The sequence below is a fragment of the Peromyscus californicus genome, unplaced genomic scaffold, assembly GCF_007827085.1.
Source record: "Peromyscus californicus insignis strain IS unplaced genomic scaffold, ASM782708v3 Scaffold_20__1_contigs__length_68692818, whole genome shotgun sequence".
NCBI lineage: Eukaryota > Metazoa > Chordata > Mammalia > Rodentia > Cricetidae > Peromyscus > Peromyscus californicus.
In genome coordinates, this window is record NW_026294503.1 from 68,014,032 (window position 1) to 68,123,100 (window position 109,069).

Here is a 109,069-nt window from a genome sequence, read left to right on the forward strand (position 1 = left end):
CAGAACCAGGGAAACAGGGAGATGAGTTCATATCAAGCCATTTCCTTGCCTCTGGTCTCTATGTCTGCCTTCCTCTATCCTTCAGAGAAATGGGTATGCATATTTCCCCCAAGAGGTGAGAAGGTAGAAACATGGGCCTCCATTGGCTAAGGCTTTACTCTGACCCTCAAACCTAAGACCACAGAGATCAATTTTTGGGTTGAAACCCAGTTAACTGGAGAGAGGTGGCAGCTTCCTAGTCTTCCAGCTCAGGTGTCCTCTGCGCCTGGCTCTGGATGCCTGGGTACCCAGGAGAGGGGTGGGCAGCTGATGTGCATTGCTTGCTTGGGAAGCAATTATCGGAGGAGCCGTCAGCTCACTGAGGCTCTCTCCTCACTAATCGGATTTCATCAGAGCCCCGGGCTGGGGGGAGGGGGTGCTGAGTAATTTGGCTTGATGCAGTGGTAGGAGATGTCGGGGCTAGGACGCTGGGTAATCTGTCTGAGTGGTGTTAGAGTTGTCCAGAGCAGTTACCCTGAGGGGACCACACAGACATCAGACAGACAGCATTTGGGGTGGGGGGACTGACCCCCAGGTCTTAGAGTGAGAAAAATGGATGTTAGATTTCGATTTTGCAGACTGAGAATGTTTCCTGCAGTTGAGCTGAGCTGAGCAACTAGGAAGAGAAAAGATGATATACCAAGGAGCAAGGCCACAAAGCCAAGTGGGAAGATGAGACCCAACATGCCAGCTAGCTGGTACCCTTTCCCCCACCCCTGCCTGTGTCCACAGTCAGCCAGTCACAAAGGAAGACCGAGTCCTCCCATGGTTCTTGAAGGCCACACTTAACCCCATCTGCCTTCTCCCACAGCCTCCCTGGACCTGTCTTCCCTTTTCTGCCCCAGTCCCATGTGATGTCCTCCAACCCCCTGAACTCCCTCCCACTCCTCACCTCTCTGCTCCACAGCCAACAGAACAGTGTTAAGGAAGCCAGCAACATCGCTAATCACTGCCGAGTCTCCTCCTGCACCTGATACCACAGAAGTGTGTCGTTGAGCAGGGTTCCCCTCACCCTCAGCCCTCCCATCCTTTCTCATCCTCAGTGACACACCACTCTTGTCCCTGGCCTGGAATTTTTCCTATTCCCCAAATCCCAAGGCCCAATTCCCCCCAATTGGAAGAGTTCCCCTCTCTTTGCCTGGACGAGGCTGGCGACCCTTGGAAGCCATAGTTCAGTGTGTCTGTTGGTGCTTTAGGGCTCATGGCTCTGCCAGCCCGTGTGTTCCTGGACGTTGGCACTTGCTTCTCTCAGAGTGCAGCCGGGCTTTTGCCTAGTATATGCAGAGCGAACCCCTGTGCGGGACTGGGACGGTGCCCAGAGGGGAGTCCTGGCTTAGCAGGTTTCAGTTCCCAGGTTCTACCCCCAGCAATGAAGGAAGAAAATAGTAGAGTGGGCATGGTGCCACACACCTGCAATCCAGCACTTGTGAGGTGGAGGCAGGACCATCAGGCATTCAAGGTCATCCTCAGCTACATAGCGAGTTGTTATTTATGGGACATTGTGTCAAAAAACTAAGTGCCAGGGCAGACCTAGGAGCCCTGTCTGCCACCTGTGTTCTGTGGCTCCTCAGCCTTCAGGGGAGGAGGGGATGTCAGAATCCTGGGCTCGCACTCCTTCACCTGTTGGAGAGAACACCAGGCCCAAATCACAGGCCACAGGGACCTCTTGCTCCTTGCTCAGGGGGCCAGTGGCCTCTCCCACCACCCAGTACCTCCCTGTCCTCTTAGGTCACATCTCTTGGACAGGATGGCGTCGAGAACTGCCCCACCCTCACCCCGTTACAGGTTGGGATTGAAGCGGAGCCCAGGCACCCTAGACCCCAGGCTGAGCCTGATGCAAACCAGCCCCAGCCCTCGCCCAGGAGGGAGGACGCGGGAGCTGTGGGCCCCGCAGCCCAAGCTCGCTTGCATACATTTGCATGCGATTTGCATGTGATCAACTTCACGTTCAAAGCCTGCCCCTCGCCCCATGCGGGCGGGCCACCCCGCACATCCTCCTGGGTGCGGCCAGGGTCCCCGCGCCCCCGCGCCGGCCCGGCCGCGCAGCCGCGCGCCTCGCGGAGGATCCCAGCCCATTGAGGCCGCTGATTGATGGCGCTGCCCTCCGCGTGAACCCGCCTTTAATACCGAGGAAGTTATGAAACCGCCATACATCAGCGCCCGCCGCCCCGCCCGGCCGCCGCCCCGCCCGCCGGCTCCTCTTCAAAACCTCATTTGGGCTCCGGCCGCGGGGCTCGCGAGGAGGGGGGGGTGGGACCCCGCGCGCCCCCAACGGCTGCATCTCCGGACCCATTTAGAACTGCTGACATTTTATCTGTGTTCCATACATCACTCCGTCCCCAGCAGCCATCTCGCGGCGAGCGGCGGGGGGCCGGCCTGGGTCCTGAGTTGCAGACGCGAGGAAGCCGGGTGGAGGTGGGGAACCGCCGCTGCCCGCGCGCCTGTCCCCACCTGAGAGCTTGTGCTGGTGGCAGTCTAGCAGGGGGTGTGCCCTGTGCAAGTCTCTCCTGCCTTTTCTTAGGGCAGCTAGGTTTGGTGGCCCATCCTCCTGATGGAGAGGGTAATGGTCATTTAACCTTTCCGTGGACCTCTTCTAATATTTGCTGCACCTCCCTTCTGGGAAAGTCCTTCTGAATATCTAACCATTATGCCTCATGCTGCATCTTCTTGCTTTGTCCTTGGAAGATAAGAGAGCCATGTTGCCTCTCACATGCATTACATCCTTTGTTACAAACCCCGAGTAGTCCAAGTACAGCCACCTGCCCACACTCTGGAATTTCACAAACGTGATAGAAGGCAAAAGGCTGGGCCACCCTAGAAAGGAGGAAATGGAGACCCAAACTCAACAAGAAAAGAGGCCAGGACCCAGGGCCCGGAGGCAGAGCGCAAGGACAGACAGCGAGGTCTGGACCAACAGACAGCGGGCAGAGGAGGAAGAAAGGGGGATGGGAGAGAGGCGGGCAGACAAAGAGAAACACACAAAGCGCTGGACAGGCAAAGGGACTGTGGCTGGGGACAGGCAGACAGCCGAGAAGTAGAGACAGCTGCACGTCCGCCGGCGGGCACGTGAGCTAGCCCTCCCGCCTGCCCATGTCACTCAGGGCTCTGCAGGAATGTGGCCCGGGTCCCTGGGTGCTGCGAGTCTGCATCCCTGTCATTTTCCTGCGGGTCCTTCTCCAGTCTCCGAGCTCATCGTGCCCACCCTCCTGTCTCCCCTGTCTGTGACCCTGGTCATCCCAGCGCCTCATAGCCTGCCCTTCGCCCTGGCTCAGGGAAGCAGACATCGCCCCGGACTCCGCCAGTGCAGGAGGGCGCAAGGCACGTTCTGGGCTGGAGCAGGCCGAGGGCTCTGATCCCGCCAGGCTCTGGCTGGGAAGCGCGGGTGTGGCTCATCAAGGCCCAGAGGGTGGGTGTGGCCGGCGCGCCGTTTGCATTCATTTGCATGTCCGAGTTCCCATTCCTCCCCTGGGACTCTGCAGTCCACCCCCGCCTTGGACTTCAGCAAGGCCCTGGTGGCCCTGGAGAGGTGAGGAAGGGCAGGCGAGAAAAAGACGCCCCATGGAGCCTAGGAGAGTCACTGCTCAGGGCTGCACAAGTTCCCCCCCCCCCCCGTGTGCAGATTAAAGCCACCCGGACCCCAGGACCCCTATCAAGCGGTCTCAGATCCTCTATGACCGTACCTGGCTCCCCACGACACACACACACAGTTTAGCTCCACCGCAGCCAGCCTCTTCCATGAAGCTTTCTCTGGCTACACAAGCCTCAGATGCTGGCCTCTCCCTGCTGAAAGGCCCCTCTAAAAGTGTCCTGGTCTGGCCTGTCACCAAAGGACGGCACAGAGCTTGCACAGCTTATAGACCCACCCACGGTGGTCTCTCAAGTAGACTGCCTTCCCCGCACGCCTCCTACAAACCTGGTAAACTCCAGCGCATCCCTCAAAACCCATTCAACAGTCACACCCCCTGGGAAGCCTTCCCTGACGCTCCTCCTCAACACCACTACCTTCAGCGCCAAGGAAGGGGCCGCACATCCCTGTGCAACCGCCCGGGAACACACTGCTTAGAGATGCAGCTCAGATCTCCTTAGCATTGCAAGCCACCGAGCAGGGGAGCACCCAAGAGGAGGTCAGGAAGGGATAGCAGCCAAGGGAGCCAGGACCGGGCTGAGGTCTCGGGCGCGCGAGGGATGCTTCCTAGTTTCCCAAATGGTCTCTTCTCACTAGGAAGCATGAAAGGGCAGGGCCAGGTGGAGAGAAACATCGAGAAACTAGGGCTCCGTGGGGAGAGTGGGTTGGGGAGGCGCAGAAGTAAGAGGAGCAGAGAACCCAAAGCAAGAAGAGAAGAGGCGGGGCCGGGAGGGAGGGCGGAACTCTAGGGGCTGGGCCGGTGGAGGGCGGAGTCAGGGAGGAGAGAGCCTTGACCCCGGCTGGCGAAGATCCATCTGGGCCTGGTCACTCCTGCCCTGGTTTTTCGGTTTGGTTTGGTTTGAGCTTTGCATGATGGGGGTCTCACAGTGTGGCCTCCGCTGTCCTGGAACTTGCCGTGATCCTCCAGGCGCGAACCACCCCAAAGACCTAGCCAGTTTTTCTGCCTGAGAAATGGATGCATCTCTCTCCTGCCCTATCCCTGACCTTGGAAGGAAAAGGGGCGGCAGAGGATTGTCACCTGCACGCTGGGAGAGTTGGGTGCCCCGCCGGCTGTGTGGCTTTGTAACTCCCGGGCTCAAGCAGGCCTGCTCACACCAGCTTAGAAGGCTGCTGGCCTCTATCTGACCGTCTGGGCCTCCAGGGCACACCGAGTGACTGAGGAAGCCGCTTCCTTCCTCTGACCCTGGCAGAGGGCTAAGGCGCTTGTGGCGCCGGCGTGTCCATGGTTGTCCCAGGCTCAAAGAAGCTCAGTGCAGGTAACTGGACTGCCACTACCCCTCTGCTTCCCGAGAGAATGTAGGTGGGTCCTGTGGGTCACAGAATACTCTCCCTGACCCCGCAGAGCCAGAGCCTGGCTCCAGAGGAACAAGCCGCTTTCCTGTATTCAGCTTCCTTCAGTTCGCCAAACCCTGTAGCTCGTGGCCCTGTGAGGAAGTCCTTCCGGTACCTAGCTTACATCTTTCCTGATACTCTGTTTTCGAGGCTCAGCAATGACAAAGCAGAGTCAGAGCTCTAGTGCTCTGGGGGAAGAGAAGAATAGCTTTTAGTCGTGGGTGGGAGAGTGGAAGTTGGAAGACTTCGGAAAAGGAGGTCGCCGCTGAGGGCAAGGGAGGAGCACCAGGAGGGTAGTGATGAGGAAGCAGTATCCACCACCTCTCTCTCCCTCAGTTGCAGTTGAAATGGAGGGTAGACAACTGGAAGGACTTACTGAGACATGGGAGGAATTCTGGAATAGGAAAATGAAGTCAAAGTCTGCATGGGTCTGGCAGCGTCCGGGTTGGTGTGGGCCCCTCAGTGGCAGCTATAGAGGCAGGAGCTGGGGTAACCCGAGGTGCAAAGAAGCTCAGTGTGCTGGCGTCGCGTCGCAGGGCTTCTCACAGCACCAGCCAAAAGGAGGAAAAAGCCTGGCCCCAGAGCCCCCTTGTGGCCACTCGGGACAGGACGGGTGGCGCTGCCTGTGTGAGCAGGGAGGCTGCTGCTATGTGAGCCCCGTGGCTGGTCAACCCCGAGTGGAGACACAGCTTAGCACCTTGGGTTCTCATAGCTACCAGACCTTGGCACATCTCCCTTTAGGTTTCAATTTCCTCTTCCTTCCAAAGAGATCAAATTGATTTTGGATGATTCCCGCAAGGTGGGGCACACATGTGACCCCAGCCCTGCTGGGAGAGACTGAGAGGGGAGGAGGGAGGAGCTGCTGGCCTCAGACTCGCTGCAATCCTCCTGTTTCTGTCAAATGATGAAATTACCAGCTGAAACTATCATATCTGGCCTACTGTGTTAAGACATCAGCATGTGGAAGCCTGGTGTGGTGGTGCAATCCTTTAGTCCCAGCACTCAGAAGGCAGAGGATAGTGGATCTCTGAGTTGGAGGCCAGCCTGGTCTACAGAGTGAGTTCCAGGACAACCAGGGCTACACAGAAAAACTGTCTCAAAAAAACAAAACAACAACAGCAACAACAAAAAGCTTCGGCATGTGGTGAGGGTAAGGGCTCAGATACTGGCCACAAGGGCAATGGGCTCTACCCCTCTATATCTCTGCCCTGCTGGTAATTTCATCATGCACCCTCCCCACACACACACAGCCTGGCCTAGGGTCAAGGTGGAGCAGAGCCCAGAGGCTGAAGCTCTGGGTGAGAACCTCTCAGGCATGCTCAGCCTCCCACACTACCGAATCCACAGGCACATACCCCCATTCAGGTCTCCCCACACATGTGGCTCTCCCAGGCACCCCGTAGGCTGGCCCTGAGGTGATGACTGAGTAGATGGAGAGCATACAAGTCCTAGAACAGAGACGAAGGGCAAGGGCAGGGCAGGATGCCTGCAGAATTGGTGGGGCCCTGAGGAGACCAGGAGCTTTGTACCCTTGCCAGCACTTATGATGGAGGCCAAGGATCCTTACAGTGTGGAAAGTGAGTGGCAGGAAGGAACTGGGAGGGGGGCTTTAACCCAGAGACCACTTTCCTCCGGGACCCACACTCTCCTGGGCTATCCGGAAGTTCTTCCAGCTATCTAACCTATAGTGTTTCACTATTGGGATTATTTTAGCGTTTTACCTGTTTTAAGCCATAGAAACAGTTTTGGAACTCTGAAGAGGAAAGAAAGGTAAACACAAGGAAAGAGAGGGAGACAGGGTGGCACCAGACAGAGCTGTGACAGTCAGGGGGACACCCACAGCTGCCTTCTTCCCCTTTAGGGGGTGAATAGGGATGTGGGCTGCTTTGGAGGAGAGATTTGAGACAGACCACAGGGAGAACTTGCCAGAAAGGGCTCATGATGACATTCTCTGAAAATGCATTAGCTAATTAAAAACTGAGCGTGACAGTGAGAATGAGGACAGGAGACAGGAAAGGAAGAGTCGTGTCCATCAGAACAGGAGACATGAACATACACGGCAGAGAGAAGGCCATAGACAAGATGTGGCGGGACCTCAGATGGAAATGGCTAGGGATGGTCCCTGACTGCCCTGAGGTAGCCCTAAGAGCACCCATACTGGCTTCCCCATGAGGACTGACCAGAGCATCAGTGCTGAAGGTGCCTTTGCTACCTCGGGCATTAGGGGGTTCAGAGGCCTCTGCCTCCCTGTGCAACCCCTGAGAACCCCAGAATCAGGATCTTAATGCCCCACACCTCTGATTATGTCACCCCAGACCCACTCATGTGGCCTTGTACTGACACAGGAATGGAAACATGGCCAGGTTCCCAAAAAGCTGGCCTCCACCTGCTGGAGAGGGAACATGCACTGTCCTGCCTCTCAGTGCCCAGCTCCAGAGACTCTAATTTTGCTCCTAGTTCTGACCCTGGGGGCCTGTCCAGCTCCCTCCTAACCAGTCACCAGAGGTTTGACCCCACTGAGCCCAGCCAGGCATCTGCAGTGCAGGAAGGATCCCAGACACTGGAGTCAGGATCTGGAAAAGCCAAGGGAGATCTATTGGCTTCCAGGGCCCCCAGGCCATCCTGGGTCCCAGTTCTCCCTCAGTTGGACTGGCCAGTTCTGCACTGTAGCTTTGAAAGTGAGCTGGCCAGCTGCATGTCAGGCCAGGGCACGATCCCGAAGCTGCACTGGGGGCGGGACAGGGGGAACTCTGGGGAATGGGGCTGTGGCACCCCAGTCAAGTCAGGAAGCACTTAACGGCCTGGCTGCTTCATTCCCTTCCCAGCCTGGGTGTGACCCTCCCTGAGAGGTGCCTCCTCAGCCCGGCAGACCTGCAGCTCTCTTGCAGGAAGCTGGTGCAGGCGTGGTTCTGGTCAGGGTCAGCAAGAGAGCCTGAGCGGCGCTGCAGTGAAGACTGCCCCGTGCCATTCAAAGCCACACCTACCAGCCGGTTCAGGTAGGCTGGGAAGCTGAGGGATGAGAGGAGATGCCCAGGCTCAGAGAGGACAGAAAACAAGCAGCAGAAAGGTGGAAGAAGCAGAGGAAGAAACCAAGACGCAAGAAGATGAAAGGAGGGAGGACAACGTGCTTCCAACGACCTCAGTGACCAACCTCACAGGGGCGCCTTCCTCCCCAGAGCACCAGGGCCCTGGCAATGGAGAGTACTGGGCTGAATCCAAGAATCCAGTGTACGTGTGTCTGCCTGTCTGTCTGTCTGACTGACTCTCTGTTGGTTGCCTGCATGTGACTCTGTGTACCCCTCTATGGGGGCTAGAGAAGGGTTTCAGATCCCCTGTAACTAGAGTTACAGATATTTGTGAACAGCTATGTGGGTGCTGATAATTGAACCTGGGTCCTCTGGAAGAGCAGTTCTAGAAATCCAGCTTTTGTTTCTGAATCTACTTCACTGTGGCCTGTGGCTTTGGTAAAGACAGACTGTGGAGTAACTTGGAGACAGGTTGGGAGGTTTGGCCCTATTCCTGCCCAACCCCATCCCCTCTGCTTACTGATTGAAGCTTCCATTCACCCCTCTGCAAAACGCTTCACAGGCTTTAGCTGGCAATTCAGGGCAATGAGTGAGAAGTGATTGCATTTGATGAGCATCCTACTTCCTGGACCCGTTGTCAGGCGGGTGGCATCATTGCGTGGGACACACTATGGTTGGAACTTGGTGCTCAGCTAGGGCAGCCTGGGTACTGGCTGGCAGTGTGATTTCAGGCAGACCCTGACCCTTCTGAGCCTTGATATCTTGTGTATAGAGGGTGAGTGGTCAAAATGCTTCCCTTGTGAGTCTACTCAGGGATAGAGTAATTAAATGATCTGATGTATGTGGCAATAATCTCTGTACAAATGTCAGCTAGGATAATGGTAGGAATAATAGTGGCTTTTAGGCTGAGAACAGGTGCAGTGCTTGCCTAGCATAGGCAATGCCAGCACTTGGGGTATGGAGGCAGGACCAGAAATTCAGGGTCATAGTGTCACAGGTCATAGGTCATCTTTAGCACAATGAATTTGAGCCAGTCTGGATCATGAGCTTCTGATTAAAAACAAAAAAGTGTTTATATTATTTTTTTTCTTTTTGACTTTTTCAAGACAGAGTCTCATTACATAGCTCTGGCTGTCCTGGAGCTCACCATGCAGACCAGGCTGGCCTCAGACTCACAGAGATCCACCTGCCTCTGCCTCCCAAGTGCTGGGATTAAAGGCGTGAGCCACCACTGCCCCCGTTAGGTTTACATTTTTATTACCAGATGTCCTGCCCTGCTCCAAACACCTGGAGTCTAGGGAAGAGAGTGCTCTGAAGTGGGACACCTGAGCCATAAGGAAGAGGCCAGGGCAGAGTTTGTTAGAGATGGTAGGAGAGCAGGAGCGCCCTCAGCAGGCACCTAGGAGTGGGCTCCCAGTTTCGAGCTGCGCAAGAGACATGCACACCTGCTTCATACTCATGCACTGACCACATGAGTAACTTCAGTGGAAATGGACACACAAACTGCTGCAAGCCTGGATGAGCAGCTTGACCTCTCCCAGCCTCAGCCACCTCATCTCAAGATTAAGAGATTGGGCCATCAGACAACCCGAGTCTGCTCTAACCATAATAGGATGATAACCTGGTGGTTGGGTGCATTCTAAGACACACACGACCTCTGTGCATGTCGCCTGGGTCATGGTGGAGAAAAGCACTTTCCTACCTCACTCTCGTGCACACAGAGGTTCAGAGGTAAGGACATTGACCTGACCTTGCCGTTCGCACGGCCCTGGTCTCCCTTTTGCTCTTCTCAATCTTGCCACGCGGTGCCCGGTCAGCGGGCACACCACTTCTGGGTGCCACAGACCGGGCGTCTGCTGCCCCCTGCTGGCCAAGTGCGGCGTGGCAGCCTCTCCTGCGGTGCTAGGCTGGGGGCAGGGCCTGGTGGCAGGTAGGTTGTCCAGCTTTACCCTGTCCTTAAGCTCACCCCATCCAACTGCTTCCTTCCTGGATCCCAGGAAGGGCTGTGAGAAGAGCGAGAAGGACGCTCCTCCGCTGACCCTGATCTCTCTACAGAAAAGAAATCAGGAGCACAGTGGTCTTTAGAAACGAACAAACAATTGAAACGTGAGCGAGGCCTTGTCGTCCCTGCTTTGCAGACCTGGGGGATGTGGTCAACAGTGGTCCGTGTTTCACAGGGAAGGAGAGGGAGCCCGAAGCTACACAGCCGGCAGGCTCAAATGGGGACCCTACTCCTGGGAAAGAGCAGGGGAAGGGCTGGAAGACAGACACGTGACATCTCCAGACTGCTGTCTGCAGAGCTGCAGGACCCTGGGCTGGCGGAGGGAAGAGGGGCGGGTTCCCCTTTGACCCCTGGGCCCCAAAGATGTTATCAGCCAGACCCCGCGGAAAATCCTCCCAGGATCCCTGCGCATTCCAGCCTGGCCCGGCTAGTTTTACAGCCACCCGCAGCCAGGACGCTGTTTATGGCTGCCCCATTCTCCAGCCCTTGTCTCCAGGCCCCAAAGGCATCTGGCCAGGCCAGGGGGCTTAAAGGGAGGGGGGCTCCCTGCCCAGTTCTCCTTTGAACCCTGCTGGGCGCCGGAAGGAAGAGGCCGGGACGCGGGGCCTGCAGGCAGCACACTGAGCTGGACGGGCAGGACCCCCCATGCGGGGCCACCTAGCACCCCCGGAGTGCCCCTGCCAGCTCCTGCTGTGTGACCTTGGGCGCGTGGTTTAACCTTCCCCAGCTTTCAGTTCATTCTTCCGAGAATGGAAATCATACTTCTTCACGGTTCTTTTGAGAATGTGACATGTCAGGTACAAACTTCCTGCCTCAAATTATAGCTGATATGATTAGCTTTATGGAGTCTGTAAATAAGGCAAAGAACCAGAGGTTCCCTTCGCGTTCAGAAGCCCTGCAAATGTTCTGCTGACTCCACCGTCAAGCTGGTTAGTCCCCTGAGATGGACCTCCAGCTCCCCTCAGCCCCCTTTTCCCGCATTTGCGTGCGTGTTGCCCTCTGCTGGCAGTGCGGAGAACTGCACTCTGCCACGGATAGTCTGGGAACCCAGGGCTGGAAGGGGCTCCTCTACACGTTCCCAGGTGTCCTGGAATCTGCAAAAGAATCACAGAAGTGCAGACTAGCGAGGTTTGGGTGTAGGAATCAGGCTCTAGGAAAAATCTTGGACATGTGGAGAGGCGCCCTTGAGGAAGGGTTGCAAGGGCACCAGGTAGTTCTTTAGCTCCACAGAGGGATCAAGACAAAAATGCCATGGCCTTTTCCTGAGATGCCCCCTGACTGAGGAAGAACCGGGACGGTGGACAACCGTAGCTACAGGAAGGTCTGTGACACCACTGGAGACCTGGGGACCTGGGGTCCTGGGGACCTGGGCTACCAGAGATATGGAGCAAGCCCTATGCCCCATGCGCTCCCAACTCCTCAAACACCCCCCCCCCCCAGCGCATACAGAGTAGGTTAGTGATGGGAAGATGTAGAGAATCTGCCTATTGGCAGGGGCAGGACATCCCAGAGTCCTTTAGGTACAGCTCAGTGTCTGCTGAAGACAGCAGCTCCCAGCTGGAAGTGAATGCCAGAGCAGGCAACCTGGCCTTCAACACTGGAAACTCTCTGCCTTTTTGCTCACCCTGCAAGCCAGGGCAGAGGCATGGGGCAGGAAGCACTGAGCCTTGCAGCCAGCCTCCTTTCCTCCCGCTTCCCACCGAGGCCAACATGTGCCAGCTCGGAGGAGACACTGGGCGATTCCAGAAGAGGGAGTGTCACACAAGCTCAAGGGACTTTGGGTAGTAGACCCTTCTTGAAAGCCAAGGTCCATATATCCTTCAGTAATGTCACCGTCTATGGAGCTGTGCCCCCACCCCCACCCCACTCTCCCTGACGTCTGCCCTACCCTCTCCATTCCCTTTCCCACCAACTGCTCAACCATCCCCTCCCACACTACCACTCCAACTACCAAGAATTCCAAACAAGAGGCTGGGATCCAGGCCCTGTTTATGTCATGGCAAGCTCTGTCCCGCCAGAAGCTGCCCACCTCTGACCCTTGGCCCTACCCCCAGGGCTCTGCTAGAAGAAACATTGAGCAGGGATCAGTGGACAGGCCCTCCCTGTCTGAGGCTGGAGGAAAACTGTTTCTCCATTATTAGCTCGAGCCCCCAACAGGTGGTCCTGGCATGGGAAGCCTCTTTTCCAGCTGACTTGGGAACAAGTGGGATTGGAGGTCTCCTGCTTCCCAGTGTGCCTGTGTCCCAGCTGCCCCCTCCATAGGCCACCCACCTCCCTGAGCTGCAGTCTGGCCTGTCCGAACAGCCTCCCTCACTCAAAAGTAAACACAGTGCAAGGGACAGAGCCTGAGACCCCCAAGTGCAGCTGTCCTGGGCAGGTTGTAAACCAAGCAGGTCTGCTATAAATACAAAGCAGGAACCTCCATAAACAGAAAGGGGGAGGGGCTCCTCAGAGGCACCTGGTCCAGGCACCACAGGGCCTGGCGTGCAAGAGGGTGGAGATGAGATAGTGGTGACTGAGGCCATCACCAGCTCTCCATCATCTCACACACGCCAACCCCATGGGGTAGTGACAGAGTCCTAGGAAGTATCAAGGGATCGAGAGTCAAGAGTTGGGTCCATTGCTAATGCCAGGACAGAGGTCCTGGGAGCAGAGAGTGGAAAAGATCTGGAGGGGCAGGTTCCCAACTCCAAGGTGAAAAGCCAGTCTGTCTGCAGCACCCCATTCCCTCCCTTTGCCCTGTCCCACCTAAGCTTCTCTCCTCGCTGTATCCTCCATCCTCCCCCATCTGTGGCTAGCCTCTCCGTGATTCAACACATTGGGTTTTCAAAAATTATTTTATTATTACTTTATGTGTGTGAGTGTTTTACCTGCATGTATGTCTGTGCACTCCATGCACACCTGGTGCTCTCAGAAGCCAGAAGAGGTCATTGGATTCCCTGGAACTGGAGTAACAGAAATGAAGTTACAGACCATTGTGCTGGGAATCAAACCTGGATCCTCTAGAAAACAGCAAGTGTTCTTATCCACTGAGCTATTGCTCCATCCACTCAGAGCACTGTTTTAAGGACAAAACTCGGAGCCAATACAATCATCCATTTTGTTTGTCCATGGTCAGTCAGGACTGCTGCTGTGGAGACATCTGGCACATGTCACTGTCTCTAGCCCTATCTCCATACTCAGTTTTCACTTCCTTTCACCTGTGTATGTGGTCCTACCGCATGTGACCCCAGACAGTCAAGGGAGAGGGCAAAGGGATCCAGGCAGACCCCATTCTAGTGCCCACATCCACGCCTGGGTGTGAGGGTAAGAGGAGAGAGAGATGGGGCCATGTGAATCTCTCCAAGGACTGGAGAAGTTATAGAGACTGGAAGACCTTACAACCATGACCTGATTCTCCACTGCCCCCATCCCCCGACTAATTGCTATTCATAGGACACAGCTGGGTGATTAATGGCCTGATTAATAATTACTCAGGCTAATAAAATAATTAATTAATTTGGCAAGCCATTATTTATCTGGCTGTCCTCAACCTGAAACTCAGAAACTCGGAATTTTGGGAATCTCCCCTCCAGGCTCTTTCAAAAACATAATCTTTGACAGGGTGGGTGGTGGGTGGGGGTGTCGCTCTCCATCACAAGACCCTTCCCAGGTGGAAGAAGAAAGGGCTGAAGGACTCTGAGAACACAGACAGAGGATACAGATGAACCTACAACCACCTCAGGCTGAGGGAGGAACTGACAAGCAGGTGAGAGCCTTCACAAGGGGCCGGAGTCCTGCATCTGAGCACCCAGCACACAGGTTTCTGGAATTCTTGTATACACTCTCTCTAGCACATGATTGACAACACCATTTTCAACAAATGATCTTTGTCTGTCCTTTTGTCTCCCAAATTTATGATTTTCCCCCCAAGCCTCAGCCTAGGTGAATGGGACCCAAGAACTACCAGGGAGTCCTCTGGACTCTGCAAGGAGCAAGGCCCCCATCCACCTGCAACTAGGCTCTGCAGCACCCTTAGATTTGGGTTCCCAGTAAAACCAGAGAAATAGGACAGCCGGTATCTTGGGAGGTGGAGATGGAGGCAGAGCCTCCTTCGGGAATGACTTGTTCCATTGTCTTACAGGGAGGTAGAGGTCACACTCTAGGCCTAGGGACCACACATGAGCCACATGGCCTCCTTGAGTGCGCCAGTGAGAAAGCTTAGGTGGGCTCCCAGCAGCACTAAGTGTGGATAAGAACTCCATCTTGTTCTAGATGAAAGTAGGAAAACCAGAACAATAAACAGGTCATGCCTTTTTTGGAGGGTAAAAGCCTCCAAAAAAGAAATGCTTCTAAAATTCATACAGCCTAGGGTAGTGATGCATACCTATCATCCACCACCACGGAGCTGGAGGCAGAGGATCATCAGTTCAAAATAGAGGCCACGCTGGGCTCCATGGGAAGGAAAAACTCCGGAGTGGACATTGGAAGTGGGCTTTAAGTGATGAACAGGAATCTACTAGTAAAGACGGCAAGCCATGGCCAAGGCTGTTGAGGAGCAGGACAAGACGGAAAGTGTGCGTGGGAGGCAGCCGGGCGGAATCAGGTAAGGCCGAGGTGGCCCGCGGGGTGTCCTTTGCGGTGGGCAGTGTGGAGGTGGGAGCGGGGCCAGCTTGTTTGTGTATTAGGAAGGCGTCTCTGGCAAATAGGGAAGAGAAGTGGTACACTGAGGCCAGACTGGGAGACGCTGGGAACAGGCTGGACTTCAATCCTCCACAGTGCACGGGAAGATGCCTCGCGTGGGGCTGCTGGGGTTCCCCACTGCAGCGGCTGAAGAGCCGGGCGGGAGCTGTGTTCTTAAATCTCCGCACACCTCTGAGGGACGGAGGGAAGCCAGGCTTGGCGCAGGGTCCGCGGTGCCCCGGCGGTTTGCAGTGGAGGCCGCGCTGCAGCCAGCAGAGGGCGCACAGGAGACCCGCCACCGGGAGCAGGGCCTCACACTCACCGGCGCCCCCTGCCGGACACCTGCGCCCCCAGCCCGCGTCGCCCGCCTGGAGTGGTCGCGCGCGCGCGGAGCTTGCAGCCCCTTGTACGCGTTTCCAAAGCGCGGCCCTCGAGCCCACCCGGCTAGCCCGGAGCGGGGGCGGGGCGGGGGGCCACCCGGGCGTCCCAGTGGGCGGCCGCCGAGCCAGCGAGCGAGCACCTGGTCTGACCGCCGCTTCCGTGGGGGAAGGGCGACCCACTCCACCTGAGCGTCCTCCCACTGCCTGGCCCTCGGCAGTTTCCAGTATGAGGGGGTTTCAGGTTACAGTCCCCATCTTCAGCCCTTCACCCTGAGCGTCCAGGGTTGACTCCACTGGGGAAGTTCTTCCTGGTGTCTGACCACCATTCCTACTGCAGCTTCAGCCAAACCTTACAAGCTATAGCCTCACTGGAGAAAGTGGGTGCCTCAGTTTTCTTCCCACGCTCCCTTTCCCATGCTCACTCCATCCCCCTCCTGGAAAAGCCCTCCCCGTCCCCATCTTGCATTCCGTTCGCCTTTTGTCATCCGGGCCACCCAACGCTGCTCTGATCGCCCCCTTCCGCCTAATTTCCTATCTCTCCTGCCTCCTCAGCTGCGCCATCACCCACGCCCCCCGAAGCTGGGCCGGTGGGTAGCCTCAGTTTCCCTGTGGCTCCCTCCCGCGCCCTCTCGGCTCGGGGAACCCGCAGCTCCCACGACGCGGGGGTAGGGGAGCTGAAGGTCGTGGGCGTCTGGGCGCAGGCGCGGGGTGGGGTGGGGAGGGAGGTGCGCGGTGGGATGCCCGGCGGCGGCGCGGGCGGGGGCTGCGAGTCCCGCACTCGGCCCGCACCGGCGCGGGGCGCACGCGTTCCCATTCCTAACGCAAGGAAGACCCCGTGTGGCCGTTGTGGGAGGTGCAGGCGAGGGAGAGCGGCCCGGCGCCAGACCCGACTCCCGGTCCTCTCCGGGGGCAGGGGCTTACTCCCTGACGTCCTCGGCAGCTAACGGTGCCCCTGAAGCCTTCAGCCCAACCACACACACTCAAACCACAACAACCTGGACTTGCGGAACGATTTCACCAAACCACAAAGAAAAACAGTGTACGAACAGCAAGTGTGATTGTGGTTAGACTTATGGAAGGACTTCAGATAGGAAGGCAGGAGACAGGTTTCAATGAAGGGGTGACTGAGGACAGACCTTCGGATCCGGACATCACCTGGTCCTGGGAAGAGGGGGTTCTGGGGCTGGGATGAGGGTGGGATTGTCACGGGATTGTCATGGCCTGGCCTACCGCGCCCCATCTGCTTGTTCAGGCAGGTGGGGACATTCCTCCATGGCCCGGGCCTGCTCTTTGCCTGCACCTCACAGGTCACCGGGAGCGGTCACCCAGCAAACGGGACTGGAACCATGTGCACCCCACCCGAACTTTTGGAAGCAAGAGCGGTGACAGCGCCGCGCTCCATCCCCCATCCTTTGACTCAGCCCTGTCGCCGTGTCATTTGCATACATTTGCATACCCAGCTGCGCACAGCTGCCTTCGGCTGCGGGCCATCAATTCGTGGTAGGCGGGTGGCATGGCAGGGCGAGCGAGCACCACACGGGGCGGGCTCCGTCTGGGCTCCAACCGCCGCCGCCGCCTCGCGCCACCTTCTGGGCATCCGTCTGCCTCACCCAGCCGCAGGCCGACCTTCCTGAAGAACTGGTGCAGTCTCCTAGGCGGTTATCCTACTGAAATGGGGCGTATACGACTGGGGTACCCTCAAACTCCAGGGACTGCCCAGAATTTCGAACAAAGATTATGATGTCTGCTCTGGCTGGGGACATCCTTCGCCGTCTGCCAGCACCCCTGCAGCTTTATCTCTTGCGCCCACTGGCCTTCTGTCCCTGCAGTCCTCAGCTCAGGAGCGGTCACCCACCTGGACTGCACTTCTGCCCTCTTGTCTCCTGGACAAACAGAGTTGGTGGTGTAGGCTGTAATCCCAGCTGCTCAGGGGTTGAAACAAAAGAATCACAAGGTCAAAGCAAGTCTGGGCAACGTAGAAAGACCCTATTAAAAATAAATTAATCTGTGCTTGCTTCTGCAGCACATATACTAAAGCTGGAATGATACAGAGATTAGCACAGCCCCTGAACAAGGATGAAACGCAAATTCATGAAGCATTCCATATTTTTTTTAAACAAGTTCCAGGACAGCCAGGGGTACACAGAGAAACTCTTGTCTTGAAAAACCTTTTTTTTTTTTTTTTTAACTATCTCTGCCGGGCAGTGGTGGTGCACGCCTTTAATCCCAGCACTCAGGCGGCAGAGGCAGGTGGATCTCTGTGAGTTCAAGGCCAGCTTGGTCTACAGGGTGAGTTCCAGGACAGTCAGGGCTGGCTACACAGAGAAACCCTGTCCCAAAAACAAAAACACTACCTCAGATGTTAGCTGACACCTGTAATCCTAGCACTCTGGAGACTTGAGGCAGGAGGATTGTCTTGAGTTTCAGTTCAGTCTGGGCTATATGGTGAATTCCAGGTCAGCCAGAGCTACAAAGCCGACTGTCAGAATAATAATAAAATAATAATAATGATGATGCAGCTTCTTTTTAAAGGCTGGGGATGTAGTTCAGTGGTAGAGCACTTGCCCAATGTATAAAAAGCCCTGGATTCTTTCAACAGCAGTGATCTCACACACACCCCAAGATTAAAAGGAAATGAGTTTCCACCATCTTCTCTCAGGACTCTTGGCAGCGAGGCCTTTTCTCAGGCTCTGCAGAGACATTTGGTCACTTGCACTCCCCAGATTGTGAGCTCTATAAAGACAGGCACCATGTCTGTTCTTTGCTGTGTCCTACTATGGGCCACAGAGTCTGGAGCCTCAGGGACACTCAGCGACAGTGGATGGTGAATTAGCGAGTGAAGCCGGATCCTTTCAGACACCAATGCGGAGCACTTGCAGACACTCCAAGGTCATCCAGGCAGCCTCAAGGGTAACTGGGAAAATCGCATAGGAGAGATCTTCCCTCCTATGAGCCCCGTCTTCACTCATTTCTCCAAGCCACCACCCCATCCCGCGCCCAAGACTTGAGAAACCTGGAGCATGGGATACAGGCCGCAGGGAGAGCTCCAGACTGGGCCAAGGGGTGGTGGTTCCAACTCCTCATGCGGCTGGACCCCGGAGGCAAAGCCTCCTCTGAAGCTGACCCTGAGCTACCGTACAGGAGCGACCCTGCTAGACCCCACTCAGCCAGGGAGTGAAACGCTTACTGCGTGTGCGAAGGGGCGGGTTCTCCGGGCTTCAGGCCGTGGGGAGGAGGACACGGCCCTGGTAACCCTGGTAAGGTGGGCGTTGGACTTGAGCTCTGCCAGCATCCAGCCGGTGGGGACTCCGAGGGCCCAGACAGTGCCTGCTCCCGCATTGAGCCGACCTGCATGCGATTTCCACCGTGGCTGCCAGGGGGCAGCACGAACCCCCAAATCACCTCGGGCTCCTTGACCCCAGCGTTCTCAGGACTGAGTCCCCTGCCCTGGCCCAGCTGCTGGGGTTCTCCTAGTGGCTCAGTCCGCCTCTCATAGTGGTCACAGGCCCTCAACTAGGAAGACTCGGCTTAAGCCTCTGGGAAAGGAGCTCCCGGAGAGTCCTGCCTGAAACGAGCCTGGCCCGGCCACGGGTGACCTAGACAGGTCAGTTTCCTCTGAGCTGTAGGCTGAAGTGCCTGCATCACCCGCGAAGAACGCAAAGGTGATGGTCAAACAGCGTTTCAGGTAGACAGGAATAATAAATGAGAAGCATTTGAAATTATGGATATGTTAATTTGATTAAATTATTTCACACTGTATATACATATTACTTTGAACCTTATAAATTTATACAAGTATAATGTGCAAATAGCATTTTTTTAAAATTAACGAGTTAACGTGTATGTATGTGGCACACCATGCCACAGAGCACGTGTAGGGGTCAACTTTGTGGAGTCCGTTCTCTCTTTCTTTATGTGGGGTCCAGGGTTCAAACTCAAGTCTTCAGGTTTGTGCTTCAAGAACCTTTACACACTGCCACCTCACTAGCTGAGTCGCATGGCTTTAGTCCCAGCACTTAGGAAGCTGAGCCAGGAGGACCCGAGGTCAAAGCTAGCCTGCTTTACATGGTGAGTTCCAGGGCAGCCAGAGCTACATCGTGAGACTCTATCTTGAATCACTCCCCCTCCTCGCAAAAAAAAAAAAAAAAAAAGGAAATTTAATTGTAAAAAAATTTGTGTGTGTTTGCCTGGTGCCCTCGGAATGCAGGAGTCAGCAGATGCCCATAACTGGAGTTACAAGCAGTAGGTACAGGGTACTGAACAGGGGTTCTCTGTAAGAGCAACAGCTCTTTTAACTACTGGGACATCTCTTCAGCCCCAAGAATTATTCTGTCATGTGGGGGGAAAAAAAGCCCCAAACAGACATCCATCCACAATATAAAAACAGGGATTTTTTTTTCTATGAACAAAAAACAAAGTCAAGTATGGAAATGAAAAGATGTGTAATATATTGCCATGATAAGGTTATGAGATTGGTGAAGTTTTTCCTTTTGTTGGTTCTTACATTCTGATTACAATAAAAATAAAGTATCCTGGGAAAAATGAAAGCATAATTCAGTACTTAAGCTGAGCGCCTCCGGAAACTGATAGAGGGTTGGTGCTATCGTCCAGCCTGGGCAACAAGAAAGCCAACACTTACTTCGGTGGTGCTGGGTAGCACAGCCTGACCTCACCTAGCCCAGCTTCAGCACTTCATGGTCCTGCGCAGAGCCTAAGCTGTTCAGGGGCTTTGGGGCTGACAGAAGAGGTCACCTCTGAGTTTATATTGCCCACCCCTCTCACCCTGCTTATCCTGCCATTTTGTGTGCCCTGGGCTCCTAGCATGCTTGATATCCTTCCAGACTGTGCTGCCTTCAAAGCACTCTGGGCTCCTACCTGCAGTTTCCTGCTTCTGGGTGGCATGGCTAGCTTTATATGGTGCTGGGGAACAAACCCAGGACCTTGTACTTGTTGGGTAAGAATTGTACCAGCTGAGTCACCTCCCTAGTTCCCTCTTTCATCCTTACTTCTACCCCTCCCTGGCCTCTCAGAACAGAGGACTTGAGGGCCTGCATTAAGGGCTGAGGTGGGTATTGCTTAGGGACGAAGGTGCAAGCTTAGAGAGAGAGCAATTGTCTTTTCTCCGTAGTGACTTCTTCCTCTTGGCTGGGAGAGAAATCCCTCCCAAGTAGCATCCCAAGCACTATTCACTCATTTTCATAAATGGTCTGCAGATTGTGCTGCTTTGAGCTTTCCAGGCAACTGCTTTCTGCCCATGTCCACCGAATGGCTTGACTTAGATGAGGTGGAATTCACAGTAGTCAAATGAGCACAAACACATTCAAACGATCCTTCCCTCCAACTCACTCACATCCAGATGTTACATTTCTTTGTGAGGGACCCAGAGTAGTTGGGAAGAACCTGAAGTGTCACTTGGCCTCCGAGATCTCTAACAGGGACTAGTTATCCTTACCTGTGGCCACTTGAACTGCCATGTATTTGCCCCTCCCTTCATTCCCTTTCTGGGATGCCTAAAGCAAGCCTGGGGGTTGAGGGATCTAAGCTCCCCAATCTCCCCACACTAGAGTACAAATGAAAGCCATTAGAGATGCACAGGGGCCCCTAAAATTACCCATGTATTTTTCAGGTTTCCAAGGAGCTCATGGAGTTGAGAGAGAACCCTGTCCTGTCTTAGAACACAGGAGGGCAGATACTGAGGTGATTCATCACTCAGCTCTTTGGAAGTGACACTCTAGTCTGCTGTGTTTGTAGGAAGTGAGGGTGCTGCCTGGATGGTAAAACACAGAAGCCCAGGCATGCACCTTCTACGGGCTTCCTTAGTCCTTGAACATGTTGAACATGCATGACACATCCGATTTCCCTAAGTTTCTCACCTCTTCCTCTCCCCCATTTTAGTCATCTGCTAATTTTCATGGGGACAAGTCTGTTTCTCTCTCTCCCTCCTCCTCCCCAGACTTGTACTTTGGTCCCCAAGCTACACTGACCCCAGCTCTTTTTTTTTTTTTCATTTATTTTACATACCCACCAGTTTCCCCTCCCTTGACCCAGCTCTTCAATCCACACCCCAGACTCACGCCTCTAGTTTGAGGTTTGAGAAGTGGAGGTCAGAGTGGGGTAGGGAATGGGATGCTCAGTTGGTAGGGTACTTTTTGCCTAGCTTACACAAGGCCCCAGCATAAAACCAGGTATGGTGTTGCATACCTAGAATCCCAGCACTTGGGAGGTAGAAGCAGAGGGATCAGACATTCAAGCTTACTCTTGGCTACACAGTGAGTTTGAGGCTCTGCTGGGCATCAGGTTTCCAGTTGCCTACATGCTCCCCTAGGCTGATGAATGGGACATTTTTATGGATATGATAAATAGAACAAATATTTCAGAGAGAAACTAGGCATGGTGGTACGTACCTGTATTCTCAGCATTCAGGAGGCTAAGGCCAAAGAGTAAGAGTTCAAGGCCACCCTAGGCTACATAGTAAGACCCTGCCTCAAGAAAACTGCTCTGTTTTCCAAAGAATCCAACAGTTTTATAACAGTGACTTCCAGTCTTATGGCACCCCCTGTCCTGAGATGGCACTGACACCCCAAAGGTTATGAAATTCTCAAAAGTGGCCATTATTGGACTGGAGAGATGCTTCAGTGGTTAAGAACACTTACTTGCTTTTTGTCTTTGTTTTGTTTTTGTAGACAAGGATTCTCTGTGTAACCCTGGTTGTCTTAGAACTCACTCTGTAGACCAAGTTGGCCTAGAACCCACGGAGATTCGCCTGCCTCTGCCTCCCGAGTGCTGAGATTAAAGGTGTGTGCAATCACTGCCTGGCTTAAAAAGTTATTTTAAAGTGGTCATTATTTGGGGTGGGGTGGAATAGTGCTGGAGACAGAACCCAGGGCCTCATGCATGCTTAGACATATGCGGCCCCACTGAGCTAGTCCTCCAGCCCTGACAGGTCCTTCAAGGTCAGGAATGCCTGTTTGACACATCATTGCTGAATGAGGAGAGCTGAAGACACTCTAATTCCCAGAAGGATGCAATTTTCCCTTCACTGGAGCTCTGAAGAGGAAGAGAAAAAGAAGTATTCTTCTCCCTTGTATCCCTTTTCCTTAACCCCCTTTATTACTCTCTGACATGAAAAAGAACAATCAGGAGCTGAGAAAGGGCCATAAGCAGGAAGGAAGAGGCAGAAGAGGGAAGAAAGAAGCCCTCAGAGCAGGACTAGTGTGTAGCTGGGCTGCAGCTGCATCTCTCTCTGCACAGGATGTGGTGGTGCTCTCTCCTAGGGGCCTCAAGGCAGGTGTGGTCACTCTCTCCATCCCCAGCTTCCTACATGGGCCTGAATGAGGCAGAAGCTAGAGCAAGGCCAGCCAGGCCCCGATCCTTCGGAGCTGGCCACCCCTGGCTCCCACCATGAATGGATATACACAAGGAAGCCGAGAGTTATGGGGGGAGGCAGACTGCCTCAGGAGATGCTGCAGGTGTGGAAATAGCTGGAGGAAGTCCATTCCACTTCTACATGGCAAAGGCAAGGGCTCGTGTTCACCTGCTCCCCTGCCTCCTTGCAGATGTGGCAGAATTTCACAAGCTGCAGCAGCTGTGGCCAATGCTGTGGCTCCCTACACGCTTCTTTCTCCAAAGGCAGCAGTAGCAGGAGGGGGTAAAGGGTAAAGTCATAACCCAAACCTTTCATCTCAGCAGCCCCCATTTTAAATTATCAGCATCTTTTCCTCCCTGGCTCATAACCAAATTATATCAGACAAGACCTTGCCGAGGGAGCTGGCAGCTAGTGGGCAAGCACCTTCTAGTCTGGAAGGGGACCCCACATTTCACACAGAAAGACATGCACCTGCTTCCAGAGGCGGCATGGAATAGAACAAGCTTGTAAACAGTCCCAGATTATTGCAAGAAAGATGATAATTTGATGGGTTGAAATGAAATATCCAAATTAAGGTTGCTTATGGAATTGGGAGGGGCAGAGAAATCAGAAATGAGGGGGGAAAAAAGACAAAAGGACCAGACAAATACACATAATACAGGAGGCAAAAACCATAAAAAGGGGTGGAGGGGGAGAACCTGCACAGCACCTGGAAAACAAGATGTTACAGCTGCAGAGGGGAGGGAACACGGAGGCAATATGTAGGGCAGGGAGAAGGGTGGTGCCTCAGACCCAGACCATCCTTCCACCTGACACAGAACTCAGTTTACCCAGAGCCACAGAGTGCCCATGCCATATGCCCACACTCCAGCTGACCCCAGCCTTCATCTTGTCTCCTTTCATTCCCCCTTCAGATAGTGTCTCACTGAAGGTTGGCCTGGAACTCACAGAGATCTATCTGCCTCTGCCTTCCGAGTGCTGGAGTTAAAGGCATGCCACGATATCCAGTGAGATCTCCCTTTAAAAAAAAAAAAAATCAAATCAAAAAACAACATGCATAGGGAAGTCAGCTTTGTGGAGTTCATTTTCTCCAGATATCTTCCAGGGATTGAACTCGGGTTGGAAGCTTTGCACAGTATCACACATTCCTCTCTCAAGCACACACACAGGTCACTCCAGGCTTGGGCAGGAGCTATGGCATGGCCTCCCCTATTCAATCAGGGTCAGCTCTCATTATCATGGTTCCAGCTTACATTTCCTTCCAAAGAGCAGAGAGAGCCTGGGGCTGCTGACTCCAACAGGGCAGTTCAGAGCTATGTGCTCAATGAGCCAGCAGAGCACAGACCCCCGCAGTGAGTCTCCACTGGTCTCCAGCTGCCAGCACTGCATACATTTCACAAGCTTGGTGACTTCTGGACTTTTCCAGAAAACTGAAAGTTTACAAGGGGATGAGTTACGGCAACAAAGAACTAATCTGAATTGAGTGTTAAGCAGACCTCATTCTTCACTGTGGGGAGACACAAACCAAGACCGTTGTCTAAGGGTGGGAGTATAGGATCCAACCCCCTTCAACCCTGGAGTTAGTCCTGATTCCTGATGGGCCAAGGCAGACAAACTTCCCGTGGGGTGTGAGAGAACTAGAAAGGGAAGGGAGCAAGCAGACCCAGTACTCAGTAGGAAATAAATAATGTCCACAAAGGCCCATCTCTGAGGTGGACCAAATGGCTCTCCTGTCCCATGTTTATGGGGTCATGGACCATTAAGCCAGCCAACCTACAGATGTCTTCATAAGACTTTTACGAGATTAGGCTGCAGAGACTCTATAACTCAACAGCCAGAAAGGAAAACAAGAGTGGAATTGCAGGGACAGGCTGGTAGAAACCAGGGCTCGGCTCCAGGGTCCGTCCATCTTCACTTATCTCTGCAAGCTTCCGCCCAGTCCCACAGGCTCAGGCCACATCACTTACGTTGCCCAATAAACCCTAGATAACCTCACTTTCCTCTCCAATTTCCTACTGCGACCCCGTTTCTGGCCCACAGGTCCTTAGGACACAGGTTTCTTTAGTATTTGTGAAGCAAATCAAAGATGAGGCAGTTATAGTGTAACCATAAACTGTAAACCTTAGACTGTGCTCGGTGTGCTTTAGTGAAGAACTCACAGAGCACCCTGGGCTCCTTTACTCTCACAACTGCCCAGTAAGAGCAGGGTCACTCAGACACAGGGCACCGGCTTATTCTCCAGGGTTGGCGCCACCCTGTGGTTGTTTGTATAAAGTCGGAACCAACAAACCTTCAGGGAAAGGTCCCAGTCAGCCAGCTCTCTTCTCTTCTTGCACAAAGCTTCAGAAATGGGATTACAAATGGGTTGGGGCTCAGCTCAATGAGTGAGTGCTTACTTAGCTTACACAAGGTGCTGGCTTTGATGCTCAGCACTGAAGTAATGGAGGACGGCAGAAATGTATGATTATCAGCTAACACCCCAGGACCCAAATTTAAAACACGTACAAACATTCAAACCATCACTCAAGATCCATATTTGAAAAGCAACCGTTTATTAGAATCAATACAAGAGTATGAAAAGAGGGGGGAAAGAGGGTGGAAGGGGGGGAGAATGACGTCTGAATTGGATGTCAGTTGTAGAAAGACATAAATGTCTATTTTTAAAAACATTTACACTTAAAATGCAAACTTATATATAGAACATTTATCCTTTAAAGAAATCAAAAGCAGACGAGTTTGGCTGAAATAAAACCAAGAAACGTAACCAAAACTCCCCCACAAACCAAAAAAGTCCACAGAGAATTCAATGTCTCACTTCCATTCAGACACACGTGCTACAAGGTATGACCTGCTTCCTACTCAGAATGGCACAATGCTGAGGAAAGCCAGCTCTAGGGTCTCTGAAAGCCCATTCTAGGGAGTGGGAACATGGCCAGCAGGCAGGGGTAAGGCAGCTGCTGGCTACCACTTGGCAGGACATGAGACTGCTCCTTCTCCATCCTCTAGAACTTCAAAGAACCACCCCCCCACTCCCGACCCCCATTAGGAGCAGAGTACACCTAACAGAACTGGAGAGTGTGCCTCCAGGGATCCAGGACCTTGTGCTTTTTCACAGGTTACCAATCCAGGGTCAAGGAGGGAAAAGGGAAAGAGCCCTGTCTGGAAGAGCTAGGGGCTGCCTTAGCCCCTAAGTGAGACGGAAAGAGTAAGGCTCTTGAGTGGGCAAACAAGTGTCCAAGATGTCCTCAGTAAGGGTCAGACTGTGGACACTGGGAAAGAGGTGACAGATTCCACACACAGTGAACTGGATGAAGCCTTGAGAACCAATGGTGGCAAATGGAGGGTTATGTTGATTGAACCATCTGGTTTCTACGAGAAGCAGAGGCTTAGGAGCACAGAGGAACAGTGATCTCACTATCCTGGGACCAGTCTGGAAAATGAAAGAAACAATATAAATCCAAACTACCAGGGTTGCTTTGCTCATGGACAGAAGTGGTTATAAGTCCATGGGAATAGGTCCTTAACTCCCAACCTACAGAGAAAGAAATACTGTAACATTCCTGCCTCATGATTCTCTAACCCAAGATTCTTGAGTTTGAAACAGCCTCTTTGTGAATGCAAGGCACAAAACCCTAGTGCCTACTCTAACATCCCAAGATAGTCTGAACTATCAAGACTCCAACATTCACAAAACACTGTCAACATCTTAACTAGCAGCTTTGATGAGGGGTGGAGGGGCAGAAACTTGCCAAGGTCACTAAGTACTTCCAAACTTGGAAACAGTTCAGTGAGGGCTAAAAAAATGTCAACTCAAGGCATCCTCCACAGGCAACCCCAAAGGAGTCATCAGTTCTGATCTGTAATGCCTCACAACACCCCATGAGGTAGGTCAGTATTATTACCCCATTTGACAGATGGGGAACTGAGGCATTGAAAGGAAAGACTTGCCCAAGGTCAGCCATTAAGACCAAGTGGGGAGGCTGGCACAGTCAGTATCCATTAGAACATTTTGCTTTCAGTCACCTCACGGCAGCCAGATGAGGGCAACCATCAGACTGTTACATGAGGGCTGTTGCTCACCTGGAGTAACCCAAGGAGCCTTGCTTCTGAAGATCACCTTAGTGCCATTTTGAAAATCAGGTTGCATTTTAAACACTAAAATTCATTAACAAGTGAAGTATTAAGACATTGATTTTTCAGTCTTCAACTGAGTAAAATCATCCAGGTTCCAAACACGAAGAAAGCAGCATGGCCCTCCCACATACGATCAATAAGCAGGACTGAGCAACTGAAGCACAGCAGGGCTGCAGGGCTGCAGGGCTGCGCCCAAAAGCAGGCAAAGTGTCCATGATTCTACTGCCTTCTGTTGTCTGGTATTCCTCCTGCGACACCCAAAGGAAACAGTTTTTCTACGGTCTGCCTCATCTCACCCAAGAGTGGTGGCATCTTCACATACAGCTTAAGGATATAGTGATGGCTCCTCCCGCTGCCAGAGATCTAACTTGTAACACAGAAAGGAAAACAGAAACAAACCAAGGTGGACAGAAACCAGTTGAGCCCTCCCCCCACCCCATTCTAGTGGGAAATCATTATGTTCCTATCTTAAAACTATGGGGGTGGGGGAGAGAACCTGTCGGAGTTGGAAAACACTGACTTAATCTTGAGAATGTTGTCACACAAGGAAATGATCTTTTTATGAGTTTTCTAAGAATTTCAAAGCAGGACATGCCCTTCCTCCCACAGCCTTCATAGTAGCCAGTGAAAAACTCTACATTGAACAAGAACTTGAGGGATGGTATAGTAACACATCAGTACAATGTTCACCATGGGCACTCTAAGACTTTAAGATATATGTATATATTCCACTGATGGCTGATTACACTGGACAAATCCAGGTGATGAAAATTCAAGGGTAGTGTTTCAGCAATGACAGCTCAGATTTAGTCTGTCTAAAAACTCCCCTAACAAAATACTCTTTGAGCTAGGAATATAGCTCAGTGGTAGAGCACTTGTCTAGAATATACAAGGCCCTGAGTTCAAACCCCGCCCCCTACACACACATAAGCCTGAATGCACACACCCCCTCAAAACCCCAGTGCTCTGAAGGCTGAGGCAGGAAGACTGTAAGTACTGGGGCCAGCCTGGGGGGGGGGGGGGGGGGCAAAAGCTCTTTAAAAGTGAAACTATCAGAGGCAGGTGGATCTCTGTGGGTTCGAGGCCAGCCTGGTCTACAGAGCGAGATCCAGAAAAGGCACAAAGCTACACAGAGAAACCCTGTCTCGAAAAAAGTGTAACTATCAATTTGGGCTTGGACCAACTGTTAGGGTCACAACTGCCAATGCCAAGGAACATTACCAAAAAAAAGAGAATGATAAAAAGTTCATTGCATTCAATTTGGCCTAATTTCCTGATAATAGTTTCCTATTAGATTTTCCGATTAATACTGATGGCTCTTACCTAGGCTGTGATAATTAGGTTTTGATCTATTGTGACATTAATGATCACAATCAGTTGACTTTGAAATTGTCTTTAATTAATGGCTCTTTCCTTGTCAGCTTCTGCCTCCAGTGCAGGATCTGCCTTCCTCCACCACTGTCTTTTGACCCCTTCTCTCATTGACCTCAGAGACAAACAGCTTCGGTGGATTACTTCTTCCCATAAAAAAGACTTTAAAACATATTTCTGACAAGAGCAACGGAAGATGATGTTAGGTGAAGTGAGGGCCAAGAGAAAAGGCAAGAGAATGAACTGTCAACAACACAAGAGTGCCATCTTAGGCCAAAGTCAAGCTTGATGCACAAGTGGCAATACAAAAATAAGAGGTAGATTAAAATTCAAAAAAAAAGGTCAACATAAGCAAAGAAGAGACAAGAAACTTCACATTTTAACTTTCTAGAACAGTTAGTTGAATTCCTGGGAATTCTGACTTCTGAAGTGAGCCAATTATCTAGGTGGAGCTAAGATCTTTTTCTTGTGTTCGCAAGAGTCAGAATGAGAGCTTTAACTGGGATGAGAGCTTTAACTGGGAGGGGCTTCATGGTCCACCTCCTTGGACAGATGAAGCCTGAGGAGCTGGGACACGTGTTTCTGGGGAAGGTTTTCACATACGTGACACAGGTGCTGCTTAGAACTGAATGGCAGTGCCTGACCCAGAGGCAGACGGTCCCTAAGCTTTAACGGCAGTGCCTGACCCAGAGGCAGCCAGTCCCTAAGCCTTAACAAAGCCTGTCGCTGGGCAGTGGTGGCGCCTTTAATCCCAGCGCTCGGGAGGCAGAGACAGGCAGATCTCTGTGAGTTCGAGGTCAGCCTGGGCTACAGAGTGAGTTAAAGGAAAGGCGCAAAGCTACACAGAGAAACCCTGTCTTGAAAAACCCAAAAACAAACAAACAAAAAACCAAAGCCTGTCATTAGATGGTATGCTTTGGACTTTAAAGCCAGCCTCATGTTGATTTCTTCAAAAGGGGTGAGAAATTGAAGAGTGTGAACAACTTGCTAAAACAAGGACCCATAGCACAGCACACAAAGGCATCTGGAATGCAGCAATGCTGTCCACAAGCAAAGCAACCATGAGGGGCATTCATGTTTTGGCAGAGTCCAAAAGAGCTGAAGGTTCTCGGTGTTCACTTATCTGTACCCTCCTGGTAAGGACAGCATTCCTACTTGCTTCATTTTCTGCAATGCTCCCCATGGACAGTAAGCTCAGTTCATCTAAGACCACAGGTCTTTTCCACTCCAGGGGTTTTCCCTGTGGGAACCCAGGGCTTCATGAATGCTCCACTAGCCCTCTGTCACTAAACTGCCCACCCAAGACTCATCCTTCTACACACTTGACTGTTCTACCCCAAACCAGAAACTTATATGTATGTGTAGTTATTTACTATACAAAACTGTAATGATCAGTTCATCCCACACCATTATCAAAGTTCTCTGAGAGGCAACGGTGATGAACCTTGTATCCTGAACCAAAATGTTTGTTGAATGAAACCAATACTGATGTATGCTAATGCTGTGGGAATGTGAACAGCACAGTGTAAAGTTGGTGGGTTACCCCGTTCATCCCTGCTTTTGTGTAAAGCTGGCAATATGCTCTTGGTAACATGCCTATTAGAGGGTGAAGCCAGCAAGAAACATCCAGAACTACACAGGAAAAAAATAAATTAATTAAAAAAAAAAAAGGAAAAGAAAAAAGAAATTCAGATCCAGGAAGATGTTTTGAGCCTGGCAGTGGGGGTGGTGGTGCACTCCTTTAATCTCATCACTAAGGAGGCAGAGGCAGATCTCTGTGAGTTTGAGGTGAGCTTACCAAGCAACTTCAGGGGCTAAACAAAGAAACCCAGTCTCAAAAAACCAAAACCAAACAAACAAAAAACATGATTTGAGGGGCTGGGGAGATGGTTCAGCAGTTAAGAGCACTGATTACTTTTGCAGAGAGCAAGGATTTGATTCTCAATACCCACATAGTGGCTCACTCCTATCCCAGAGGATATGGTGCTCTCTTCTGGTCTCCTAGGGAACTAGGCATGCACATGGTGTACAGACTTATCTGCAAACAGAAATCCCATATACATAAAATAATTAACTTTAAAAAATATTGAGTTAGGCATGGTTCCTCACAACTGATACAAAAAGACCATAAGTTTGAGGCTGGCCTAGGTATCCTTTTCTTTATATTCCTTTTGAGATTAGGGTCTATATAACCTTGGCAGGCCTAGAACTCACTATATAGACCAGGCTGGCCTCCAATTCAGAGATCCACCTGCTCTGCCTCCTAAATGCTGGGATTAAAGGTGTGTACCACCATACCTGTCTAACATAGGTAACTTCGAAGGGCCAGTCTCAAAATAAAAATTTTAAAAAGGGGCTGAGAGAGCCAGGTATGGTGGCACACACTTGTAATCCTAGGGATTGGGAGGCAGAGGCAGGAGGATCAAGAATTCAAGGTCACCTTTGACTATATACCACAAGTTAGGGCTAGCCTGGTATATGAAACTTTCTTTCAAACAACAATAGGCCAAGGCAGCCTTTAAATCCCAGGACTCAGGAGGCAGAGGCAAGTGGATCTTGAGTGTGAGGCCAGCCTGGTCTACAACAAAATGGTGTGTGTCGGGCATGGGGCACATATCAGTTCAGTGGTAGAGTACCTGCCTGGCATATCTAAGCTACCCCAGGTTCAATTCCTAATACCACAAAATTAGTTCTGGAAAGGATTTACACAGGAAAATATACTTAGGTGTTTAAGAGTGTTTCACCTTCTATCTGAGGCTGCCATCCTCTAGCAGAAACAAGCTACTTGGCACCAACACATGCTAGAGGCACAGGCGGGTGTCTGACTTCTTCACACTTAAGATAATACTGAAATCACAGTTCTCTATTTCTAGATATAACCAGCAATAATATTAAGAACAAGGACACTGTGGTAATACTTAGCAGAAAACCATGAACTGAGGACCGAAAAGATGGAGTAAAGATTATTAAAACAATGGCAAATATACATGATCTTGTTAAACACCATCCACTGTCTCAGCGATTATGCACTGCGGACTTCTCAGGGCCACTCCTTCCCTAGACTTTTTTGCATTACAAAGGATTGAACTCTGAACAAACTATATCCTCAGTCGTTTATACTTTTTATTTTGAGACAGGGTCTCACTAAGTTTCCCAGAAGGCCTGGAACATAAAACACCCCTGTATCACAGTCTGGGGCTATATGCTTAAGCCACCAGGCCTGGCTTCTTAGCAGCAGTCTTAGTATCAAGTACCAAATATCACTGTTATGTTTGCCCACAGGCTAAGATTTTGGCTTTAAAAGATTTTGTCACCCCAATTTACAAGCCCACTACCACTGACTACCCAGACAGGCTGTCCTTTCCTCCCGTTTTCAAACAGAGACTCAGATCACTCAGGAGCTCTGGCGTACTTCTGTCCGTTTTCATCTACTCTCCTTGGTTGTTTGTATGTAAATCTGCTTTCTAACCTCCCTCCCTTCCTTCCTCAAGTACAGACAACAGTCACTTATCCAGCCCTTGATCTAGCCTCTAACTCCTTCAGAGAACAATGGATTATGGAGGTGAGGGATGGGTTAGGTGCTCTCCCTGGCTGACTCAAAGCACAGCTTCTCTGTCTGTCTGCCTCGTCACTGCAGCAGCTGTCTCCACTGTGCAGTGTAACTGTTGACACATTTATGCAAGCACACAGGATTCAATCAGCAGCTGAGCAGAAAAGCAAAGCTAACAAACGCTATGAATGGGTCTATGATTTGCACATTATTTGGCTCATCTGTGGACTGGAGCACTCCATCCACTTCTCTCATTACCATGAATAATCCAGAAATGGCTGGATGTTCCAGCCCAGACAGCTATGTTATAAGAATCAGAAGCAACAACAAAAACAGCCTCAGTAGCTGATTAAGTCTAGCATTAAGGCTACCTCAGCATTTACTCTTTTATCCTCAGTCTTGGAGCTGGGACAAGAGTACTTAGCTCCAAACCCTGCTATTTCCTTACTTTTAGTCCTGATTCTCCAGCCTCCTCAACTATACAAGAATGAAGAGAAGGTGGCATTTCTTAAAGGACAAAAAAGCAGAGTAGGGTCAGAACATATTAACAGCAAAGCAAGAGTAAGCCAAAAAGTAAAGTCTGTTGTGAGAAGGTTGTGCCAAAAAGCTAATGTCAAGACCTGTCACTTTCTGAGATGATAGTCTTCCAAGAAAATATAGTTTTAAAAATAAGATACAACTAAAAGTCTGAGAGTGGAGAAGGTGAGGAACATTAATACTTTGAGGACTTGGTGGCAAATCCAGGAGTCATGAGGCAGTAAAATTACAGATTAGTACTACTGTGAGTATTTAAAAACTGATACTGTGGCTAGTGGCTTCTCTCTAAGAATTCCCAATTGAAAATAATGGCACGTAAGGGAATGTGAGTCCACTAAGAGGTGAATTTGCTCTGATGCCTCTTTGGTAACAGGAAGCTTTGGGAGGCCATAAAAGTTGGCAGGGTTAGAGGGTGCCCAGCACCTTGGCACAAGCAAGCCCCAGGCAATCACTCACACCTACATAAATAGATATAGTCTAAATACGAGGGATGAAAGGAAAGAACACATATATACCATGTGATACCAAAGACAACTATCTGGCCTCATCCTACCATCCTCCTGCACTACAGCTTACAGACTCCACAGTTAATCTTGTCATTTTATGCCACCTTACAGAAGCAGAATCAGGGATTGATAATAAAAAAGCCAAAAGCCTGAGGGCTAAAGAGAGTGCCTAGACAGATTTAAATGTAAAGTTTTAAGCCCTCAAAAGAGCAGAGTTGTTACGGAAGGGTAAGTGAGAACAGACAGGGGTGGCCCAGAAGACCACACCAGAAACCCTATATTCTCATGGCAGAGATAAATGAGACAGGAAAAGACACAAGTAGGCCACTGCTATAGGCTTTCTAAAAGATGGACAACATCCTTTCTATGTCAAAACAAAGGTGGTCATCAATGTATTCTAATAACAATGAAAAGAAACGGAAGTCATCATCATTGTAATAAAATCCCCCAGCTTAAAAAGCAACTGGCCCAAAAAAACTCTAAGGTGATTAAAATGTTACAGGGGAGCAGAAGGAAAAGATCAGGGTAGAAGGAAAAACTGTGGGAATTACACACAGCATGTAAATGCCTGATTTTCACAGAGTTACACTTATGAATCCGACCATCAGTTATATTACAAGAGAACCAATACCAACATCTCTCCCATGAAGCACAGTGATAAGCACATATTTTATGGATGTGTTTAGGATGGAAAAGGATGGGAGAAGGGAGAGGAGGCAGGAAGGTGAACGTATTATATACAAAGAGAAATGACAGAGACCACCCCCCTCCTTTAGCTCTTTGAGCTCTCTTTCTCTTTGTTTTCCGCATCTTCTGGATATGCATGCCACGTCAGTCTCTCTTCATAAAATGCTATCACAATTTGTGGACATTTCACATTAGCTTCTTTTGCAAGAACCAGGTCGGCTTCATCTGTGTCTTTCCTGTAAAGAAAGAACATAAGACTTAGAAGGAGAAGTGAGACAGAGGTATTTGTCTGAATGTTCTCCTCCTTACACTTTGATCTCAAAGTAAAGGGATCTTTACAGGGCTGGAGGTATAACTCAGTGGTGGAGCCTCTGTATTTGATCTTTAGTATCAAAACATAAGAAAGAAAAAGCTAAGGAGATGGCTGCTCCTACAGAGGACTCAGGTTCAGTGCACTAGCTCTAGAGGATGACACCCTAGGGGTTAGAGTTGGCTCAGCAGTTAAGAATGCATACTACTGTTCACTTGGGAGGCAGAAGCAGACGGATTTCTGAGTTCAAAGCCAGCCAGGTCTACTGCAGAGGACCCAAGCTCAGTTCCTAGTTCCCAGTACCTACACAGCAGCTCACAACTGCCTGTAACATCAGTTCCAGGGGATCCAATGCCCTTTTCTGGCTTCTGCAGGCACTGTACACACATGGTGCATATACATATATTCAGGCAAAACATACATACACATAAAATAAAACGAAACAAAAAATGAATCTTAAAAGAAAAAGGAAAGGAAGGGAAAGAAAAAGGATAGGGGAGAGGGAAAAATCCAGTCAGGCATGGTGAGGACATGCCTGTAATCCTGTAACTCCAGCCCTGGGGAGATGGAGACAGGAGAATGAGTTCAATATCCTGGACTACACATTGAGGTCAAAGCCAGCTTGAGCTATATTAGACCCTGTCAGAAAAGGAGGGAGGGAGGAAGTACTCCTTTCTTCTAGAAGTAACTATTTCTGGTAAGTATTTTGTGCTTTATTTAGCATTAATCTTAATGCCCTTTGTTGAAAATAATTTCTTTTAGACATCTCTCTGTGATCCTGACCCTCAGTGATGGGAAGAAGTTTTACTTAGCCCTTATCCCATGGTCACAGGCTCACAATCTTACAGCAAATGATTCATTTCAGTTCCATGCAAAAAGATGTTTAGGGAATGGCTACAAATATTTTACCCTAAATTATTTTTCTGACATGCAGGTTACTATGATACAATAATACCAAAGCTTGAGAATGTCACAAACCCATTCTGAACTACAATACTTAATACTGACATCAGTGTTGGTTAAGAATTAAATTTAGGAATTCTCAATTTTACATCCTTTCTTCATAGCAAAGGAACATAACTGTAGAGTGAGACCCAACTTCTCTCACCATTTCATTAAGAACATTAAGTCACCACAGGAATCTGTTGCCCCAATGATCTTTTCTGGTTCCAGTCCTCTCTCAAAGCCCCGAGCGATATCATTGCTCTGCTATAAATAGAACAGGAGAGATTAGAATAAAAACAAAAAACAAAAAATGGTTCCTCAAAACAACAAATCATAGCCTTTGTTAAGATCACTTGACATCATTTGTCATCAATTCAGAAAAACCCTTAGAACTCAAGGAACATACTACTAGATCAACAAGTAACCACAATGTCAAGAGATATTTATGCAAGAAGATGCAGTTGTTTTTCCTGGTATTCCTTGCAAATGACTAGGGAGGAACCCTAGAAGTCTTTAGCACCCCGTGAGTCTCTGAAGAGTCATCTGGTCATTCCTGTAACCCTGACCTTTAGGACCTCTTCAGTACTTCAAGCTGACCCCTCTACTCTTGTTCCTGGGACACGAAACAAGCTCATTCTCACTCTCTTAATTTCAGATATGCTTTCTCAACCATAACCTTTTAGATTTTTATCTTAACAGTGACCAATAGATTTAAAATTTCACACAGTCATCTATATTGTAAAAAAACAGAGGCAAGAAGAATGCAAGACCAATACCCTAAAAAGGGCAAATTTCAAAGATCACAAACACTAGTTTACATATACTTGGGGAAGGAGCCCCTGGTCTGCTCAGCCCCTTGCAACACAGACAGGCGATTAGCATTAATTGGGACTGGACTGAGACTTCAGGCCACTGAACTGGTAACTCATGAGAAGAGCACTGGGACTTGCTCTCAGGTAATTAATTCCGTCATCTACACACAGCAGAGGCTGATTCAGATGTAATGGCACTCATCAGAACAAAAAATTCTAAATTAGACACATCATAACTATTCCAAAATTTACAAGAGATAATGCAAACTCACTAGCAACACAAAGAAAAACTTAAGATTTTCCAAATGAACCAAATCTTGGGTGTGTGATTTTCCTCACATCTTTCTGATCATCTTACTTTCTTTTGAGATACAAAAGGTCAGTCAGTGAGATGGCTTGTGGACAAAGGGGCTTGTAGGCAAGTCTGACAACCTGAGTTTGATCCCTGGGACTCACATGGTGGATGGAGAATACCAACTCCCACATGTTCCCTGACCTACACTAGTGCATGATGTCCCAACACAATGAACAAATAAATAAATGAATAAATGAAAATTTAAAAATAGGAACACAAAAGCTTGCACAGTCCTGGTGGTCTTCAAAGATACCAGAAGCCACAACAGGAAAGAAATTCCAGCCATGAATCAACGGAAAGATACTGGCTTTTTAAGACACAGATTCTTTGGGGCATTTAAGGGGAATAGGTTCCCAGATGCAAACACAGCTGCTCACAGCTGGAATGCTGGCACAGGGACTAAGTCATACATCATCGCTGGCGGCTGGAAACAGTCTACTACAGAGCGAGAGAAATGAAAAACGAATGTTCAAGCTGCTGAAAGGAGCCGAGGCAAGGAAAACACTAAAATCATCACCAGCAGTAATCTTAAATCAGGCATAAAACCAACCAAGAAATTTCTTCTGCAGTGGTCTAAAGAAATGAAATCTCCCCCATACTTGAAAATACATAACTACTACGTATCATGCCAGCTGTCTACCTGACAGCTGCTAGTATTGCTCAGAATGCTATCAGGGGCCCAAGACAAACATGATCTAAAGGATGTGTGGAGGTTGTTTTCAAGGTCAGCAGCTCCAGAACCTAGATAGACATGAAGCGCTCTGAAGTGGCCTGGGACTCCGAGCCAGATTACTGCCTTTAATAGAACAAAGACCTTGAGTTGAAGAAATGTTTACTATCGCTCACAAATACATAGTTAAAAGTCTTTGGTTGTGTCATTTTGCTATTTCAACTTAACTAGAAAAGAACCAAACAACAAAAGCCAGAATACAAGGGCTAACCAAACAAAACAACAACACAAGGCTGGCTGCTTAGTCAGTAAAGGTGCCTGCTTCAAGCCTAAGGATCTGATTTCAATCCCCAAGACCAACCTGGCGAAAGACTGATTTTTCCAAGTTGTTCTCTACCTTTCACACATGTGCAGCGGCACACATGCTCACACACACATGAAAAATAATAAAATGTATTAAATATGTAAATAAAATTTAAAAAGAGCACAGGGAGATCTGAAAGGCAAAGGCAGACAGAGACTATGAGGCCAGCATGGTCTATACAGTGAGTTTCAGGCCAGCCAAGACTACAGAGTGAGCCCTTATCTCAAACAAAACAACACACACACACGCACGCACGCACGCACGCACGCACGCACGCACGCACGCACGCACGCACGCACACACACACACACACACACACACACACACACAAACCCCCACAAAAACTTCAAGTGGTATTTCCTCAGAAAATGTTCCTTAAATTCTTTATCAATATAGTTTATCATAATGATATTCACACCTTTCCAGAATCTGGCATAAGGTTGCAGCCAGGCATACTGGCTCATGCCTTTAATCTTAGTGCTCAGGAGGCAGAGACAAGAGGATCTCTGTGAGTAAGATGTCAGCCTGGTCTACATAGCAAGCTCTAGGACTACATACCCTGTCTCAAACAAACAATGGTTATAAAAATAAAATTAATCAGAGAAAAGAGCCAGACAGGAATAGCCCCCAGTTCCAGAGGCCAAGAATTATATACAAGCCTTTATAGAGCCCCAAAGCCTCTACCCACAGAAACTCTGGGTGGTTCTAAGGTGTAGTCAAGAGTTAAGAGTTAAGAGTTAAAATGGGTATCCAAGTATAATGCAGATCAAACAGGGAATGCTACATAGACTCATACTTCTATTTTATTGAATTTTAAGTGTATGATATATTCTTCATAACCCTGAAATAAAATGAAAAGAGGCAAAGCCGGAGGGGCAGACTGCATTTGTGTAACACTCACACGGCAAAGATACAGGAGAAATAAGAGGCAATATGGTGTTTATGTTACTACCTGCAATCTAAAAACCAAAAAGATAAAAGCAACTAAGTCAAGCCAAACTTCATAATTACTTTCCAAACTAATCCGTAAATAGACACAAAAGAAGATTAAAAATTAATCTTGAAAGGGTTTCTCTGTTTAACAGCTCTGGCTGTCCTGGAACTCACTCTGTAGACCAGGCTGACCTTAAACTCACAGAGATCTGTCTGCTTCTGCCTCCTGAGTGCTGGGATTAAAGGCATGCACCACCACTGCTCAGTTAAGTTTTGGTTTTTAACAAAGTAACACATGTTATCTATTACTCTTATTATTGGTGTGTTCAGGCAGACAGGTGCACATGGAGGTCAAAGGCCAACTTTTTAGGAGTCAGTTTTCTCCTTCCACAATATGAGAGGATTTGAACTCATGTTGTCAGGCTTGGCAAGAGACACCTTTATTCATGAGCCATCTCCTTAGCTGCTTTTCTTTCTTTAAAAAGAAAAAACGCCAGGCGGTGGTGGCGCACGCCTTTAATCCCAGCACTTGGGAGGCAGAGGCGGACGGATCTTTGTGAGTTCTAGGCCAGCCTGGGCTACCAAGTGAGTTCCAGGAAAGGCGCAAAAGCTACACAGAGAAACCCTGTCTCAAAAACCCAAAAATAATAATAATATAATAAATAAAAAAAAAAGAAAAAGAAAAACCATTTAAGAGTCTTCTTGGTGCTAGACAGTTGGTTCAGTGCTAAGAGAGCTTGCTCCTCTTCTGGAGGACGCAAGTTTGTTTCCCAACACTTACTTCTGGGAGCTCACAACTGCCTGTAACTCTAGCTGCAGGGAATCCAACACCTTCCTCTGGCCTCCTCAGCATCCACACAGATATACACACACATTTCTATTCACTGGAGGGGGAGTGGGGAGACAGTTTCACATTAGTTTTGACACTTTAGTTAGAATCGGTGCTACACCAGCTCTCCCTCCGCCAGAAGGGGTCACTGTGGCAATGAGCATACTTCCCTGGAAGCTTTGGTTCAACAATATACCTTTTAGGTTCGTCCTTAGACAAAAAAATAACTAAACCTCCCTTTGCATGATAGTAGTAAAAGGACAGTTAAGTGGGAGGAGGGGAGAAACTTACCTCTCTCTTTTTTTTAGATTTTATATCATCAGCACTGCTGGAGAAACTGGATTTCCTCTTGTTTCCTTCTGACTTCTCCCTGGGCTTATTGTTTTCACCCTCCTTCATCTTCTTATACTTTTTCATAAACTCAGAAATTAGTTCAGGACAATCCAAGTTCTTCTCAGGCTCCCAAGTATTGTGCTCCCTGAACAACGACAACAAGGACAAAAGGAAATGACTGAGGGATGATGATAATGCCCTATTTTTACCCACTTAGCATCTCTGCAGAACCTAAAATTGACAAGTGCTAGCAACATCCTCGGCCCTTTTCAGTGCTAAAACTTATTTTAGAGAGGACATGTAAGCAAAGGATAGAAATTCTATACTTAAAGATTTAACAAGAGGCTTGGGGTATAGTTCCGTGGTAACGTACTTGCCTAGCACATGTAATGACAGGTTTGATCCCCAGCTCTGCAGAGAAAAAAAAAGATCCAACAAATTCGATCTTAGATTTTCACTGAAGGAAGTTGGGAAAAAGTATGTACACACAAAGTCACATAAAGAATTATTATAGCTGCTGGGGTTGGTGGCACATGCCTTTAATCCCAGCACCTGGGAGGTTGAGGCAGCCAGATCCCCAAGTTCGAGGCCAGCCTGGTCTACAAAGTGAGTTTCAGGACAGCCAGGGCTACAAAGAGAAACCCTGTCTTAGGGCTGTAGGGGTAGGGGTGGGGGTGAGGGTTGTTAAATTATTACAGCAGCAGTATTATTTTGTGGGCTGGGGATCAAACCTCAAACCAGGATTTTATGTCTGATCCACCACAGAGCTACACCCTTAGCCCTATAGCAACATTTTAACAGCCAAAATCCAAAAACAAACCTGAATGCTCATCAACTGATGAATGAATAAACAAAATGTGGCGCAACTGTATAAGAGAATAGTATTCAGCAACAAAAAGAAATAAAATACAACCTAAGAAAATATAAAAAACTATATACTATGGTGATATTTTAATTGTACTGAAATGTGATTTTATTTGTATGTTAATAAATAAAGTTGCCTGGGGGTCAGAGCTAATAGCAAACCGTAGCAGAAGCTGGGCTGTGGTGGTGCATGCCTTTAATCTCAGCTCTTGGGAGGCAGAGCTAGGCGGACCTCTGTGTGTTCAAGGATACAGCCAGCATGGAGACACATGCCTTTAATCTCAATACCAACCATAGAAGACCTGGATGTCTGTATAGACAGGCAGTGACAAGGAGGTCATGTGGTTGGGTTTACAACCAATGAGAAGACAGAAGAGAAAGTCAAAAAAGAACAGACAGGAAGTAGCTCTCTTGCTGAAGAGGACAGTAGCAGCAGTGAAGGGTAAGGTTTTTAGCTCTGACCTCTTGGGCTTTCATCTCTGCTTTGGCTCTGTGTTTCTTATTTAACAAGACGGTTACTTCTACAATATACTAGTTTAAAAAAAAAAAAAGACACAAGAAAAGATATGTTTTCTTTTGGGTTTTCTGACATGTCCTAGTAAAATACATTTTAAAGACATGAAGTAGATTAGACTGAGGAAATGTTCTGAAATGGGAGTGTGCTAACAGTCTCACAAGTCTATAAATACCTACCAAAAGACAAAAATAAACAAACAAAAACAACTGAGCCAGGTATGGTGTTGAAGACTTTTAATTCCAGCACTCAGGAGTGTGAGGCTAAGGCTACACAGAGAAACCCTGTCTCAGAAAAACAAAAGACCCTATCTCAAAGACAAAACAAAAAACATCAATTGTACAATATCAGGTGGTGACTTTTTTTTTTTTGGCTGTCATGGAACTCACTCTGTAGACCAGGCTGGCCTTGAACTAAGAGAGCTGCCTGCCTCTGCCTCCTAAGAGCTGGGACTAAAAGCATGTACCACCACCACCAGGTGTGGGTGACTCTTATGGTACATAAATTATACTGTAATAAACCTTTTTAAAACTCCCAATTTTGGGACTGGAGAGATGGCTCAGTGGTTAAGAGTGCTTGTTACTCTTGCAGAGGGCCTGAACATCTCTAACTCCAGTTCTAGGGACTCCAATGCCTTCTGGACTCCACAGCCACCTGCCCAGCATTCACAAACCCCACACAGACACATATAGGCAGATACACACACACACACACACAAAATTAAAAAAAAATCAAATTCTTAGAAACAACAAAAAACAAACCCAACCTACAAGGTGGGCATATAGCTAAGCGGTAAGCATGCTCTTTCAGTCATAAGCCAGATTCCATGAGTTCAAACCCTTGCACAGCTTTTCCCCAACGAAAAAGCCCAACTATAAAAGCTTAATTAAGTGCCAAGAGTGTGATTTTATACATACCATCAGTTGCCTGTACAAAGAGGGTAACTTAATAAGTTACACACCTCCAACTTCTATTGTGTTAGATGTTACTTGTAAACTCTGGTAAGTAGGAGTTGGAATGCATTCATTCAAATGTGGCAGACCCAAATCTACTGTCAGCAAGTTTTCTGTACATATACACACACAAACTCTGAGATAATGATTGGACAAAAAAACACAAAACATGAAGTCCTATCATGTAGAAAATAAGTTTTTTGGGGAAGAGGGTCTGCCCAGGCTGGCCTCAAACTCTCTATGTAGTCAAGGATAACTTTGAACTTCTCATCCTCAGATTTCTCTCTCCCTCCTGAATACTGGGTTCATAGGCATGTGGCGCCACACCTTCCTTATACGGTACTGGGGGCCCAAGCAGTGCTGTGTATCAAGCACTCTACTAAGACATATTCCCAGCCTTCTCTGTAGGTTTCTATTTCTTTTCTTTCTTTCTTTTCTTTTTTTTTTTCTCATTTGACCCAAGGTCTCTGGCTGGCCTGGAACTTGCTAGGTAGACCAGGATGGCCTCTAACAGAGATTCCACTGTCTCTGCCTCTCTGCGTTCTGAGATTATGGTGTGCAGCACCACAGCCAGCTGCACTCTGAATTTTTAAAGATAGTCTTACTATGCAGCCCAAGATGGTCTTGAAGTCTCCACAATTCTCTTTTCTCAGCTTTCCAAATACTTAAGATTACAGGAATGAACCAACATGTCTGTTTCAATTTTGGTATTCTCAAAGTGTATTTTATATCCACAGCATGTGTTCTAGAAAGCTAAAAGTACAACAATCTTGTAGAATTAAAGCAAGAAATGGGCCGGGCGGTGATGGCGCACGCGTTTAATCCCAGCACTCGGGAGGCAGAACCAGGCGGATCTCTGTGAGTTCGAGGCCAGCCTGGTCTACAGAGCGAGTTCCAGGAAAGGCACCAAAGCTACATAGAGAAACCCTGTCTCGAAAAACAAAAACAAAAACAAAAAGCAAGCAAGAAATGAACCTACAAAGAAAAAAAACTATCATCCCCTTTCCCTATCCAGAAGCATAGTTCTTCTGTTAGACAGGATATATTAGGTTTGTTTTTTATATAAAACACACCTGTAACCTATAATGAATTACAGAAGCAAACAACAACAACAAAAAAGGCAATAAGCCACAAAAGCAGCATCTATAACCTGCAGTTAGCTTGAGGGAAGTTGTTGGAATCAAACCTAGGGTTTTAAGGCTGGGTCGTGCTGACTTCTGAGGTTTCTGAGGGAAACAAAGACTCTACTGGGACTGTCTGTGTGACATTTTAGATTAAGAATCTGTGGAAGTGGCCGGGCAGTGGTGGCACATGCCTTTAATTCCAGCACTTGGGAGGCAGAGGCAGGGGAATCTGAGTTCCAGGACAGACAGGGCTACACAGAGAAACAAATCTGTGGAAGTGAAGCCTGCTGGTCAGCCTTCTGGGGAGCACAGAAGCTATGGTACAGTGAGCAGGGGTCCAACGCTGGACATCAAGCTGGTGGAACTTGGCAATAAGTCTCCCACACTGTTCTGATTTTGAAAAAATGATAGATGTCTCATGAAGAACAGCTGAGGCCTGGTACCAAGAGGCAGGGATAAAGTCCCCAAAGAGAGGCCATCTATCAAGGTGCACCCTCAGCTGCAGTGACAACCCCAGGATACTGGAGATGCAAGGACAATAATGGCAGGTGTGAAGCAGAGCTGGCCTGAACCTAGGAGACAAGTGTGTGTGTGTGTGTGTGTGTGTGTGTGTGTGTGTGTGTGTGTGTGTGTGTGTGTGTGTGGCTGATGGCTGCTCTAGAGAAATGGGACTGCTCAAGTCCCATGGAGCCAGGAAGATCTTGAACAAGTCCAAGATATCATATTGGGCACTATACCACTGGACTCTGGTTTTGTTTGAGGAAGAGAAGTATTTAACTTGTTTTTTATTTCACAGAAGCCCAAGTTAAAGGCCTGCAACTTTTTTGTTGTTTGAAACAGAGTATTACTATGTAGCTCTGGTTGTCCTGGAACTCACTATGCAAACCAGGCGGACTCAGAAGTCACAGAGACCAATGGGCCTCTGCTTCCTGAGTGCTGGAATTAAAGGTGTGTGCCACGGTGCCTAGTGTGGATACTTTTTTAAGGAGACGTGAACAGAGCTGGAGAGATAGTGCAGTGGTTAAGAGCACTGGCTGCTCTTCCAGAGGACCTGGGTTCAATTTCCAGCACCCACAGGTATCTGCAGTTCTAGTAACAGAGAATTTGACACCCTTCTCTGGCCTCTGGTCTCCAGGCACACTTACAGTACCCAGATATACATGCAAGGAAAATACCCATACATAGACAATACAAAAAATTTTTAAAAAGTGTATGGGACTTCTAAAGTTGGACTGTGTTTTATACTGTGATGTTAAATATGAAATGTTATGTTTTAAAATTATGTGTTTGTTGACAAGGAATAGACTTGTAACAGCTATCTTGGTTGTCAACTTGACACCTAGGACGAGGGAACCTCAAATGAAGAACACCTTCCATCAGACTGGCCTGTGAGCACGTCTGTGGGGCACTGTCTTGACTGCTTATTGATATAGAAGGCACCATCCACTGTGGGCAGTGCCATCCCAGAGGCCGGTGGGCCTGAGCTGACAACCAGGTCTGGTGGTGTATGTCTTCAATCTCAGCACTTCAGAGGCAGGGGGCAGGAGCAGGCAGATCTCTGTGAGTTTAAGACCAACCTCGACAGCCAGGGCTACACAAAGAAACCTTGTTTCCAAACAAAAAAAAACCAAAACAAAACAAAAAAAACAAAACAGAGTAGGTGAGATAATTGACAATAAGCCTGAGAGCAAGTCAGTAACCAGCATTCCTCCATGGTTTCTACTTAAATTTCTTGCCCTGCTCAAGTTCCTACTATGACTTCCTTCAACCATGGAATGTATGTAACATGTAAGATAAAATAAACCCTTTCCCCCTCACACTGCTTTTGACAAGGCAACGGAAAGCAAAGTAACACAAACCTGTATCATCACAGTAAAAGGCTATCCTGGCGTGAGACCTCATCTCAACAAAGAGAAAGAACTAGCTGGGCAGTGGTGGCCCACGCCTTTAATCCCAGCACTCAGGAAGCAGAGACAGACTCTTAAATTTGAGGCCAGCCTGGTCTACAAGGTGAGTTCCAGGGCAGCCAGGGATACACAGAGAAAAACCTGTCTCAAAAAACAAGTAAACAACAACAACAAAAACCCCACAAAAACAAATTTAAAAAATTAACAGGAAGCTGGAAAAAAGCTCAGTGATTTAGAGCACTTGTTCTTACAGAGGAACTGGATTTGATCCCCAATGCCTATGTGGTGGCTCACAATCATTATTTTTATTATTTTATGTGCATTGGTGTTTTGCTGCATGTATGTCTGTGTGAGGGTGTCAGGTCTTGCAGTTACAGACAGTTGTGAGCTGCCATGTGGATGCCGGGATTTGAAGCCAGGTCCTCTGGAACAGCAGTCAGTGCTCTTTAACCACTGAGCCATCTCCCCTGGCCCTGTTCCAGGGGTTCTGTTCCCCTCTTCTGACCAGGTATGTACATAGTGTACATATATACATGCCAGCAAAGAATTCATACACATAAATCTTTTAAAAATTAATAATAACTAGTGATAGGAGACCAGAGATAGCTCAGCAGTTAAGAACACTGACTACTCTTTCAGAGGACCCAGCTTCAATTACTAGCACCCACATGGTGGCTCACAACCCTCTAATTTCTGTCCCAGGAGACCCAATGTCCTTTTCTGGTTTCCATGGGCACCAGGCATGCATGCAGGCAAAACATACACAAAATAAAAATTTTATTTTTACTTAAAAAAAAAATGATAGAATAATTATTAAATATAAAAGGTGAATGGTCAACCTATCTTACTATATTGTAACACAACACACCCCCCCCCCCCCCCCCCCCCCCCCCCCCCCCCCGTTTCTCTGTGTAGACCTGCTGTCTGCTGGGATTAAAGGCATGAGCTGTAGCCTGAATTCTAATTGGGTCTTAATAAAAACCCGGAGCCAGATATGGCCGTGGCATGTCAGTGGCGGGGGTGGGCGTGTATGCTGAAAGATCAGAGAGACAAAGGAGCAAACCACAGCCACCTCTCTTACTTACCTTGCCAACTCCTCAGCCTGAAAGGGGGTGTGCTCCTCCCATCATATTTATTTATTTAATTTTTTTTGAGGGGGGTGCTTTCGAGACAGGGTTTCTCTGTGAAGTTTTGGTGCCTGTCTGAGATCTTGCTCTGTAGACCAGGGTGGCCTTGAACTCATAGAGATCTGCCTGGCTCTGCCTCCCGAGTGCTGGAATTAATGGTGTGCGCCACTGCCTGGCTCCTGCCTTATATTCTTCTCTCCACCCAGCCCTATCACTTCCTGTCTCCACCTCCTTAGTATTGGGATTAAAGGTGTTCTTCCTAAGTACTAGGCTCAAAGGTATGAGCCTCTGTCCGCCTGGTGGCCTTGAACTCCTGATCTTCCTGCTTCCTCCTCTCAAGAGCTGGGATTAAAGGTGTGCACCACCACCACCACCACCACCACCACCACCACCACCACCACCACCACCACCACCACCACCACCACCTGGCCTCTATGTTTAACTAGTTGCTAGCTCTGCATTCTGATCTCCAGGCAAGCTTTATTTGTTAGAGCACAAACAAAATATCAGCATAGTGGGCCACCTCTGCTCGGCTTTAATTTTTATTTTTTATCTTCTAAAGAACACACTAGCCCTGGGCTACCAAGTGAGTTCCAGGAAAGGTGGAAAGGTGCAAAGCTACACGGAGAAACCCTGTCTCCAAAAACAAAAACAAAAACAAAAAAGAACACACTAGCACATCAATCCATCAAAACTTTTTTTTTAAACTGGGGGGGGGGGGGGGGGCGGTAGCTTTTTTTAACCCAGGCTGGTCTGGTGCTAACTATGTAGCCAAGAATGACCTTGAGTTCCTGACCTTCCTTGCTTCTACCCACTGACAACTAGGTTTATCCAGTGTATGCAGTGCTAGGGGTCAAACCCAAAGTTTAGTGTATGCTAGGCAAGCGCTCTACCAACTGAGCCAAATCCCTAGTTTCTATTGTTAACCTTGTACTTGCCTAAAAAATTAAACTCTTACCTCTTACCACAAGTTATGTACGGTACAGGAAGAAACAGTTTATATATGGACAGTGCCATGGCACACAGCTAGGTATTCTCTTACAGACAATGCTCAGGGATGACAGGAAAATATTCTAGCCTTTTATGAAACCCCAGGCATGTTCCCTAAAAAGATTTTATTTGCTGTGGCACATACCTTTGATCTCAGAACTCTGGAGGCAGAGACAGGTGGTATCTTAAGTTTGAGGCTAGTCTGGTCTACAAAGAGAGTTCCATGGTCAACCAGAGATACATAGTGAGACCCTGTCTTGAAAAAAAATAAATAAATAAAAATATCTTATTAAAATTCTTTTACTAACTGTAAAAAGGTATGTGTGATGAAGGCGGCTAGAATAGGGGGCATCAGACCTCTGAAACTGGAGTCACAGGCTACTGTGAGCTGTGGCACAAGGGTACTGGGAACCTAACTAGAATCCTCTGGAAGAACAAGAAGCACTCATCTGCTGAGCCATGTCTCTAGTCCAAATCTCAGGCATTCATTTATGACAATGCTTAATCTATCTACCCCAACTTTCACCTCTGTACCTATGTTAGGTACCAAAAGTTCAAATAGTTTTTTTGTTTGGTTTGGTTGTTTTTTTTTTTTTTTTTTTTTTTCTCGAGACAGAGTTTCTCTGTGTAGCTTTGGAGCCTATCCTGGAACTCACTCTGTATACCCAGGCTGGCCTTGAACTCAGAGATCCGCCTCCAGAGTGCTCTGGACTAATGGCATGCTTTAAGCTCCTTTCAAATATACAAGTATTTCTAGCGGTGATTTAATGATAAGTCTAAGAACAACCTGGAATTCTTCAAATATTATTTAGATTCCTATTTCATAGGGCTTTCCTATGTCTCTCTTATATTCAATGGTTTTCATACCTGGTGAGTAGTGCTTATCATTCTTTTTTAGAAACATGATGATGGAGCAGGGCTTGGCTTGTAGCCTCAGCTGGGAAGAGTCCTTGCCTAGATACACAAAGTGCTACAAAATCCAGTGTGGTAGCCCAGAATCCCCAGCACTTCGGGAAGCAGAAACATGAAGATAGAAGTTCAATATTATCTCTGGCCACATAGTTCTAGGTCAGCCTGGGCTATGAGACCTTGTATAAAAATAGTACTCCCTCGGGAGGCAGAGCCAGGCAGATCTCTGTGAGTTCAAGGCCAGTCTGGTCTCCAAAGCCAGTTCCAGGAAAGGCACAAAGCTACACAGAGAAACCGTCTCTGAAAAAACCAAAAAAAAAAAAAATAGTACTCTGGTGAAAGAGATGCTAAGTAATCTGTTATGCATGAATCAATTTACCTAAAATGTCCAGTGCTCCCATATGAATAATGTTAAATCATGAAATGAAGTAACTTTAACACTAGGTCCCCGAAAGGGCCTAACTTTAAAGTATTGGCAAAACATTGACTCTTTTAGCAAGTTTAGTTCTACCTTTTGATTTTGTTGCATTTTTGTTTTCTATGTTTGCTTTTTCGCAATTGAGAATAAAACCCAACTGGATAGTGACCCACATCCTTAATCCCAGCACTTGGGAGACAAAGGCAGGCAGATCTCTTTGGTTTTCAGGCCAGCCTGGTCTACAGAGCTAGTTCCAGGGCAGCCAAGGCTGTTACACAGTGAAACCCTCCCCTGAAAAAAAACAAAACCAAAACTAAAAGCCAAAGAGAACAAGCCCCATGCCTCCTCACATACACTAGGCAAACACTCTACTACTGAGCTATAGATCTCCTGCTGAAGCCCTACACTTTAAAAGCCATGAAGTCAGGCTGTGGAAATGACTCAGTAGGTAAATACACTTGCTGTCTAAGTCTGAAGGAGTTCAGCTCCCCAGAACTCACATAAAAAGCTGGATGTGCTGGTGTTTCCACAGCAAGATGGGAGGCAAAGACAGAACTGAAGGCTAGAGACCAGTTAGCCTCAGATATGCTGCACATAACCAAAACAAGAGACTCTGACTCACACAAGAAGGTGAAAGTGATCTGCTGTAGCAGGAATCTTAAAAGTTCTTATTAATAAAAACAAAACCTGGAGCCAGGTATTTGAGGTGAACACTGGAAGATCAGAGAAGCAGAACAAACCACAGCTAGCTCACCTCGCCAGTTCCTCAGCTGATCCTGTTTTCCTCAGACTGGAAGCCTCTCAATCCTCATTCAGAATGAATCTCAGCTGAACCGCTGCTCAAAAACCTAAAAGCTTAACCAGCCAAAAGCTTCTAAGTTTCTGGTCCTCATGCCTTATACATCTTTCTGCTTTCTGCCATCACTCCCTGGGATTAAAGGCGTGAGTCACCAATGCCTGGCTGTTTCCAATGTGGCCTTGAACTCAAAGAGATCCAGAGGGATTTCTACTTCTGGAATGCTAGGATTAAAGGCATGTGCTGCCAGGCGTTGGTGGCGCACACCTTTAATCCCCAGCACTCGGGAGGCAGAGCCAGGTGGATCTCTGTGAGTTCGAGGCCAACCTGGTCTACAGAGCGAGTTCCAGGAAAGGCACCAAAGCTACACAGAGAAACCCTGTCTCGAAAAACCAAAAAAAAATAAAAAAAAAAAAAAAAAAGGGCCTGTGCTATCACTGCCTATCCCTCTATGTTTAATACTGTGGCTGTTCCGTTCTCTGACCCCAGATAAGTTTATTAGGGTGCACAATATTTTGGGGAACACAATACCACCACAATCTACCCCTTATAAATTAAAAATATAAACAATCCTTTAGTGCGCATGCACACGTATATGTATTAAGTGTATATTCCTGCATGTTTGCATGTGAGTGTGGGTGTGTATAATTGGAGGTCAAAGACCACCTCAGATGTTGGTCCCAGACTTCTACCTTGTTTGAACAGGGTCAAACACAGGGTTATTCACTACTATGTATGCCAGGCTAGATGTCTTTCAGGCTTCCAAGGATTCTCTTGTCTCTGTCTGACATCTCAAAGTAGGACCACAGGGAGAGACGCACGCGCCTGGCTTCACATGAGTTCCAGTCATCTAAACTCACATGCTCACACTTGCAGTGAATGACAAGTGTGTCTACTCACACTCACTGAGAACTCTAAGTACTATGTCTTATCCCTGTTTTGTCTGTTTGTCTTCTTTTCTTTTCTTTTCCTGGCATACCTGAGGATCAGACCAGGACCCTGAGTATGCTAGGTGAAAGCACTTTACTACTAAGCTACACCCACATCTTATCCCTATTTCATTAAAGGGGGAAAAAAAGATTATGAAACTACCAATGGACTGGAGTAAATGGCTCAGTGTTTAAGAGCACTGCCTGCTCTCCCAGACAACCATGGTTTGGTTCCCCAGCACTCACATGCCTGCTCAGAACCATATTTAACTCCTGTTCTAGCTGATCTGATGCTCTCTGGACTGTGGGCACCAGACAACACAAATGCAGTGCATAAATATACATGCAGGCAAAACACTCATACATACAAAATAAGAAAAAAAAAAATTTTTTTTTTTTTCAAGATAGGGTTTCTCTGTGTAGCCCTGGCTGTCCTGCAACTCACTTTGTAGACCAAGGTGGCCTTGAACTCAGAGATCCGCCTGCCTCTGCCTCCCAAGTGCTGGGAATAAAGTTGTGTACTACTACTGCCCAGCAAGAAAATAATTTTTTTAAAATAATAACAATAAAGGAAATTATCCCAGCTCACCAACCTGTATCTTAAAGGGTGGAACAAGAATCTGGTCCCAGGAAATCTGGCTCCCAAGTCTGTGCTCCCAACCAATCCCTTAAACTACCCCCTCAAAAACAAGATCATAAAAATATCAGCTCCATGATGGGGAGACTCTATGGTCTGCTGCCTTTCTTGATTCTTATGAAAGTATGTAAATGGGAAAAGACAGACAGTAGCTCATGGGCAAATAAACCAAAGTTTTCTACTTCTACAGAGTCCTAATGCCTGGAAAAGAAGGCACTTACTCAGAAAAGCCTTTCCACTTCAACAGATACTCCACTTGCCCCTTAACCATGCGCCTGTCTAACACCTTTTCCACGACGTACTCCTCCTCATCCTCTGAAGAAGAGCTGTCAGCTGTCCTCTTGGTTTTCTTTCCCATGTCGCACGTTGATCCACCTGAAGGACTAAGGCCACCAGGTTCCTCCTGAAAAGGGGGAAAGACAAAATGGTTACAATCCATGAGGGTTAAAACTGTCACTTCTTGATGGAATAGAGGGTAACAATACAAGTGAGCCACATATCCTTCTTATTGGTCTACAATTATTCTAAGACAGGGGCTACAAATTTAATTTGTGATGGGTCAATCCACATTTCCCTAAAAACAAGTTCTCTTCAGTTGAAGAGATCAAAATTATTAGATGGCACAATTGTTTAACTCCTTTAATTTTATATTCCAAAAAAGCAAATAGCATGATATGTTATTCTCAACCGTTTCTACATCTACTTGTGAGCCAGGAACTCAAAGAGAAATGTGGAAAACCTTCAATTAAAGGAACCAAGACAGAATAAATAAAAATCTTTTCCTCCAAGGTGAATAAAGGTCTTTATAAAAATGAAGAAAAAGAAAAAAAGAAACCTCCCCCCCACAAAACACCCAAAAGTAACTTTTCTTTACTCTGAGCATTTGATCAGTCTCTTAGCAACAAACACACACACACACGCCCACTTGGGTCATCTCTCACCACATTTCTAGTGACTTGGTACATTTCCCTTAAACAACTTGAGCCTGTCCCTTCAATGTCCATCAGCTCACAAAAGCAAGGCTGACAGTTCAAACACACTAAGCCTCCTTTTTAGCAAGCTCATTTGGAATACAAGGGAAGAGGGGCAAAGAAAAAAAACTTCAAAATTAGTTACTGGACTAGCCTGTAATTCCCAGGGCTCAACTAACCCAAATAGTTACATAGGTACCTTGCCTCTTAACTGAAGTTGAGTTTGGGCCAAAGGAAGAGGAGGGGAAAGAAATCTGGCCCCAGATTCTGCATCAACATGAAGCCTCCTCAGAACACAGAGGACTATTCATCGCCCAGGAAAGCCAGGGCAAAGCATCACAAATGGAAATTGAGTTAAGCTCAGAAATATGCACGTCAGAGGTACTCAACAGAGAATCTAGTTTTTAAAATTCCCACAATGTTGAACTATAATCATTTAAAAAAAAATTCTTCCTTAATCATGTTAAATGGTACCCATAGTCTGGATTACCAAATAGCAGGAATCGATATCTTAGCTGACTCCATTGTTATTTTGCTATAATCTCTAAAGATGTTTTGCAGAGCATTCCCATCTTGGCCAGAAAGCCAACCTCAGGAATAGAAAGGGCAACTAATCTCAGAATTATGTTCAAGGCAAAGAAGTAGAAGTTGTATTTATCAATTTATTTCAAATTAGTAATTTTAAGAAATCATTACAGGAATATAGTGTTGAAAATCCTACCTAAAGAACTTATTAACAGTAGGTAGGCCAGCCTCAAAAACTGCTTGTATTAATTTCTGACCTATATAATAACTTTGAGAGAGAAGGCATGGGAGAATGTAGGTAAAAGGTTTAAAAAAAATCTTTCCATTAATTTAGAAGACTCCCAGGCATCAAAAAATTATATTAAGGTTTATTTAAAATAAACAGCCTCCGACCTCACCACAGACAGGAAATGTCATATTCCAGAGAGAGTACCCCACCCCCACCCCCACTCACCTTGGAATTTCCGGGAGCTGAGCAGTTTAGGTCAGAGCGCTGGGTTAAAACCAGCCCCATGTTGGAAGCATGCAGTTAAGCATTGTGGCTATGGCCTTCCCTGCCTCACCAGGAAGAAAAAAAACAAGGATTTACATATGTGTTCTACAGTTTGGGGGAGGAAAAGAATTTTTTTCTTTATACCTTCATGCTGAAGAGAAGCCCTAAGTAGATCAATAGGGGTTCCCTCCCTTACCTACCGGATCGCCCCAGTTCCTTCTTTCCCTCTGGGCTAACAGGAGGGGCCTCCCCTCCCAGGTCTGGGGCTTGGCGGGCTGGCAGCTCCCCCGCCCCCACCCAGCTGCCTGGGCGCCACTGCGCAGCTGTCCCAGTCCGTTGCCATGGCAACTGGCAGCCGTACTAGACTAAGAGGGAGAGGCAAATGAAAAAGTTAAAAGGCTTAACTTTCCTTTTCACTGCAGACTGGGTGGAGAAGTTGGAAGGTACCTCCCTTGGCCTTAAGACTAGGGCCTTTAGAGCTCAAGGGAGTTAGTTCTTTGGTTTACAGACCAAAATTTAGGCTTATTCCTCTAAAAGCACTGTGAATTAATCAGTAGCATGTTAGGACCACCTAACAGGATCACAGCTCACTGGCAGAGGGGGAGGGGCAAGAGTAAGTTCTTCAAACAACAGACCAAGACAAACCACCCAAATCTAGAAGCACTTTAGACAAAGCTTTTTCCACCATCTGTCACTGTACACAGTTAATTAAAATTGCTTAAGGGAAAGAAGTAACAGGGAAAGGGAGAGGGTTAATATTTTAATAATACTATGTAACTTTTCTTGTTTGAGAGAATCACAACACAACTAAAACCCAAAGACGTGAAACAACAGCTGGGGATGCAATCCGGCCTGGGACAGACGACTGAGCTACACCCCACCACAGAAGAACCTTCCGACTGAACTTATAGGAGGGAGAGCAAGCAGGCCACAGCCATTGTGGTTAAATTTAAGTTTTTTTATTAGTTATTCTTGTAATGCTATAAAACAGACTTTTAGTAATTATAACCCCTAATATATTACTCATAATTCCTAAGACCCAAGGAAAGGAGGACATAATAGTAAAACAGACCATTAACAGGAAGCAGAAAAATCAGGAATTCAAGGTCAGGTACAACTAACACAGCAAGTTCACGACCACCCTGTATTACAGGAGACCTAGTCTCAGAAGACAAGAAAGAAAACCAGACTATAATACATAGTGTCCTTTCACCTGGCTGTAACAAATGTTTTAGAGATCCAAGACCCTATTTGCTTCACATATGGGAATTTAAACTTTTTTTGTAGTGTCAGAGCCTTATGCATGCTAAGGCTGCTTCCACAGGAGAGTAAGGGAAAGGGCAGTGTTCTTTACTTTATAAGGGGCTGAAGAGATGGATAAATCAATCATTTTAAACACTTAACTGCTCTCGCAGAGGACCAGGGTTCAGCTCCCAGAACCCACAGAGTGGCACACAACCACCTGTAACTCTAGTCCCATGGGATCTGACACCCTCTTCTGGCATCTGAGGGCAACAGGCATGTATGTGGTATACAGACATATGCAAGCACACATTCACACATATAAAATAAAAAATTTTTTAAAAATCTTAAAAAAGCTGGGCGGTGGTGGTGCACGCCTTTAATCCCAGCACTCAGGAGGCAGAGCCAGGTGGATCTTTGTGAGTTCAAGGTCAGCCTGGTCTACAGAGCGAGATCTAGGAAAGGCGCAAAGCTACACAGAGAAACCCTGTCTCGAAAAACAAAACAACAACAACAAAAAAAAACCTTAAAAAATAAAAAAGAACTCCAAGTCAACATACCACAGAGACATACCACATCCATGTTATGGCAATGCTATCTACAACAGCTAAAATACAGAACTAACTTGCCCAGCAACAGAGGGATGGGTAAATAAAATGCATATATACACTATGGAATCTTTTTCAGACATAAAGAATAAAGTTAAATCATTTTCAAGAAAATGGATGTAACTGGAGATGATTATATAAAAAGAAGCTGCCGGGCGGTGGTGGTGCACGCCTTTAATCCCAGCACTCGGGAGGCAGAGCCAGGCGAATCTCTGTGAGTTCGAGGCCAGCCTGGTCTCCAAAGCGAGTTCCAGGAAAGGTGCAAAGCTACACAGAGAAACCCTGTCTCAAAAAACCAAAAAAAAAAAAAAAAAAAAAAAAGCCAGTCTTAGAAAGATAAATATAGTATGTTGCTGTGGGGTGATCTTTCTGTATGCTGTGAATAGGTGTTGCTATGAATGGTTAATAAAGAAGCTGCTCTGGCCTATGGCGAGTCAGGATATAGGCAGGCAAGAAATCTAAGAGAAAGAGACAGGAAGAGGAAGGACTGAGTCAGTTGCCAACCAGACACAGAGGAAGCAAGATGACAAGGCAGAACTGAGAAAAGGTACCAAGCCACATGGCTAAACATAAATAAGAATTATGGGTTAATTTAAGTGTAAGAGCTAGTCAGTAATAAGCCTGAGCTAATGGCTGAAGATATAATTAATATAAGCTTCTGAGTGATTATTTTATAAGTGGGTGGAGGGCTTGGCAGGACTGGAGAAACTTTCCAACTACAGTATGTTCTCTCAATGGCAACTCCTAGTTTTAATAGAGATACATAAAATCATGTATGTAGAACTAACACTGTTAGGGGAGAAGGGGGACTAAAAAGAGGGCGAGAAATGGGAGGATAAGGGGGAGGGAATGTGCTCAATATATCACATAGACCTATATAAAAACTTAACAAAAGAAAACCTAGCGTGGCGGTGTATGCCTTTACTCATAGTATCCAAGATCTCTAAGTTTAAGGCCAATGGGTGGGTGGGTGGGGTATGGGGAGGGTGGGGGTAGCTTCAAAAGTAGAGAATGGTGATAATTTTGGCCATCAAACAGAAGTATCAGGGGTTGGGAGGTGGTGGCGCACACCTTTAATCCCAGTACTTGGGAGGCAGAGGCAGGCAGATCTCTGTGGAGTTCAATGCCAGCCTGGGCTACAGTGCAAGTTCCAGGACAGCCAGAGCTGTTACAGAGAAATCTTGTCTCAAAAAACCAAACCAAGCCGGGTGGTGGTGGCACACGCCTTTAATCCCAGCACTCGGGAGGCAGAGGCAGGCGGATCTCTGTGAGTTCGAGGCCAGCCTGGTCTCCAAAGTGAGTTCCAGGAAAGACGTAAAGCTGGACAGAGAAACCTTGTCTCGAAAAACCAAAAAAAATAAAATAAAATAAAATAAAAAAATAAAAAAACCAAACCAACCAGGAGTTTCAGAGTATGAGAGTTTTTGTGGTACTAAGGGTTGAATCTAGCACATTTCATGCTCATAGGCAAGTGTTCTACCACTCAACAGTATCTCATCTATTTATTTTCATTCAAAGGGTCTCATCAAGTTAACCCAGTAAGTCCTTGAACTTACAATCTTCCTGCCTCAGTCTCCTGAATTATTAGTTGGCTTTCACCAATCCAGCAGCACGTGTCTGAAGAGCAAATTTTTGGTTTTGGTTTTGGTTTTTTTTTTTTTTTTGGTTTTTCAAGACAGGGTTTCTCTGTAGCTTTGGAGCCTGTCCTAGACTAGCTCTGTATACCAGGCTGGCCTCGAACTCACAGATCCACCTGCCTCTGCCTCCTGAGTGCTGGGATTACAGGCGTGCGCCACTACCACCCAGCAAAATTTTTTTTTATTGCTAAAGAATTTCTCAGTTCAGGAACTTTTGGTTTTTTGTCCATGTCCATTTGTTGTCCCATGTCGCTTGCAAATGCACACACACACACACACACACACACCCCCAAAAGACAAAAGACAGCATCTCTCTGTTTTCCAGGCTGTCTTAGAACTCACTATTTAAATTAGGCTGGTCATAGGTCTATCTCTGTCTGTTTCTGCCTCCTGGGTGCTGGGATTAGAGGTATATACCACAATACTGAGCACCATCACAGCTTTTTAAATTTATATACATATATATATTTATATACTTATATGTATTATATATTTTTAAATTTATATACATATAAATATATATGTATATATATATATATATATTTTTTTTTTTGCTGTGGGATATCGTTCTGTATGCTGTAAATATTTGTTGGTCTGATTGGTTGATAAACCGCTGATTGGCCAGTAGCCAGGCAGTAAGTATAGGCGGGGCAAGCAGATGAGAATTTTGGGAGGAAGAAGGGCTGAGTCAAGAGTCACCAGCCAGACACAGAGGAAGCAAGATGACAAGGCAGAACTGAGAAAAGGTACCAAGCCATGTGGCTAAACATAGATAAGAATTATGGGTTAATTTAAACGTAAGAGCTAGTCAGTAATAAGCCTGAGTGAATGGCCGTACAGTTATAATTAATATAAGTTTTAATATAAGTCCCCAAGTGTTTACTTGGGGAACATGAGTGGGAGAGATTTGTCCTGACCACTGGCCGGGCACGACACAGGAAAACTTCTGACTACAATATCGTGTGTGTGTGTGTGTGTGTGTGTGTGTGTGTGTGTGTGTGTGTGTGTGTGTGTGTATGCCTGCATGTCATGGTGTGCATATGGAGATCAAAGTACAACTTTTGGGAGCTGATTCCCTCCTTTCACTATGTGAGTTCCAGACACTGAATGAAAAATCATCAGGCTTGGCAGCAAACTTCTTTACCCACAGACCCATTTCCCCAAACAGTGTGGCAGTGTTCCATGATGCTGCCAGCATTCAGAGGGTAAAAAAGAACTATCACTAGCTCACAAGTTTGAGGCCAGTCTGGGCTACAATAAGACTGCCATAAAAACTAATGAGGTCTGGGAGACATGTCTCAGTGGTCAAGAGAGCTTGCTGTTCTTCAGAAGACTAAGTTCTCAGCACTCATAACTACCTGTAATTCCAGCTCTAGGGGATTGGACGTCCTCTTCTGGCTTCCGTGGGCACCATCAGGCACACATACAAAAACAAAAAAACTTTTTTTTAAATCCCAATTCATTTCTTTCTTTTTCCTTTTTTTTTTTTTTTTGGTTTTTCGAGACAGGGTTTCTCTGTGTAGCTTTGTGCCTCTTCTGGAACTCACTTGGTAGCCCAGACTGGCCTCGAACTCACAGAGATCCGCCTGCCTCTGCCTCCCGAGTGCTGGGATTAAAGGCGTGCGCCACCACCGCCCGGCCTCTTTTTCCTTTTTTAAGACAGGCTCTGTGTAGCTCTGGTTGTCTTGGAACTCACTTTTTTTTTTGTTTTGTTTTTTGTTTTTTGAGACAGGCTTTCTCTGTATAGTTTTGGTTCCTGTCCTGGATCTCACTCTGTAGACCAGGCTAGCCCCAAACTCACAGAGATCCACCTGGCTCTGTCTCCCAAATGCTGGGATTAAATGTGTGCACACCATCATGCCTGGTCTCATCTTTTCTGTTGCGCCCACTAGGTGTCCTAGTGGCTGTACCCAGCAGGACTGCATGGGAGGTTGATTGGACCACTGGCTGGGGTACCAGGTGTTTGGAAGGGTCTAACTAGCAAGGGGGAGGTCTTTTCTCCACCCCTTGGCATTGTTATAAATAAACCTTTAAAAATAAAACTCTGGGCCCAATTTAGATAAAGATCCAGGCCCACCCGAGTCTATCCTGTGTTTTCTCTCTGCTTCTTACCCCTCAATCCTCAAGAGTTCCTGGGGTAAATAAGTGTGGATTCTGGTCCCCCACACCTTTCTTAACCTCTTGTAATTAAGGAATATGAAAATATCACTAAAGAAATTAAAATAGGGTCAAGATAGTAACTTCCCAGGCACAATTGATCTTGAGCAAATAACCTTTATATCAAACCTCAGCATCACTGAAATAGGGCAAATAGCTGGGAGCAACAACAGCAAAGGCCTGTAATCCCAGTACTTAGAGAAGCAGAGGCAGGGCCAGGTGGACTCACTGTTAAAAGCCTTGTTTACAGAGTGAATTCCAGGCCAGTCAGAGATACGTAAAAAGATCTTGTCTCGAAATTAAAAGAAAAAAAAAAGGCCAGGGCTGGAGAGACAGCTCAGCAGTGAGGAGCACTGGTTCCTCTGCCAAAGGACCAGGATGGGTTCCCGGCACCTTCATGGTGGCTTGACAACTGTCTGGAACTCCAGTGCCTCTTCTGACCTCTTGGAGTACAAGGCACAAGGGATCCACATACATACACACAAGCAAAACACTCATACACATAAAATAAAAATAAATCTTAAAAGAAAAGAAAAACCTAGATTAATAAATCCCCATAGTCTACCCAGTAAGGAAAGAACTGAGTTTATGTTGAAAGAGCTATATAACAGGAAGCCATCAAGATGGCTCAGCTTGCTATGCAAGCCTGACAATGACCCAAGTTTGATCCCCAGGTCCCACACAAAGGTGGAAAGAGAGCACTGACACTACAAAGTTGTCTTCTGACTGCTACACATTTGCCATGGTGTGCATACCCAGCTACACAGTATACACACGTGTGCGCACATACACACAACAAAGGACAAAATATTGTTATCTACCTTTACCCTTATAAAACACCAGGAAATAAAAGGTTCAGATACACTAACTCCTGTTCATCTGTAAGAGCAGCCTGAAGGGCACATGAGCCAAGGCCCCTTTCTCTATGGGAAATGGGTTTTGTAATAGTTGACAAATCAAATATGCCTGATGCCAGGAGTCAGAGTCCAACCATAATATTCTTTAAAGAATGGCGTGCAACTGCCTTGTAAATCTCCTGGACAGTCACAGATCAGAAGCTGGCAAGGATGACGACATAGTTCTGATGGAATGTGTCTTATCTTAACCTTGAAGTTAACAGATCTCCTCAGGACCAGCAGTAAGAAATGAAAAATGCATCCAGACATGGGAGGGGACATAATTCTCTTTTAGACAGTGCAACCCAGTGTATTAGGGTCAAATGAAACACAAAGCCAGGCGGACAATTTAAGGCTAGTGCCTGGACCCGATAAAGCATCAAGACTGGTGGTTCAAGCTGAGCCTGGGAGGGAAGAGCATTCTGGTATGAAAAATGAGAAATGGCTGGCAGGATGATGGAGTGATTAAAGCAGAATCCTGATACTATGGCAGAAGAAGAGAGAACGAACAACCTTATCCTTATGGAAATCTTCATGGGAAGATTTCTCAAGTTTCTAGAGAGCCTTTTAAAGGAAAACAGCTTTCAGTGTCTCTTGAATACTGATCTCTAGTAAAAGGATTATACACCATAGATTGCAGCAACTAGAGTCCATAGGGCTAAAAAAAAAAAAAGCAGTACCAATAGACCTTCCTATGAGCAACTTAAGGCAAATTCATATTACAGGTTCCTCAAGACAGAAGTCAGTCTTAGAAAAACATCAAAGAACTTCATGGTCAAGCAGAGTCAGACTCACATTCCAAATCACTGACAAGGGATTCTTTAATAGATGAAATCTTTAAAAATCAAGGTGAGTGGTGGTATGTGCCTCTTCCCCCTCCCCACCCCCACCCCCACCCCCGGCAGCTGAGGACCAAACCCAGGGCCTTATGCTTGCTAGGCAAGCACTCTACCACTGAGCTAAATCCCCAACCCGTAAATGATTTATTTTTATTTCATGTACATTGGTTTGCCTGTATGAGGGTATTGGATCCCTTGGAGCTGGAGTTACAGACAGTTGTGAGCTGCCATGTGAGTGCTGGGAATTGAACCCAGGTCCTCTAGAAGAGCAGCCAGTGCTCTTAACCACTGAGCCATATCTCCAGCACAGTATATGCCTTTAATCCCAGCACTCAGGAGGCAGAGGCAGGTGAATCTCTGGGAGTTCAAGGCCAGCCTGGTCTACAAAGCAACTTCCAGGACAGCCAGGGATACACAGAGAAACCCTGTCTCAAAAAAAAAGAACAAAACAAAACAAAAAACTTCCAGAGAGCAAGCCCCAGCTAAAAAGCAGTGAAGGGGAAAACACATTCAAAGCTCCTCCTTACCACACAAATTAAATATGCTATTGATCAGTGGCTTCACATGGCCCAGGCTTCCTCCATCTCCCCTTCCCTCCTGACACGTTCTCTCTCTCTATTAAGTATGTTGTCCTCCAATGTTCAGAAATCCTCCGTCCTCTGCCTCCCTAGCTCTGGGAGTAATGGCACACACCACTAAACTCAAAGAGAAACAGCAATTTCTTCTCTAAGGCCCTTGGGAGAGACAGCAGTTTGGGGTAGCTGGGCATAGCAGTGTATGCCTATAGTTCCCAGTACTTGAGAGTCTGAAGCAGAAAAGTCAGCATAAGTAAGAGGCCAGCCTGGGCTATAGTATAAGATCTTGTCTCAAAAAACTACAAAGGAAACAAATTTTGCAGTTGATGGGAAGCTTCAATTGCTGGTCACAGTCCTAACTTCTAGGAGTACTCTATACAGACACACTTAAGAAATGAACAGAGGGGCTGGACAGATGGCTCAGTGGTTAAGAACATTGACTACTATTCCAGATGACCTGGATTCATTTCCCAGCACCCACATGGTAGTTAACAACTGTCTGTAACTCCAAGATCTGACACCATTCCACAGACATACATGCAGGCAAAACACCAGTGTACATAAAAATAATTTAAAAAAAAATAGAAATGAGCAGATGCAAACAAGTTAAAAATTGCTAGTGTTTTCTGCTCTTTATGGATATTGAAGTACCAATGGTCTTAGGTATGTAACACATACAGCATAAAGAAAAAATACCCTCCATAAAGGGTATTTTATCTTGCACTGGATTTATGATTTCTAAAGTATTGGTCATGTGGCATTTTCACAAGAACATGGCATAGCTGCACACTACAGCTGTCCAGGTTGTCTCAAGTTTTGTTACATGGGCTGTTAACTATCATTCCATCTACATCCGAAGCAGATAAACACCCAATTTAGGAGGAGTCAAAAGCTTTTAAAATATCTATGTTAGAGACTGGATTAGGAAAGAGTTGAAGAGGATTAACTGTGGCTATTAACAGCCCTATCATTAACAAACCACATACAATCAACACAAGCTTTAGTACAGTAGAGAGGAAAGAGTGTCTACAGAGTGTCCTCCCTGTGGCTAGCAGTTACAGTTCAAAATCCTTTTAAAATCAGACTAAGTGGCTGAGGATGTAGGCTAATAGTAAAGGAAATGTTTACCATGTGCAAAGCTCTGAGTTCAATCCCCAGAACATCCCCCCAAAATGAGAAGCTAAGGCATTGTTTCAACCAACTATATAACTACACTGAGGCTGAGTACTATTGGTTATATAAACATCCTGCTACAATGAACAAAGAGTAAAGGATCTTTATTTGGTTTTTGTTTTTGAGACAAGGTCTCATTCTGTCTCATCCCTTAGATGGACAACAATCCTCCTGTTTCCTCCTTTTGTTCTTTCAGATTAAGACATAAACATGTTAAAGGCCATTCTATAATTCCATTTGGATGTATGTGCCGTTTCCCAAGTCTGACCTTTTTTTAAAAGACAGAGCACTATTATGTATCTCTTGCTCGCCAGGAAGCAATGACAGATTCTCTATATCTGCCTCCCCAGTCCAGGGATTAAAGGTGTGTGTTAACATGCCCAGCTGACCACTATTTTCTTTTTGTTTAAAACAAAGGAGAGTTGGGGGGTTAATAAAGATATATTAAGCCAGGCAGTGGTGGCACACACCTTTAATCCCAGCACTCAGGAGCCAGAAGCAGGTGGACTCCCTGTGTTCAAGGCCAGCCTGGTCTACAGAGCTAGTTCCAGGACATCCAGGGCTACACAGAGTAGAAATCCACCACCCCCAAAAGATATACTAATATAGGATTAAGCACATATAGAGAAAAGAAAGACATATCCAAGACCATGGATTCTTTAAGAAGCACATGGTGGGGGGTGGAGGTGAATGAGACATAATCAAGACTGGGTATGGGTTCCTCAAGGGACAGTGGCCATGACCACCTTTCTTTTATAAATGAATGTGGACTACAGACTCAATTCTCAGAACTGCTTGACATGTCAGTTTGATAAACTGGTATTTTTAGCAACAACACACAAATTCTTATTATCTCAAAATAAGGTTATTGGAGTATTTTTTCCCTCTTATTAAAATCTACTGATTTCTCCTCTTAAGTGTAAGTTGTAATGAAGTTTAGTTAGGGTACTGGTAAATTAATCCTTGGGTAGATATTGTATATGCAACTGTTCCAAGACTTATAAGAAAGTAAAACTTGGCACCATTATTGGAAAATGTCTTCCAGATGGTACTTCCTAACAGTTCTACCCCTGGAATGTCCTCATCTTAAAGCCCCTCTCAAGTGGGTGTTAATCTCATACCCATGCCTCTCTTAATGTGGAAACATGAATTATAAACCTGTCACCTTACACATACACACATAAAAAAACAAACCTCATGATTTCATCATAAATAAATCTTAAGAAAAATGGGTAATAACAATGTTTGGGTAGATTACAATGAATTTATACATACCACTTTGGCAGATCATCCTTACAAAATATGGAAGTTGGGCTAGGTGTGGTGGTACACACTTATAATCTCAGCATTCTAGAGGCAGAGGCAGGTAGATCTTTTTGAGTTTGAGGCCATCCTGGCCTATATAGTGAGTTCCAAGAGGCCAGGGCTACATAGTAGACCCTATCTCTACAAAAAAAAAAAAAAAAAAAAAAAAAGGAAAAAAGAAAAAAAATAATAAAGTTAAAAGAGAAATGAAATGTTCCTCTACCTAAATAAAACTATGGGCAGAAAACACTTTGCAAACATCATTCAAACTGGGGGGTGGGGTGGCAGTGGTGGCAAACATCTTTAATTCCAGCACTAGGGAAACAGAAGCAGGTAGATCTCTGAGTCTGAGGCTAGCCTGGTCTACATAGTAAGTTCCAGGACAGTCAGGGCAACACAGAGAAATCCTGTCAAAAACCAAACAAACAAAACTCAGTCTTTACCCTGGCATTGTTTGCAGTTTTTAGACTTAAACAGCTTAGGGGTTACAAAGACCCCTTCAGGTCATTTTAACCAATTATCTATTTTTAAAGAAGAGCCTATACATACTAAGTCAGACAATTTAGATTTGTCCAATAACCTGTTTAGCAAAGACATTCAAAAGACATAAAAATTAACTTACATAACCATAATCTAAAATAGTTCTAATTTAACTGTTGAAAAGGTTTATTTAAGAGTATATACTGCCGGGCGGTGGTGGCGCACGCCTTTAATCCCAGCACTCGGGAGGCAGAGCCAGGCGGATCTCTGTGAGTTCGAGGCCAGCCTGGGCTACCAAGTGAGTTCCAGGAAAGGCGCAAAGCTACACAGAGAAACCCTGTCTCGAAAAACAAAAACAAAAACAAACAAAAAAAAAAGATTATATACTACAATCTGATTGATGCATGCTGACAAGAAAGGAATCTTTACATGATTAAAGTAAGAAACATCAGACTGTAAAACTTCAGGAAATAAAGAGAGCATTCCTTCAACATATGGCACAATTCTGTGTTTGGCCATCACCTTGGTGTTTTTGCAACATGAATTATATTGAAGTCATACCCTACATTTTAGATAAATAAAATCAAGCCAGTATTGAATTTTTCTCATCCCATACAAGGGTATCCTTGGCAGCTCCTGGGCCATCTATTATGATCCTGACCAATTCTGCTTTCTGGCAATTTAAAAGCTGTAAAGAAAAAAAAAAAAAACCAAACCACCATAATGGGTGATGACAGGAGGAACAAACCCACACCAGAAGTTATTGAACCTTGCAGGTCTTTGCAAGTGTCTCTATTGACATTTAAGTGTGAGTTACTATGGCACAATATAATAAAAGTGTGCTCTACACTTCAAATATATTGATAGTTAAATGCAAAGAAAGGCCACCATCAGATAAATGACTGAGAGGATGGGCTGATCTCAGACCACCTAGCTCTTCAAGTGTTTTGATGTGCTATTTAAGCCAAGTAAGGTTTTTCTTTTTGTCCAGTTTCCAACCACATTCCCAATTCAAATCCTGTGCCAAAGAGATGATTAATATAGTCATTCTGTTCCTTTTCTAAAACTGTTTAGCTGGCTGTGGGATATTTATTGAGAGCCTAATAAGTGTCAAGCACTGCATCTGCACTAAATCTGCTGTCTTCAACCTGTGGGCTAAAAAAAATTCAAGTTTCCCCTGGGTTAAGTCAGTGTTCCACAAAGGCTGCCCCACCACCCACCACCACCACCACCAAGGACCGCACGGGTTCTGGAAGCAGCACCTTAGCTGCTAATGAGCATGCATGGCAGACAGCACAAGGTTGAGGGTTCAATTCCCAATACCACCAAGTCAAACCAAAAGATCAGAAAGGCAACTTGTTTGCCAAACCAGTGGCAGTCAGGAGGCTGAAGGAAAAGGATCACTGAACCGCTCAAGGCTAGCCTGGGCTACGTAGTGAGTTCTACCACAGCCTTAGGCTACAGTGTAACTGTCACAAAAGGAAAAGTAAAGGCTACTTAAAAGGTAACTCTAGCCGGGCGGTGGTGGCGCACGCCTTTAATCCCAGCACTCGGGAGGCAGAGCCAGGTGGATCTCTGTGAGTTCGAGGCCAGCCTGGGCTACCAAGTGAGTTCCAGGAAAGGCACAAAACTACACAGAGAAACCCTGTCTCGAAAAAACCAAAAAAAAAAAAAAGGTAACTCTACAGTACTTGTACAGCAGAGGCAGGTGGATCTCGGTGAGTTCGAGGCCAGGCTAGCTACACAGAAAAAGCTTGCCTCCTGGCGGGGGCATGTAACTTAACAATTTTTTTTTAACTGGAGGCTGGAGCATACATAGCTCAGCTGTTAGGAGCAGTTGTTGCTCTTGTAGAAGACCAGGTTAGGGTCCCAGCACCCAGAAGCCCACAGGTAAAAATAGGTAGATTACAGCAACTCAGTGGCCAGTAACTCTAGTTCCAGGGACTCTCATGTGCTCTTCTGACCTTCACAGGCACCAGACAAGCATGTGGTACACATACATACAGTGGAGCAAAACCACTCATATACATAAAATAAATAAGTCTCATTTTCAAAACATTTATTTGTCTATCTGTGCAGGTATGTTTGTGTGGGGGCACACTTGTGGGACAGCATGCCTGGTAAAGGTCAAAAAACCATTTGTAGAAGTTGGTTTCTCTTTTCACCATGTGAGTCCTGGGATGGATCTCAGACCACCAGGATTAGCTTTGGGTAAGTGCCTTTACCTACTGCACCATATTGCCAGGTCCAAAGACAATTAAACAACAACAAAGTATCACTACTTGAGCTAGACCAGGCTGGCCTCTGCCTCCAGAATGCTAGAATTAAAGGCCTTGTCATCATGCCCAACTCAAAGGCAACTTCCTAATACTGGAAAGATGAGAACTGTAATAAGTAAATCAAAGATGAAGCCAAACAGCTCACTTAACCTTAAATGTTAGTTACTGCCCTGCTTATCTCACAGGGCTGACGTGGGGGGGGGGGGGAGAAGCGGCGGGGGGGGGGGGGGAGGTGGAGGTGTGCAAAATTGGGCACAGGGTTTTCTTTCTTCCTTTCTTTCTTTCTTTTTTTTTTGGTTTTTCGAGACAGGGTTTCTCTTTGTAGTTTTGGTGCCTGTCCTGGATCTTGTTCTGTAGACCAGGGTGGCCTCGAATTCAGAGATCCTCCTGGCTCTGCCTCCCGAGTGCTAGAATTAAAGGCATGTGCCACCACCACCCAGTGGGGCACAGGGTTTTCATTAGACATGGGAACGGTGGCATAATTTCTTAGTTTCTCTTTTCTTGGTGAGGAGGGAAGGGAAAATGTTGGGATGGAGTCTCACTTTGTAGCCTAGGCTGATCACCAACATGCAGCAATCCTGCTGCTTCTGCCTCCTAGATGCTAGGATTAGAGAAGCACTATCCAAGCTTTCTAATGTTTATTACTTTTTCAAAGGTCAACAGTGCCATCAATTCTCTCATTCCAAATAATGGTTATTTATGTGTTCTATTTTTCTTGATTTATCAGTTCTCAAATAACTTTCAGTTTGATTTTTCTGTTTCTATCTTTTGAGATGGGCTCTCATTATATAGCCCAGGCTGTCTTTGAACTCATGTGATCCTCCTACCTCAGCCTTTCAAATACTTTGTTGTTGGGGCTGGTGCTGGGAATATACCAAGGTAGCACCCTGCATAAACAAAAGCTTTGAGCTGCATTCCCCGTTGTTTGACCCTGAGTAACTTTGGTGTTATAGAGTATTCCAAATATTTGGAGACTTCCCAATGTGTAACTAATTTCTAATACAACTGCATTACGATCAGAAATACTTTATATGATAGCGTCCTTTTGAATGAGACTTAACTAGTCCACACTACTTGAAAACCTTTCACAGTTGTGTAAACTACTCTACAGGTGTCAATTACGTCAGACTAGTTGATAATGTTGTCTTCTACTTTCACACTTTCCTACACATTTGTTTTTATCAATTGGCTAAATTTCCCAATATAATCACAGGTGTCTGCTATTTCCCTTCTATCTTTTTTCCTTCATGCATTATGAGTGAGTGCATGCACACACTTGTGAGGCTGAGGATGAAACCCTGGGCCTAACACACGCTAGGCTAACACTATCACTGAGCTATATTCCCAGCCCCTAAAGCTTTTCTTATTAGCTGTATAAACACTTAAGATTATTATGTCCTTTTGATGAATTGATTCCTTAATTAACTAACCTGCTGTTATTTGCCCAACCTATTTCATAGGTCTGTTATGGAAAAAGAACAAGAGAGCACTTTGGAAACAGAGGCAAAAATCTGACAATAAAGGAAGTTAAAACATAAATTCATAAAACTTTAATGAATTTTCTGAATTATCTCTAAGTTTATCTATGCTGTCTCCAACTACTCATATAAATGAGGCTTACTATGTTTTATCAGCTCTTTAGACATAATTTATTGTTGTAAGATACTGAACAAATTAGCAGTATATCACACTCAACAACTCCCTGTGAAGTGAGTCTCCATGATTTAGGAATGAGAACAAGGCACACTGAGTTCAAGGATTTGCTTCAGAAACCAAACTTAAAACTTCCCAGCTTGTTAGCTGACCTCTTTAGTACAGGGCATTTTATTCCAACATAATTATACCTGTTGGCTCAGATACAAACTTGCTGTATTCTGAGGAATGTAGATTATAATCAGGGAGTACTTGAATTCAATGTGCTTCCTTGGCTCCATGGAAAAAATGGGAGTACTATTTGCTATGACTGACTTGAACCAATCTTTTCAAGTATACCTTATCAATCTCATGCATTCTAGTATCCTTCCTAGCTATGAAGCCTAATACAACACACACTCAGCAAATCTATATATTAAAACTTCATGTGAAGAGACGGGAGGTGGTGGCACACGCCTTTAATCCCAGCACTCAGGAGGCAGAGGCAAGTGGATCTCTGAGTTCAAGGCCAGCCTGGTCTACACAGAGAAACCCTGTCAAGAAAAAACAAAACCAAAAAAACAAAAAAAAAACAAACCGCAAACCAAAATAAACAGACAATCCCCCCCCCAAGACCAAAACCCTGCATGTATTCTTTATTCCATCTATGACCTATTTTGAGATTGAAAATATGACAGTGCTTAATTCTGATGAAGTACTTATTGTTACTAGAAAGGAAAGTTCAGAATACACAGCCCCCAAATTCACTAAAGGGAGTAAAATGGCTCAGCCTTTTTTTTTTTTCTTTTGAGCTGAGGATCGAACCCAGGGCCTCAAGCGCTCTACCACTGAGCTAAATCCCCAACCCCTACACTTTTTTAAAAAGCTCATGCATATATATTTAAGCACAGGTTTGTCTGTCTATGTTAATAGCCTAAGGAGTTGAGAATCAACCAGCAAGTCAATTTTATGCCTCTTAAGTTCTAGGCAAAAATGCTATACTACCACACTGGTCAAAGTATTAGAATAAATTATTATTGAGATAGGGTCTTACTACATAGCTTTAGCTGACCTGAAACTGGGTATATAGACCAGGCTGGCCTCAAACTGAGGGATCTTCTTACCTCTGCCTCTCAAGTACAGGAATTAAAGGCATACAGCATTAGGCTTGGCTTGATTTGCATTTTTAATTATTGGCATTAAAAAAAGAAAAAAGTTCTAGGCCATACTGGTCCACAGAGCAAGTTTTGGAATAGCCATAGCTACACAGAAAAAACTCTTGTCTCGAAAAACTCATCTGGGAATGAGTTAGCCTAATCTAAATGGAGAGTAGTCCCAAAACCAAATGCAGCTGGGTTATGGTTGGACACACCTTTAATCCTTGCACTTGAGAGGCAGAGGCAGGTAGATCTCTGGGAGTTGGAGTCCAGCCTGGTCTATATAGCAAGTTCCAGAACAACTAGAGCTATATGAGACCATGACTCAAAAATAAATAAATAAATCCAAGTTTGGGGACTGGACTCAACTAAATAGTTGAGTGATTAAGAGTGCTAGCTGCTGTTGTGAAGGAACTGGGTCAATTCCTAGCACCTCCATGGCTAACCACAGGGGATCCAATACTCTTCTGGCCTCTATAGGCCCTGGGCTCCCACATGGTCCACATACATGCATGCAGGCAAAATACTCAGACATATAAAATAAAGCTAAAATAATTTTTTTTTTTTTTTTTGGTTTTTCGAGACAGGGTTTCTCTGTGTAGCTTTGCGCCTTTCCTGGAACTCACTTGGTAGTCCAGGCTGGCCTCGAACTCACAGAGATCCGCCTGGCTCTGCCTCCCGAGTGCTGGGATTAAAGGCGTGCGCCACCACCGCCCGGCAATTTTTTTTTTTTTTTTTTTTTTTTTTAAGATAGGGTTTTCATGTGCAGGTCTGGCTGTACTAAAACTCACTCTGTAGAACAGGCTGGCCTCTGCCTGCCTCTGCTTCTGAGTGCTGGGATTAAGGGCATGCACCACCACCACACAGATAGAATCAAAAAAAATTTTTTTTAAATAATCTCTTTTTTGTAAACTTATTTGGATGTAAACTTATTTGAGGGTTCAAGAGATGGCTCAGAGGTTAAGAGCACTGGCTGTTCTTGCAGAGGTCTTGAGTTATATTCCCAGCAACCACATGGTGGCTCACAACCATCTGTAATGAGATCTGACACCCTCTTCTGGCATACAGGCAGAACACTGTATACATAATAAATAAATCTTAAAAAAAAAAAAAAAAAAAAAACTTATTTGAATGACAGTCCCCTGGCCCCCTCAAAAAAGATTTATACCCTAATCCCATGAATCTGTGAATATTACCTTATATAGCAAAAGTTGTTATTAGAAGATAAGCTGGAGAGATGGCTTAGAGGTTGAGAGCACTGACTGCTCTTCCGGAGTACCTGGGTTCAATTCCCAGCACCCACATGGCAGCTCACAGTTCCTGGGGACCCGACACCCATGGCAAAACACCAGTGCATATTAAATAAAAATATTAAAAAAAAAAGATGAGAGAAGAGAAATAGATCCTGAGTCACACCAGTGGGCCTTAAGTACAAGCATATTCATCTTTATAAGAGGCAGAGTTCCCAGACAGGCACACAAAGAACAGAATGAGAACAAAAAGGGATCTCATTCCATAAACCAAGGGATAGTGACCACCAGAAGGAGGAAAAGGAACATATTCTTTCTAGAGTCTGTACAAGAGTTTAAAGACCTTTTTTTTGGGGGGGGGGGTGAGTTGAGACAGTTTCTCTGTGTAGTTTTGGTGCCTGTCCTGGATCTTGCTCTGTAGACCAGGCTGGCCTGGAACTCAGAGAGATCTGCCTGGCTCTGCCTCCTGAGTGCTGGGGTTAAAGGCCTGTGCCACTGCTGCCCATCGAGTTTAAAGATTTTTTTTTTTTTTTTTTTTTTTGGTTTTTCGAGACAGGGTTTCTCTGTGTAGCTTTGCGCCTTTCCTGGATCTCGCGCTGTAGCCCAGGCTGGCCTCGAACTCACAGAGATCCGCCTGCCTCTGCCTCCCGAGTGCTGGGATTAAAGGGGTGCGCCACCACCGCCCGGCGAGTTTAAAGATTTTTAATGCAGATTTCCAGCCTCTAGAATCTTCTGCAATGTGCTGCTATAGAAGCTGCAGGAAGCTAATAAGCAGGGAAAGTAAACTTTTAGATGAGTTTGTTTAGGGGGAGTTGTATGGTATAGTGGTAAGGGAATGTATTCAGTATGTTCAAAGCTCTGGGTTCAGCCTCCAGCATCCAATCAAAAAACAAAGAAAAGAATTGTACTTCAAGTAACCCAAAGAATGTTTAAGACTTCTTCCTCTATGTTTTTGTTTGTTTTAAGAAAGAATCTATGTAGACCTGGCTGTCCTTGATCTCACAAAATCTGACTGCCTCCATTTCCCAAATGCTGGGATTAAAAGTGTGTGCCAACATGCCTGGCCTGACTTTTTTTTTTTTTTTTTTTTTGAGACAGGGTCTCACCAAGTAGCTCAAACTGATCCTATACTCATCATCCTCTACCTTAGCTTCTTTGTTTTTCTTTTTTGACACAGGGTCTGACTATGTAGCTCTCGCTGTCCTGGAACACACTGTGTAGACCAGGCTGGCCTCAAACTTAAAGATATATGGCCAGATGGTGGCAGCACAGGCCTTAATCCCAGCACCAGGGAGACAGAGGCAGGCAGATCTCTGAGTTCGAGGGCAGCATGGTGTACAGAGTAAGTTCCAGAACAGCCAAGGCTACACAAAGAAACCCTATCTGAAAATAAATAAATAAAACAAAACAACTTGGAAATATATGTGCCTCATCACACTGAGTGCTGGGATTACAAGCATATGTCGCCAAGCCCAGACTAATTTTTTTGAGACAGGGTCACACTATGTTGACCATGTTGACTTCCCTGGCCTCAAAGTCAAAGATCCACCTGCCTCTGCCTCCCAAGTGTAGTGGCCTGTTACAAAGAACCTTCAATCCCTCATACCAATGGGTAAATGAAAAAAAAAAAATTACCATCTACATCCAGGTGTGGTGGCACACACCTTCAATCCTAAGCATTTGGAAGGCAGAAGCAGGGGGATCTCTGTGAATTCCAGACTAGCCAGGACTACATAGTGATACATAGTGAGACCTTGTCTCAAAAAAGCAGGATACAATTTGTTCAAAATAAACTTGCAGACCTAAGAGGACTAATATTTACATAGCTGCTAACAAGAACAGTGTATGTTTTTCCACAAACAGACGGGGTTGAGCTCCTGGACAGACTAAACACAGGCACAGGTGTCACTGTGGGTGTTCTGCCAGCACAAGTGTAAAGTTGTAACCAAAAATAAGTGTGTGGCTTCAAGTGACTTACAGAATATAACAAATCCATAGCTTTCACTGCACACAAACCAATTCTTCTCAGAATGACCTAGGTGTTTTTTTTTGTTTTGTTTTTTTGTTTGTTTGTTTGTTTGTTTTTGTTTTTCGAGACAGGGTTTCTCTGCGTAGCTTTGCGCCTTTCCTGGATCTCGCGCCGTAGACCAGGCTGGCCTCGAACTCACAGAGATCCGCTTGCCTCTGCCTCCCGAGTCCTGGGATTAAAGGCGTGCGCCACCACCGCCCGGCTGGTGTTTTTTTTAAAGAACTTTAAAAATTATGTGCATCTGCATGTTTGTACACATAAGTGCAAGTATCTAAGGTCAGAGGTATTGGATCCCATGGAGCTGGAGTTATGGGTGGTTGTGAGTTATCTGATCTGGATGCTGGGAACTGAACTCAGATCCCTCTACAAGAGCATCAAATGCTTTTAAATGCTTAAAACCATCCCTTGAGCCCCTAGACTTCTTTTTATCAGTACAATGAGTTAAAGCCATCTTCTAAGTGCAAGGAAAAAAGTAAAAGCTCATGCCAAAGAAAAAAGATGATTGACTGTTCAGTCAAAGGTCATGAATAACAATATGTAACGGTCATACTGTACCAAATGATAGCTACATTGTTTTTAAACTCAATATAGTGTAGCACTGGCCCACTTTTTTTTGTTGTTTTGGTTTGTTTTTCTTCGGAGACAGGGTTTCTCTGTGTAGCTTTGCGCCTGTCCTGGAACTCACTCTGTAGCCCAGGCTGGCCTCGAACTCACAGAAATCCGCCTGGCTCTGCCTCCCGAGTGCTGGGATTAAAGGCGTGCGCCACCACCACCTGGCTTTTTTTTTTTTTTTTTTAAGTAACTGCAAATAGGAAACCAAAGGGGAGCCTCAGGCCTGGACAAACACTGCCCCCCTCCCCCAGAGAACAAGGAGAGAAGGTGGTCCTACACCCTTTCCTCATCAAAATGGGCACCTTCTTCCCTGGTGTAGGGTGGTTGGTAACCAGCCTGCTGCGCCCTAGAGAACGCAGGCAGAACGGGAGATGAACTTTTGGCGCTGCAATGGTGGGTATCTAAGAATGAACATTGGGCCGGGCGGTGGTGGCGCACGCCTTTAATCCCAGCACTCGGGAGGCAGAGCCAGGCGGATCTCTGTGAGTTCGAGGCCAGCCTGGACTACCAAGTGAGTTCCAGGAAAGGCGCAAAGCTACACAGAGAAACCCTGTCTCGAAAAACCAAAAAAAAAAAAAAAACAAAAAAAAGAATGAACATTGAACAAAAACTAGCCCACTCCCTCCCCCCCGCCCCCCCAGTTTCTCTGTGTAGTTTTGGTGCCTGTCCTGGATCTCGCTCTGTAGACCAGGCTGGCCTCGAACTCACAGAGATCCAACTGGCTCTACTTCCCGAGTGCTGGGATTAAAGGCGTGTGCCACCAGTGCCCAGCCACTGGCCCACTTTTGAGAAAGGTGAATGTATATAAAAATTAAGAATAGGGGCTGGAGAGATGGCTCAGTATTTAAGAGCAGAGACTGCTTGTGACCTGAGTTCAATTCCCAGCACCCACATGGCAGCTCACAACTCTGTTAATTCCAGTTCCAAGGGACTCGACACCCATGGCAAAACACCAATGCACATAAAATAAAAATTACCGGAAGAAAGGACAAAATAGTAAAAGTGCTCTTTACTAAGTTGAGTTATGTAATCTTATAAAACAAATGCTATGCAGAATATGGTGGCAGCTTTAATCCTAGTACTCAAGAGGCAGGCAGGATCTCGAGTTCAAGGCCAGCCTGGTCTATGGATTGAGTTCCAGGACAACCAGAGCTACACTAAGAAACTGTCTCAAAAAACAAAAATCAAGCTAAGTGGTTACATAAAACACCCAAGAAAAGACCCAGAAAGCAAGAGCTAGAGCTGTACTGTACTTGGATGGCAGAACTCATGATAAACTTGCACCACAGGAAGCTGAAGTTGGAGAATCACAAACCTGAGGCAGGGTCTCACAAAGCCTGGAGTGGCCTTTAACTTGCTAGCTGAGGGTGGCTTTGACCTGATCCTCTTCCTCTTGCTTCCCTACTGCTGGGATTACAGGCCAGCACCACCATAGCAGGTTTATTCCCTGATGGGGATAAAATAGGACTCCATGCATGGTAGATGAGAATTCTACCAACTGAGCCATATCCACAACTTTGAAATTGACCTGATTATTAAGAAAATGAAATAATACATTACAGACAAGAACACAGTACTTTGTATGCTTGTTTGTTGAAACTCTTTTTAATGTGTGTACAGACAGGATCAAGAGTCTGGTACGGTGGGTCGTGCCAGTAACCTCATCACTTGAGAGACTGAGGCAGGAGGATTGTTTCAAGTCAAGGCCAAACTGGGCTATGTAATGAGTTGACAACATGAACAACAGAGACTTTGTTTTAAAAAGGGGTAGAGTGGGGGGTGGGGATGGGGGCTAGAGAGATGGCTCAGCAGTTAAGAGCACTGACTGCTCTTCCAGAGGACCAGAGTTCAATTCTCAGGACGCACATGGCAGCTCACAATATTTTTTTTTTTTAAATCAGTGTAAAAATCTATAAAGAAACAATGTTAAGTGCCTGAAATATTCCAAAAGAATGTCAACATTGGAAGCATAGTGGTGTATGCCTTTACTTCCAGCACTTGGGAGGCAAAGGCAGGGAGATCTCTGTGAGTTTGAGGTCAGCCTGGTCTACAGAGAGTTCCAGCACATCCAGGGCTGACACACACACACACACACACACACACACACACACACACACACACACACACACGTAAAAAGAAAAGAGAAAAAAAGGAAGGAGCCCATGTCCGGTAAATAAAAAGAGCTATCCAAGGCAGGGCTACATCTCCAGCCCCTTATTTGTCATTTTCTAGCAAGCCACAGATGTAATCAATCCTGTTTATTTATGAGACATGGTCTAACTATATAGCCCTTGCTGGCCAGAAATTCACAAAGCAGACACAGCTGACCTTGAATTCAAAGATTAGCCTGCCTCTGCCACCACAAGTGGAATAATCCTATGTTTACACTCCAAGAAATAGTAAAATTTTCCTTTTTATGCCAAGACACAAAGGCTGATCTATACCAGTGGAAAAACAGGATTGTGATCCATCTTTTTTTTTTTTTTTTTCGAGACAGGGTTTCTCTGTGTAGCTTTGCGCCTTTTCCTGGCACTCACTTTGGAGACCAGGCTGGCCTCGAACTCACAGAGATCCGCCTGGCTCTGCCTCCCGAGTGCTGGGATTAAAGGTGTTCGCCACCACCGCTCGGCTGTGATCCATCGATTAAAGACTACTCCCTAACACCTCATCTCCTCCACACTGTTAATATCAATCTAAAATATCTGAAAATAATAAATTCTAGCATCAGTCATTTTATATTGAGACTTTATTTTTCATTTTTGGTACTGTTTTAAAGTTGAAACATTTAAAAAAAAAAAGAAAGAAAGAAAGAAAAGAAAAGACAGAGCAACAGTGGTACACACCCCTGGTTCCAGCACTCAGGAGGCAGAGGCAGGGGGTTCTCTGAGTTCAAGGCCAGTACAGTCTACTCCAGTATGGTCTACCAAGTTCCAGGACAGGCATGGCCACACAGAGAAACCTTGTCCTGAACCCAGCGCCCCCACCACCACCCCAAACTGTATCTAAGTAGATGCCTGAGAACATTACTGCTTAGGAGCTGAGCTCTGCAACTGCATTACTAGCATAAGTAGGTAACCAGTTATAAAACGTGTTTGTCGGGCCGGGGGGTGGTAGCGCAGCCTTTAATCCCAGCACTCGGGAGGCAGAGCCAGGCAGATCTCTGTGAGTTCAAGGCCAGCCTGGGCTACCAAGTGAGTTCCAGGAAAAGGCGCAAAGCTACACAAGAGAAACCCTGTCTCGAAAAACCAAAAAAAAGGTGTCTGTCAAAGTACCAGTGTGGAAATCTCTACTCATCACAAACTTCACTAGTCTGTCAGGCATGGTAGCATAGGCTTCTAATCCCAGCACTCAAAACGGGAACAGGCAGATCTCTTCGTTTGAGGCCAGCCTGGGATATAGTTTCTCAAAAACAAAACACAAAATTAAGCTGAAATTATCAGTCTTTTGTACAAAGTTGGAAAGTATTTTCTTCCTTTTTATTTTTCATAGATGTTTCAAGACAGGGTCTCACTATGTACCTCTGGCTGTCCTAGAATTCTGTAGACCAAGGCTGGCCTCAAACTCAAGACAGATTCATCTACCTATCTTTGTCTCTCAAGTGCTGGGATTAAAGGTGTTCAAACTAAGCCAGGCTGGAAAGTATTTTCTAATTACAAGTGCACCTCAAAAGTTATATTCATCATAGTATCTAAATATTTCTCCTTGACTCAAAATAAATCGACAGGTAGTAAACAAAAATTACACATTTGTCCAGATCCTCTGGGAAGTGTGGGCATTATTAATACCAGAGACTGCAGATAAAATACAAGGGGCCAGGCGGCGGCGGTGGCCCACGCCTTTAATTCCAGCACTCCAGGAGGCAGAGGCAGGCGGATATCTGTGAGTTTGAGGCCAGCCTGATCTACAAAGCCAATTCCAAGACAGCCATGGGGGTTACACAGAGAAACTCTAAAAAAAAAGTTTCACGGAGACTCAGATTAAAGAATTGGAGACCTGAATGATGGTGAGAAGCACATGAGTGGAAACAAAAAAAACAAAAAAAAAAAAACAAAAAAAAAAAAAATGAATCCATTTTTTATTAAGCTTTTCATTAATGACAATTATCCCTCAAATATCAGACATACAACAGGCCTCTACCCACTGTGTCCATAGAAGCAAAACACTTTGTCATGTAGCTCTCAAAAACTTCCTCTGTGGCAATAGAAATAGAGATGTGTGTCCCTGGAAACAGGTGGTGGAGGTAAGTCTATTTTTCTTGGATGCTCTCCATTACAGTAATAGGTAGGTAGCCATTTCACTCTAAAATTTTAAATATTCTCCTTTAAAAGTTTTCAAAAACTAAAACCTCCGTCCCTAAGTCCTTCAAAATATCGGGAAGTGTGAAACGTACCGAAAAAAGCAAGAAAGATGCCAAATCGAGGGGCACCAAAAAAAAAAAAAAAAAACCACATGCTTTCGTTAAGGTGATGTACTAAATAAATGCCTCTTTTATAAGAGTCATTGTAGATAAAATATGCACCCTCACAACTCACTCCTAGAACAAAACATCTCTTTCCGAGAGTCTGTCCATTTAGGGGCTCCAGGCTGGGGTCCATGAATTTAACCTGCAGACTCCCGCGCTCTCCTTTGGAGTCCAGTCTCTGCCTCTAGAAGGCCGGCCTATCGCGCGCTTGCGGCTCATTGGCTCGGAGAGACGCAACTCAGGAAGGAAAAGCCCGCCTCCCACATTCCGATGGCCCAAGGGCCGATCGGCAGGCGGCTGTAGGAGGACCCAATTGGCCTATATCCTCGCCAGTCAAACGCTTTGGTAGCGCAGCTCAAAAGAACCTGCAAGGATTAAAACATCCCGCCCCCAGTCCTCCTATTGGCTGGCCCGACCCATCGCGGCCCCTCCACTGTCGTTCCCCCCCAGTCCAGCGGTCCATTCATTTCGTACAATAACGAGTCCAATTGGAGCGGGTCCAAGATCTCGTACGGGTAGTCTAGACTCTCTGCCACTTACCCGGGATCTACAGTGATCACTCACACTAAGGCCTGCACGGTTCTTCTGTGGCAAAGCTGCACCACAAGCCACCGCTACCGCCGCCTTCTGCGCAACGCCAACCGCCCGCCAAAACGGATCCTTCCCTGCGCCTGCGCAACCAATCCCGGGCCCAGACCTTTTTCTCCGCCCTAAACGCCTGCGCAAAACAGGACGCAGCTCCCGCCACTACGCAGGCGCCTTAGGTTCACAACCCTCTCCTGCCCGCCATTTCACGTGTTCCAGGAGGCAAGCGGAACTTCTTAGTGCGCCGGCGTAAACTCGCCATTTTTTTATTACACATGCGCTCTTATGGGTGGTGGCTGAAAAAAGTGGTACGAACTACTTTTCTAACGTATCGTGTTTTGCCAAGTGAGTTTGTAATGTTCGGCGCTGGAAAGTTATAAAAAGCGTTTAAAGACATGGTTACATTCAAATACAAAAAACCCGATTATCTAGCCAATCAATCTGCTTAAAAATAACAGATCTTGGGGCATCAATGACTCCAAGGGGCGGAGACTGCGTAGAACGCCCAAACAGATGATGTCTCTTAGCAGGGCGGTTCCACAGGCCAATAGTGGGTGGAAACAATTTCAAATCTCCAATCAGAGTAAAGCAAGGGCGGAGTCTGCCAATGCCGAAAGCGAGGGGGCGGGATAAAAAGGCGAGCGGAGGGTAGGCTGGCGGGTACGGTCGTTGGCTTACTCCTTTCTGCCTGTTGACGCGCCCGAGGAAGCATCGCTGAAGGCTCTCGTTTCCCTGCCGTCATGTCTAAGTCAGAGGTGAGTTGGGCGCACTCTGCAGCTTCATTTTCTTTCATGCTTAAAGAATATGGCGGGATTTGACCTAATTTTGTTGTTGGCACCCGTGCTTTCGGCGTTTGATCGGTCTTTGCCGAGGCCTACTCACAAAGTGCAGGTCGCCATTTTGTCCTCACAGTCGCCATGAGGCTGCCCTCCGCTACCTACTAATTTCCACGCACGGCGCCTTGTGGCAGAACTCAGAGACATACAATTTTGAGTGTTGTGACTTTTTTTTTCCTTTTTTGGCTTTGTCTAATAAATGTTTTTAGGAGCCATTAAGTGTTAATGGCGATTGACCAGTCCAGCCCATGTCTTTTGTTGCGCGTGCGTATAGAGTAGAGGAGGGACGCATGCGCTGCCTGCTAGTCCCCCAACAGCACCTCCTGGCCCAGGGAGGAGCACGTGGTCTTGCGCAGTGATAAAGAACAATAAAAGAAAAAAAAGTGCGGCCTGTGTTGATGCGTGGAGTAGCTTCATTCTTCCAAGTTCCATCCCCTTCGCTAACCGATCATTTCTCGTTTAGTCTCCCAAAGAGCCGGAACAGCTGCGGAAGCTCTTCATTGGAGGGCTGAGCTTCGAAACGACCGACGAGAGCCTGAGGAGCCATTTTGAGCAATGGGGAACACTCACGGACTGCGTGGTAAGATTGGAAGGAACGGAAACCAGAACTGCTTTAATTTTATTGGTTTAATCTTGTTGCATTTCTTAGCCAGATGCTTTGTAAAGGTAATTAATGGTATAGTTTAAAAAATAGTTTTGGGGCTTTGTATATATGAGTCTGGACTTGTTCGGAGTAGGAATGGCGACAGGTCCTGAGATCAGGCAATATGTTGATTGAATTAACTCTAAACAGGTAATGAGAGATCCAAACACCAAGCGATCCAGGGGCTTTGGGTTCGTCACATACGCCACTGTGGAGGAAGTGGATGCTGCTATGAATGCAAGACCACACAAGGTGGATGGAAGAGTTGTGGAACCTAAGAGAGCCGTGTCGAGAGAAGTGAGTGGTTTTTTTATTAATAGTTGGGTTCTGGTCATCTGGAGACGTATAATCCAGGCAGTCCTCAAAGCAGAGAGATTAGATTCCCCACCCTTGAGTGCTGGGATTAAAGGCGTGGGCCGCCACAGCTGCCTATCATTTGGAAAGTTGCTGCTGGTAATGAAGTAAGACATTGGAGTGTTCTAAATGACTGAAGTGGTTTTTCCTCTTAGGATTCTCAGAGACCGGGTGCCCACTTAACTGTGAAAAAGATCTTTGTTGGTGGTATTAAAGAAGACACTGAAGAACATCACCTGCGAGATTATTTTGAGCAGTATGGAAAGATTGAAGTGATTGAGATCATGACTGACAGAGGCAGTGGAAAAAAGAGAGGGTTTGCTTTTGTCACTTTTGATGACCACGACTCTGTGGACAAGATTGTTAGTAAGTGCTGTTAGATTTCCTAATGACTGTGGAACTCAAGTGGTTTTAAACCCTAAAATTTTAACTTTTTTCTTAAAGTTCAGAAATACCATACTGTGAATGGCCACAACTGTGAAGTCAGAAAAGCCCTGTCAAAGCAGGAGATGGCTAGTGCTTCGTCCAGCCAAAGAGGTATTTCTGTTGCTTACTTAGACTTCATAGAGGCTAGTTTGAATTTTTGAAAGTTGTTCTAATGTAATGATCCAAACATCTCTTAAGGTCGAAGTGGTTCCGGAAACTTTGGTGGTGGTCGTGGAGGCGGTTTTGGTGGCAATGACAATTTTGGTCGAGGGGGGAACTTCAGTGGTCGTGGTATGTATTTATTTTGGATTTCTTACTTCCTTTGGAACTCAGGGTAACTGTAGGCCCGTGTTTCCAGGATTTAGGTCTCACCCAAATGTAGTTCTCATTACACAACAGTTAGCATTTGTCTTTTGTTTGTTTGTTTGTTTGTTTTGTTTTTCAAGACAGGGTTTCTCTGTGTAGTTTTGAGCCTTTCCTGGAACTCACTTTGTAGACCAGGCTGGCCTTGAACTCACAGAGATCTACCTACCTCTGCCTCCCGAGTGCTGGGATTAAAGGCGTGAGCCACCACCGCCCAGCACAGTTAGCATTTGATTCATTCACTTAGAGCCTGGTTTAAAGCCTTTGTTTCTTTTAGGTGGCTTCGGTGGCAGCCGTGGTGGTGGTGGATATGGTGGCAGTGGGGATGGCTATAATGGATTTGGTAATGATGGTAAGTTTCTTCTTAAGGAGTACGTAAGTATAAAGTTTTCTGGCAACCTGTGCCTTTAGACTAGGCTAGTAGTAGAGACTAAACCTAGTGCATGACAGAGTTCAACCAGCCCCATAATACGCATGCTGTGAGCAGGACTAGCCATTATGCTTAGATTTTTATTGTTAAATACTTTTGTCTTATTGAGAAGGCTTGTATTCTTGTAGGTGGTTATGGAGGAGGCGGCCCTGGTTACTCTGGAGGAAGCAGAGGCTATGGAAGTGGTGGACAGGGTTATGGAAACCAGGGCAGTGGCTATGGCGGGAGTGGCAGCTATGACAGCTATAACAACGGAGGAGGCGGAGGCGGCTTTGGCGGTGGTAGTGGTAGGTATCCAGTGATGCAAGTACTTGCTGTGGTAGCTAGATTAGCTGTAGAGTTTTACACCCGTGTTGGGGTTTGCAGCTCTTAAAGCATTGTGGGTACACTGCATGGTACATTAAATAGGCTTGCTGTGCTACCTCCTCCTGGCTTTAAGCTGGGGCCGCCTCCCCAAAAAATAAGTAGGTGGATGAGTGGTTAGTGGTGTCTTCAATTTAAGATAATTAGATTAACACCATAGCTGGATTTAGTATCTAAATTTCTTTGGGATTTCATTTAGTTGATATATCCAAGAGATCTCTGCATTGGCCATGAATATAGAAGGCCTGCACGTCTAAAGTGCTTGTGAGTACCACTAAGGAGAAAACTGTTTGTCATTAGTGAGGTTGACTTTTTTTTTTCCCTGTAAATACTGGATTAACTGAATGCCTTACTAGAGAATGAACTATAAGGGTTTGGAGTTAGCAGTTTTGGAAGGAGAGTAGTACTCTTTCAGAACACTAAATAGAATGGGCTCAGTCCTCAGGTCATCAATAAAGGCCTTCTTTCCATTTCTAGGAAGTAATTTTGGAGGTGGTGGAAGCTACAATGATTTTGGCAATTATAACAATCAGTCTTCAAATTTTGGACCAATGAAGGGAGGAAACTTTGGAGGCAGAAGTTCTGGCCCTTATGGTGGTGGTGGCCAGTACTTCGCTAAACCACGAAACCAAGGTATAGTATATGTAATGAATATGGCACAAGTCTGATAATAAAATCGCATCCTCCCGTCCATCTTGTAAACTTTATTACATCATAGGTGCGGGACACATAACCGATCACGAATGAGTTTCTCTTACTGTAAAATCATTGCTATCACATAAACACAGTATTGAAACATTATTTGAATGCTTCCAGGTGGCTATGGTGGTTCCAGCAGCAGCAGCAGCTATGGCAGTGGCAGGAGGTTCTAATTACAGCCAGGTAAGTACCTGTTTTGTTTTTTGTGTTGACTAAATTTTATAATTGAACCCAGTAACCCTAATATAGCTGAGCAGTGCAATATAGTTAACATTATAATTGCAGTAAAATGGTGGATGTTAAGTTAATATACAGTTCAGCAAAATTTGTGGGAAACAACTTGCTCTATTGGATTGTAGCCTTGAGTCTTAATGTGTTTTAGATTAACAACTTTATTCCATATTGTTCAACAGGAAACAAAGCTTAGCAGGAGAGGAGAGCCAGAGAAGTGACAGGGAAGCTACAGGTTACAGCAGATTTGTGAACTCAGCCAAGCACAGTGGTGGCAGGGCCTAGCTGCTACAAAGAAGACATGTTTTAGACAATACTCATGTGTATGGGCAAAAAACTCCAGGACTGTATTTGTGACTAATTGTATAACAGGTTATTTTAGTTTCTGTTCTGTGGAAAGTGTAAAGCATTCCAACAAAGGGTTTTACTGTAGACCTTTTTTCACCCATGCTGTTGATTGCTAAATGTAATAGTCTGATCATGACGCTGAATAAATGTGTCTTTTTTTTCTTTTTTTTTTCTTTTTTTCTTTTTTTTTTCTTTTTAAATGTGCTGTGTAAAGTTAGTCTACTCTGAAGCCATCTTGGTAAACCTCCCCAACAGTGTGAAGTTAGAATTCCTTCAGGGTGGTGCCAAGTTCCATTTGGAATTTATTTATAATTGCTTGGATGGAGAAGGCATTGTCTTCAAAAACCTTGGTGTAGTTAAACTGCCAGTTACTGTTGTGACTTTAATGAGTTTTACCATTGAAAGGGTCATCCAAGCAAAGTCACAGTTTGGTTACAATAAAATGGTTGTGGGCACACCCTATGCAACATCAAAATTGAATAATGGTATCAGATAAAATAACAGATGGGAATGAAGCTTGTGTATCATCCATTATCATGTGTAATCAATAAACGATTTAATTCTCTTGAATGGATTGACAACTGTATGGATTTGGGACTGGCAGAGATTTGGACTTTCCCTACCCACTACCCCTGGTAAATGTTGATTGTTTGTTATCACAGTGCAAGTTCAGAGCTCTGCCAGAGTAGAGACCAACTGCTGGTTTATGCCACCCATAAGTCCACAGATTAGAAGTGTTGGGGCATCTTAAAACTGGTTATATATAGTAGGGACTCTTAATTGCTATAAGAGCAGGCTATAGTGAAGGAAAACTGCAGTTTAACAGGGTCATGGGTGGGTGTGCCTCGGGGTTTTCTAGAAGTAATTGAGTTAATTAAAAATTCAAATTAGAAATACAATTGACAATATTTCTGTAACTTCGTATTAACAGCAGTTTTCCTTCACACTGTTATCCTGAAGTGTTTTCTATTTGTATAGAAAATGAATTCAAAATAGTTACTATCCAATAATTGTTATTTGTGCATAGATGCTTTTGAGCTTCCCATTTGGTTCCCTTTTTAAGTGCCATTGTACCTGGTAGCATAGATGATTTGTTTGCCATAGGACTTGTATATTCCATCTCATGGTGTATTGCTTGGAAGTTTTGGTGGGGGGGAGGGAGGGGGGGTGGAGGGAGGGGGTGGGGAGCATGGATGGTAGTTCCATGATACTGGCTGAGTTTGCAATAGCAGGTGGAACCTTAACTATTGAGGGAGTTTGCAGATACCTCAGGAATCGGGACAATGCCTTTAAAGATCCAGGAGATGTTCAGCTACTAGGAACTGCTAGCAAGTATAGCGCGAATGGCTTCGAGCTCAGAAACTCTGCAGCTGAGAGTAGACACTTGTGGTATGTGGAGTACAGATAAGCCAGGGGCAGGCCACGGCACCTCCATGAAAGCTAGGAGGGAGTGAAGTTTGAGTGACCATCGCAAGAAAGGAGGCAGACAAGAGTAAGGCACACTCCTGACTCTTAGGACTAGCAGGCAGAACCAGAAGGAAAGGTTTTATTGCTATGCTAGTAGGTAAGAACAGATTTTACTTACATCCATATAGTTGTAAAGTCCAATTCTCTGTTGGATTTTTTCTTAATATATTGAGCCAAAACTAGTCCAGTTAAGCTGCACTTGGTTTTTCTGGAGATAAATTGTTTTAATTAATGCCCATATTATTCCTACTTGAAGGAAGTTAACACATTTCTATTGTGAAGATACATTTTGCCCTTTAATTTTACATAACCTTCCTTTGACCCATTTTCTTAAAGCAATGGCTCAAAGTAATATATTAGACACCTTTCCCCAAAATGGTGGGAGGATGGGTGGATCATTAACGGGAGGAGGGTGGGAATAGCTTAAAAGATGGGAATTAACCTCACAAAAGACTAGTTCTAAAGGTTGTTTACTTTTCTAGGGAGGAATCTGCTACAAGGCTTAACCACTGTTGTAAAATTTAAAACAAAAACTTCAAGTTCTTGGCTAAAAGGTAAGTTTTTATGGTTGGTGATTTGCTATATAAAAGTTAAAAGGCAAGCTGCAATTAAAAACCAAGAGATACCTGGCTATTTTTGTAGCAGGCAGTTATTAGGACAACAGAACGTGTAACCAGGGGTGGGTAGATAAAATTGTATAATCCGGCCGGGCGGTGGTGGCGCACGCCTTTAATCCCAGCACTCGGGAGGCAGAGCCAGGAGGATCTGTTTGAGGCCAGCCTGGGCTACCAAGTGAGTTCCAGGACAGGCGCAAAGCTACACAGAGAAACCCTGTCTCGAAAAACCAAAAAAAAAATAAAAATAAAAATAAATTGTATAATCCATTACTGTTTATATAAAGCTACATGACTTTTTTCTCCTTTGCAGGAACATCCTTATGAGAGCAGCCTTTATTCTGGGCCACTGTACTTCATTTTCACTGCCATGCAGTTGGGTTTTAACATGCTGCTAAAATCATTCAGTTTTATGAATGGCTTGGTTTGGTTTTTTTAAAATAAACTACAGTTAATTAACTTCTGTTGTCTCTTTCTGGGATTTATGTCAGGTGACTTGGTTCTGTATTTTATGCAAATTCCAAATTTGAGTTTGGGGAATATGGGACTTTTTAGCACACAAGTCTGAGTCATTTCTAACTGGAGTTTCTTTGACCCTTAAGTTATATGTTGGATGCATGTGTATTGATGCATTGTGAGTAAACTGGTCATAGAATGTCCCTGAGAACCTGGCAAGGATAAACTGACCATCTCTATGGGGTAGGTGTGAGGTGCAAACCTGTTGCATGTTTGGGTTCTGATGTAAGAAACCTAAAACTTGATGGGGAATTTAGAGATAGTTAGTTGTGAGGTTTAAGTGTTCCAGAGATGACAGAACTGGGTAGTGCACACTAATCCCAGTTTAGGAATGTCCAGCCCAGATGAGGCTATGAGACCCTTATTTTTATTTTCTTGGTGGAGGGCACTTAAATGTGAAGAGTATCCTTGGCTAACCTGAAATCATACATACAGCTAATTAGATATAGATACATGTAAAAATATGGAACAATCCCTTACCTCTTAGTGCTGGGAATATAGGCTTGGGCCACTACACATTCATACTGCTTTTTGTGAGTTTACATAGAAGGAAAACTTGTTAGGCCAAGAGCTGACAAAAATCCCAGATTAGCAAGCACAGTTCAGATCTACAGGCATCAAGATTTCTGTATTTCCCTTATGTCCTTCATCTCTTAGGTCTACCAGTTTTTCTTGTTAAGAAAGTCAGTAAATGGACAGATAAAATGGAGATAAAATGAAATAAAATAAAATGAAAATAAAAGCTATGACTGGCAAAACAGCCAAAGAAATTGGGTGCTGCTAGGGAGATTTGATAGGCAAGAGGATGCTTGGACTTATGAGTTTGAGGTCGACCTAGTTTTCTAAGAAAGTCACTGTATACTTGGCTGTCCTAAAATCTCTTTGCCTTTTCCTCCAGAACACAGTTGTATTTCCAAATAAAAGACAAAGTAGTTCCTGAGCTGGGTTGGCATACAGCATCTCAGCCCTTGTGAGGTAGCAAAATGAAGATTAGGAGCTCAAGGTCATTTTCCACTACACAGGTACAAGGCCAGCCTGTTATGTGGGACCCTGCCTATGTGAGAGTAACAGAGGACAGGGTTTCAGTTCCCAGCACTCTAAACTCCTTCAAAGGAACACCTTTTCTGACCTTCATAGGCTCCTGCATGGTTATGGTACATACATTGATTGAATCATACACAAAATGTTTAAAAAAAGGTGGGGTGGACTGGGTATGGTGGTACTTAACCCCACACTTTGGAGACAGGCAAATGGAACTTTATGAATTGGTGGCTGACATGCCTACATAGTAAGACCCTGTCTCAAATCTAGAAGGGTAGGAATGATAGCCACTCCCACCCCCCAGCATGACTTGGATAGCATTTCTCTCACAACCAGGGAGAGCTGGGTTGTAGCCCCATCGCTTGCTTAGCATTCTAGAGGCTCTAGGCTCAGTTTAAAAAGTTGTATAAGAGTACACACTTGAATGTAGAGTAATCTCATTCCAGTCAAGAACAGTCCCTTGGTCTTCCGATCTTGGGCCTATCAGACCCAGGGTGAGGTAAGCAGGAGGGAACTAAAGGCGTTAGTGTTCATGTGTGCTCTAGAGACTGAGCAGACTTTACACGAGGATGCAGCCCTCTCACAGTTCCTGTCATTTATGAATTGGCCACCAAGGACGGTGGGGTTCCTCAAGCATCTGTGGCTTCTGACTGGACGGGGGTGTGAAGGTGGATAGATTGTCACATTGCTCATTCCCCAATTTTTATGTGTACTTAAAATGAGCTCAGGATTTCCCTTCAGCAAGCAGTGATTTCTGAGATAGCTCCATCACCCTCAAGAAGGAAGACACAATGGAAAGCTTATTTCCACACAGCTCTTTATGGACCAAAGCTTAGACAAGAGGTGGAGGCTTGGGGCCTGGGAAGCCAGCACTCACCTGGCCTCCAGGTGAACCTCACTGAACACACCTTGCAAGGACCAAATGCTAAGGTGGCATCTACCTTCTTTTGGTCTGGAGAACTCGGTGCCTTGTGAGTCCTGGGGTTGGGGAGTACCTTTATCAGAAGAGAATGAGGGGAGGCCCTAGCACCACATTGTTAGTCTCTAGGCCAGCTCACTCCGTGGCCTCCATCTTGGTCCCACGGGGTACCAGAAAGATGGCCCCATCAGCAGCCTGTTGCAGTACATATTCCTCTGGTGAATAACTGTTGCCAGATTCATCCCGAAGATGCTGGAAAATGTCATGGTACAGCTCTGCCAGCTGTTGGCGCATGACCTCCAGAGTGCGGTCCGCTTCCCCTCGGACTCTGAGAAGCCGCTCTCTTTCACTGCCCAGGCGCTCCAGCTCCTGCTCCAGCTGTACAATAGTTTCCAGTTTTCTCTTGCGACAATTCTGGGCTGCCACCTTGTTCTTGCCCCGCCGTCGGATGTCCCGGACTAGAGCCAGCTGGCTCTCTGTTAGAGGGTACTGCGCCAGCAACTCATTAAAGTCATCCACAGGCAAGTTGACGATCTTGTCCGTAGGGAAGGGAATCTTCATGGCTAGGGCCCGCCGCTCATCACGACTCCCCGCCTCCCCCCTGACAGCAGGTTTAGCCCGCACAGGGCCAGAGGATGACTCTAAGGCCAAGGGTGTCTCAGTGGGCGGCAAAGTATAGTTGGGGTGGGCCAAGGAGTTGGGCATATGGGAGTAAGGGTACTCCACAGGGTACATGTCCACATACTCGCTCCTCCGCCTGCCAGCCTCTGCACCCTCTAGCTCAAGAGATTCCGCATCGCTGTAATTGAGGGATAATCCTGAGTCGGATTCTGGGTCTTCTTGGGGCTTGGGTGGCCCCACTGGCAGCCCAATGTCCAGAAGAGCTAAGGGATCTGGGAGGGGCTCATTGAGCAGGCCTGAAAGGGTGAGTGGCTTTGACGCTGGTATAGCCATGTTGCCATAGGAGTATGGGAGGTCTGGGACATGAGGAGTAGGTGCTGAGAGCTCATAAGGTGGTAGGGGCAGGGAGAAGCCTGCGTCTGAGTGAACTGAACAGGGGCAGTATGTTGGAGGTGGCAATGGTCCAGGGTATGGGGTGGGAACTTGGGGCTCAAAGGATGGCTCACTCGGAACATTTAGACCCTGCAAAGAAAGACAAAAAAGGTTAGAAGATAATCATAGGTGGTAGTGGCACATGCCTTTAATCCCAGCTCTCAGGAGGCAGAGGCAGGCCAATATCCCAAGTTCCAGGATAGCATGGTCAAAAAGCAAGTTCTGGAACAGCAAGGACTACACAGAGTAACCCTGTCTTGAAAAACAAAAAACAGTGGAAGCTTCTTGCATAGTGTTAATGAAGTTGTTTCAAGAATAAAGCAGCTTGCTGGCATGGTGGCACCGGCTTACAATACCAGCATTTGAGATGTGGAAATGGGAGAGTCAGGAGTTTAAGGTCAGTCTTGGCTACATAGCAAGTACAAGGCCAGCCAGGGCTGTGTAAGACCCTGTTTCAAAAAAAATCAAGAGAGGCGCTGAAGAGTTGGCTCAGCGGTTAAGAGCACTGGCTGCTCTTCCAGAAGACCTGGGTTGAATTCCTAGTACCCACATGGCAGCTCACGTCTGTCTGTAACCCCAGTTTCAGGGGATCCAACACCTTCACACCGACATACATGCATGCAAAAACAGGAATGTACATGAAATAAATAAAATCAAGAGGCCCTTAATCCAAGCACATAGGGGACAGGGGCAGGTGTATCTCTCTGAGTTCAAGGCCATCCTGGTATACATAGCAAACTCCAGGGCTACATAGTGAGTCCCTGTCTGGGAAAAAGAAAGAAAGAAACTGGGCATGGTAGCACACATCTTTAATCATAGCACTCGGGAGACAGAGGGAGCCAAGATCTCTGAGTTTAAGGCCACCCTGCTCTGCAGAGTGAGTTCCAGGACAGCCAGGGGTACACAGAGAAACCCTGTCTCAAAAAAACAAAAACAAACAAACAAAAAACAACAACAGAAAAACAACAACAAAAAAAAAGAAAAGAAAAGAAAAAGTAGGGAGGAGGAAGAAGAGCAGTTTAAGCAGGAATAAGTCCCTGTGGTGAGACCTCAGAGAACCTCACATTGAAGTGGTTACAGTCTCCTCCTCAGGAGAAGCTCTTACTGGGCCAAATAGCTCCTGTTCCTTTTCTCTCTTTAGGAAGACAAGGCTATTATTATCCTAGATGGATCCTCAGAACCCTTTTCCTGCTGTGGTTATCTAGGGTCAAAAGGTCAAGTTCAGGACCTCGCCATTCCCTGGGTGCCCAGCAGAGGGAGCTGGTATGTGGGAAGAGGGTCTAGGGCAGATCCTGAGGACACCAGGAGGCCTGAGGTGGGGTAGGCACAGAGCCCAGGCTGGGGGCTAGCCCTCTGTCCAGGCCCAGGTGCAGTGAAGAGGAGAACACATGTTACAAACAAGGCCCCCAACTTAGGTAGGAGAGCTATCCTGCTCAAGCCCAGCTGGGGACAAAGGTGCCATTGTTAGACCAACAGACACCCCTTTGTCCAACATTCAGGAGGAGAGGACCCCGGCAGAGTCTCGCTCCCCTCTCTCTCTGAGGCCCTTTAACTAAGTCTCTGCTACCTGGAGGAAAGGAGCTCGTTGCTAAGGGTGCGGGGTGGTAATGAGGGAAGATGGGCAGTGCTGGAAGAGAGGAAGATCAGATGAGAAGAAAATAAAAAAAGAGGGGCAGAGAAGAGGGTGGTAGAAATGTGAGCAGAGCAGCTGGACAGGAGCCCACACTGCAAGCCAGATCCTCCCCTCCCCCCTGCCCTGCCCCCACTCCTTGTTCCACATTGCCCCCCTCTGCTCTCTGTTTCTGGCCAGGCCAGAGCCCCTACCTCTTCAGTGTCTACCCCATACTCACCTGCAGCTCAGTAATGGACATGATCTCTTGCCAAGTCAATTCCATCTCGCCCAGCTCCCCAATAGGCAGCTGTGACAACCTGTTCCTGTTCTGCTGAGGAGGACACGGGGGCATCCTACTGTGCCAGCTGCTGGCCCTGGTTCCCCCAAAGCTCAAAGGGCTCCAGCAACCTGTGTGGAAGGAAGGAAGAGTTAGAGCTACTTCTGCCAAATCAAAAGTTTATCCTGTCCCTGTGCAGAATCCCCAGAAGAAAGGAACGGTGTCAGTGGTTCACTCATGCCAGGACCATCAACCACCCTAGGAACTGCAAAGTTCTTTTCTGTGGAGTACTCTCTACCTCACCTGCTCTGGCCATAGTCAGTCCTCTGGGCACACAGTAGGCATCTTTACTTTTTCTCAGACAAGATGTCTTCTCTTACTCTCTAAAAATGGTATTCCTGTCAGTGGCAAAATCCAGTCTTCTGAGTTTTTGAGATTGAGGTTTTGTTTTCCATTCTGGGGGAAACATCAAGAGTCACCCATGTCTTCCTCTTGGGTCCTCAGTTTCGTTGTTTGAAACAGGGTCTTACTATGTAACCCTGGCTGTCCTGAAACTTGCTCTGTAGTCCAGGCTAGCCTCTAACTCACAGGGATCTGCCTGCCTCTGCCTCCCAAGTGCTGGAATCAGAGGTGTGTGCCACCATGCCTAGCATTTCAGCCCTTTCCTTTCCTCCCAAGATGTGAGTGCTTGGCGATCCCCAGGGAGTGTGTTGTGGGAAGTGCAGGCAGACAGCCCCTCCCCTGTCTTAGATAGGGTCCAGGCCTGCTGGTGATAGCAGCCCTGCCCTCTACTCCCATCCTTACTCTGGGCTCCCCTGCCTGGGCCAGATAAGAGTTTTATCAGCTGCAGGCAGCAGAGGCAGAGAAGGAATGGGCTCCAGGAGACACTGGACCTCTACCCTGTATCCCAACCAGGTCATTTGGCTATGCCCCACCCCACATGACCATGGCTCCTTTCTCTTCCAAGGTCAACACACAGCAAAGACTTAGCAAGCATTTGTCAAGAATTGTGCTGGCATTTTATAAGCATAGCATATCAGACTGGGCTTCACAAAGACCTTTTAAGGGGTAGGAGGCAGACACTGAGGCCCAAGCTGATAAGTGGCAGGTTGGAACCTGATCATATCCCTTGCTGCTTTCTAGGCCCCTTTGGTTCCCTAGGTATGGGCTGTCCACAACCCACACCTCTATAGGCAGTCTACCTTAGCAAGTTCCCATGATGTCTCAAACCCTTTTTTCTTCTGGGAAATATCTTTTGGGGCCCTCAAGTACTGCCAATCCTTCAGCCCCTCTTCTTTTAATCTGGGCTCTAGCTTGAGTTCTGCCACAAAGCAGCAGTCTGGTAGCTGGGCAAGCCATCTCACTGCTCCTGGTCAGTTCTCCCAGTTGTAAAGCCAAGGAGTTAGACAACTTGAACTGGAAGAATTCCTTGCTGCTTGGACAGTTCTCTGCAAACTCTTAGCCTTACTTTCATTATCTCCTCTTGGTCCATCCCTCTCTTCATCCTACCTCCGTATTCCCCATAACCATCTCTATCTGAATCGGCTCTCTCTGTGTCTAACAAAAGATTCCAAGTAGACTTGGCAAAGTTCTCCTGATCTCTCAGGGCCAGACACAGCACAGCATGTACATGCATGCACATCCACACTACACACCATATAAATAAAGGAAACTTTACAAAAGAACAGAGGATGGGGCTGGATGACCTAAAATTGTATTGTATGACTTTACATCACCCACCAGAAGAATAGCCCATTCCTGCTATTCATTATGGAATCCTCTCTTGGACCTACCACAAAATGTATAGTCACTACCTTTTTTGGGGGTAGGGGGGTTTCGAGGCAGGGTTTCTCTGTGAAACAGTCCTGGCTGTCCTGGAACTCACTCTGCAGACCAGGCTGGCCTCAAACTCATAGATCTGCCTGCCTCTGCCTCCTGAGTGCTGGGATTAAAGGCGTGCACCACCACCACCACCACCACCTGGCTCCAAGTGTCCTTTTTTCAGCTGGTCTGCCTGAGGCCTAGCCTCCATCCTTCCTGCTATACTGCCATCCCCAGAAATGGGAGTTGGTATAGGTACAGGCCTTTGACCAATGGGTAGAATGGGTGGGGTGTTTATGTCTGTCCAGGATGCCATTTCAACACCGGAACTCCACCCTCCCCACCCAGGTTCTGGCGGAAATTGCCCAAAGACAGAGTGAATGGAGAAGGAGTTTGGGGGTGGGCAGGGACTATGACTGTTGCCTCATAGTTCTTCACCCACTTTACCTCTCTTTGTTTTTCCTCTCTTCCTGGGTCTGAATCTGAGGAGCAATCCAAAGATCTTGCCCTAGAAGGCAAGGTTCTCTACTCTTCAAGATGCATGACCTTGAACAAATTGCATCATAGTCTCCAATTAAATGAAGACAGGACTAGAGGACCTCACTGCTATGAGAGGGAGCAGACTGCATCTAGTCAGAACCACAAATTTTACTGTGCACCATATTCACTTGGGATATATGGAAAACATACCTGAAGGTCATCCAGGCCTGCTGAACTGAATTCATGTGCAGGTACTAAGAACAAGTATTTCAACAAATGTCCTAGACATTTTCACACACAGGCCAATCTTGCCTCAAGAAACACAAATAGATGAATCTTCAAGAAAGACCACAAAGAAAGGGAATAGCAAATGTTCTATAGTCTTCATCTAACTGCGAAACTTTGACCCCAGGCAAGGCTAGACTCCAGGTGGTGCCTAGCTATCAGTCCTTTCCCATGAAGACCTGGAAGTGGGTCTCCTCCCTCTTCTTAGGATTTAAAAAAAAAAAATTGAGAGGGTAGAGGGGGCAGGAAGAGGCTGGAGGCTGGGCAGAGGTTCATAAAGGAAACCACTGGACCATCTTTTGCACCAGGCATAGGCCCTTTGGGTCTTGGGAGCCTGCCTTTCAGAGGACCAGCAAGCTTGCAGCCCATAGGACAGACGAGGAGCCAGACATGTTCAGATAGAACACCAAAGAGAGTACTGAAAAGAGACAGGGAAGTGAGCTAGGCTTCCAGGGGCCCTTGTCTTCAGCAAAAGCAGCTCTTGTTTTACAGTTTAGCCCTCATCTTCAGTCATATAATCACTGAATCCACTGGGCTAGTTATTCTCTTTAGTGCTAAGCACTGTGAATCAGGTAGAATTTGAACCAACTGCAGAAACTAACCTCCATCCTTCCATCCTTCCTTCCCCTTTCATCCTGGTGGTCCTACCCACTTTTTTCTTCCTCCTCCCTTCCCTCTCTCTCCCTCCCCTCCTGCTTCCCTCCCTCCTGGCCTCTCTCCAGACCAACCCAGAGCCTTGAACATGCCAGGCCAGCACTCTACCACTGAGCTACATCCCTAAAATTCTCCAAAGGTCTTCTCATGATCCCTAGGACTTTATAGAATATGAAGCTTTCTGACTAAGGATACAGGATCATTTGGAGAGGTGAGAGAGGAAGACATTTTACCTTCCATGGCTAACCTGGAACTTTTCACTTCTTTGATAGGGAGCTTGCCCCAGGGTGCTTTATGGAGGCTTATTAGGTAACTCCACCTCTCCTAGTGTCAACACAAACAATGGAAGGATTGGGGAGACATGAGTAAAACTTGGTGTGTAGATTAGCAGGTAAGCAACCTAGTTACAAAGATCAGGGAAATCTTCCCAGGAGGGAGAGGCACAGAGAGGTGAAATCGAGAAACCAATAGAATGAAGAAGGAAGAGAAAAAGATTTGAGCCAGGAAAGCTCAGTCCCCTGGGAGCACACTTGGGAAGGTTTGGGAACAAGGAAAAGGGAACAAGTTTCTGCTCTCCTGTGATTTTATCCCTAGAACCCAAACTCTGGTTCTTTGGAAGCAATAAATGGAGGCTGCATCCAGCAGATCTGGTAGCTCTCTTTCTCTCCCACAGCATCTCAACCTCCAGCTACAAGCAACCAAGAAGTCCCACAGAAGCATCTACACTTTGTTAGACACCCTCCTCTTTACAGATCCAGCTTAGCTCCACTGCCCCAGGACTGGAGAGGAAGAGAAGCAAGAACAGCTCCTCTCGGCCAACCACCCCACCTTTGCTGTAGCAAGGCTTCTCCGAAATTCAGATATCCAATATCTATCTACAGTTCCTAAGCTTCGCCCAAATCTCAAATGGCTGGAGCTGCAGAATGCAGTGGGGAAGGGGACATGGTGGCACCATATTACTGGAGCCTACAAGCTCCTCCAGACAACAGGCCAATAGAAGGGTTCCCCCTGGTTACTCCCCTGCTCCTCCAGGGTGCCCCAAGAAAGCACTGTGTGCTCCCCATTCACAACCTCCCACCCCAAGGATCCCAGAACAGCCAGGAAGCCATCCAAAGTTATCTCCAAAGTATCTCCAAGTAGTATTACTCCAAAGTTATTAGTTTCCTACACCAAGGCCAGTCTTGGAAGATGTCTTAGAAACATCCAGACAGAAAGTTAGGTATTCCTCTCTGTACCTCCTCCACCTGCCCAGCCTGCCCTCCTCAGATGCCACTGAGGGCTCCCTCCCCCTACTCGCCTTTCAGGCACCTGTGGCGGATTCCAAGCCGGGTGAGGAGAGAGATGAGGCTGCTGGTAGTGTCCCTGGGAGGCTGGGTCAGAGCTGACACCTCCGGGGCGCTGAGCGCTGCCTCTGAGCACCGCCAAGGGCCGGGCCCCGCCCCCGAACCATGGCTGGGCAAGGAGCACCGGTTGGCCCGGGTAGAAGCTGTGCACCGGCGGTCTCTCCGAAGCCCTCGGCCGGAGTTACAGTGCTTCCTCCAACCGTTCCCTTTCCCCGTGGCCCTCCTCTCCTCCTGCCCCTTCTGGCCAAGAGAGGAAACTTGAGCCTGGTGTGGTTTCTGCCTGCACCCTGCCCCCGCCTCTCTAAGGCCACGGGGGCACCCGGGGCTCACAAGCTCTCGGCCCTCTCCAGCTGATCCAGGACTGTGCGCTCCCTGTCCTGACTTCCCAGCTGATGCTCCACTCACAAGTGACCCCTAAACTTAAACAGGAGGAGTCAGCAGCCTCCTGCTTTTCCCAGGTGGCGGCTCTTAGGGATAGATAGGGAAACTGAGTCATAGCAAGGCAGAGGGCCGCAGACAGTGAGGATCAGGTGTCTGAGTCCAATTTGCTTAGGGCGACAGCTTCGCTTCTAGAAAGCCTGGGCTCTAAGAGCGTTATTTTGAGGATGAGGGGCCGCCAGCTGCTTAGAGGTCCTCTTTAATGTGTAGCCTTTCTCTCCACCTCCCTCTCCCCAGCCTTAGATGCTCTAAGACAAAGACTTCTTTTGTGGCCACGTTTATTTATTTATTGCCAAAGTGTATGGGGGTGGGAGTTCCTTAGGTGGGAGGCTGTCCTGTTGGGTGATTATTAGTCTCCCTAAAAGAGATCCTTTCTTCCAGGGCAGGACACATGTGTACATTAGATTCGTCCCAGATACACAACAGTTCTGTATCAAACTAGTGTGTCCTCCCAGAAGTCTCTCATCCTTCTGCCTCCAAGTCACAGGCCAAGTAGTTATCTCTAGAAGGAAAGTCTGCCTTCCTTCCAGTGTTAGTAGTTTTCAGTTGTTTTGTGATGGGGTCTTTTGAGATGGTGTAGCCAAGGCCAGCCCAAAAGTGGCTTTGTGGCCAAGAATGACTTTGAGCTCCTAACCGATCTGCCTTCGCCTGTGGAGTGCTGTAGTTGTAGGCATGCTCACTGTGCCCGCTTTAGCAACTTTCAGCTCAAAGGAACACGTCTTTTTGGTTTAACTTCAGTTCTGACTGGCGCAGCTTATACTTTTTCTCTATTATTTTCCTCACTGATATTCAAGTTAATCTGGAAACATTTACAGAGCAGAAGCAAGCTGGGTGTTTGACAAAAGATCTATAACCCTAGAACTCAGGAGGTGGAGGAAACAAGATCAGTAGTTCAAGGCCATCCTTAGCTACATAGTGAGTTCCAGGTCTCTCTCACACACACACACACACACACACACACACACACACACACACACACACACACACACAATAAAATAAGCAGGAAGCAGATGAGTGCTACCTCAAGGCAGAGCTGTCAATTCTATCAGACCTTCCAATAGGATTGTATTAGGATAATGGGAATGTTCTGTCCTGGAGCATGAAAAGCAGCTTCTGGGAACCCTTTAACTTCCTTCACAAACACCTCCTCTTTGTCCACTCCAGTTCTCCCCAGCATCCTCCACAATCTGGCAACAAAGTCAAGCAAGTAATGATGCAGTGTTGTTACCACAAGGAGCCTCCCATCACACTAGCATGGCTGAGATTGCTCATGCCCAGCCAGACCCAAGGCTGGGTGCTCTGCATAAAGGCACTCACCTTTACTTCATGGTTTCTGTGAGACAGAAGGCAATCCAGTGACTTTCCTGCATGCTGGATGTGGGCTCAGGGCTTGGTATGGGACTGAATCTAGGTCACATACGTGCATACTTATTCAGGTCCTCAGAGGGGATAAGAGGTCATGACAGTCAAACATGCAGTTGATTATACAATGTTGGGTCACAGATAGTCTATGAACACAGTGTGGCAGATACCTCTATAGACAACATAGACCTTAGCCCTTATTCATTCAAAAATATTTATTTTCTACTCCAGAAACATAAATATGACTAAGACAGTCTGTGTTCTCACACACAATAAGATCTATAGTCAGTGGACATGATGGCACACACCTAAAAACCCAGTGCTTGGGAGGCAGGGGCAGGAGGACAGAGATTTCCAGGCCCACCTGGGCTACATAGTGAGTTTCAGGTCAGTATGTAACACATAATGAAAGACTGTTTATTCAAAAATTTTATTTTTATTCAAAAATAAAAATGCTGGATGTGGTGGCATACGCTTATAAACCCAGCAGTCATGGAGCAAAGGGAAAAACAAGACAAAACCATTGCCCATTTCCAGACCGGTCTGATCTATACAGCAAGTTCCAAGCCAGCCAGGGCTACAAAACAAGACCCCATCTCAAAAACAAAACAAAAAGTCTATATGAAGCACTATGGAAGGAAATAAATAAATTTTATCTGGTGAAACTTAGGAGAGGGTTTTCCAGTGGATCTGGGCTGTGGAGAAAGGAGAAAAGAGTATTCTGGCAAAGGTATGTATGGGTACAGTGAGGCATAAAATACAGATACTTTGGACTGTCTGGCGTGGGCTTAAGGTGACAAGTAGATGATAAGCCTAAAGACCCCAGGGGCTGGGGTGTCATCTAGTGGTAAGCATTTTCCTAGGTCCTGGGATCTGGGATAAGGAGGCCTGTGAAATTTGACAGGAGCTGAAGGACAAGGCATTCTGAGAATCAAACTTGGGAGGGTGTTTTCTCTCCTGCATGCAGTAGGGACTCCTAGAAACATCTGAAGTTCTTTACATGCTGTTTGTTGAGATGTGGCCAGGTATGATGAACTAAGCTGGTAGCTAGCCTCCACTGAGGCACTACTAGTCCCCACTTCACCTCACCCTCCTCAAGGCAGAGCCCTGTCCTGTGGTTTCTGGGCTGTGTCCTGCCTCTAAGTCACCCCAGGAAGAAGGGGATTTGTTTTAGCCCCCTTTTCTCAGATTCCTTATGTCCACAGTCAATGTTCTGCTACATCAAATCTCTTTTGCTTGATTTACAATCTGCAGGGTATAGGGGAGTGCCACCTAAGTAGATTGCATAGACTTGTCCAAGTGACAATGACTAAGATTTTCCTGTCTCGCCTGGTATTAGTAGTGTATGATTTTAATCCTAGCACTCAGGAGGCAGAGGCAGGTGGATCTCTGTGAGTTAGAGGCCAGCCTGGTCAACAGAGTGAGTTCCAGGTCAGCCAGGGCTACACAGAGAAACCATGTCTCAAAAAATAAAAAAACAAAACAAAAAAAGATTTTCATGTCTCCAAAATTCTTCCACTTCAACAAAGGTAGCAGAGACAGAATACAGATAGAACAGTGGCCACGTAACTTTACTATATTAACATTTTCCACTTTTGCTGTTCCACCCCTAAATGGTTAACTTGTCACCCCTGGCCAACCCACCCCCACTACGTATGTGCACACCACCATCAGCATCAGGTCAAGCCACAAGCAATGTTGCCAAACACCCCACTGGGTTATGCAACCAGCTTCCCGAGAAGGGTGAGCAGGGCGGGGTGGGTAGAGGTGGAACCAGGGGAGGGCCATGGGTCCCACAGGGAACTGGCTGCCTCGCCCGGCTTGCCTACTGGTGTGACCGCAGTGGCCTCAGAGGGCGGGGATGGGACTGGCCTTTTATCAGTGCCCGGCAGCGTTGCACTCGCCACCCCCTGGCTTCCTCTCTCAACAGACGGAAAGGGGAGGCAGCCACAGGGGGCCAGGGGGAGGGCTTGGTGTTATCCTAAACAGCAGAGCTGGGCGGTTGCCCCGGATGGGGGAGGTGGTTGAGAACGCCTGAGACTAGGGAATACTGAAGCTGTACTAGCTAAAGTCGGGAGTGGGGCTGGTATAAACTAAGGCTAGATAGTGGAGTCCAATCTCCAGAGTCATCACTCATTTTTCTTGTATTCCAGTTTGAATGAGGATAGGATTTTCCCATTTCTTAGAGGAGATTCCTTTCCTCGGATAAGAATTCTCAGAGGACTGACTCTGAAGGTGGAAGGGATATTACACTCTGAGGCTAAAAGAGCTGGAGACTTTCCAGGGACTCCAGTGGGACTCCAGTTTCCCTGGCCTCTGTCTTGCTGGCAGAGCCTAGAGTGAGAATATCCCAGAAAAAAATATAGCCCTTGCAGGGGCTGAAGAGATGGCTCAGCGGTTAAGAGCACTGGCTTGCTTTTCCAGGGGAACTGAGTTCTATTCTCAGCACCCATACAGCAGCTCACAACTGTCTGTAACTCCAGTTGCAGGGGAATCAGACACTATCACACAAACATACGTGCAGGCAGAACACTAATGCACACAAAATGGAAATAAATAAGTTATTTAAAAAGTAGCCCTTGGAGCTTAATTCTAACTAAACCTAGGAGAAATAGTTGTCCTCATACAATAAGGATCAGCTTTTCTATTTCTTCTTCTTGTTTTTTTTCTTTTGCCCTTTTAAAAAATTTTTCTAGACAGGGTTTCTCTGTGTAGTCCTGGCTGTTCTGGAACTCACTGTGTAGACCAGACTGGCCTCAAACTCAGAGATCCATCTGCCTCTGGAGTGCTGGGATTAAAGGTGTGCCACCACCGTACCCAGCTCTTCTTTTCTTCTCTCTCTCTCCACAGTGTCTCACTTTGTAGCTCTGACCTGGAACTCACTATGTAGCCCAGGCTGGCCTTTAACTCCCAGCACTGCTCCTACCTGGTTTCCTGAGTGCTAGGATTGCAGGCTTCAAGCACCACACCCAGCTGAGGACCACATCTTGATTTTATTTTCTTTCTGTTTTTCTTCGAGGATCTTGAATCTTACTACCTATGTTTCAGTCCTGGCATTTACTATTGGCTGTGTGGTCCTGGGCAACACAACCTTTCTGGTCTTTACTTCCGTACCTGAAAAAATGGAGATAATTAAGTGAGTGCAGGGCTAAGTGTGTAATTCAACAGCAGAGCTCTTGCCTAGCATGTGTGAAGCCAAGGATTTGATCCACAGTACTACAAATAAAATAATAAAATAAAAACATTAATACATAAAATAATCATTCATTTCTGCTTTCTGACTACAGATGCAATATGATGATGGTCTCATGCCTTTGCTGCCTTTCTACCTTAAATTAATTATAAATTAATTGATTACAAATTAACAAAATAGTTTATTATTACTAGGAAATGAATGCTTAGATATCAGGAGGCCATAGCCTTTTGGGGCTTCAGGAATTTAAAACTCTCTATCTGGAGGCCACATTGGTGAAGAAATGTTACAGACAGCTGAAGCCAAGAGGTGGCCTGAGTCTGGGAGGAAGACAGATACAGTGTTGGCAGCTAGACTTCCAGGAACTAGCCTCAGGCCATGGCTCTTTCATACCACCACTGTTGGGAGGTGTTCATGCTCGCCACAGAGTGGGCACAGGGCCAGTCTTACAGGTTTCAGTCACCTCCCAGGAACCCCAGAACCCCTACCCTACCCCACTGTTGTAATCTGCAGGGGGCGGAACTGCCTAGGAAGTGCCACCCTCAGAAAGGATGGCTGGATGCCAAGCTATTTACTTACTCCTTTCAGAAGTATCCTGCATCCCAGCCTCCTGTCTTTGCCCCTACTGCTTCTCTAACCCAGAATGCCCTCCTTGGCTTTGAGCCTCAGCTTAACTCCCAGCAGTGTGAACCTGGGCAAATTATTTAACCTCCCTGAGTTAAATGGGGAGCTCTGAGTTTCCGTCACAGGATGTGTGGGATCAGATGAGGCAATGTACACTGTTTATTACTGGGAAGTCTAGTAATGCTGGTCCCCTGATCACTCTCCAAAGCCCATGTTAAGTCAAACTTCAGTTCCACAACACATTTTCTGGCTACTTCAGCTTGGGCATATATATTCATTTGTCTTTTTAAAAGTTCAAGGTCTGCTTAGACTATTTATTGGGTGTAAGGCTAGCCTGGGCAGATCTTGTCTCAAAATAAAAAGTAAAAAGACGGCTTGGGAGTAACTCAGTGTCAATGTACTTGCCTATCATGCTTGAGGCCCTGACACACACACACACACACATACACACACACACACACACACACACACACACACACACACACACACACACACATTTTGTTTTGGTTTTTGGATTTTTTTGGTTTGTTTTTTATTTTTGTTTTTGAGACAAGGTTTCTTTGTATAACCTCCCTGGCTGTCCTGGAACTCGTTCTGTAGACAAGGCTGACCTCAACTCCACAGAGGTCCTTCTGTCTCTGCCTCTTGAGTGCTGGGATTAAAGGCATGTGCCACCACCACCTGGCAACACACGCACTATGTTAGATTCAGTGATTTGATACATGGAATATAGTGAGCTTTATTTTTTTTATTTTTTTTTTTGGTTTTTTTGAGACAGGGTTTCTCTGTAGCTTTGCGCCTTTTCCTGGAACTCACTTGGTAGCCCAGGCTGGCCTCGAACTCACAGAGATCCGCCTGGCTCTGCCTCCCGAGTGCTGGGATTAAAGGCGTGCGCCACCACCGCCCGGCCTAGTGAGCTTTATTTTAAAATATTTTTATTTTATTATTTTTAATTATGTGTATGTGTGGAGGCCTCTGTGTGAATATGTTCAGGTGTGTGCCAGTGCCCATAGATGCCAGAGATGTCCAATCTCCTGGAGCTAGAGTTACAGGTAGTTTGTGAGCAACCTGATGATGGTTCTGAGACTCCAACTAAGGGTGGGGGGGGCATGTTTTTGTTGTTTTGTTTTTGAGACAGTGTTCCTGTGTGTAGCCCTGACTGTCTTGGAACTGCCAGGCTGGCCTTGAACTCAGAACTGCTTGCCTCTGCTTACCACACCGGCTTTCAAACTAGGGTCTTTTGCAAGACCAGTGTTCACACTTCACTGCTGAGTGATCTCTCCAGTCCTTATAAACTTTCCTTTAAAAAGAGGTTGGGAGGCCAATAAGATGGTTCAGCAGGTTAAGGCACCCAAGGAATCTTCCTTTTTTGTGGTCTTGACTTTCATCATAGCCTGTCTTGAAGAGACAACTACTATACCTCAGAGAAAATGTAAAAAGTCTTCCAGTCAGAAAGAAGCTACCTCGGGGCTAGTGAGATGGCTCAGCCCATTAAAGAAATTGCTGCCAGTAAACTGTCCTCTCACCTTCACACACTCACCATGGTACTGGAGTGGTACATATTACACACACACACACACACACACACACACACACACACACACACACGTAAATAAATAAATAATTTTTAGAAGGAAGATGCTTACTCCCTTCCCAAAGCCAGCTCCCTTGCCAACAATGCTGTCTAGAGCACAAGGCTAAGTGTCCTCACCAATTGTCTTAGGGAAGGTGTGTGCCCACATCTCCAGGTCAGCAGCTGGAGCTGTCCACTCTGTTGGCATTGATGATCACTGTGCTGTTCCCTACTCTACCGTGGCTGCCTGGGATCAATCCATGATGGCTATCTCCAGAGGCAGAACAAACCACCAGGTGGAATTTGAGTATGCAGAGCCCAATCCAGGTGACCTGTGTAGCCCAGGCTTTGTGAATTACTTTTCTGAGTCTCCAGTTTGAGTCCAGAAAAAAAAAAATCTCTCACTGTCTCTTGGAGCACAAGAAATAGACCTCTTCCACCCTTAGGCTGGATAGAAACACACTGATTTGTAGTTGGATTTTTCTTTGGGCAGCCAGCTCCCAAATAACAACATGGAGACTTATTACTAATTATGAAAGCTCGGATTTAGTTTAGGCTTGTCCCACTAGCTCTTATAACTTAAATTAACCCCTTTTTTTTTTTTTTTTTACTAATCTACATTCTACCACATGGTTTTTACCTCTCTCCTGTTCTGTATGTCTGACTCATTCCGAGTTTCCATGCTGTCTTTCACTCACCTATATTCATCTCCTACTTCCTCTCTCTACCCTGAAGTCCTGCCTACACTTCCTGCCTAGCTATTGGCCATTCTACTCTTTATTAAACCAATCACAGCAATATATCTTCACACTGTAAAAATATCTCAAAACACTGATTTGTTTTTCTGTACAAAGAACTAAGCCGTGGCTTGAATGTTTAGAAATTCAATTTTAGTCCAATTTGGGTCAATTAATTCATCTTATGCTGACCTAACTTAAAAGAGCATGATGGCCGGGCGGTGGTGGTGCACGCCTTTAATCCCAGCACTTGGCAGGCAGAGGCAGGCAGATCTTTGTGAGTTCAAGGCCAGCCTGGTCTACAGAGCGAGATCCAGGAAAGGTGCAAAACTACACAGAGAAACCCTGTCTTGGGAAAAAAAAAAAAAAGAACATGATGTATAAGCCATGTGGTTGATTTACATATTTCTACATAAAACTCACAGTGTCCTGGACGTTCTATTATCTAGTTATACTAGCTGGATACTTCAGAAGGCAAATATGGTAATTAGAAGGTTGCTTGGTGAACCAGCAGAACTGGCTATAATTTTCATGAGTAATAGACCTGTATCTGTTACTTTAGTAAAGATATCAGACATTCACTCATGTTGGCCAAGCAGAGAATCCTTTTCCCAAAACATCACTGGAAAAATAGGCCATGGTGGGGTAGATCTTTTGAAGACCATTACTCCCCTGTCTATGAAGACAAGGCACAATTCAGTTGATTGGGTTTCGGCTCTAGCAAAGTTAATGTAATTGCTTCTGTTTATATCGCCTTCAGCCATGCTGTTGTAATCGACTGTGTTAGAGCTTGGTTGCATTTAGGCTCCAGCTATTTCACTTTAAGTGATTAGGTTGCTAGAGCTGCAGATACATTGACAGAATTATGCTTTCCTGGAACTACATTAGATCACTTGCCTTTCCACAAACGGCTGACCTAATCTAGCACCATTTGCCTTTTTCAGTTTCATACAGAGTGCACTGTCCTCTGGGAGCATTTTCTGACTATATTGTTTTTATTGTATATTTTCTGACTGTATTGTTCTGGCTGTAAGCTGAAGAACTATGGTCTTTCTGTCTTCCACATCTCTTGCAATCCTTTCTGCATATGAATGTCATATTTACCACCTTAAAAACTGCTGCTATACAATCCCAGCAATTTGGGAAGCTGGCAGGAAAACTGAAAATTAGAAACTTGTTTGGGCAATGTAGCAAGACACCATATCAAAATAATAATAATAGCCTCTATAAAATAGGAGAAAATACTTGCAGTTCATATGTCAGGCAAAGATTTAGTATCCAGAAATCTAGAATACATAAATATCTCCTATAAATTGCTGGGCTTGGTGGTACATACTTACAAACCCAACACTTGTGAGACAGAGACATGTAGAACTCTATGAGTTCAAGGCCAGTCTGATATACAGCAAATTCAGGCCAGCCAGAGCTACAAAGTGAGATCCTGTTTCAAAACAAACTTTTAAAAAAGGATGTGCCGGGCGGTGGTGGTGCATGCCTTTTTTTTTTTTTTTTTTTTTTTTTTTTTTTTTTTTTGGTTTTTCGAGACAGGGTTTCTCTGTGTAGCTTTGCGCCTTTCCTGGAACTCACTTGGTAGTCCAGGCTGGCCTCGAACTCACAGAGATCCACCTGGCTCTGCCTCCCGAGTGCTGGGATTAAAGGCGTGCGCCACCACCGCCCGGCTGGTGCATGCCTTTAATCCCGGCACCCAGGAGGCAGAGCCAGGCAGATCTCTGTGAGATCGAGGCCAGCCTGGTCTACAGAGCGAGATCCAGGACAGGCACCAAAACTACACAGAGAAACCTTGTCTTGAAAAATAAAAACAAAAACAAACAAACAAACAAATAAATAGAGAAAGCAAGAAAGCAAGGAAGGAAGGAAAGAAGGAAGGATGTGGGACGGTGGTGGCGCACGCCTTTAATCCCAGCACTTGGGAGGCAGAGGCAGACTGATCTCAGTGAGTTCAAGGCCAGCCTGGGGCACAAAGTGAGTTCCAGGACAGCCAGGACTGTTACACAGAGAAACCCTGTCTTGAAAAAAAAAAACAAAAACCAACCAACTAATCAAGCAAAAAGAGTTAGCCTAGTATGGTGGTGCAGGCCTTTAATCCCAGAACTCTGGAGGCAGAGACAGATCTCTGTGAATTCCAGTCCAGCCTGGTCTACAGAGCAAGTTCCAGGAAAGTCAACGCTGCTACACAGAGAAACCCTGTCTACCCCCGCCCCCTGCCCCCCCAAGAAAAAGAAAGAAAGAAAGAAAGAAAAGAAAAGAAAAAGAAAGAAAGAAAGAAAAGAGAGTATTGTATGCTCTGAATTGTCTTTCCAAGTCCCCCTTCATCTATTATTATAATTCAACAAGAGAAAGACAACCTAATCTAAAAATGGGCTAAGGACTTGTACAAACGTTTCTTCTGGAAGATATGCAAATAGACAACACGATCACAGAAAAGATGTTAAAGCATTAGTCATGTGGGAAATGCAAATCAAACCACAATGAGACGCCACTTCATCTCCACGAGAATGGCTTTACAAAATGCAAAACAAACAAACAATAAACTCAGAGATAAGTGTTGGTGAAGGAAGATGTGGAGAAATCAGGAAACCTCATGTAACTTCTCTTACGGGATGTAAAATGGCCAACCTTGATTGTATATTGTACTTCTACCTCTTGGAAGACTGAGATAGAAAGTTCTGTCAGCCGGGAGGTGGTGGCGCACGCCTTTAATCCCAGCACTCGGGAGGCAGAGGCAGGCGGATCTCTGTGAGTTCGAGGCCAGCCTGGTCTCCAAAGTGAGTTCCAGGAAAGGCACCAAAGCTACACAGAGAAACCCTGTCTCGAAAAACCAAAAAAAAAAAAAAAAAAAAAAAAAAAAGCAAGTTCTCTGTCTCTGTCTCTCTCTTTCTCAGTCTCTCTCTCTCTCTGCTGTAGGGAATCAAACTTAGGGCATCATTCAGGGATTCTATCAACTAAACTATACTTCCTACTAAGAATGTCACACGTGCAAAAGCCAACCTGAGCTACACAGTAAGTTCAAGGCCAGCCCAGGCTACTCTACAAACAAATATTGGGGCTGGAGAGACAGGTTCAGAGTGCTTACAGTCCTTGCAGAGGACCCGAGTTTAGTTCTTTTTTTTTTTTTTTCCGAGACAGGGTTTCTCTGTGTAGCTTTGCGCCTTTACTGGAACTCGCTTTGGAGACCAGGCTGGCCTCGAACTCACAGAGATCCGCCTGGCTCTGCCTCCCGAGTGCTGGGATTAAAGGCATGCGCCACCACCGCCCGGCCCGAGTTTAGTTCTTAACACCCACATGGCTGCTTACAACTGTTGGTTATTCCATTTCCAGAGGATCCAATGTCCCCTTCTGACCTCTGTAGGCTCCTGTGTGTGCACATGGTAAACAGACATACATTGAGGCACACACATAACATAAATGCATATCAAAAAGTAAATAAATAAATAAATAGTGCAGTCAATAGGAAAATAGTCAGAAAAGTCTTCAAAGGTGAATACAGAATTACTATTTTTTTTTTGAGACAGAGTTTTTTTTTTTTAATTAATTTATTATATATACAGAAGAGGGCGCCAGATCTCATTACAGATGGTTGTGAGCCACCATGTGGTTGCTGGGAATTGAACTCAGGACCTCTGGAAGTGCAGTCAGTGCTCTTAACCTCTGAGCCATCTCTCCAGCCTGAGACAGAGTTTTGGTGCCTGTCCTGGATCTTGCTCTGTAGACCAGGCTGGCCTTGAACTCATAGAGATCTGCCTGGCTCTGCCTCCCAAGTGCTGGGATTAAAGGCGTGTGCCACCACTGCCCGGCTGCACAGCACCTCTTATAAAGGAAAATATTTAATTGAGGTAGTTTACAGTTCAGAGGTTTAGTCCATGATCATCATGGTGGGACATGGTGGCGTGCAGGCAGACATGGTGCTAGAGAAGGAGCTGAGCGTCCTACATCTTGATTCGCAGGCAACAGGAAGTGAATTGAGACATTGGGCTGTTCGTAGCTGAGCATAGAAGACCTCAAAGCCCTCCCCTACAGTGACACACTTCCTCCAACAAGGCCACACCTCTTAATAGCGCCATTCTCTATGAGTTTATGGCGGCCAATTACATTCAAACTACCACACCTCCTCAAGTCACTGTTGGTAGATGTTTTATCACAGCAACAAAAAGCAGACTAATAACAGAGTTCAAGACCAGCCTGGGCTAGATAACCTGTCTAGAAAACAGAGGTTGGGATGGGAGGACCAGATTGGTGAGGTGGCTCTGGGTTAAAGGTGCTTGTCACCTCGATCTGAGTTTGATGCCTGGATTCCATATGGTGGAGAAAATCAACTCTTGAAACTTACTCTCTGACTGCCACACATTTGCCCTGTCACATGTGTATTCATGCAAACACACTAAATAAGTGCAAAAGAAAGTTGTTTGTTTTTCTTTTTTTTTTTTTTTTTAAAGATTTATTTATTTATTACGTATACAGCATGTATGACTGCAGGTCAGAAGAGGGCATCAGATCTCATTACAGATGGTTGTGAACCACCATGTGGTTGCTGGGAATTGAACTCAGGACCTTTGGACGAGCAGTCAGTGCTCTTAACCTCTGAGCCATCTCTCCAGCCCTGTTTGTTTGTTTTTCAAGACAAGGTTTCTCTGTGCAACCCTGACTGTCCTAAAACTGCTCTGTAGACCAGGCTGGCCCCAAATTTACAGAGATCTGCCTATGTCTGCCTTCTGAGTGCTGGGATTAAAGGCATAGTCCACCACCACCTGGCTCTTTTTTTTTCTTTCAATTCATAGAGAAAGCAGTTTGATGGTTGAGAGGGCTTGTTGGAGGGGGAACTAGGGAACAACTATTTTATGAGTACAGATTTTCTGTGGGGGCAATGAAAGTGTTTTGGAAATAGATAATAGTGGTTGTGCAATACCACAAATATCAACACTACTGAATTGAACACTTTAAAATGATTTTTAGCTGGGTGGCTGTGGCACATGCCTTTAATCCCAGCACTAGGGAGGCAGAGCCAGGTGGATCTCTGCGAGTTCGAGGCCAGCATGGTCTGCAGAGCAAGATCTGGAACAGGCACCAAAACTACACAGAGAAACCCTGTCTCAAAAAACCAAAACCAAAAAAAAAAAAAGATTATTAAGTATATATTAGATTTATTTGTTTGTTTGTTTAGTATATGTGTTTTGCTCCCATGTGTGTCTGAGTATCATATTCACCTGGAGCTGTAGTTACAGACGGTTGTGAAGAATCTGGGAATCAAACCCAGATCCTCTGAAGGAACAAGTACCCTTAACTGTTAAACCATCTCTCCTGAACCAAAAAAGATTATTTAAAAACATTTGTTTTATTTTATGTGCACCTGTGTGTGGCTGAGTGTATATATATTCACTCATGAGTGTGCAGAAGCCATGTAGGTGCTGGAAAATGAACCCAGGTCCTCTGCATGAGCAGTGAATGCTGAGACATCTCTTCAGCCCTGTGAAAAATATGTTTTTTAAAATTTATGTGTCAGCTGGGCAATGGTGGCGCACGCCTTTAATCCCAGCACTCGGGAGGCAGAGGCAGGTGGATCTCTGTGAGTTCGAGGCCAGCCTGGGCTACAGAGTGAGTTCTAGGAAAGGTGCAAAGTTACAGAGAAACCCTGTCTCGAAAAACCAATAAATAAATAAATAAATAAATAAATAAATAAATAAATAAATAAATAAAATAAAATAAAAAAAGAATAAAGGAAAGGGAAAAAGAAATAAGGTGGAGAGCAGTTAAGGGCAATATCTCTGGCCCCCACACATGCACACAGACAGGAACTCATGGATCTTCGGGATATTTGTTCACACTGATACTCTGAGACTGTTAATAAAATTTAACCTTGAAGCCGTTTGGATCAGGGAAGGAAAGAGAGGAGGTAACTGGTCACTTCTCCACCACTTCTCTGATCAATCAGCCTTTCCCCCCAGTATTTGACTCCTGAGTTTTTATTAATAATAAAGAATTTAGATGAACTCTTCTCATAGACTCACACACAAACAAAAATATAAATAAGAAATAGAATAAAGACTTTTTAATTGTTAAAATCATATATATGTATATGTATGTATGTATGTGGGGCCAGTGAGACGGCCCAGCAGGTAAAGTTGCTACCTAGCCTGATGACCTGAGTTCCATTCCAGAACCCACATGGTAGAGAAAGAGAACCAGTTCCCCACGTTGTTCTCTGATCTCTAAAAGCACACCATGGCATGTATTTATCACACTTGTACACACAAAATAAATGTAATTTTAAAAATCACGTATACACACACACACACACACACACACACACACACACACACACACACATATATATATATATATATATATATATATATATATATATATCTCCAATGTGGAGGTTTGAATCCAGTGTCATGCTGCGAAAGCCCTGAATCACTGAGTTACATCCTCAGCAAGAACCATAAATTTTGATGAGGTAGTGGTGGTGCACTCCTTTAATCCCAGCAGAGGCAAGTGGATCTTCCTGAATTTGAGGCCAGCCTAGTCTACAGAGTGAGTTCTAGGACATCCAGTGATGCACGTACACACACACACATACACACACACACACACACACACATTGAATAAATAAATATGTAATAAAAATTTTGCCTTAGTTAGGGTTTCTTACTTTGGAATATCTGTACACTGTGTGAAGATTTGTTGCTGTGATTGGTTTAATAAAGAACTGAATGGCAGGACTTCCTGGCAGAGAGAAAGGAAGAAGAGAGGACTGAGGCACACAGGAGACGAAAGGAGACACAGAGCAAGCAGGATGTGCAGGAGGAGAGGTAAGGGCCACAAACCATGTTGTAGAATGTACATTAACATAAATGGATTGATTTAAGTTATAAGAGCTAGTTAGGAACAAGTCTAAGCTATAGGCTGAGCTTTCATAATTAAGAAGTCTCCATGTCATTATTTGGGACCTGGCAGGACACAGAGAAAGACTGTTACAGTTTCTGTTGCTGTGATGACCATACCATGGAAGCTCTTGTTTTGTTTTGGTATTTGTTTACTTTTCCTTTGGAGACAGGGTTTCTCTTTGTCACCCTGGTTGTTCTGAAACTTGCTCTGTAGACCAGGCTGACCTCAAACTCAGAGAGATCTACCTGCCTCTACCTCCCAAGTGCTGGGATTAAAGGCATATGCCACCACCACCCAGCTGCATCACAACTCATGAAAGAAAATAGTTAATTGGGGCTGGCTGTAGGTTCAGAGGTTTAGTCCATTTTGTCATGGTGGGAAGCATGGCAGCATGCAGGCAGTCATGGTGCTGAAGAAGAGCTAAGGGTTCTACATTAGGATCCACAGACAGCAGAGGCAGGGAGAGTGACACTGGGCCTGTCTTGAGCTTCTAAAACCTCAAAACCCATCCCCAGGGACAAACTTCTGATAATAAGGCCACACCTTATTATCCAACAAGACCACCACAAGTCCTAATCCTTTCAAATAGTGTGCCACTCC

At 46.2% G+C, this 109,069-nt stretch overlaps 3 protein-coding genes and 1 non-coding gene across 13 annotated transcripts; 2 read left to right on the forward strand and 2 right to left on the reverse strand.

Moving 5' to 3' along the window:
- Nucleotides 1-17,094: 17,094 nt before the first annotated feature.
- LOC128117283 (U6 spliceosomal RNA) lies at nucleotides 17,095-17,198 on the forward strand. The gene has a single exon (XR_008220766.1). It is a non-coding gene; the product is annotated as a U6 spliceosomal RNA (small nuclear RNA).
- Nucleotides 17,199-24,984: 7,786 nt separating this feature from the next.
- Cbx5 (chromobox 5) lies at nucleotides 24,985-76,951 on the reverse strand. Of its 6 annotated transcripts, none has more exons than XM_052749177.1 (6): nucleotides 52,147-52,274; nucleotides 51,908-52,007; nucleotides 50,179-50,360; nucleotides 38,748-38,934; nucleotides 34,657-34,754; nucleotides 24,985-33,474 (listed from the first exon to the last, which is right to left on the reverse strand). In XM_052749177.1, the coding sequence occupies exons 2-6, from the start codon at nucleotides 51,965-51,967 to the stop codon at nucleotides 33,324-33,326; spliced, it is 678 nt and encodes a 225-aa protein (XP_052605137.1). In that variant the 5' UTR covers nucleotides 51,968-52,007; nucleotides 52,147-52,274; the 3' UTR covers nucleotides 24,985-33,323. The 6 variants fall into 6 exon arrangements, with proteins under 6 accessions (XP_052605137.1, XP_052605134.1, XP_052605135.1 ...); XM_052749174.1 differs by having other exon boundaries at nucleotides 34,657-34,757; nucleotides 52,147-52,273; XM_052749175.1 differs by having other exon boundaries at nucleotides 34,657-34,757; nucleotides 51,908-52,011; nucleotides 52,147-52,262.
- Nucleotides 76,952-77,486: 535 nt separating this feature from the next.
- Hnrnpa1 (heterogeneous nuclear ribonucleoprotein A1) lies at nucleotides 77,487-84,097 on the forward strand. Of its 5 annotated transcripts, XR_008220731.1 has the most exons (12): nucleotides 77,487-77,619; nucleotides 78,164-78,280; nucleotides 78,494-78,640; nucleotides 78,853-79,063; nucleotides 79,142-79,234; nucleotides 79,322-79,414; nucleotides 79,764-79,838; nucleotides 80,045-80,203; nucleotides 80,757-80,912; nucleotides 81,096-81,161; nucleotides 83,507-83,578; nucleotides 83,952-84,097. XR_008220731.1 is itself a non-coding variant. In XM_052749181.1 (11 exons), exons 1-10 carry the CDS (start codon nucleotides 77,605-77,607, stop codon nucleotides 81,149-81,151), a joined length of 1,122 nt encoding a protein of 373 aa, XP_052605141.1. In that variant the 5' UTR covers nucleotides 77,487-77,604; the 3' UTR covers nucleotides 81,152-81,161; nucleotides 81,392-82,131. The 5 variants fall into 5 exon arrangements, 4 of the variants coding, with proteins under 4 accessions (XP_052605141.1, XP_052605142.1, XP_052605140.1 ...); XM_052749181.1 differs by lacking the exons at nucleotides 83,507-83,578; nucleotides 83,952-84,097 and adding an exon at nucleotides 81,392-82,131; XM_052749182.1 differs by lacking the exons at nucleotides 83,507-83,578; nucleotides 83,952-84,097 and adding an exon at nucleotides 81,772-82,131.
- A 119-nt stretch (nucleotides 84,098-84,216) lies between these two features.
- On the reverse strand, nucleotides 84,217-90,210 carry Nfe2 (nuclear factor, erythroid 2). Its single transcript, XM_052749184.1, has 2 exons — nucleotides 89,018-90,210; nucleotides 84,217-87,257 (listed from the first exon to the last, which is right to left on the reverse strand). The coding sequence occupies exons 1-2, from the start codon at nucleotides 89,129-89,131 to the stop codon at nucleotides 86,250-86,252; spliced, it is 1,122 nt and encodes a 373-aa protein (XP_052605144.1). The 5' UTR covers nucleotides 89,132-90,210; the 3' UTR covers nucleotides 84,217-86,249.
- Between the last annotated feature and the right edge of the window lie 18,859 nt (nucleotides 90,211-109,069).

Coding starts and splice junctions, on each gene's coding strand:
- Hnrnpa1 (XM_052749180.1), top strand. Junction 78,641..78,852: donor AGAGAGCCGTGTCGAGAGAA/GTGAGTGGTTTT, acceptor TTTTCCTCTTAG/GATTCTCAGAGACCGGGTGC. Junction 79,064..79,141: donor CTCTGTGGACAAGATTGTTA/GTAAGTGCTGTT, acceptor TTTTTCTTAAAG/TTCAGAAATACCATACTGTG.
- Nfe2 (XM_052749184.1), bottom strand. CDS start 89,131: ATGCCCCCGTGTCCTCCTCAGCAGAACAGGAACAGGTTGTCACAGCTG. Junction 87,258..89,017: donor TGTCCATTACTGAGCTGCAG/GTGAGTATGGGG, acceptor CTTTCTTTGCAG/GGTCTAAATGTTCCGAGTGA.
- Cbx5 (XM_052749174.1), bottom strand. CDS start 51,967: ATGGGGCTGGTTTTAACCCAGCGCTCTGACCTAAACTGCTCAGCTCCC. Junction 38,935..50,178: donor AAGTGGAAAGGCTTTTCTGA/GTAAGTGCCTTC, acceptor GTCGTTGTTCAG/GGAGCACAATACTTGGGAGC. Junction 33,475..34,656: donor TTAATGTTCTTAATGAAATG/GTGAGAGAAGTT, acceptor CTTTCTTTACAG/GAAAGACACAGATGAAGCCG.